The 122,266-nt window shown below is 40.3% G+C and overlaps 1 protein-coding gene across 8 annotated transcripts; it reads right to left on the bottom strand.

Moving 5' to 3' along the window:
* Nucleotides 1–1,751: 1,751 nt before the first annotated feature.
* gria4a (glutamate receptor, ionotropic, AMPA 4a) lies at nucleotides 1,752–97,677 on the bottom strand. 8 transcript variants are annotated; one of them, XM_086035235.1, is made up of 18 exons: nucleotides 97,302–97,677; nucleotides 92,497–92,655; nucleotides 59,587–59,826; nucleotides 57,598–57,650; nucleotides 57,284–57,415; nucleotides 54,972–55,025; nucleotides 54,234–54,392; nucleotides 50,347–50,514; nucleotides 50,044–50,148; nucleotides 47,229–47,339; nucleotides 35,492–35,698; nucleotides 32,897–33,112; nucleotides 32,186–32,346; nucleotides 21,831–22,029; nucleotides 14,698–14,945; nucleotides 11,638–11,752; nucleotides 8,178–8,315; nucleotides 1,752–4,236 (listed from the first exon to the last, which is right to left on the bottom strand). In XM_086035235.1, the coding sequence occupies exons 1-18, from the start codon at nucleotides 97,393–97,395 to the stop codon at nucleotides 4,072–4,074; spliced, it is 2,724 nt and encodes a 907-aa protein (XP_085891361.1). In that variant the 5' UTR covers nucleotides 97,396–97,677; the 3' UTR covers nucleotides 1,752–4,071. The 8 variants fall into 8 exon arrangements, 7 of the variants coding, with proteins under 7 accessions (XP_085891361.1, XP_085891354.1, XP_085891355.1 ...); XM_086035228.1 differs by lacking the exon at nucleotides 11,638–11,752 and adding an exon at nucleotides 9,521–9,635 and having other exon boundaries at nucleotides 97,302–97,548; XM_086035229.1 differs by having other exon boundaries at nucleotides 4,089–4,236; nucleotides 8,068–8,315; nucleotides 97,302–97,548.
* Between the last annotated feature and the right edge of the window lie 24,589 nt (nucleotides 97,678–122,266).

The following is a 122,266-nucleotide window of genomic DNA, read 5'->3' as shown; positions in this document are numbered from 1 at the left end:
TATACTTTAGGAAATCATTCAGAAATACAGTAAGATCAACTGAAAGTAAGACCTTTTACCAAAGTATGCTGTATTTTCCTGTAACGTCATTGATTTCAACTCATTTGGCATTTAGGGTGTATTTTTGGTGTATTCTCCTACATATTTGACAGTGACAGGGCATAAGACGTTATAATTGATAATTAAAAATGTTGTCAGATTGTAAGGACGTGTTTAATTGGCAATTGATGCGAAATGGACTGCACTATTACAACCAGCAGAATCACTGTTGATTCAGTCTCAACTCGTTTGCTGTTTAAATAAGTACAGCAATAGCTGTGGGATGTTGGCAACTCCTCCACTGAGCATTATTATTCTCATGGGGACTGGCATCAAATCATGGAATCAAGAGGTCAGAACAGTGAGTGAGAGAGCGCTCTTATACATTGAATTTTAGTAAAATGCCAATCCAAAGTACAGTATTCGCTCATAGGCTCACTTCCATCATTGATGCAAAAAAAAAAAAACCTTGTGATACTGTGAATGGTGACAATATGATGTGAATTTCTGTCCAGAAACAACAAAACCAGTACGTGATAAACCATGCCCCTATGTGGCAGAGAAACCTAAATCTTCATTGCAAAATAAATGTGAACCATTTTTATTTTTCAGATTTGTCACACCATTATTTCAATGAGCATGAGTGGTGTCATGCCAATCTATTAAATCGACTTTGATACATACCAGCAGGTAAACATGGGCCAATGACTTCAGGGCAAATTTGGATCGAAACATCTGCAGCCAATAACTTCTTGAGCTTGTCTTGGCTTCACCTTTGCAGCTGATCCTGTCCCTGATTCCAATGTTGAAACTTGGAGCTTTCATTTGTCATGGGCCTGTGACGACTGACCAAGCTCTCATTTTGGAGTAAAAACATACGAAAACAATGCAGAGCCACAAGGGAACCCATTTTGCTGTGCCCGGGCGATCAAAGACCCTGTGTCTCTGTACTGTTTGTGTGTGCATCTCTGTGTGTACGTGGGGTTACCAGATGGACTTTCAGTGTTGGATGGGACACACAGAGACTGTGGCATATTAATATTGTCAAGTTTTTTTATATATATATAAAAAAAAGCCATATAACAGAGTTTATGCCATGGCCTCTGACAATCTGATTCATATACTCTATAGATCTTTATATATATATATATATATATATATATATATATATATATATATATATATATATATATATATGAGAGATGTTAATTTGTTTATGTATAGCTATATATTTACATATATAATATGTAGATTTATAAAAATTTGATTTTAATTACAAGTAGTGGCAATTTTAGTTTGTACTCATTATTGCAATGAATTATCTAACATGTTTAAAAAAGACTGTGAGTTTTGCTACACGTTATTTACAACAGTTTTAAAAAGCAAACTTTCTGATATGATGCTTTCATAACGCCTTGAACTGCCATTTAGTTACCCGAGACAAAAAGATATCGACTAGTTGTTGATGTGGTTCAGATTAAACAAAGCTTTCACGTTATGAATGAATAATTTGCAATCCGGGCAACTACAATGGGACACTCAGTTGTTTGCAAATGTGCAAAGATTCATTTGTACATTTAACTAGCATGACTTTCTGATGTATTGATACATGACACACTTGAAAATTTGAAAATTTGTGGATCAAATTTAGAATTGCTTTGGTCATTTGCAAACGTCCAACAGGTCCCACTGTTGAATCTTGTGAGCTCATCTGAAATCTTCCCATGTTTAATTTTTCTTTCCATCTCTGTACAAACAACTGAACCCTCAATCTTGTTTTGTTTCATATTTTTAGGTCATTAAACTATTGGTGAAAGACTACTGATTTGTTACATACCCATATGTACAAACCCCAATTCCAATGAAGTTTGGACGTTGTGTGAAACATAAGTGAAAAACGGAATACAATGATTTACAAATCCTTTTTAACCTATATTCAAATGAATACACTACAAAGACAAGATAGTAAAGGTTCAAACTGATGAATTTTATTGCTCTGTTTTTCAAATATGTTTTTCATTTTGAATTTGATGCCTACAACATATTAAAAAAAAAAGCTGGGACAGAGTCAAGGAATGACTTGGAAAGCTGAGGGATGCTCAAAAGCACCAGTTTGGAACATTCCAGAGGTGGACAGGTTGATTGGAAACAGGTGCATGTCATGATTGGGTATAAAAGGAGCATCCGTAAGGCTCAGTTGTTCACATGCAAGGATGGGGCTCAATTCACCACATTGTTCCCACCTGATTTTGGCTATGTACAATTGCAAGGAATTTAGGGATTTCTTCATCTATGGTCCATAATCATCAAAAGATCCAGAGAATCGGGAGAAATCTCTGAACATAAATGGTACCAGTGAATGTGAATTTGGGCTCTCAGGCGGCATTGCGTTAAAAACTGCCATCATTGTCAGTTTTGTCACTTGAATCTACAAATCGTCGCTGTCCTGTGAAAAACGCTTATGTACATTTTTTTCTTAATTTCTACGTGAATGGGGTTTCTGCGTTACAGACATCCCATTAACGTTAAAATAAGAAAAAAAAATAAAAAAAATGGACATTCGTGTTATTCACAAGACAGTGACGCAATGCAAGTTAAAACTCTACCATGCAAACTGAAAGCCATATATAAACAAAACCCAGAAACACATGGAGCTTCTCTGGGCCAGAGCTCTTTTAAAATTGACTGATGCAAAGTGGAAACGTGTGTTGTGGTCTGACGAGTCCACATTTCAAATTGTGTTTGGAAATCATGGACGTTGTTTCCTTCGGGCCAAAGAGGAAAAGGTCCTTCCGGATTGTTATTGGCGCAAAGTTCAAAAGTCGGAATCCTTGATGGTACGGGGTTGCGGGGGCCCATGGCACAGTTAACTTGCACATTTGTGAAGGTACCATTAATGCTTATAGGTCATACAGGTTTTGGAGCAACATATGCGGCATTTCAAGCAACATCATTTTCAGGAACATCTTTGCTTATATCAGCAAGACAATGCCAAGCCAAATTCTGTATATGTTACAACAGCATGGCTATCAAGTAGTAAACAAGTGTGAGTATTAGATTTGCCTGCCAGCAGTCCAGACCTGTATACCTTGAAAATGTGTGGCGCATTATGAAGTGCAAAATACAACAACGGAGGTCCCGGGCTATTGAGCAGGTGAAGTTGTACATCAAGCAAGAATGGGAAAGAATTCCACCTAGAAAGCTTTTGGGAACTTCTCGCAGGCATCAAATTCAAAATGAGTGAATATTTGCTCAAACAATAACAAAGTTTATCAGCTTGAACATTAAATAGCTTGTGTTTGTGGTGTATTGAATTGGATATGAGTTCAAAAGGATGTGGGAATCAGTTTGTGTTTTTATTTATGTTTCACACAACATCACAGCCACATTGGAATTGGGGATTGTATTGTAGGGCCCACATAGGCCACACATACAGCAATGTGGAGGTTTTGTTTGTTTCGTTGTGGTTGTCGGCCCTGCTGCGCGGGGCAAGAACTCATCCTGCATGAAAAGTAATGAAGCTTTGTCTTTCGTATTTGAATTTCCATGGCAAAGTCTATAATGTCCCCAAAAAATTCAGCTTACAGTTTTCTGGTCTTCTAAGAGGATACACCTGGCACTGCAGGCATGATGTCGACAGCCGTGACAATGTGATCAACAAATGTTTGTCTTTGTAAGGCGTTGTTGAGGGGTGCTGTTTATTGGCCGAGACTGTCCAAAGAAGACAAGATGAGAGGTTTTTCTTCATCATGATTGTGGTTATAGCTCAGCGTTTTAGTATCAGTTTTTTTGGATGAGTCCTCCAAAATTAAAAAAAAAAAAAAAAAAAAGGTTGCTGCAGCCAACTATAGCAATGTTCACTACACATATTTCCATTTCCTCTATTCCACTTTGTTACAATAAGTCAGAGGCAGCGGGAAAAGATGTAAAAATGTATGGCATCCGAGGATAAAGTGATGACGATGATGTGATCCTTCAATGTGATTCTGCATGTTGGTGTGTCACTAAGGCACAGCGGATCTTTTTTGGTTTTCAGGGCAGTCCGGAGGAGACCACTGCAAGGCCAGGGTGTCGGAGGGTGGCGTGGCCAGTGTGCACGGCTTTAGGGCAGTCTGGCGTTAGAACGCGGCCGTTCTCCCCCACACTTCCTGTGATGGACAGACGGGCCTTGTTTCGCATGGCTTCAGAAAAAGACAGCTAGATGAGGAAGAACAACAAAGAGGTTGGTCAAATGAAGTGTGGAAAAAAAATGCCTTCTGTACATAAAGGCTGTACCAAAAGTGCACCCATTGTCTTTAAAAACACACATGCATGCATTTGACATAATCATGCATGGCTCTTTACACATACTTAGCACCCACACAGGTATGCTCGTACAAAGTACAAAGTTGGGAAGGTGCATTCACATCAAGTCGCCTCGGCTAAACTTAATTTGGCTTTTCTATGTAATAGTCGAGCAGTAACTAAATGAGCTGCCGGACACTGAAATATAATAAAGCAGGCAAATCGAGTTTAAATCTTATAATGAGCCACCAGCAGAGGTTTATGTCACGGCATTCTGATTAATATTGCGTTCGTGGATTAGTAAAATTCACCCGTTTTTGTCCATCTCAGGGGGCGGCCATTTTGCCACTTTCTGTCAAGCTGAAAATGACATCACAGTTGCTCAGGTAATGAGCAATCATGGCTCAGCTTCATAAAACAGACGACCTCTGATTGGTTGTTACCTGAGCCCTGAGGAACTGTGATGTCACTTTCAGTTGACAGCAAGTGACAAAATGGTCGCCCCCTCAGATGGATAAAAATTGGTGGATTTTGCTGCTTAACTCTTAATCCACAAACAGATTACTAATCAGAATGTTGTGTTTAGCACTAGGAGTATGAGAGCAGTCATTTTGACTATTTTCAAATTTTGATGTGTTATGTGATGCGTGTGTGATGTTTTCTGTATATAGTCCATTACCGTGGTGAAAATTTATGGTATTAAACAGCATAAAAATAGTTACAAGTCATTATTCCTTTAACTATGGCGTCCCAGTCAATTTGACGGTTCTACTTACTCTTACGCATGTTGCGTTTGGATGGCGCCGCCGGGTTTCTATAGCAACCAGCGGTTGCATTGAGAAACGCTGCTGGTCACCATGATCGATTAAAAAAAAAAAAAAAATCTTATAGAGTAGAGGAATCATTACATCTGCTTAAAATATTGACAAGTTTGAGGATGACTTGCTCAGCTGACACACAGCGACTCCGAGTAAAAAAGTCCGTCTGAGGCTTTTCCAATCAGTCCTGTCATAAAAAAATGTAACGTGTTTTCTTGGTCATTGAAATCAATCACTTTGCCTGACTTGTACTGATAATTGATTAGGATTTTTCTTTTGTATTTGAAAAATACAGAGCTGTCATTCAAAATTTTTTGGTGGTGGGGAAATAAACAACCAACTCTGGAATTCCTGGTGTGAATGCACCCCCGAACCATGGATCACACAGAAGGGCAATCACTGTGTTAAATGCTGACATAGTTGATCAAGCCAAAAGGTAAAAGCAGGCAACACATCAACAAACTGAAGATTTGTGTTGTAGACATCTGCATTTTATAGTGACCATGCTGTTTTGGGTGAGGTGGGGGAGGTTTGATAGGGTGTGACTTTAAAGCGGAAATCAACCCAAACATATTTTTTTCAAGAATATGTTCCCAGCAGGCCCACTAATTGAAACGCGGCATTCTGATTAGTATTGCGTTTGTGGAATATGAGTTAAGAAGCAAAATCCACCCGTTTTTAGCCATCTCAGGGGGCGGCCATTTTGTCACTTCTGTCGACTGAAAATGACATCACAAGTACTCAGGGCTCAAGTAACCAAGTGACCAATCACGGCTCACCCGTTTTCTGAAGCTGAGCCATGATTGGTCGTTACCTAAGCCATGAGTAGTTGTGATGTCAATTTCAGTCGACAGAAGTGACAAAATGGCCGCCCCCTAAGATGGCTAAAAACGAGTGGATTAACTCTTATTCCACAAACGCAATATTTATCAGAATGCCTCGTTTCAACTAGTGGGCTTGCATAGAACATATTCTTGAAAAAAATATGTTTGGGTTGACTTCTGCTTTAAGTTATTCCAAAATTGGGCAGGTTGTAATTTAAAAAGGATAATTTTTGGAAGGTGAGGATTTGAGAAAGACAAAGGAAAACAGGAAAGTTTTATTCCAAGGATTTATAGAGAGGGAGTAAGTGACTATACTGCTCGGAGTAGCGGGGACACTTCACGTGGACAGTCTACTTCATGATGTTTTTGCACATGCCATGTTCCTAATGTAGTAACACAACCCAAATAAGGCAGCTCATGCTGTGCGCTTATTAAATCAGCGTGTTAATTTACTTTATTTAATTGGCCTTTTTCAACATAATTAAGTAGCTGTGCTACATGAAGTGTTTGTTGATCAGTTTTTCCCCTGCAGCGATGCTGGGCTGTTTTGAAGTTGTCAAGGGCTGAATTAGGCGAAAGCATCTCTTGGATACACAGCTCCACTAGGGTTTGGTTTTGCAGGTTGGATTGAATGGGGATTGCGACTACTGTATGTCGTCATAATGTGTTAACATTCCTCTTCTGACTTAGTTGTTCTAATGTACTTTAATGTTTTTACATAGTCTGGTGATACTCGTGGATCATGTGGAGTCGTTTTAAATGTGAAAAACATCTCACATGGGCTTCATCGGTGTGATTTCTATCACATTAGTGCTGAAAGTGAGAAAATAACTGATGAAAGCTGGTGTCTACACAGAAGGCAGTTAATTTGTAGCTGGAAGCGGTCATATTTTAATGAGAAAATCTGTGTGAAACAGTTGAGGTAGGTCTAAAACCTTCAACATGTGTAGAATAGGGACGATTCATGGAAAATTGATTTAAACTGCTCAAAATATGCATCGATGTCAGAAATAAAAGAATTGACATCAAAATTTTGATCACAAAAGGATTTGTAATGATAACAGTCAAATCTATTGTACATTTATTTATTTTCATGTTTAGTTCTGGCACTAAAAAAAACACCGATAAGACAAAAATGTAGTTAAGCAGTCAAAATTATTAGTTCATTTCAAGTTTTTTTTAAGTCACAAAAAGTTACTGTTTGCAACAAGGACAAAATACAGATGTAAAAACAAAAACATCTTTTGGTTTTAAAATGAGTCATTCGTTTTGTTTAAAACAAAGATTTACAACATTTCGAATCCATTTGAAATCGGGAACTGAAAATCTAAAATCAAATCGAATCGTGGCTTGAGTGAATCGCTACTTCCCTTGTAAAGAAATAATGCAAAGTCTGACAACCGAGACTAAGGGTCCGAAACTTGGCTTAGTCGAGTTTGCATGATTTCCTCTCACATTACAGAAACATGCATGTTAGGTTAGCTGAAGACGTAATGTGATTGTGTAATCTAATTTCTTTTATTTACTGTTCTATATATTTAGATGCATTTTTTTCCATTACAGTCGCTACACTTCTTCACTGATTGGTTGGAAGAAATATTACGATTCTACTGCTTTCTGTAGAAAGTGAGATGGGTACTGGGTCGGGTTTTACATAACAGCATGTGTGGATGGAGTTGTGCATCCCTGCTCCGCTGTTTTGTTAATTATTAGCCAAGAGTACAATGCAGTTGTCTAGTTATGTCATTAGCTACGAGCATCACCACCACTGTCATGTCATCATCATTTCATCGTTATTTTGCAGCCAAAGACGGTGGAACCAAATCTAGCAGAAGGGTAACAACAAAAGAAATGTGCTTTCAATTTTAGGACAATAACAAACAAATAGCCAAAATAAGTTTTCATTAAAAAAAAAAATAAATAAAAAAAATAAAAAAATCATCATTGGTTCCACAATGCTTGACCGCACGTACTCATGACCACATGAATAACAACACGGTTCCGCATTGACAGGCTCTGGCATGAACATAGACAACAAACTACAGCACCACCATGATGACCACCACCATGACCCCACCTAGACGGCAGCCTCTAAATCCTACCCCTAGATCTTGACCCCCTCGGAGCCGTACACGTTGTACCCCTCCCTATAAGTGGCTAGATTCTGGGTGCTTGGGGAGGGGCTGGGGCAGTGGGGGGGACTAAGGTCCACCTTCATGCGTTTGGCTTCGGCCCGCGACTTGTAGCAGAACTCGACCAGCGCCACAAGCATGGCGAGGCCCAGGCCGCCCACGAGGATGTAGAAGACCCCGGCCACGTTAGACAGGCTCAGGGCCTGAGACGACTTGTCCTGTGGAGACCAGGAGGGGGAGTTGTGTTGGGGAAGGGGGTGAGTTACAAGCCAATGGGGGGGTGTTGTCGATGGTTATCAGAGTGAAAGAAAGTCAAAGGAGGTGAAAACAGGCAAAAAAAAGTGAGCGACGAAAATGAAGGTGAGATGGAGAGTAACAAAAAAAAAAATAGAAGAAAAAGTAACAGGGGCAAGGAGAAGAGAGACAAGAGGGTACGGGGGGGTTAGACACATTTATTTGTGATAAAGTTCAGGTCATGTCAATGTGCTATCATCAAGTCATGCATCTAGAATGATTCTGCATTATTTGCTTCATCATAAACAATTCTAACTACATTCTACATCTACAATCACAGTTTTTACTGCTGGTACCAGTTCTACAGTATGTACTTGTACACATTCAACGTGTCATTGTGTCAGAGCATCTTCAATTGACAATCTTTCAAATGGATGAGAGCCGACATTTATCTTAGCAATAAAGACATTTCGCTGCACTTCCAAAACATTCAATGCAGCTTGCGTCTTTTATGGTTCAGCTAATTGAAATGAGATAATTGGTATCATATGTTCATATTCTATCCTTTAGGTCAATAATTCTGCCCAAATTCCATCGGGGAAACAAGCATTTTAGGGTTGGCCTTGATATTTAAGCAATTATTTAGAGCATGGAATCCCTAGTGGTTGTTTACATTAGACAATTTTTGAAAAAAAAAAATAGTTGCAGATGAAAATTGGGCTCTGGGAGTCCTCGTTATAATCTACGTGTATCGTATTTGTCTGACTGTAAAATAAACACTGGAACATAATTGAGTCTTTTTATATAGAAAATAATCTGTGTTAAGTTTTACCTTTCCAAATATGACAATGAGATGAACGTGACCAGTCTAATGATAACCGGAAGTGCATAGTCACCATTGTATCTCTGAAACTAAGTGCAATGAAAATGAGATTGCCACAGATTGCTACAGAAACTGAACAGAAAGCTATTATTTTAGATATTTGATGTTTTTTTTTTTTTTTGCTAAATGTGAATCATCATATTCAAAATGAATATTTTTTTTCCCCTGATGTAGAGCATATCTATTTTTTTTTTAATAATTAAAGCAAACTGAAGTGTTGCTAGGACAGTAGTTGCAGTAATCTGGAGCATGTTGAGGATGAAAGTTTCAGGATAGCATTCTGGGCTGTAGCAGCGTGAGACTAACCTTACTTCCAGAGTCCTTGGGTCCACATTCTCCCTTGTCATACCACCATTTGTTTTTCAGTTTGTCTAAGACGCCCGCTTCGCTCAGTTTCAAAACGGCAAGGTTTACCGGGGTTCTTTGCGTGTAAAAATAACATAAATAACATCATAGGTCATGTTATTTTATGTTATTAAAGTCTTTCACATATGCATTGCACAGCTCAGTCACAACGTTAGCAAATACTTCATCAGTTGAGACCAAGTGACCTAGCATGGATCCCACTGAGTACATGTGTGTATGCTCTCGAGGAGGGGCTGGGGGGGGGAGTGGAGCTACGTGAGCTACAGACATATGAGTGGGACCCACCTTTGTCACTTCACGTAACGCAACCATACTATCCCAGCTGCTTCGTTAGCAAACCACACGCAAATACTGTCCAGACAGGAATTTTGAGCCCTCGAGGCATTGGTAGCTCTGTTCTATGGCTGGGAGAGACTGTTACACTGGAACGTCTGGCACACTACATTCGAACGAGCAAGTCTTTTTACTCCATTTAACAATAATTTGTACAATTAAGATGCGCATCAGGTCGGCATTGCCTTTGGCTTGCGGCGGTGTCAAATAATTTAACACAGTCAAAGGCACGCAATGAGATACTTGGTAATTCAGCATTTTACACCTAGACAAATTTGAGAGGACAATTTTACTGTTGTACAATTTTAACGATATCACATTAGAGTTTTATTATATTCCCATTGAGGAGCACAAACCCCCCCCCCTCTTTTAGAATGTTCACACCTAATGCTAATGAGTGCATCAAGCTTTTTTTGGACTTTGTATTATTGTGACTATGTTAAATTATAACTATTCATCATAATTCTGATATTTTTTATTAGTATTTTCTCAATAGTCTGGACACAATTTTATCTAACTGGGATCTGTCTGGTAGAAATTCTGTAACTCTTAGGTGGTGAATATGCCACAGAAACGCTATAGTTCACCATCATTCAAATGTGTTTAGGGCACAGGTGTCAAACTCAAGGCCCGGGGGCCAGATCTGGCCCACCACATCATTTTATGTGGCCTGCGAAAACATAAAGCTTGCTAAAATCTGTACCTAAATTTCAAATAGTCATGTATAATAAATAATTACACTGAGATATTGCTAGCATATTATTCTTACCAAACCCCTTATTGCAGTAACTTAAACAATAGTTGAACAAACCATTATTCTTGACTTTTGATTTCAAAATTAGTTATCCACCAATATTTTGTGCACTGAATATATAATAATATCAGGCGCTGATTAAACATTTATATATTTTCACTGTCATAACGGCCCTCCAAGGGAAACTGTAACTATAGTTTGGCCCATGACAAAAATTACTTTGACACACATGGTTTAGGGCATATTGTTTTCAGAAAATAACTTTAAAAATATTTTGAAATACTAAAAACAAACAAACTGGATATCTATTTTATGTTTTCATCCCACAGTGCCACCGTTAGACATTCACCCGCAATGCCACGTCAACAATTTTGCAGATATCATGGCTGATATGCTTTACTGCTTGTTTCAATTGCTACTTGAGCATCCCGCTTGAGCTGCAGATACGTGACTTAGGTCTGTTTCTTCCACCCTCCTCTCATTTGTTGTCTTCGTCTCTCCCCAGAGCACCACTAGGGGGCGAACTTTCCTGCCTCTACAGTATTTCGAGCTTGTCCACTTGAATCTATTGAACACAGAACCTCCCCATCACCTTGCTCTTTACTTTCAGAAAGTGTCAAGTATGTTGATGTTGCTACAGTTGTCGGTTAAAGTTTACAGCCATCTGATCAAGTGTATTTTTAGAGAAATCTTTTATCTTTTAATAACCTCCAGTGTTGTACCTGTGTCAAAGGCTCTGAACCTTTTCATGTGGAAAAGGTGCACACTGTTGACAACAGCTGCAACCTTGAGTCTACATTCGAAGCAGAAGGTGTCTCAGGAGGTTTTGGACATCACTTTTGCCCTTTGCCTAAACTCTTCACCGGGGCAGATGCTTGCGTTACTGAAGGATGGGGGCCATCTCAGGCTCCCCAAACTGTGATTGACCCCCGTTCCCTCAGGGTGGGTGGGGCAGACAGAGAGGGCTAACCTTGGAATCCCCTCCCCCGCTGCCACATTCTCCTTTGTCATACCACCACTTGTTTTTCAATTTGTCCAACAGGCCCTGCTCGTTGAGCTTTAGCACGGCCAGGTTGACCGCATTTCTTAAAGTAAAAAAAAAAAAAGGAGGAGGGGGGGGGGGGGGGAGATAAGATAGTTTGGTCAGAGCAAAGGATAGAAGGAAAGACAGACAAGCTGGATGGGCACCAGTGCCAGGTGGAAGAAGGTGAGGGACATGGGGGGGCAAAGGGAGGACAACTAAGAAGGGTTGGAAGGAAAGGGGAAGCATCCCAAGAAAAAACTCTCTTTATCTCATTTACTCTCTTCCTACAAATAAATTTTATGCAAATGCTATCTGGATGAACTATAGCTGTGCAAGAGGTGTCACGCAGTGCCAGATTGCTGCTGTACAGTGTTAACCGGGGCTGTAGCCTGCTGATGGAGCTCTTGTCCCCTCCTGCAGCTTCACTACCCTCAAGCTAGTCTCAACCTGCGTGTGTGCGAGTGTGTGTGTGTGTGTGTGTGTGTGTGTGTGTATCCACTTTCCCGCAGGCCTCCTATCACACCCCTGAAGGGATTGTGACCTCCAAACAAAATGCAGGCACATAGGGCTGGGTTTTGGATTTAAAAATGGGTCTCAAAGTGGAAGTTTTTCAAAAGTACTCTGTTGTTGTCTTTAAGGAGTGGAATTTAGTAGTCTGCGAAGAGATGTGATCGGTGATTAGTGTCCAGTCGCGGGAACTCAAGGAAAAACATTTACGCTTCTGCAGCATTTCTGCTTATAACGCTTGTACAATTAAGTATATAATTAAGTACACCGCTTATGTGTCTGCATTGCATTACTTAATTCTATCAAATTATCAAACCATTGTGTGTGCGTGTAAAGGTTGGCACGCATTCTTTACAAAGTGGAATTGCCTTTAATTAATCTGGCATGCTATTTACTTTTTAATATTGTGCTTTATAGAAATATATAGGCGTGCGCAACTTTGTCTCAGGCAATTATTATTTTTTGTTCAAATCTGGCTAAACAATCAAAGACAAAGCTATGTGGTTGCATTAAATATACAGTACATGTAATTCTCTTAGTTTTATGTTTACTTTGACGGCATCTCATATTTTTGCCAAGTCAAAATAAAAATTGGCCTGGCTGACGACGGCTTGCATGTCAAAACGCTCTTATGTAGGGTCACTTGTTTCTCAAGGCACCGCTGTATTTTGAAAGAAGGACTGAAATGGCTAAAGTAGCTGAGAATGAAAATCTTGTGCTAGGAGAGGTCTGGACATAACATTTGTCCATGCTGTAGCAGTCACAACTTTTAACTTTTGGGGGTTGCTCTGCAACATGGTGGAGCAGGAGCGCCCCCAGGGATTTGGGGGCCCCTTGAAAAACACCCATTACCTCAGTGCTGCAAATTGAGAATGAAAATACTATTTTCTCGCTTTTGGATGGTATTTTGGCTCATTAAAACTCATTCACTGCCAAAAACATTTTTATACGTCTTTTCGCAGTCCAGCCATTCAATCCCAGGAATTTATTTATATTTTTTTTCTATTTTTTTCAAACGTTACGTTAAAAGAGTGTCTTAAAATGTCTGGCAGCCAAGTGAGCAGATGTAATGGGCAAGAACTGGTAAAAATACCGGTACATAATTAGAATTTTTTCAAAGGCACAATTATTGTGTTGTCTGTGTTCATTTTGGAGGGGAGAACCTTGCACAAGTAAAGAGAGTTCAGAGATATTGATCAAGACAGTGTTTTCTGGGGTGATCTAATCTACAAGCTATGATTAGATGATTGCGGCAATGGATGAAAAAACAGTTCATAAACAGTCACATATTATTTAAAGCTAAACTTCAAAATGCAGTGACTATAATCATCAGAGAACATTCTTCCTCACCAATGTGACACTATGAGGAGAGGCAGCCTCACATTCACGCTCCCAGACATGTTTTCACCTGCTAGTTCGTGTTTGGATTGATTGAGAGAAACAAGATACAACTGCAGATAGTCCTGGGAGGAAAGACCACACACTCACTGTCTGCCACTTCATAAAAAAAAAAATCAACCCTCAACACTGGTATTTGAGGGACTTGGTTGCACCAATCATGGGGAAATTTATAGGACAGGCATGTTGCTTTGCTTTTTGTACGAGTTGACCAAAAGATGAGAGAAAAATTGAATTGTCTGACTCTTTATTTCCCCTCAGCAGACACCTATCGCATAAGGAAAGCACTGCAAGAATATATGTCAAATAAACAAATGTCTCCTGAGGGGGAAAAAACCAACACATTTGTGACGTAAATTCCCTAAATCAATCTCAGTAAATGTGTCCACATTTCAAGTAAACAAGGGTTAAACGTTTGTGTTTGATCAAGTTTAAATCCCCCATTAGTCAGGCCCCTTTGGTCAGTTGCTTTTATTGTCGTTTCCTATAATTTGCCCCTTTTGGGTGTGGATGCAGTGGCTGTAGCCCGAGGTTATTGCCCCTCCTCACAGTCTGCTTCATCATCATTATAATGATCATCACTACAATGCCTTTGCTACGAAGTAACACAGACACAAGACAGCAGACACATGGACAGTGTTACCTGGAAGGTGACCCTGCGAAGAAACAAGTGTAAAGGAGGAGCGACATAAAGTGACACGGGACATAACAATGGCAAAAATATAAGTGACAAAGAGAAACGCACAATGAGACAAACTGAGAAATTGGGACTCAAGGTGATCAAGAGGAGATATGATGATGTCTACACATTCAAACATGTCACTACAGTTGCTGCTGGGTGGAAACGTTTTATTTTTGCGGCGAGAAATTGTTCTCTTGATTTGTGGCATCCACTGATGAGGGTGTACCCTGGCATCAGAGTGTGGGTGAAAAACAGCAATTGTTATTCAATTCCTTTTTTACGTGCAGATAAGATGTTTCCACCGGACAGCAATGACAATAATAATTGTGTAAAAGGCACAGCAGGGTAGGTGGAATATCGCAGCAATAGCACAGTATCACTGTTGTTACTGTTTCCTATTGTTACACTATTCCACCTACCTTAACTGTGAGCCTTTGGGCGTAGCAATTCCATATCCTTTGGAGTCCAGGTTGCCCCCGACTTTCATGGTGTCACAAGGCTTGCGTTGCTCCGTGTACTCATTCATGGTGGACTCCAGGAGGAAGGCGTACTTCCCCTTGGACTTGCGCACCCTCGCCACACCTTCCGCGGTGGTTTTGGTGAAGACCGTTGGCTCGGCCGACTTCATGTATGACCACATCTTCTCATACACGGCTATTTTGGACCTCTGGGTAGAAGAGCGATAGGGAAACCGAGCAACAATTAATTCATGTAGGCAATAATTGAATAATTTAAGTATAAAGCGAGTTGTGTCGTCTTGGAAAGGAACAAGTGGATTTAGTAACGGTAGATTTAAAGTTAATTTCAGACATAATAGTGCTTCATACATGGAAGGCCCCTGCGCCTCTCTCTAGAACACCGGTGTCAAACTTAAGACCCGGGGTCCGAATCTGGCCCGCCATATCATTTTATGTGGCCCGCCAAACAAATGATCGACTTCCTGTTTTTTGCTAAAATACCAAAATTGTAAAATAAAATACTAAATCAATAAAGAAATAAATGTAACAATATTTTAAAAACAGTTTTTATTGGCCTCTAATTTCAAAAGTAGCTATTTGTCATGTTGTTGTGTATTTGTAATATGAGGAGATTATACTTTTATTTGAGGTCACAGTCATAATGGTCCTCCGAAGGAAACCATAACTCTGATGTGGCTCGCGACAAAAATTAGTTTGACACCCCTGCTGTAGAATATTCTTGAAATTGTCAGTAATTATCGTCCAATTTGGGAATATGTTGGACTAAGTCGTGCTTCTCCCACATCCGGTGTGCTCCAATTAAGGTTTTGTGCTGCTGAATCTGATACAATCATCCATGAGTGAGATCGGCCGATACCGATTCCGAATCCCATCATATGGATTAGCTGTCCTCTTTTCAGTGTAGCTCCAACTAACGATTTTTTAAATAACTGATTGATATGTCAGTTAGTTTTTTCATATTCAACACAATATTAATCAGAACACCATGATTCGATTAGTGGGGCCGCGTAGAACATATTGTTAAGAATCCTCCGGATAAGTTGGGAAGATAGGTGAACCAACATTAGTTTTTTGAAGGAAGTTAACATCGGTAGCATGACCACAACAGTCATTTGACACAAGCCATAAAAACCATGTCACGTCATTCGTATACCCAATAAATGCCAATAATTCCGAAAACAAATGTTTTACAGCCAGTTGAAGGAAGGACAGCACACCCGAGGGGGACAGAAGAATCGGTACAAAAACATCATTAAAACACACCCTAAAAGTGCCACTTCAATCCGAACACTTGGGATGGGGCAGCCCTTGGGAGAATTATGGAGCAGGACAGCCCGTTATGGTACAGCACAGCTAGAAGAGAACATTCACCGTGCCAATAAAGCAAAGAGGCACCAGAGGAAGGAGAGATCGGCATCACAAACCCAAACAACAACAACCTTGAAAACCACATACCACCATTGCAATGGCAGTTTAGGGAACAGCCTCCACAGCCACCAGAAGACCCCAGTGATGGGAAAATGAAACTTCAAATTGGCTTCATGAAGCGGTTGTATTTTTTTGACTCCTCTAAATGGCGCTCTCTGTTCAACATTGGGCTGAAAGCACATTGACTTCCCATTTCTTAAACGCCTCTATTTAAGCCAACGGTGGCATCTAGAGGAGTCTGAAATACAACAATTGGTTTGTGAAGCAATTTGAAGCTTCGTTTTCCCATCACTGGAAGACACACAGATGACCAGAATTACCAACAAGAGGACAATCATACTCGCTTCAAGTGATCGCTAGTGATGATGAGCACAATTGTGTATTCAGACCAGCTGTCCCCATGGATACAGCGAGTGCAGGAGTCATGCTATACAAGCATTGCATCTTCCCGTGATAGTTATTCTTGACGAGGCGCCACCACTGTGACCTGCATTGGATGAGGTGTGTGTTTGCGTCTGCACTTAGTGCGTGACCGACACCTGTCCCATAATAATGTCACTCACATTGACGAGCATCGGCAGACCCCTGCTCTTACCTTTCTTTCTCTCTTACACTTTTTATGATTTTGTTTGCCCTCCAAAATCCATGATAGACTCCACCTTCACGCTAACAACTCCTTAACACCCACACGGCCATCCTCAACTTCAAGTTAAGTCAATACACCTAATTGTATACGAGGTTTATGTTCCAACACGTCTCCGCAATATATGAAATCCAGGAAGTAGCGGCCAATCATTTATGGCATTATGCTTAAATATTGTAATGTTTCACGCAGACATTTCATCACTAACAAACAATACAGTATAAGCATATGAGGCACATGTGCTATTTTTGTCCACTTGGTGTCTACATGTGCGTATGCCTCTAAAGCAGACCTGGACGCTCCGCCTATGGGACAGACCGGCCCGTCACATGTCAAAATAATTTGTTCCGATCGAAAGTGTGATTCATGAACACGCAAGTCCTAATCGTGTCCATGAAAACAGTGTATCCAATCATAATTTTAATCCTTAGTCTGATCGGATTAAAGCCACTTTGTCCATGTAGCCAATGTTTACAAGAGATGTGCAGTTAAGTGTACTGCACAAGGAAAAAAAAATCCATGAATAAGTGAACTGCGGTATAGCGAAGGATGACTGTAAATACAAATTTATATATATATATATATATATATATATATATATATACTAACCAGTCACAGAATAATAACTCACAATTTAATGAGATAAAAAATGAGATGATCACGCTAAGTGACACTGTTGTAGAGGTATTAATTTTTTATGATTATGGTACAACAGTAGATTAGAGTGTGCCCTGAGATCATAGAAATACTGTCTGGGAACCCAGCGAGGTGATAGTCTTGTCCGGGTGTTCCTGGAATGGGTTGTCAGCTAATCATAGGGCACATACAGACAAAACAACCACACGCAAGGGCAATTTAGAGTCTTCAATAACCCCAACATGCATGTTTTCAGAATGTGGGAGGGAGTTGGAGTACCTACAGAAAACTATTGGAAGCACAGGGGGAGAGAGCCATTCAAACCACCAACTTTAGAAGTGTGCTCACCACTCCTCCACCCTGTCTAATGGTTCCGTTACCTAATTTAGTTGTTAATTATTTGTCAAAACCATTTAAGAATATCCAAAAGTAGCCACAAATTTGATACCGCAATTGTATTGGATCTGATTACAGTGACTATCATGGTGTGGCCCGTCGGTGTGTGCGTGTGTGAGGTTGTTGCGGCAATGATGACTGTGCAGATATACTGCAGCTTGGAGGGGGGAGATGTGTGACAATGTGTTGTGGCTCTTTCCAGATTCTTGAACAATGAGTGAGGCGGTGAAGGAGGAAATGGATGCTGGAATTCACCTTCAAGCATCCGCACTTTGAAAAACACATTTAATTATACACCGACACACAAATATGCTCAGAGGAGGGGATGGGCCTCACGCACATACACTCACATGCATCCATAGGCCTATGAATATGCTCATGTGCGCTCAGTCATACACACACATGTAGTCACACAAACAGACACAGATAATTAATGGCGGTGGTGAATCCCCCTCAGCTGTGGGGGAGTAAATTGCTTTTTCACCCTCCACAGATTTCAGCCTGCTCGTTATGTTGATGATGCCAGAGCTGTTCAGAGAAGCACAAACTGTCTGCTCTGATAGCCCCCCCCCCCCCCCCCCCACCAACCCTCTCCCATCCAAGAAGCCACCCAGCATCCTCACTACAGCTCATATCTTTTAAATCTGTTATTGGGTATCTAAATGCACACAATGCGCACAAGACTCTTTGGAAGACTACAGAGCATGACAACATGTGACAGAGTACATTTCTTGTTTCCCCCTCGAGACTACGCTACAATTGTTGTCATTACCAGCAAGTTGTGATTGAGTGAAGCAAAACTTGGGCTTCTCTCAGCCACTTAACTTCATGCCGCCACTCTCTACCATACCCTGTCCACTCTTACCATTGCTCCACTAAGTGTAAAGTGCGAAGTGCTCTTGCCCACATTTGTATGAAGTTTGCCTGTGTTAAAGTGGAAGTCAACACAAATATATTTTTTCAAGAATATATTCTATGCAGGCCCACTAGTTGAAACACAGCATTCTGATTGATATTGCGTTTGTGGAATATGAGTTATGCAGCAAAATCTAGCCAACTCAGGGGTCGGCCATGTTGTCACTTCTGTCGACTGAAAATGACATCACAGTTGCTCAGACAACAACCAATGATGGTTCAGCTGTTTTCTCAAGCTGAGTCACGTGTTCTGAACAGCTGAGCTGTGATTGGTCGTTACCTGAGCCCTGAGCAACTGTGATGTCATTTTCAGTTGTCAGAAGTGACAAAATGGCTGCCCCCTGAGATGGCTAAAAACAAGTGGGATAACACTTATTCCACAAACACAATATTCATCAGAATGTCTTGTTTCAACCAGTGGGCCTGCATAGAAGAAATCCTTGAAAAAAAGTGTTTGGGTTGACTTTCACTTTAAAAAGCACAACTCTGACACGTTTTCCTTTCCCGGGAGGTGAAAAGATGTTAGCATGCTAATAAAGCCTACATACAGAGTATGCTAAGTCAACAGTTGAATTTGTTTACATGCTACCCATAGTTAGTTCACCATAAGTTTCAAGCATGATGGGATCATATCAATAATGCTTATTTTATTGCTAATTTTTTTTCTCCCAATGCGGGCATGGGAAAACCTGGTTTCTAAAAGCTGAAATATTGATCTCTTGTCTCAATATTGATCTCTCTGAAAATGGGTGGATTAACTCTTATTCCACAAACGCAATATTTATTAGAATGCCTTGTTTCAACTATTGGGTCTGCATAAAACATTCTTGTAAAAAAATATGTTTGGGTCGACTTCCTCTTTGAAATCACATAGTACTCCAGCAATTTCCACCAAATTGTGTGTGGTCCAAAATATATGGTAATTTATGAGACTTTTGTGAAAAACATGCTCATAGAATATCAAACATGGCTTTTTCACATTCAGCAATTTGGCATATGGCAACCGATTTATAATGCACATTATTAACACCTGCAGTTCTGGTGTGAACATTATGTACCGTAACATGCACAGTAACTGTTCATATTAAAACCAGGCTCTATTCAGTCACTCATTAATTTTCTACATCTTATCATTCAGGGTCACTTGTGAGCTGGAGCCGCTCCGAACTTAACTTTATGTTAAATGTTATCACAGCTGTCTCAGCACAATGCTGTTCCCCGGTGCCTTTGTCATACCTACAGTTCAGGTGACCATTTGCATGAATTAAAAATGGATAAAAAATGTGTCGTTTTGGTCACTCGTTTATATGACAACAGCCAATGTTGTCACGCTCCACTATTTGCGTCACCACTGTACACTACTGGCTTAGTTGTGTGCTTGTTGTCAGCCTCATCTTTGTCAATGAATCAGCCCCATTCCTACCCTCGCGTTCTACCAGTTGTGTCGCAGATGGATGGTTAACATGGCCGTATTTAGTTTTCATGTCATGTCATGTCATGTCATCTTCCAAACCGCTTATCCTATACAGGGTCCCGGGGAGTTGCTGGAGCCTATCCCAGCCGTCAACGGGCGAAGGCAGACTACACCCCGAACTGGTCGCCAGCCAGTCGCAGGGCACACACAGACACCATCACTGAGCGGGAATTGATCCCACGCTGCCCGCACACAACTCGGGCGTGTGTACCACTACACTATCAGCGGACTTTAGTTTTCATGTTTGGTTTAATTTTCCAATCCTTGCCACTATCAGAATGACTCGCCTTTGTCGGTAAAACCGGTCATCATAGCTTCTTTGTGTTCCCTCCTCCTGGGTGTGCCAGTTTGTGAAAATAAAAGCTTTTTATTCTCCGGGTAGCACTCATAGTACTTTCGTGCATTTCCCTCCACAATTCAAGGCATAAACGGTTTTGTAGATAAGAGCAGTGGTTTGTCGACCAACAAAAAAAGCAAACAGTACCATTAACACTTTAGCTCCAAGCTAAGCTCACTTCAGTGCCATTTCTACAAAGCTTTTTTTCCCCACTGAAATTTCTGTAAATGGCCGTTGATTTATTCCATACCACCCACCAGCAGCGGAATAAATCAGTTCATACGCTCATTTGTCATCGTCCTGCCTACAGTCAGAGCTGGATTCTTATGCTCGGCTTTGTGTATGACGCTGCAAAGTCTGAAACCAGCCTTCCGTACAGGTACCATGGCTACTGCTGTTGCTCTCTCCAATGCTGCTGTTGAATACAGTCGTGTGTTTTAAATAAAATATTGCTTCGCATCATCAAATAGCCGAGTTTTCTTTAGGTATGCTTTCTTTTAGGATGTAGTTGGACACGCTGCCATCCATGTACTGGTCAAAATATCATGTTAAGAAAACCAAAACACCATTTTGAAATGTAAACTGACCGTTTACATGGACAAAATTTATTTGATCAATTAATTAATAATATGAGTTTGTATTACAATTATGATTGGATGCACTGTTTTCATGGACACTCAAATACACCAGTAGTAGTAGTTGGAAAAGAAGAAGCAGTAGCAACTTCCGTGTCGACTAAACATTGCTGCGTCCAATTGTAATTTAAACGTTAGAATTATTTTCCGTGTTTTTCCCGTTCGCTCTGATCCATCAAGTAAACACCAATGACCAGTTCAGTCTTGCGCTCACCATGTCTTTCGGTCACTCTGCTTCTACTAGATCCCGTGAAAAACAGAAATACCTAGACTGACTTCACAGACTTACGAGGCAAATACTATTTGTTTTTCTAAATTTCGGAGTGTTTTCATGTCAATATAAACTACCCCTCTCATTCGGACTAAAATCTTGATCGGACTGGGCTTGATCGGGTCACAATATTCCAAATGGGGTGTGTACTTGAAGCATTTTTATTCCGATCAGGCTTTTAATCCAAATAAGTGTGTTCATGTAAACGTAGCCCGTGTTGCTTATTTACGGATGAAAGTAAACATAAAACAACACGCTTGATGTTTCCAAAATAGTATCCCGAAATGTGTTTTGGAATCACATTTAAATGCAAAGGATCAAGGGCGTTAAGATCGTACCCTGAAGAACTCCTTGGTAGAACCTGAGTCCAGAGTCCCATAGGCTATCTCTGTCTGTTTGGCCAAGTCTTCTGCACTCTCAATGGGGGAAACCATCCTCTCCACAGTCAGGAAAGCAGCGAGGTTGGCTGTGTAAGACGAGATGATGATAAGGGTAAAGAACCACCACACACCTCCCACAATACGTCCAGACAGAGACCTGGAGAAAAGACAGATGGAGGTGGAGGAGGGAGAGAGAGAGAGGAAATGAGTGGGAAGGGTGAGGTAGAGGAGGACAGGCGCAACAGAAGGAAGAGATCAGGAAGGGGATTTGAGATGGATGTTTGCAGGCAGATGATGAAGGACCAAGGAAGTGTGAAGGTCAAGGGGATGAAAAAAAAATACATGAGAACAAGCGCGATGGGGATTAGCAGAGGAAAAAAAAACAGACAGGCTTAATTATTACTTTATTTTTGCAAAACATTTTCAGCAACTTTGCATGCATGACTATGGGCACTACTTTATTGCCAAGTAAACCTCTTTCATCCTCAGAACCAGTTCAGTATGCACATGCAACCGATTGCAGCCCCTTTCGAACCCACGACCCTCTCTTTTCTCGTCCCGCACGTTCTCTCTCTCTCTATCTCGCAATCGAGAGCAAGCGCATCGACATAAGTGGCAATTCTCTTTGTTTGTATGAAATTGTTTTTGCTGCGTTAGAGGAGAGAGAGAGGAGTGAACACTGAACAAATAGCAGCTCTTTTCATTTAAAGGCCTTGGAATAGTGTGCATGAATCGCAGAGTTGGTCATCTCCTATTTCCCGTCTGCATATTCGATCGACCCAATTGGTCTCAGTCGTTCCGAGTCGGCCAAACGACGTCGAGAACGGGCTTAACCTGTACCACGTCACAGGCAGGTGCCACACGAAGGATGGACCGGGACAACGTATTTGATGCAGGACGGAACGCGCGGCGGTTAGGTCTGCTGAACCACCTCCGTAAAACTTTACAAGCCCTTTACAAGCTGTGTATTCTGTGAGCATTTGTCTATATGGATGGACAAAACAAGGGAAAGATGCACTATGAATTTTGTCACTTATTTGGATGCTGTGTTTCAACTAGTGGGCCTTGCATAGAAGAAATTCTTTAAAAAAATTATATGTCTGGGTTGGCTTCCGCTTTAAGTAGCTTTTCTTGAAAAATAGTTTCTCAAGCAAATGGAAAAGTTAGCTAAGGTCTACCAAATTGCTCAGATGGCAACACTGGCTGTGCTTTTGTAAACTAGCTCCTCTACAGTATATTTGCAGCATGTGTGCCCATCAAAACTGTTAAGAAGACACCCTTACAGGACAGATCAATATCGTCTCTGTCGACATGTGAATAAAACCTTCATGAATCGAATGAGTAATTGTGTCAGGGTTATGTAAAAGCTCTGACAGCTTCCACAGATGATTCAGCCACCACAGACCCGCAGAGATGTCTTTACTTGTCAAGTCCTTCAAAGACAAGAAAGATTTTGATGACAAAAATCGCAGGCAGCCGGGAAGGTCGACGTCAGAAATGGATGCTTAGAAGTGACGATCTTAACATTTAAAATCTTCGAAGGTGCGTAATGAAAATGTCCTTTAGGAAAATAGATAAATGACGCGTCAAACAACGAATGCATTGCCCTTGACTTGTTTGTGTGAGGAGGAGAACATGAAAAGAGGTGGTTATTAAACAGCAGTTGGCCTTGCACCAAGTTCGAGAAGATTTTTACCTCCTGGAGGTCGATGGAGTGTGCTTCATTCAGATAAGGCTGTGACGGAGCGTACACTTGCATGCATGCGATCAAGTGTGCGTGCCTGCGTGTGCGGGTGTGTGCGTGTGTCTGCGGTGTTCGGTGGGCGCTGTGAGTGAAGTCCTCGATTCCTTATGTGACACGAGTTTGAACACATTCATCTGACGCCGTGAATGTGAGCGTTAGTATGCAACGGGCAATTTATTCTATACAGCGGGTTATGTATCATGTATGATAGCCAACAGATTGCCTGCCCAATGGCCGTGGGTGAAAGATTAATGGCACGCGTTTTTTTTTTTTTTTTTTACTCTCGTATATTTTCCCGCATGTGACACTTTTCCAGGGAATGTTGTTTCTTTGCATGCGACACAACAGTATTTTTACTCAGCATGCGGAACCTAACTATTCAAATTCCTTGACTGACGTTTGTCCCGTATTTCTCCCAGATTTTGGGGGTTGCCACTTGTTTGGAAATGTGAGGAGCTGGTTAACTTTTCTCTATGCAATCAGACCTTGATATTGTTGGAGTAAAAATCCATGGCATTAAATTGGTCAAACGCATGTTGTATGTATTTATAAGTAGTGTTGACCCCTGATTAACTCATTCACCACATTTTCAGACACTGTTTTACACTAACGTTTGAAAAAAATGAACAAAATATAAATAAGTTCCTGGGATTGAATGGCAGTGAATGAGTTAAAGGGATCAGACCCGCCGCAAACCGAGCGATGCGACTCAACTGGAATTCACAAATTACACTTGGAGAACCCTCCGCACACCTGCCGATTGACCCATGCACACATACTAGTCCCCCCGGTTCTGTGTTGTTATGGGGAAACAATATTTTAAGTGCCACATACAGTATATTATTTATTAATATGTTATCAGACACACATGGGAGGTGTACAGGCTATTTGCGAAAAAAGCTCACAGTGTAAATGTAGGTCTTCTCAATGGTAGGTTTATTCCCATCTTACTTTAACGGAAGTGAATATCTGTTTCTGTGAGGGATTGTGTGACGCATTATTGGCATTTTTGATTGGCGGCGCAGTTCACCTACCATTCGAATTCTGAATCGTAGCAAAACTAGTCGCCGATGGTTGGCAAATGCGAGCTAGTTGCCGAGCCCAGCAGCACCCTGCCTGCGCCACAATGTGGTTGCATTTGATTTTGTCACTCAGTGTGTGGCGGGCAGTCGTGTGGATGTTATCATAATAACAGTTTTATCAGAGTGGAACAACATATCTCGAATAATAGAGCAAAAATGAGAACAGAATGCTTTTTTTTAATGAACACAATTTTTTTTCTTGACAGCAGGATATGCTAGCTACTTGCCAAGTCTATTTCGTCTATTTCTAACCTAACTAATGCTTATTAGATTAATAACTAATTACTTAACTAATGTTATTTATAAAATCAACCTGATGTCGGGAGATATTAGCGATTTTAAAATCGACAAAAAATGTTTTGCCTTTTTTCTCAACACACTACTACATAAGACAAAGATAATGACATGAAACACCCCGGGAAAGTTTTTTCTCTCTTTCGTAAATAAATACTAAAGGACAAAGTATCAAAGTATTGTAAAAAGTCAAATGTTATTCCTGAAATTCTTTATTCTTGTAAGCATTAGGAGACATAAAAAGAAGTTATTTTATTCATTATACATTGTTTCTTAAAATTGATAAGCTGATTAATTGGTTATCTAAATTTTACTCAGCCTAATATCGCAATCGTTATTGGCCTAAAAAAAAAAAAAAAAAAAAAAAAATCCAAATCGCCCTTAATGGTCACTAAATTCTCCACGATAAGAACGACAGCTTCTGATCATCTCACAAATTTTAGATCTCTTCTCAACCACACCGTGAAGTTAGACGGGTACATTCACAGATGAGTTGCAGTTAATTGTGTGATTGCTATTTAGAGTGCCTCCCAAAACTATTATTAGTGAATTGCAATGATACAGTCTTGAACAAGTGGATTTTAATTGGTGACCTTGTGCCCAATCTGAGTTGGTAAGCTTCAGTGCACCACTGTAGTTGGTTAGTCATTCCATTAGACGGATCTGTTGCAATCATTAAGTATTCAGGCCACCCGGGGCCATTTACTCAATACATTACGCACGCACGCACTCATGCGCACACGCACACTTGAACTGTAGATGTAGCCGCAGCCGGCAGCAAGCACGGACGAGAGCTGTAATTTCAGATGTTTATTGACAAAGACATCCAATTCCTTCGAGATGTTTTCTTCTCATCGGTTGACTTCACTCTGCTGCACTCCTTCTCCGCCCTCCTCCTCATCAGCCTCACTTTCCTGCCGTTTACGCCAACAATTGCAGTCCCATCACCCAACTGCCCGTCATGGTTTCCGCCGCACCTCTTCCGCAGTGACCTTGCCAATCAGTGACATTAACGCCCTACAAGTCGCAACCTAAAGATGACAGGCGGGTGATGTAAACGTCTTCTCAAGGTCACTCCGACAATACGGGCCATTGTGCGTTAATGCTTTCATCTGTGCTGCCACTCACCGCGGTGCATGTGAGCACAAAGGCGCAGGGGCGCGCGTGTTGTGAGCGCGCATCCGCGCCACCGCACAGGCAGTCCTTGTCATGGAAAGTTAATTAATTAAGTCGAGGATTAGACGACGGCTCGGCATAAGCGGCCCTGAAAAGATGCGACGAAGGAAGATAAGGAAATCTTACGGAGGGATTGGATGCGATGGAATGTAAAATTGGTAAGGGAAGATCTTTCCCAAAGATAGATAAATATAGATGGTGCAGGCTATGGAGTGAGAGTAAAAGACATGAATAGAAGTGAGTGTAATACTCAGACTGCAGAGATGACTGCAGCAGCAGGGAGCGGGGGGACGCAAGCCGCATACCAATCATGGCAACTCAATACACAACACACACCGACTCTCGCTCACGCGCACGCATACGCACACAAACATATATTCCGACAACACGTGTCATAGATTGTTTCCCCGAAGATGCTCATGAAGGTTACAAGGAAGAAAAGTGCTGCATTTGAGAATACACGACAGAAGGTCAGGGAATAGTTGAGAGAGCACAAGGCGTTTTATTTAATAAGGATCAGCTTGAAGATGTTTGCATTCAGGCATTGAAAACCTTTTCCTTGGGGGCGGGGTGGGAGCAAACCTGAGAAAATATGAGCAGCTCGTGACAGATGTTCGAAACTTGGGTAAAAAGTTCTTAATGTGCTCCCCGCGACCTGCTTGTAGCTTAGCTTGACGGTGGATGTTGTGAAAATAGGTTCCCATCATGGAATGGATGCACCTGACCTACACGCTTGTTATTTCCTCTGCCAAAGAGGTCATGTGTTAGGTCATGTTTGTTTTTGTCTGTGCATGTATTTGCAGCGTTATACAAACACTATTCAACGGGTTTGGAAGGCTTATAGCCAGTTCAAGGCATGGGGTTGAACGGCTTCATGTGCAATTTGTGAAATTTGTATTGAATTTTTTACTGGGCAATTTTTACTTGTACTCTCATTTTGATAATTCCGAAACTCAGAATTTGGTGATATCCGCAGACTCCAGACTTTACTTTCTGGTTTTCCATCCAAGCTTTAAACATGACTGTTATTTATTAGCGATGTCACGATATCGGCAATATTGCAATACAGGATTAAAATTGCCACAACATATTGTCGTCGTCATGTCACGATATTAATAGCAGCAAATCCGTTTAAAAGCCCGAGTTATTTTCCATTTGTGCAATTCCCAGCACCCTCTGGTGGTTAGTTTATTAGTGCAGTTTGATTTGATTTTTTATGCCACCTATAATGGACGGATAGATGTTTAGGACCCACGCTAATCGCCAGATAAAGGGGAACATTTGAGTTCCTCCACAAATTGACCCGATTCACAAAGTGCATTAGCAAGTGTCTTAATATTAGGTGTCCGGTCATTGTAGGTTATGTGAATGCTGTTGAGGCAGAACAAAAGACCGAATTGACTCTAGGTGAAGTCAGTAGATTTTTAATATGAGATAGTTGAGGTGCAACGATTATCTGACAAACAATCAATTACCAATTATTCAATCATCACTTTTTTAATCAAGTAATCATTTAAGATACAAACAACCCCAAAAACTGGGCTGTTTTGTACAAAGCAACGCAAGAAGGTGGGTCAATTGACCCAATTTGTGGATTGGGCCATGTTTGACCCAAAATGGTGTTATTTTTAACCCAACTGTTTTTAGAGTGTACCTTTTTTCATTTTAAATTGTTCACATCCTTGGAATTTCAGCTTCCCAACAGCAAATATTCTCATATTTCTGTAGTCCCTCATGAAAGCAGACCAATTATCTTATCTGAACAAAATAAAACATTTGCTTTGACTTTGGGAAACAATGATCAACATTGTTGCCTATTTTTCGACATGTATCAGAGTAGACTATAATTCATTTGTTTGACGATTTGAATAAATGTCCTGTTTTTGAATAAAGCGATGGAGATTGCTTTTGCTTTTAAAAAATCAGATTCAGCAATTAATCGACAAAATAATCAATACATTAATCGATTATTATAGTAGTCATTAGTTGCAGCCTTATTAGATGGTCGGTCTGCCGTCTTTATCAGGAAGTTCATCACAAACAGTCCAGCACCCTCAGTTGTTGCACTCCTCTTGTCGCTTAGCAACTATGAAAGCTAGTGGGCAGTCATGTTTGACTTGTTGCAAACAAGTAATGTAATGTTTTCCAAGGTCAGGTGTTTATAAATTAAAAAAAAAAACTGCAGACTTAACGGGATCACATTTTTATAAACTTGGTAGCTCAGAAGTTATCAATACCGGAGCCAGACCCAGACTATTGGATTATTTTGACAAATGCTTAAAAATAATGAGTTAAAACATTTTGGTCGGATTTGCTGTGGTTTTACTTTCACTCGTGTTGTTTTCTGGCAGCTGTTTGAATACACCGACTAATTACATGCGTTGTAACACCTCCTACGTGACAATGAGTAGAGAGACAAAAGTGATGAAGAAAGAGTAATCAGATCGTGTCCTTTTTTAACAGTTGAACTGCAGTTTTAAAGAGGTGGTCAACCCAAAAATGTTCTTTACAAGAAAATGTTCTATGCAGCCCCACTAGTCTAAACACGGCATTCTGATTAAGCACGAATGTCGGGTGACTTTCATCCGAACAAATTTTTTTTTTTTAATGTGATATTTTGTATTGGGAGACAACTTCCAATTTGGCATACAGTGTTGTACTTTTACATAAATTGATGGTGCTACTAATTTTGACGTTAGTTTTCGAGGGTTAATAAATGCGTTTGTGGAATATGCGTTAAAAGGGAAGTCAACCCAAACATAGTTTTTTCAAGAATATGTTCTATGGAGGTCCACTAGTTGAATTCTGATTAATATTGCCATTTGTGTAATATGAATGTGATTGTGATTGGTCGTTACCTGAGCCCTGTGCACCTGTGATGTCATTTTCAGTCGACAGAAAGTGACAAAATGGCCGCCCCCTGAGATGGATAAAAGCAGGTGGATTTTACTGCTTATCTCATATTCCACAAACGCAGGATGCCATGTTTACATAAGTTATGGCGCATTGAACATTTTCTTGGAAAGAACATTTTTGTTTTGACTTCCCGTTTAACATTAGTTTGGATTGTTGACATCCTAATTATAGTTGTACATGAAGAATGCAACAACTGCTCATATTTAAATTATACATTTGAGGAGGTATTCGTCCTTCTAGTTCGGTGTGAAAATCAACACAGAATAATGTTGGAATATAAAAGAAGTATAACTTTTTAATTTGTTTGACATTTGGTGAAGACATACACAGTAGATACTGATACAATTTCTCACATGATGACATTCTGCACCTCAGCTTTACACATTGTCCTGAACTAAATCTCTTAAACTTTTAATTTAATAACCCTATTAGTGTTGGCGATGTAGTGTTAAAATAAAACATTGTTCATAATTTATTTTTTAAAGCAAAGCAAGTGAAATTACATTACATATTCAAAACAAATTTTGCTCTTTGGTTGTTCCCCACTTCTGGGATTTGGGATATTTCTCCTGATACCAAACACGCTTTGAAACGCAAGACAACACGTTTTTACTTGCACCAACTTCCGCAGAAATAATGGAAATTAACATTTTTTTATTTACAGATAATGTGAAAATAGCGCCACCCCTGCGGTAACAACCCCAAATATATTTCTGTTGTATATTTTTTAATTCTTTAAAACAACGTTTTGAATTTATGGTGTTTTATTCTCTGTGCTATTCTTCATTTTGTACCCTAAAAATCACCTGGTGGGTGACACTAGATGAGGTAGAGAAATAACAATGTACCGATAGATATTTTACAGCTTTCTCTTTGGACGATTATAATCAGGCATTTATAACCGCAGTCCTCCCGGTCTTTATAGCAGTTGTGCTGCATTGGAGGTGACAAGGCCGGGCAATTTCGATGATGAACACCAACGTCATGTTAAGTATCGCGCCATCGCAAGGACAGCTGCAGACACAGACACGCACACACTCGAGCTAAGAGTTTGCGTATGCGGATTGTGGTGCAATTGCACAAAAGCTATTCTGCTTGTGTGTGAGGCTGGTGTGTTAAGTGTGGCTCTGTGTTGTGAGGCGCACTTCATGTTTGAGCGTGAATGTAGATGCATGCAGATATGGCAGAAGTGTTTTTTAGCATTGTGGTTGGAATTGACCTGCCATTTGCACAAAGTGGGACGGAGTGGGAGAAGACAGCTATTGGCGAGCGAGGAATGAGAGACAATGAAATAAAACTGAGGATGAGAGCAAAAGAGAAGGCTGGAAGGGTCATAGTGGAGCCAACTTTTGTTCATTACCCCAAATGTGAAATATGGCTGTGGCTGTTAAACCAGGTGTGAAAGCACAGCAGAGAAGGAAAAACTCCCTCAGGGGAAAAAGGTTGCAAAGACAGAAGGTCTTTCATGAGTAATTTGTTTTTTAGGGTTCGTTTTAGTGTGGCTAGTAATGTTGAGTGAAGAAGGGGATTTTGTTTTCAGGCAAGAAAAATCGTTATCTCCTCATCTGTTAAAGTCTGTGTCAAGGTTTTTTATTAATATCCAAATGAAAAGACTCAGAGCTGAATTCAAACATGGTCTAATACATCGCGGCTAGCGCGGGGCTAGCGTAATTGAGTCATTTTTTTTAGCGCCCTTAATTAGCAATTGAACATTATTTCAGGACAACGTTGTATTGTTGGCAGCAACATTTTGACAAACGACACCTCAAACACAGACTCAAGTCAGCCGTTATGCGTGACAGCTGCCGGGGACAACTTCAAAATAAAAGCAAACCTCAGCATTTATGTCCATGTGTTTATTTGGTCACTAAGGTTTATTTTGAAGTTGGCCTTGTTCCTGTCATGTATAGCATGAAAAGTTGATGCTGTGGTTGGCTTGACTCTTTCCTAAGCGGGCACTGATGTTCTCTGATTACTCGAGGACCCGTTTGAGCCCTCGTTGATTCTTAAGAAATGTTTGCACTGCGTGGAATGTTATTGAAACAATTTTGTATGTAAGATTTTGGCAGCACAGTGGACTAGTGTGATTTCACAATCACCCAAATTGTAATTCCGTTCAAGGATTAGCAGAGAACCTGTCACCGTGTCACTCTTTTATGACATTTGGTCTGTCGTTAAGCTCTCCCTGCTGCTCATTCTTTCCTCATATTTGCTCTCTAAAGGCCTTCAGGATGACGTCCATGAATATTTCAATAAACTGCATTCTCAGGTTATCAATAATAGAATGCGATTTTCATATAAATATTCTAAAAATACAGCTGGACGCTGCCTCTTCAGCGATTCGTTAAACATTTATGGACACCTAGCAAACTGTGAAATGTCCCACCCTTGCTCACCCATATAGACACGGCCGAGGAACTGTGTGCCCATGTTTCCTTTTTTACTTTCATATTTCACATTTATGGTGTGTGTATATTTGCACATATTCACACAGTGACACAGAGCAGCAGCCCAGGTCAGTGCTAAAGCGAGAAAAGCATTTGGCATTGTAAACAGTCCGTACGACAAGCTCAGTCTACATGAGTACACATCCTGCAACTGCTTTGCCTGGATGCTTCAACACTTGGGACATGGCCATGTGCTGCAGTTGTGTGTATTATTGTTTGTCTTTTGGGATGCTGCAGCTAAAACGCTTTCTTTTGAAAGTGAATAGTTTTTGACTGATTTAAATTTGTGTCAACTTTTAGTCATAAAACAAGAACCGAAAAGACAAAACAAAAACCTCCAATATAAATTTCCCGAATGAAAACAGCATGTTCTGCTAGTGAGTTGATTGTTTTAGTGTTTTCGGTACAATTAGCCATATACTGAAAGCCTGGTAGCAGTACACGATTGTGCTTTATTGTGAAACAGGAAGCTCCATACTGTGTGTGTTTAAAGCCCAAAGAGGCTGTAGCTTTTTCTATGCAGCCAGATGCGGCTCTTGTCGAAAATAGACATGTATTTTTAGCGGAGGATCCTGTGGCGGAACATGGAGGGGTATTCCCCCACACGCACGCACACATGCACTTAGCGTCACGTACCGCATCTTCTACACTCACCGCGGTGAGATGTCGCAACCTTGTTGCATGAAGGCCCCCAGTGAAAACCAGAGGGAGTTAAAGATGCCAAACTCATTCGGCGGTTGGTCGTTGGGGCCCTGCTCTGCGGCGCCCTCCTCTGGTTCCTCAGCGTGCCACTCGTACGGACTGAAGCGACTCACCTGAGACGATGCGGGAAAACAACGTCTTTAGTAGCAATAGTGGATAAGATAATATTGGGAATAAGATTCAATGGAGCGCAGTATACACATATCTGTCTAGGCTGTTAACAAAAGTGAAGGGAAAAAAACGATTTAAGGATATTCTAATGCATTTTATCATTGTCCACTTTCTCATGGTCCTTTAATAGAGGACTCTTTGAATACCAATTACAATATTGGACAAGTGATGTATTTGTTAATTCATGGATAAAATGCCTGTTGTGAACAGCAAAGGACTTCAATGTTGAACAGATGGAAATGTGCATTGAAAAGTTCAGAGGTCAACTCAAGTTCATTTATGATTATAGTAAAACAATTGTGAGTTGTGCGAACAATTAATTACTCTATTCATAATTGAAATAAGATGTCTCTAACCCTCCAAAATGTTTCACAGAATCTCAACAGATATTTATATAGTCTCACTAACTAACTGAAAAACATCTGTCAATCAATCCATTTACTCATTGGCATCCATACAATCCAACATGACTTCCTCATCCGCAACACTCACCAAAAACAGCACCACGCTGACTCCGATGTAAGCAAACACGATGCACATCCAAATTTCGTAGGCCAAGGGGTCCAAGAAAGAGAAAACACCTGGCTTGGACTTCTGAGGCTTCTTGATCATGATGGAGATTCCCAGAGACATGAAAGGCTTTGAGAAGTCGATCACCTCTTCTCTAACCAAAGTGATGGTAAGTGGGGCCACTGCGATTTCCGCTTTCTGCAAAGGAAAGAGGCGATTGGCTTTCTTTTGTATTTTAATGCAATAGATTTGCAGACAAGTGCCTTTATCTGTCGTCTCCATTCATGCAAAAGGGGAGCGTCAAAGGGGGATGATCACGGAAAGAGCAAGGACAATTGAATGGGCGAGTCGTTAGATTAGTTGAGTGTAAAAGTGAGGAGCGGAATCAGTGCATAGAGATATAAAGAGGGAGTGAGTTTACAGTACAATGATGATTGAGTAAGCTAGTATAGAGGAAGTGAGAGAGCACAAACATGCAGAAACAATTGTGACATTTGGGCTGTGCAATTAATTGGAATTCAATTACAATTACGATTATTACACTTCACGATTACAGAATCGGCATGATTGTAAAAATCGGTTATTAATATGCTTTTTTTACCCACCGCGCTGTTTACACAAGGAAAACATACTTGGATTCATATATTTGCACCTTTTATAAAATTTCATAATAACCCATTTTATAAATTTTGTTTGGTCCAAAAGGAACTTACGTAATTATAGTGTTTCAAAGAAATTTATTTGTCTTTATATATATTTTTTTTACGCTTAACCATTTTCTTGTTTTGTACCAAAAAGTAAATGATGTTTTGAATAATTGGGATTTCAATTATTACAAAACTAATTGAGAGTAATATTTTTTTCAAAATCGAGCAGCCCTGTGACACACACACAGATTTGGGGGAAAAAAAAAAGTGGATGAGAGGATAAAGCTTTTAAATGTGTTTCCCTTTGAATGCCTCATCTGGGAGCGCACCGAGCCCTCGGAACAAATCAAACCTGATTAGTCAACGTGCTGTTTCCTCAGTGTCACCTTCCATCTGGAATTGTGCAGGCCAATTATTTCTGTAACCGCTCTGCAACAATCTCTGCTTTCACACTCCCTCAAAGTCATGACTGACATTGTCTTCTCAATGCGAGCCCTCGCGACGTGCATGGTGCCGACAGAATAATTGGTCAACATGCCAAATTCTTCAGGACTTACTGAACCCTTCAAGACCCAGCTTGGCTGCAGGAAAGATGCTTGCCAAGCTTCTGATAAGCAGACTGTAGCAGAGTGTGAGAGCCCAAGGTGGGGTCACAATGGTAGGATAAGCTACCGTCCGAGTGGAACTGCAGTAACTTCTGCGCTGACTTTGAGAAGATGATTAAGTTTTATCTAGTTTTTTTTACATCTGTGGTCGGAGCACACTAAGTAGTCGCAATGTTGTCATTAGAAGATAACATTTTGGGCATCTGTGTTGGAATTTGCATTAAAACGCATGTAATTTGCCAGGCTGTATCCCAATATACATAATTGCAGTTACAATGTGGAACTCGTCTGACCTTCGAGACCAGCTATTCAAATTTAAAGCCTTCTTGAGAATAGTTAGTGACATGCAAATAATGTCGTGCGAAATTGTGGTTGACTTACAAATTGTTCTGATGTGCAATTCACAGGGGCCACACTAAGAACTATCCACCTTATCCTTATCATGAGGGATGTGCGACACCTATGTTTTCCGACCGTTGATAGTACGAGTAGTCACTCTTGTGCACTCACTGGATACAGAGTAACGATACTACTAGCACCTTTGAGACATGGAATTGTCATTAATATCATGACAAATAATTGTGAACAAAGACTTTTCTTCCTTTATGACGCACATAATGATTCACCGATATGTCAAACCACCGTAGTGTAGCGCCATCTACTGGCGAGGACAACTGACTCAATGTCAGATTGCTTAGTATCGGTGCCAGGTATCAACAGCCTTCTGGTATCGGCTCGATACCTGGTATTGGTACTCACCATCTCCACTTATCATTTTATGTTTTTTATTGTATGCTATGGAAAAAATACTTAATTCGTGGTCGTTAGAGTTGTAATCGATTAACAACTAACTAATTATTCAATTAATCGATGACTTTCTACAAAAGATTAATCGGTTCGAGACCTAGTTTAATTTAAAATTGTCCAAATTGTTGGAATTTCAGTCCCTCAATAGTAAATATTGTTTCATTTCTCTAGTCCTTCAAGTAAGCAAACTGTCGTTCAACATTTTTGCCGTTTTTTTCTGACCCGTTACGGACCAAACCAGTAACTGAATCTGAATTGATTTATGTTTGTGCATTCTCTGCACTGCCAATTTGAAATAATGTCCTGGTTTTGAATAAAGGAATAGAATTAAAACTTGTTCATTATAATCCAATTCATTGATTAATCGACAAAAGTACCAACGGATGAATCAATTATTGAAACAATCGTTAGTTGCAGTCCTAATGTTCATAATAGCATTTCAAAACCTACAAATCAAACGATGGCCCAAGACTACTGCAAAGTACTGTACTAATCTGCGCTCATCCATCCACCCTTACCCCATAAACAAGCTCGCCCACCATCCCGTTCCATATCTTTGTCTCTGGATCTCTGGCTCCGTATTTCCCATCGGGCACAATGGAGATCTTGTATTTGATTCCAATGTGTTTGGCGATCTCCGAGGCCAGATCCACACAGTAGCCCTCATACTGGTCATTGCCTTCATATAGCTCCCAGTTCTTCTTCAGCATCACATAGGGGCCCTCCTACAAAAGCAGCAAAAGGCAAGAAAGACACTGTTTGGAGGTTGGTGATTGATGTAAAAAAAAAAAAAAAAAAAAAAAGACAGGAAAATAAATGTCAAAGGTATGCAAAATGGGTAAAACAGATGGGCATACTAATAGAGTAGTATCAAGGACATTTCTTTCTGCATTAAAAAACAACAACAACAACAAGACAAAGGATAAGTCTTATTTGAATGACTTTGGTTAAATTCTACAAACAGATCTTAATATTTCTATATACTTGTATAGCTGGTACACGTTGAACATCTTCACAGCATAACATTTTATCGGGGTTATCCAAAAGTTTGGCTGATATGTAGCTGTACTGTACAAGAGGCAAAATAGAAAGGTGATAAGAGAGGAACACATACGCCTTTCTTTCGAAGGTGCACCGCGTAAATGGAAATTATATGATAAAACAGAGGATAAATGATTACATCAGTTCTTTCTACCGATGTCTGGATGCCTTAAATGTGAATTATTCACACTTTGTTGTGCCTCGTGTCTTATCTTTATCTGCCTTGACGTGCCTCCACTGGGGCGTGCACCTGCCTCAGTGTTGCACTGTTGCCGACGCTGAGGGCGAGAGATGTTCAACAGGAGGCAAATTCAGGCAAGGAAAGAACACAGCTGCTTTGAAGACGAGCTATCAAAAGCAAAATGACTTTTTGAGCGTAGGGTTTGCCAGATGAAAGCAACGCGTGAGTCTAATGGTTTGGTGGGTGCGCTTTCAGCACACACACCTGAGCAGAGTGACGGTGCATCTATCAGCGGTGGTGGATTATTGTATTATGCCTCAGGCTGCTGCCCTTTTAATCCAACTGAACCAAGCCTATTAAAATGCTATTGATCTCTTTTTAATCAGAAACGAATCTCCTCTAATTTATCAAGCAGGCTTTTTCAATTGGGTTGAAAATTTGGCCTTGAAATGTTCGAATGAGCGGTGCAATGAAATGCGCAAATGAACAACAATTTAGTAAAATCAGAGGCGGACGGGGATTTTCTAAATCATAATAGTTTTGAACCTGACATGTTCATAAATCGAGGTAATGTTTCCCATTGAAATGAATGGAAATGCAATTAATCTGTCCCAGCCCAAAACAGTTAAACTTTCCTTTTTTTTTTAGCAGTGTGCGTGGTTAAAAGTAAATACACTACAATATAGAAATAAGGCAAAACATACTATTGCAAAGAAATAAAACACTTAAACATGATATGTTACGTTATTTTTATTGCACTTTCATAATCACATGGGGAACTTCTGATTGAAGTGTTTTTTTAATTGTGTCTGTTTTTTTCTCATTTATGGGTGCATTCTTTTTCCCCAAATATGCAAACATTTATACATTTCTGTTTTTTTCTGCCAAGATGGGGTGCTGACCGTACATTAATGAGAAATAAAATGAACTTTTTTTTTATTTTGGCAAATGGCTGCAATGACACAGAAAGTGAAAAAAAATTCAAGGGGCCTGAATACTTTCTGTACCCACTCTAGATGGATGGATGGATGGATGGATGGATGGATGGATGGGTATATAGATAGATGCAGAGAGTGTAATATATTACCACTATATTTACTACTGTATATAATTAATTCAAAGCAGTATGATTGGTGGATAAAATAGCAATGTTTATACTACATGTAAAAAAGCATGGATGAATTAAATCAGGGGTCGTGGGTTCGATCCCGGCCCCGGCCTCCCTGTGTGGAGTTTGCATGTTCTCCCTGTTTCTGCGTGGGTTTTCTCCGGGTACTCCGGTGTCCTCCCACATTCCAAAAACATGTATCGTTAATTGGACATTTTAAGTTTAATTGCCCCTAGGTGTGAATGTTTGTTTGTCTCTGTGTGCCCTGTGATTGGCTGGCAATCAATTTGGGGTGTCCCCCGCCTACTGCCCCGAGACAGCTGGGATAGGCTCCAGAACTTCACGCGACCCTTGTGAGGATAAGCGGATTAGATAATGGATGGATGGATGGATGGATGAATTAAATCATTTAAACAAGACCCTTTACTTCACCCTAATTCTCCAATTTTTACATGATATTTGGATATATTCTATCCTTCAGTCTTTTTGAGAAACGTTTAATGAGGAGATATTTTCTCCTCCAGCATGACAATGTCGCAGTACACAAACAAGGTCCATAAACATATGCTTGTTTTTTTTTGTTCTTTGGTGTGGAAGACCTTGACCTTTAGGATTACTGTGTACGGGCACGATCTCTGGTCCAACATCACTCTGACCTTTCAAATATTGTTATGGGTAAAAAAAAATCTCACTGAAAGACTCCGACGTCTTCCGAGTGAAAGTTACAGCGGCAAGGGGGGGGGGGGGGGGGGGGGCTAACCATATTTCCTTCCGTCCCACTACATGTAAGCATGCAGATACTGCCTTTGGTTTTCCATTCTTCATTGTCCAAAATTTGACATGTAAAAGAGGACAGTGGGCAATTTTTTCCCACATACAGCAGCTATTAAACATTGTGAAAGTTGTCTACTCCAAAGATAAGCGCCGTGTTTTCTTAGTTTAGTTTTGATATTGCATTTTACACTTTAATCAGCTTTAATATAACCATCACATGAATATATTGCCCCATTGTGTCAGAACGCCCAAAAACGATCCTCCTCCGATGACATTAGTAGAAACATTAGCGGCTCCCTGGGCGCTCATTCCATCGTTTCAACATGAATCATAAAATTAATGAACACCAGACGTGTGTCCTCTAATAGATCAACACAGCAATCTAAAGTGCTCACTGACTGGGAATATCATCCAAATGAGAGTTTGACAGCATATTGTAGTCATTCACACTTTGATCTCATTTGCTGTTTACTTCAAATTAACCGGCATCACATCAAATTAAATCCTTTTATTTGGAAGTTTTAACAATGTTAAAGGGACAAGATGATCCTTTTACAAGTTGAGTAATTACATCAAGTATGTTCAAAAAGAACAGTAGAACATAGACTAGTTTCACATTCTATATGGAAGTTGGGATGAAATGTATATTTCTGCTGATATGCAATTGCATAGCAATCTCGAGAGATTGCCGTAATCGGCATCATTCTCTTCACCAGTTGAATCATTTACTTTATTCGCCCTAACAAGGAAAACTTCATCATTTCCCTTGTCTCCTTTTCAAATTGCCCTCAACTTCATCATGTTGGAAGGTTAAGTGGTTTAAAAGTGATCAGCCCACTCTGCGGAGCTAATATGGAAGCTATGCACGTATGCACACATACGCGCACAAACACACATACACGCACACACTGGTGGGAACATTTTCATTTCAAAGTCCCCTTAATGTTTTTTATCAGTTTGTGCCAGATGCCTTTGTCCCAGTGTGAAGGTTATGTGAGTGATCCGTGTGTGTGTGTTTGTGACTTGGGAACAATATCATGCTTGTTTGTGCTGTACCAGGACAAGGAAAGGGTGTCAAAAATGTGGAAATGGGGACAAATAGGAGCAAAACCAGCATGTGAATCTGAAGATGAAAAAGTGATGTGCTGGCTGTTTAAATTTGGATTAACATAGTGCCCTGTTCTAATTCCAATTCTTGTTGACTATTTATTCCCATGTATTATAATGGGCTGGGGGAATAAATTGGCAAATTCGACTAAGTCGACCACTAGAATTGGTTGACACAAAAATGTCGGCCTCAAGGCTATAAATAATTAGAGCTGGGCACTTTACCCTTTTTGGCCCACCTGGGTACCCTTCCGTCCTCGCCCCTTCCGTCCTTATTCATCAAAATAATCGTCCTCCGACCCCGTCCGTCCTCGTCCTTTTAAAACATTGACATCCTTACATTCCGTCGATCCGTCCCTGGCTGCCCCCCCAAAAAAACATTAAAAAAACAAACAGACCTCTGTGCACTCATAAACATTATTTAATGCTCATTATCTGGCTGATTTCCGATGCACATCCACTTACCGGCTGGGCGTATCGTGAGTGTATTGAATTGTTTACATCTGTTTAACCAAGATAGCATTTAGCTGCAACACATGACCGTCGCGATGTGATGAAGGTGATGATAATGATGCCGACTGGAGCAAGCCAGAAGACATCAGGAGAATATTTAAGATTGAGTAATAACGCAATACTATTGCGTTTTATTGCAAAACCTTTGCGTTTTAATGCAAGACATTTTCTGTTTTTATAACATAATTATTGCAAAATAACGGAAGGATATTTTTAAGAGGAAACAAAGACTTCCACTTCCGGGTTGATTGTCTAAAGATGTCGGTAATGTAAATCCAGCCTGAAACACCAGCGATGGAAAAATAAAGGGCTGGATGGCAGAGATGGAAACATGGAGAATTTGAATAAACAGAAATGTGGGAAAAGTTACAAAAGGAGTGACAACAAATGATACAAACGGCTATGAAGTACAAAAAAAAAAAAAATGGTGGGTTGAGATAGAGCTTTGTAGGAGCAAATGGTTGGGGCTGATAAGGCATTAAAAGGTTCCTGATCAGTGCCAAGGAGTTTGAACCAGTTTGCTCGAAGCGACGGGGCAAACAGCTGGACAGTGAAAAGTCATTTAAACAATCAGTTCGGCATTACAAAACGCTAGACTGTCGCATAATGAATAACCAACGGCCGAGGCATCAAATATGCCTGTGTAAGCCATCCATTGCAAGAGCCAGAGGGCCGGACCAAGCGGTCACAGCCTATTTCAGTCTGTCAGATGGATAATCAGTCCATTCATTCCGCAATTAGTCAAATTACAACACTTAATCATGCACTCAATGATGTATTGGCCAAGTGAGTCAGCATGATTGTCTCTGAGCTATCTCAACATAAAAAAAACAAAACACTTCAACATTTAGCTCCTCGGTTGTTGTGTCGCTCGGTCAAGTCGACTGCTAATCTGCCTATGACAGACGCCCATTTTGTAGGCGATGAACGGGAAACTTAAAAAAATAGTCGGTCTAAGCATAGTCGGAAGCCCATTTTTTCCATCTATGTTATCGTCTGTTTTCCCGATGAGGCGAGGTTTCTCTAATAATAGAATTACTCTATAGTATTGTTGGATTGAGTTGTTGTCGTTCGGGGAGAGATCTGAGTGAGGGAACAGGCGAGAGGAAGTGACGTTTTTTCCCATGTTACGAGACTAAGGGCCGGACTAAATGAGTCTCCTTTAAATGCGACAAGGTGCGGGGTCCTTAAAGGTACATAAAGTTGCAAAATGGTCCTTAAAGGCGCTAAAAGGAGAAGCATTTAGTCTGGCAGCGGACATTCATGTACCATACAGCCACGATTTGTTAATGGCTCTTCATTGCCAGCACCTCCTTTAGTGTCATCACTTGTTTTCAAAGGTGTTTCATGATCACTTTGGTTAACATGATTAATTCACTTCATCATAGTTTAATGGGGGCGGCACGGCGCTCGACTGGTTAGCACGTCCGCCTCACAGTGCAGAGGCCGTGGGTTCGATCCCGGCTCCGGTCTCCCTGTGTGGAGTTTGCATGTTCTCCCCGTGCCTGTGTGGGTTTTCTCCGGGTACTCCGGTTTCCTTCCACATTCTAAAAACATGCGTGGTAAGTTGATTGGACACTCTAAATTGCCCCTAGGTGTGATTGTGAGTGCGGTTGTTTGTTTGTCTCTGTGGGCCCTGCGATTGGCTGGCAACCAATTCGGGGTGTTCCCCGCTTACTGCCCGAAGACAGATGGGATAGGCTCCAGCACGCCCCGCGACCCTTGTGAGGATACGCGGTATCGATAATGGATGGATGGATAGTTTAATGGGGACAAAAAAAAAGTTTCAAAATCCCTACAATCAGAAATGAACCATCTGCTGTTGGATAGTAAATAAACTTTGCGGTTCCGATCTACAGTGATTTTGTACACTTTATTATAAATCCTTGCGTGAATTTGTTCTTCTGAACTTCCTTCAACAAAACACAAAATGTTATTGCAGTAATCCAGCTGTTGTTTGTTATACAATGAAGCACAATTTAATTGTTTCATCAAATGTTATCAAATACTAAATTTTAAACACATAAAACCCAGAAACACAGCTGTTTAATTTTATCTTTTTATGAGCCATAAAACCAAGTGCAGGAAACGGCATTTATAAGACATTGTTACGTATTTGTAATACAAACAACAACTGCATGCTAAGCACGATGGGAAACGCCACATGACTTAAAAATTGATCACAACTGCAGTGCAACTTTCCCTTCCTAGTAGTGTTTGTGATTTTTATTCTGTGGTGGCTTAAAGGCATGCATGCATGAATCATTGACTTGGAAGGGTGAGGCTAAATGTGTGTAAATCAGGGGCGGATCCAGAACGTGGCTAATGGGTGGGCTTGGAAAAATCAGGGTGGGCCTGAATATTTCTCTCACTGAGCACAATCCTCCTGTCCCGACACATTGCATATTCAAATAAAACCACAAACCGAATAACATGAAGTTCGGATATTCCTTAGACAACCGCAATTATGCCACTTTTTAATATTCAATAAAATTAAAAAAACACAACGAAACACTAATTAAATAATAATGTATTATCCATTTAAACGTTTTTGTTTTTTTTCATGAATCCCACTGGGTGGGCAGTCTGTCAATCTGGGTGGGCCCGTGCACACCCAGGCTCACCCACGGCTCCGCCCCTGGTGTAAATGGGCCCATATGTCACAGAATTTTTCAGGTGTGAAGTTCGCCATTGTCAGTGTTACACTGATGGCGCTGGATAACAACTAAGAAGGTTTTTGACATAATTTCAGGAGAAAAAGTCAAGTGAAGGACTTGGTAGCGTTTAAATAAATCAAAATGTATTTATGTTTAAAGTCAGTGGGCAAAGAAGGAATTTTGGCCTTCATTTAATGGCTGAACCTTCACACTTCCTCTTGGAGGAAGTGAAATACATTGGAGGCAAGTTGACCCTGCAGGCATGACAGAGTAGAGTTACAAAAATGATGGAGCTCAGTCATGAAGGTGAAGGATGAGCACTGTTGAAACACGAGGCCTCTGTCAAATTTACAAATGATGGGACTTTGTGTGTTTCTACTCTGTCATTTACAATCACATTTTAAAGTAATGTGAGGAGGGATACAGTATTAGGCACAGTGAGCTCATTTTGTCACATACACACCGATGAACAATCTAAGAGTCTTAACTTACTCTAATGGGAGACGCAGTAGTGCACGGGCAGAAATTCCAAACGCCACACGAGAGCGCTGAAGCTGAAATTCGAACCTACAGTAGAATTGTGCTCACAACTATCCCCCCATACTGCCCTCATTAAAACTCTTTGCTGCAATTGTTCTATTCAAGTAAGGATGGCGTACTGTGACATAACCCTCGAGTACCTGTTGTTGAAAGCTACCTTACCGAGGAAATCAACCCAAATATTTTCTTTACAATAATATCTTCTATGCAACCCCGCTAGTCTGAACACTGCATTCTGATTGTGTTTGTGTTTGAGTTAAGTAGTAAAACCCACCTGTTTTTGTCCATGTCAGGGGGCTCACCTATTTTCTGAAGCTGATCCGTGATTGTTTATTACCTGAGCCCTGAGCAACTGTGATATCGTTTTCAGTTTACAGCAAGTGACAAAATGGCCGCTCCCTGAGATGGCTAAAAACGGGTGGATTTTGCTACTTCAAGTAGAAGTCAACCCGCCCCACAATGACTTCAAATAATATGTTCTATTCACCTTCACTAGCTTAAACATTGCATTCTGATTAGTATTTTGTTTGTGGAATATGAGTTAAGCAGTAAAATCCACTCATTTTTACCCATCCAAAGGGGCGGCCATTTTGTCACTTTTGTCAAGCTGAAAATGACATCACAGTTGCTCAAGGCTCAGATAAACGACCAATCACGGCTCACCTGTTTTATGAAGCTGAGCTATGATTGGTCACTACCTAGCCGTGGGCAACTGTGACGTCATTTTCAGTCGACAGCAAGTGGCAAAATGGCCGCCCCCTGAGATGGACAAAAACGGGTTGATGTCACTGCTTAACTAATATTCCACAAACATAATATGAATCCGAATGCCATGTTTTGACTAGTGGGCCTGCAAGAAAATATTTGGCTTGACTTCCCCTTTACTCAAACACTGCCAAAGACACATTTATTTGTCTTTTCACAGTCCAGACATTCAATGCCAGGAACCTATTTATATTTTTGTCCATTTTTTTCAAACGTTAGGGTAAAAGAGTCTGGCAGTGAATATGTTAAAAGCAGGCTCAAACACAAAGAAGTGAACTAAAGTAATATGAGTCTGGACAAATGAGCAAAAGCACAATACAAGAAACCATTCTCTAGTTTGCAGTAATAATGGTTGTGAATAATGATGAGTTTGTTTTTCCACGGTGAGTGAAGTGTATATGTGGACCCATGTCTCTCTGCACTACGGCACGCTGCATGCACACGCACACACCCAACACACATTTCATTTGTTGGTTGATACAATGGCTGCATGTTTAGTGTCATTCAGTAGAGCTCACTCCCCCACCAAGGTTACTCTGTTACCAAAAATTGAAAAGAAAAGTCTCATATTTATATTCCCTTGTTGGTCTTTTTGTCACCCAGCAGACTACTTCTTGACATACTGACTCAAAGGGTAAAATAAATGCCTGTATCGTTCGTCCCCTTTGTCCAAATCCTCAACAAAATCAACAAAACTATCTTTCATCGCGTTTACTTTTTCACAGAGTCAACAAGGCGCAAAAGCAACAAAGCTCATACATGGCTTACCACATATTCACAGTACTGTAATACTGTATAGGTACACTGCATATAAAAACAAAACTCTAGATTTAAAGCGCCATAAATGAATGGCTATGTTGTGGATGTGGATGGGTAGTTAGCTGTATGTAAGAAGTTGCTCCAAAATCCAACGGAAATACACAAGGTTTGGATGCAGAGCTTTAGAGACGCTCAGTCTATCAGTCTTTGCGTCTTTCTCCAAAGGCCGGGACTCAGTTGAGATGCTGTTTCTTCAGTGTCGCAGCAGAAGCTTCTTCTTCATCAGAGGCTGCAAAGAGGAGGAGGTGGCTGAGCTAACGTTAGCCAAGGTCTGCTGAGGTATCCATCCACAGAGAGGTATGAAGGAGGCGTGACGAGAGAAACAGTGGGGCAGATGGAGTCAGGGGAGAGGAAGAGGACAGACGTGTTGGGGGAGAAAATGGCAAGACACATCGAAAAGACGTGTACAGTAATGCACTGTCACTCTTCCCTCCACGCAAACCTTTGCTAACCCCATTTTAAAAAAGACAGACAAATGATTTGATTGAAGCTCACACTCATCAGACAATTTTGTCGATACACACACTTAGTCTCTTGAAATCAATTCAAGAGCTGTATGTATGTGAACTAGAGATAGACCGATATGCTTTTTCAGGGCTGACACGATACTTATTATTAGTAGTCAAGGAGGCCGATAACCGATATTTGGAGCCGGTATTAATTTTCAGCAAAGAGGAAAATATTGGCATCAAAATCTAGAAAAAAACAAAAACAAACCTCTTACCTTTGTTGAAACGTCTCTAAGCATATCGTCGCTGTCCTGTGAAAAACACTTGTCCATTTTTTTCATTTTTCTTATTTTTACGTAAATGGTGTTCCCACGTTACAGACTTCGCGTTAATGTGAAAATTAAAACAATTTCCAAAATTGGACATACGTGTTTTTAACAGGACAGCGGCGATATGTTTATTGAACAATTGTTTACATTTTCATTGTTGATTTTTTGTATTTTTATTATTACTATACATTTTTGACAATATTCATCTTTGTTATAAAATTCTAAAGTTGAGGGAGCACCCAGGATCCTCGGCATGTCTTAAAAAAGTTAAATGAAAACTTAAACAATAGCTCCATATAGTTTTCTACAGTAAATGAAGTCCTCCAAAATTTCAGAGTGACAGAAATGTTAACCTTTCAGATATCTTTATGATTTCAACACAATTTAAAATTAATTTATTATAGGCTATCGGAATTTTAAAAAAGGCAGATGCCGATATTCGTCAAAACAGAGAATATCGCCGCCGATAATTGGCCCGGCCGATAATCGGTCCATCCCTAATGTGCACTGTTCTTACATTACATAAGGTCACCTCTCATTATGATCCGGTGCAATTATATATGACTGTAGCTACAATTACAATAATAAAAATGGCCAAGTTATTGCATTTTTGAACATGTCAATCAAAACTTAAAAAGTGCTACCTCTGTCAAGGCAACAGTGCGTCAGCTCTAACATCTGTCATACAGAAGATCGATGCTATGTGCTGAAATGAGACTTTGGAGTTTATTTCCCTGACATCAGCTTGTCTGCCAAATTGAACAGAACACATTTAGAGGAAAAAGGGTGTGGCCTACCATAAATTGGGCCACAGATGCATGATGTCAAATCACTTACACAAACACGCTCAGCCCTCCTTTTTCTCGGATTGACACTGTGCCATGATTATTTAATTGGCAGTGGGCTGGGCATGTGAAAGTCATTAGAAGAGACCAGACTGAGGTCACATCTGAACGGTGATCCGAGGTCAGTTTTAGATTTGCCTATTAATGAGACATTAGTATAATCAAGTGTCACTCCCTTGTGGCCACGCTCCGAGGGCTTGCTTAAACTTGTTCGGAGTTTTCTGAGGCATGAATACAAATTCGCTGCAGGACACTCACTCTCGACTCCCTCTATTAGGCTGGATTTACACTACATGGTTCAAAGTGACACAATTGCGATGGACCATGGCAGCATAAAGAAGAAAAAAAACCCCACAAAATTGGATATTCTCAGATTGAAATCAGGCCACTTACAAATGTGGACAAAAATCGAATATGTGCCTGCCAATGTGACAGCAGTATAAGCCGACAAATCAGATACAGTAGGCCCTGTCAATGTGAGTCGGATCCAAACGCAGTGCTTGGTGATGTATACCCACGCCACACCCACTCACCCCAAACAAGACAAATAGACACATTAACAAGCACATCCTGTAAACTGTATTGCTAACAACAATAGCGACATATTCCAGTATATTAGAGGTATGCAGATCATTGTCTGGGAAAAATATTTACAGACGGCGGCCAGCAGAGTAATGCTGAGGTTACCCTCACCAAAATCAATCGGGGAGAAGAATCATCTCAGGTCAACAAAACAGAATCCGACCTTTTTTAATTAGTATATATCGTTTGGCTGGATGGATGCTTACTTCTGTGTTGCCGTTGTTTGCATGCATTTTGGACGTCTGCATGCAGGTTGATTCTATGAGATCAGTGGATAAAAATACAGCAATAATGGATTTGTGTAAATTGTCCCAAAAATTGGACATGGGCTTTAAATTGCGATTTAAGCATTTGCAGTGTAAATCCAGCCATCTAAGCAGATATTCTATCAATATTACAGTATTGTGTATTTCGTGTTATGTGATGGGAATCAGAGATGTGATGCGGCTTTAGTTAGATTCACGAATAAAAATACGACAGCCGCCCGCCCCTTAAAAATAGCACCATAATTATGCGTAAAATAAAGCAGTCAGTTGGAACATTACCATGATAGTCGTCACAATTACAGTCCGGTTCTCCATCGCTGAGCTGTCATTGGACACGGAATTTTCATTCTGGACCAAGACAAGTTTGTCGATGTCATTCCAGTAACCGACCTGACCCGAATAAAGGAGAGAGAGGAAATCATTCAATTAGTCTGTTTTATAGCTCAAGTCAACCGAAAACACAATTACCGGTACAAGACAATGGACAAACGGTAATAAAACTAATAAGAATAGATCAAAAAGTAAAATAGAACAAAAAGTAAAAGCCAACCAACAGAATAAGCCCGGACACAAATTTCCCCTTGGAACTGACGATATTGAGTATGAGCCAAGAACTTTCAATAAAACTGTCGAAGGAACTGAAATGAGATGCTGTTTTATTTGTTCTCTTTATTGCAGGAATACCTGTTTCCTCCAGTCAGAAAATATTAGTAGTAAAAACCTTAGCTCATCGTGATGAATGGGTTTAGTTTGACGTTTTACGTCTTTGCAGACTTTTATGTACACCAAGGTTAATTGTGTCGAGATGCTCCCAAATGTACACATCCAAGGAAGCTCTGATAACATCGACAGGAGGGTTTTGTTTCTTCGCGACGCTCCTGTCACAGATTTTCTTCTATGGTTGTGTTCAAGACTTTTTCTGCATCTCTCATATACCGCTTGCTTCAGTATTAGTCACCAAAGTGTGAATTTGCGAGGCAGAGGGAATGTTCTTACACTTGTTGGTTGGTTCGCTTGCAGCATTATGCACAGCACTACAATTTCCACGAACATTGTAAATAGTCTTAAATGCCCCGTCACAGATGTTTTTTTAGTGTAGAGGGTGACATTTCAACATGTAAAAATTTTTAGGAAATGGAGTAGGCCTGCGTAATTACATAATAAGGCAATAATCAATTCATCTGTCAATTATTTTGTTGATTAATTGATTAATCGGATTAAAAAAATAAATTCGAACTTCCATTTCTATTCAAAAACAGAACATTTCAAATTGGCAGTCCAGGAAAAAAAGATGAATCGCTTATTAAAATAATGATCAATTATGTGATGTGAATGATGGACCCCATAAAAAAATGCCCCTTATGAGCTCCTCTCCCAGGTTTGGCATTCCTAAGGCATAAATATCCTCTCATATCTTGACTGAGGTTTGGAAACTCTACTGTTCTGCCATGCAACAGTATACCTAAAACGACTAAAATATTGGCCCTCATGTCAAACAAGTTTATTTGATAATTGATAATTGATTATATGTCGATTAATTGATTCATCGTTGCACCTCTAAAATGTAGGCAACCTACTTGGCATGCAGCTGGAGTACTCTGTACTGTATGCATGGTTTTGTGTAAAAGTATTTATGTTTGGAACTAGCACCTTTTATTTATGACAAAGCTGCCAACTGCTATGGATCATTTTATTTTGCAACCAAAATCACTGAACACGAACCTGTTACGCCCGTAACACTGATTGATGCTAATATTTCAAAAAAATCATGGCTCCGATTGTTCAAACAGGTTACAAATGAGAAAACTAGTTGTTAGATAATAGCAATATGCTGTGATTGGAGACGCGGAGTTGTACAGGGTTCGTGCGGCCCACCTCGCCAATCCCCTCATGACCGAACGGGGCAGAGAGGCCTGATGCTGAGTGATCTTATCCGTGCGCAGCTCGCCGGATTGAAGCATATTACTGTGACAGCGCGGCGAATTGAAGCATATTACCACGACGTACATATGAAGTGTCGATGCTCAATGTGTCGTGCGATTCACATTAGTTCTCGCAGCCACGAGCTTCCCTGTTCGTCATTGCACGAGTCGCTAATCACACTTTAGTTGTGTCAGGCTGGCTGGGTTAAGGCTGTACTGTAGCTGGTCATTTGGGGGGCCCAAAGCAAAGAGTCAGAGCTCCCCCCTTGACTTAAGTCTAATTTTGACAAAAAGTGAGTTATGTAAATTAGGTCACTTTGTCCTGGTTTTGAAATCTTGAATTAGCCGATTTGATATACTGTAATATACTTTGATATACTGTACTTTGCCCTGAGATGGATTAAAAACAGGTGGATTTCGCTGCCTAATTCGTAATCCACAAACGCAACCTTAATCAGAATATCAAGTTTAGACTAGAGGGGGTGCATAGAACATATTATTGTAAATAAAAATGTTGGGTTGACTTCTTCTTTAAAGGGTTGTGTTTAAAAGGCCACTTTCCCCACGTTTTGAGTAATGTCGTCATAATTTGCTTTTTGTTTTTATTAAAATGGGGAAAAATGTATTAAAAACATGAATGATTTTGTTTTCAGGATGAATGACATGGTGTCATAAAGCAATCGAAAACGGAAACTATAACATCACACATTACGACCTTATGGTCCTTTGATTTGCGGTGTTGGTTTGGTGCCTGGCCTGGAGTTTTTCACACCCATGAGTAAACAGTAACATTTAAAGAATAGTGTTCTACCTGGGATTGTTTTTAAATGTCAGGGTTTATGATACCAGAGGGAGCAAACACACACACAGAAATACCCAAGTACTTGTAGACATAGCCTTCGTTCCTCTGTTACTGATGTTTTTTGTTGGCTCCTTTGCCAAGTGTGACCTTGTGTTTTCTGCTTGCCAGTTTTTGGATTTTGTCTTGAGTTGGAGGATACATCAACATTTCTCAAGCTTTCTGACAGCCTTTGCTACTTTGTTTCTTTTTCCTTCAACACTACATTCCATCTTACACTGTCAGGCTGTGTTTTGAGAAAAATATGTCATTCTATATATTTATCTTATTGTTGCTTTATTTAAAAAAAAAAAAAAAAAAAAAAAAAGCCTACCTTGCGTGGTCCATTGCTCTTCAGTTCAAACACATCCATGGTATAATTGATTCTCCGACCAAAGTGATCAAATTGGATATTGCCAGTCAGGCCCTGAATGCGCACCTGGATTTAGAACAATAATGAGAGACAAGTCAAAAGACAAATATTAGATTTTTTTTTTTTTTTAAGGTTGATAATGTTGTTTATGTAATGTATGTTTGGATGGCGCGTATAATGAATTCACTTCATGGAACAAAATTGAGCAAATTAGGAAAAGCTAATAGGCCTTCAACCAATGAAAAACCCAGCTCAAATAAGCACCTGCTTGAGTGCTCGTTCCATATCTATTCCTTGATTCCAGGGGGCAGCGGGATTGGCCAAGCAGTCTCCAGCATTTCCCCGTCGACTTATGTCAATTTTCTGACGGCGAAGAGTCCGAAAGGCTTCAGCCATCACGAGCACACCATCGTACGTTAAGGATGACGTATACTGAGGATTGAAGGAGGAAAAAAAAAGGGAAATCCATGTATTACAATTCTTTGTGTACACTGAATCTACAGTACATGCACCATGTAACCGGTGCGCGCAAAAAAAAAGTAGAAAAGTGTAACAAAAATAACCTACACATATATTATCATATTATATTACCACAATCGGCACGTCACAGGTTAAGACAGAAATATTGTTTTCAAATACACTCAATTGGGGTTTTTATGATCCTGTAATGCAAAAACCTAAACCTGCCATGGCATTTAAACTCTAACTTCTAATGGTGAAACGTGCAGTGGGACTGGTCAGGGTGAACCACTTCACCCTGAAGTAGATCAACTTGCAACGAAATGAGATTGAAACTGAAAAAAACAATGACGATTTGGAGATGTTCGATATGTGACCTATTTGAAAAGTACTGATGGCCATGACAGGTCCTTTTTCCAAATTCATTAAAAATAACGCACGCCCCAGCAAGGAAAATGATTTCACTCATACAGCTGCGACACCACATGCAGGGATTCCCGCAGACACTCAGGTGGGGGCACTCAAGCACACAGCAGGCAGCCTTCACTTCATAGCAGAAACAACTGGAGGCAGCGCGATGGGAGGATAGAGAGAAGTGAAATGACAAAGTCAGCGGATGTGCTTCACACCTAAACAGCTAGCTTTCTCCTTGCTGGCATGCCTTGATTTGTTCCCCTTCAAAAGTACAGCAGGAGGAGGCGCAACCAACTGATCATCCTTTCATTCCTCAATATGAGATGGGAAAAACCTCTGGGTAAATGACTATGCTGAAAAGACAAGCATAGAATCTAAACCTAATTATAGATGTAGCTAAATTTATCCATAAGAAAAGGCACAAAACTATTTGAACATTTGTTAGATTATATAAAATGTGGTTACATTTATTGCATTTTTGGTCTTAACTCACAAAGCATTCACGCCACTTGACTTTTTCCACATTTTCTTACATCACAGAAATATTCCAAAATGGATTATGGATGTTTTTTTTTTTGTCAATAAATGTAAACAACATCCATCCATTCTCTATACCGCTTCGGGACTTGAGTTCATAAAATCAGCTAATATACAGCCTATGGCAAAAAATAAATAAATAAAAATGAAATAGCAAAACTTTTGGGCATGGACAGGTATTGATCATCCCATTGTCTCTGTAATAAGAAACCCTGATGGTGTCAGGCAAAAGCAATAGTGTGCGGGAAAATAAGTTGAAAAAGACCCTTGTTCGAAAAAGCTTTTTAAATTATTCTAGTATATGACTTCAACAGGTCACTGATCATTTTTATTACATTTTAGGGAAATCTCAAGGCAGATCGGAACTCATTTCAGGGCACACCAGCACAGAATTACTGGGTAAAGACATTTTGATTGATGGCTCAAAGTAGTTAGCTCAAAATCTACTCCCTATATAAAAGGGGCAATTTCCAATATAGTGCATTTCACATGGCACATTATTAAACTAAACCCCTGCTTGACTGGCCCAAGGCTAAGTGAGCAGAGGGACTCATTTCCCATAATCCTCCCTAGCTGAGACCTCACCTCTCCACAGTCACTTCCTGTCCTAGCACCACAATAAGTACCTGGACCACAATAACTTCTACAACATATTCAAAACAGATAACAAAGTCCCAATCTTGAATGCCATCTATGGTTTCTTGTTAAGTTGCTATCCTTTCCACTATGAGCAGATGTCAATGCACCAAAGCAATCATTTCACATGAGAAGTGGCTTTGGCCTAAGCACAAAAAAAACAAAAAACTGTGAATAGGCGAGTATTTCAGGGAATGCCGAACCACAAATATGCCGAGTTCACATTTTCTGTAACTCATGCGCCACTGTGAGTTCAACTCTCAGAATGCAAAGATACACTCAATAGGTTTGAATCTTATCTATGCGGTAAGTTTTTGACACAGTCTCAGGTTTTAGTAACTAAAGCCCGTACGTGTGAGAGGGTAGCCGGTATTCATTTTTTCGTCAGGAATCTTTCAAGCTCGAAATGTTCGCCAAACCTTCTCTAGACGCTTGCCTACACTTTTCTGGTCGCAAGGAAATTGTGAACATTTTCAAAATGACCGTACGGTATTTCTCTTTTGAACATGTGCAAAATTTCCTTGCAACCAGAAAAAAAACCTTAAAACTGTTGGCGAACGTTTGGCAAACATCTGGAGGATGTCTGCTGAACGTTTGCGACCTTGAATGAACCCTGACGTAAACACGCATTCGCTGCCTTCGCTAACACTCACAAACATTTACCTTGCAGCGGGATACAGGCTTAAAGGCTCCAAATATGATTAGTATATTACAATAAAATCTGTGTTATTGTGATATTTAAAATTATTTTCAGACCTTACCGTAGACAATTTAATGAATACGTTTGATTTTGTACATAACTGACCGGGTGTTACATGAGTGGAATTTTTGTGCTTTCAGAGTAATATTACAAAAAGTACCAAAAAGTACCAATTGCATGGTGGATGACACCTACTTTTAGACAAAATAACAGCAGTTGTGTTTATTTTGTTCATCTCTACACGTCGACTGTGTCGATTTATCATAACCATGTATAATGAGGGTGTCATTAAGATACTAAATGTTGTGTAAACTGTTGAGGGAAATTAATGCGGCTAATAAGGATTCATCCTCTGAAACTGAGAATGCTGATGAGCTAATTAACACCAGTGTAGGGTGAACAATGACATGCCAATAATAAAGTATATCATCATCAATATGGACTAAAGTCAAACATACTGTGGCATCTCATTATAGCCATTGCGTTGTGTGCGCGGGAGTGTGTGTTTATTTTCAGAAGGACTAGAAAATAGTTTCTATGCCAGCCAGAGTGGGACAAATATCTCCATTACTTTGGACTTGTACATATATTATGTGGTTAAGTGGGCACATCTCCAGATAACATATGGAAATAAAAAACAGAACTGTCTGTCGTACAATTCATAGATCAATAACAGTGTGAAAAAGGAATTACAGAAGACACTTATTGAAAAGAAAAAGACAAGTAGAGAGAGTAAGAACACTGCTATGTGGGGAGTAAACAGAGGAGTGCAAATACAGAGGGGGGTGGGGGGGGTTAGATTGTGGAATACACACTATACATACTGTTACATATAAGGGATCTGACTGTGTAATCACATGAAAATCCCAAAACAAACAAGACTAGATAGCTGGGATTAGGTGGAAAGGAAGTGAAGGCAGGGAAAGAAAATATGCAGCGAAACCTTCTCGCTGACATTGATTCCTCTGTTGGATCAACCGGTACATTGCTCTTACAGCTGCAATGTTTGGATAAGAACTTGAACTAACAGCGAAAATATCGGGGATAACCTTGAAAGGACCTGAGTTATGAAGAAAAAGCAATATCTCTCAATGTGGGTCTTTATATAGTACACAGAGCTGGGCACTTGACCCTTTTTTGCCCATCCGGCCGCGACCCTCCACCCTTGACCTGGGTACCCTTCCGGCCGCGACCCCCCAGCCATATACATAAACATTGTCGGCCCCATTGATCAAGGGTTGTATATGATCAATTAGACCCCTTTGAGTCCTGATTCTTCACCTTTAATAACTATGTAGATATGAGTCATTTTTTAAAATGTTGCTTAATTATATTGAAGACTTAGTAATCTCTTGCTGCTACTGTCGTCCAATCTTTATTTCTTAGTGTGTGAGATAACTCCTACCTTGGGTGGGCTCTCTGATCCAGGATATTCCCTCTGATCTAGTTCGTTCCAACGCTGCATCAGTTTAATGACAATAGGCTTGCTGAAGTCCACTAGCTGGAAACCAGTCACATTGGCGCCACCGTGCATGAACCTTTCCAGAGAAATGTCTTTGAACCCCTGGAAGGAAGCACAATCACCCAAAAACAAAACAAAAAAACCCATTATGATCCACTTCCTATTATCAGGAGAATACGAAATCTTGTACCATCTTATCACACTCGCACAGATTATCGACACTATTTACTCCTGATGAATACGGTGTCACTTCTGCTACTTGATAAGATTTCACACAGAGCTACTGTGTGTAGTAGAGAGGTCATGTAGAGTGATTCATTTAGAAAGGAGGTAGAGTACAAGGTAGAAACATGTGAGCCTGATCCCGGATTGATGAAAAGTAATTGCTAAAAGCGCCGAGAGCTTTTTCCAGGTTGACCTCATCTTCCAGCCCTCTTCTCGACGACTGAGGGATTAAAAATGAGGCATTGCTAAATTGACTCCTTTGAGCCTGATACCAACATCTGGAACTTGTTGAACCAAGCAACAAAATGCAGCATATTATGAATGAATATAGACATTGAGAAGTCAAATGTGGTAACAATGCAATTCAGGCATATGATCTGGTTGTTTTGTTTTCATATCTGGCAATTGCCAAACGTGACACGGTATAACGCCAGAAAATAGCCAAAGATGTCTTACCAGGTTTGCTATGATGTAGTGGTAGCCTTTTATGTGTTTCCCCACACTGACCGCCTGAAGAAAGATTGACAAAATGCAACACATTAAAATGATGACTACTAGGTTGGCTATGATAAATTCAAAATGACATTGGTTGAGGAAATAACTTGTTAAACAATTGCACTGAACTGTTTCATTGATGAAACGTATTTCGGATCATTCCGAAGCTACTGATTATCAGCACCGACAACACTCAATAGCTTGGTTAGTCGGCCGTAATGTGATAGATTAAATGCCGGCGTCCTTAGCGTAAGAGTCAAACTGAGCGGTGATACTGCACTCAAAATTCTTTAAGTTAAGTCATTATTGATACCATGATAGGGCCAATTTATATGCTATAAGTAATTGACAGTTCTTTCTACCAGCCTCTCATATCAGCAGCCACACTTATACACACACACAAACGCACACGCAAACACATACACAGAGTGCAGCTGGCAGGGCCTGACGAACAGAGAAGTGTGTCTCTGAGCGGGGACGCTAGCCAACACAGGCACTGTCGAGCCCATTGCGACATGAGTTTGTGTCTGTTGTAAACACTAATGTGTGTTTGTGTGTACCTCCGTCTGTCTGCTCACTCACCACAGAGTCCAATTAAAAAGCAGTCTGTCTGTCTGGGACGTGGGCTGTGTGTAGTTCAGTGGTTACACACATTTCGAGGCAAATGTGTTTGGGTTTGTTTTCATGTAACGCAATTCACTTACGCAATAGATATCCTACATGTCTGCATTAGTGGTGAACGCGTGTTCTGCGTCGGATTCGGATCACGCTTGTTCAAGTGTGTCAAAAGTACAGACGGTGGCTCGGATGTTAGGTGACAGAATCAATGGGACATTGCAAAGAAACGTTAGTCAAGCGACGCATACACACACGCGCACACACTTTTGTGTTATGTATTTGCAGACTTGGTTTTGGATTGGCTGTTTCTGCCACGTCATCTTTCACAAGCCAAGTAAAAGAACATGCGGCACGCCCACCACACAGCCATTATAACTACTAAAGTGACAAAAAAAATAAAAAATTCTTGTTAAAAATTATCCTTGTTGATCTCATTTTAAATAACGGTCAGGCAGCATTGATGTCGAACATGTTTGACCTCACGTTCCAATGCTATTGGTGCATGCTCACTGGCCCAACCGGTTCATATGGGCCTGACAGTGCTCTCCGTAAATGAACCTGTGATATTCATGTGCTATTGGAACTCATATTTTACTCAATTAATTTCATGCGGTAAATTATTCTTTTGTTTCATTCGAATAGGGCCTGCTGCCACACGTTGCCTGAAGCTGACAACTAGCTGGCAGAGAGTAGCGATGAAATGGAAACATCAAAATGGAAAAGTGCCATTGCTCTATTAATGACTGTAATTAATCATGTTCTGGTAAGTCTTCTGTGCTGGCATGTTGCAAAGCTTTTTTTTTTTTTTTCATTAAGGTCTTTTAGATTTGGTTCAATTTGTGTAATATCTCCATATTGACACCCCCCCCCCCCTCAGATTTTTCCTCAGGTACAGTAACCTAACTCATCTTTTAACTCTGCCAAACTTGCATCTCATTTGACCAAGGAGGGTCATTTCCGACAAAAATCGGACTTTGGCAAAAAATTGAGTTAGGCCAGGAGTGCCCAAATCCGATCCTCGAGAGCCCCTATCCAGCCTGTTTTATATGTCGCCCTCCTCCAACATACCCGATTTAAATGATCAGCTCATTTGCAAGCTTTTCATAAGCCTGATAACAATCCGATCATTTGAATCAGTTGTGTTGGAGGAGGGAGACAAATAAAACAGACTGGGTAGGGCCTCTTGAGGACGGGACTTCGGCACCACTGAGTTCGGCAGTTATGTTATTAGCGTGACGATGTGAAGCTGGTCTGGAACCACACGCCTCAGACATTAAGGGACCAATTGAAGTCCGCATCAGAAAGCACTAGGCGACAGAGGCAAGAAAAAAATCCCTCTAAGGGATAACCTCAACCATACCCGAGAGAGAAAGAGAGAGAGCGAGAGAGTGTTCGGCTTGGACAAGGAAGCATTGTGCACCGATTGCACAAGCAACTACAGTATATGATACGGTGATTAATTTAGTATGACTAAATTCATTCTAATAATCGTAGGAGATTTAGAGGATAAGTGGTATCGAAAATGGATAGTTGAATGAATGGAAAACAATAATACAAAAAAATGTACTCTAGTCGCAGTATAAGGCTTTGAATCGACTCAAGAAGACGATTCTTCTGGATTAGGTAAATAGTACATTGTAGTACATTGACAGCACCTGTTCTAGCATGCTCTGTAGTCTCTCTGGATCCAAGTCGATGACAAATTTCCTCTCTTGACGTCGGTCCAGGTCTTCTAAAAGTCGGCGATACCCAGCCTCGTTGAAACTCTCCACACAGATCGCACTCACCTGAGGTAATATTGCATAGCAATTAGTAGGCAGACATAAATGGCATGTCATTTGATAACAAAATTGCATCTCAAATAAAAAGTACAGATGTCATGCAAACCATTTCTTATATGATGTGTGATGACGATGTGTGTTTATTTTAGGCCGTTTCCAGACTTGTGTATGTGCGTGAGTCTACTTACCTGCCAGCCGTTTTGCCCCGCTCTCTCCATGATTGCCTGCAGGATCGCATAACCTAGTAAGTGACAAAGAAAACGGAGAAGGGAAAATGTGATGCATGAACAATGTGAGACCTGCTTGAAATGTGAAGCGATTATATTTTGCCGTTTTTACAAAAAATGGTAATGCGTAATATTCCCATCAGTGTTCAGAAAATGTTTGATTTCATCACAATTACAACACCGCGAGCGCATATTGGCAATATCAGCAAAATGCTTGCAGGTGCGCATTAAAATCCAGCAGACTCATCAGCCCATCTCATTCACCGAAGCAATACCCTAATGTCTTGTCTTCCAAGGTAGAGGGTAAAGCACTTACCGTAGCATCCCTCGCAACAATCCTCTCTTGACCAGCACATCAAGTACATCAGGAGATGATGATGTGCCAAACACTATTACATTGTGAGTCAATACTCGGTTTCAAAGGAGGTTTCTTGTGTCTGGTGGAATTCACTAAACACAATGTGGAACACTCCGAATTTGAATTCAGTAAAGTAAGAAAAGGTCAAACAAATCACATAATTTGAGACATGACATTTGCTCTGTGCCATCCGTGACTGTAACTCTGTGTTGAGTTTAGATTAAAAAAAAGTTCACAAGAGAAAATGTAGCTGTTAATAGAGATGGGAATCCAAAAACTGGTTCTTTTTGAGAACAGGTCCCAGTAAATCGATTCCTAGGGATCATTTGTTTGTTTGTTTGTTTGCCTGACCATTCTGCGTGTAGATACCAATGTCGCAAATGGTATAACAATACCATATGAACCTCTATCGTTTATATCCTTAATAGTATTTTGACGTGTGTGGTATTGTGTATGCTCTGTTGCTATACTAATTTTGTAATATGCGCCGTTGTGGGAATGAACACAGCTGATTCGATTCCCAGCCAACTGAAGCGGCTCCCCTCGTTCCCTTTAAGTTCAGTGCAAGCGAGGTGTGCGGTCTACATTGCGGAAGCAGAAAGAGACTCACTGAAGTCCATGTAGGAGATTGACACACGCAAATTAGGTTTATAAGGAACTGCATGAAGATCTCCACTTGTGGATGATGTGAAGTTGGCCTGTGTAAAGACCGCCTTCCGCCCCCGATCGTGCGTGACAAATGGATGGATGGATGTTTATAATTGCAATCTAATATAAACCTACGTCTGTTTCTTAATATTTCGGTTAGCGATGCTACACGAGTTAAAAATGCCTCTCAGTATGTTGCGGTTCAACATCTTTAATAGAATATGGGATACTTTGTGATTGTCTACATCCCTATGCTGTATTTAGAGTTATCTTCAAAAAGGCACTCATTTTATTGGCTCTCGTTCGTAGTAGCACTGTAGTGAGTGTAAAGCAGAACACAGTGTTGGTGGCCATTTTCTAGCACATTACTAGCATCAGAGCCTAATGGGAGCTGATAATGCGGGACCCTTCCTTAGCCAAGTGAGCACAGCTAAAAGTCTACACATCCACCCTATGCTGCCTTTCTCCTTCATTTCCTTCTTCTTCTCCTTCTTTGCCTTCCAGTCTCCTCCCACTTCTGGCTTCCTTCCAGTCGCTGTAATCACCCCGCCGCCCACCCACCGCCTCCTTTCATTTCCGATGAACGACCTATCAACTTGTTTGTCCCCTGCCCCTCTCGTCTCACACGTGTCCTTCATGCCTCCTCTCTTCCTGGCTGCCTAGACAACTTGACTGACTCTTGTCGTCCGCCTCTCTCTTCACTTTCATCTCTCATCACCAAGGGTATGAACCCAGACAGCCTTGACCATGGGAAGAAAAACATGCATTCACACAAGCGCGCACACACAACACAGTTCCATACCGTGGGACGGTGGATCACGTCCGACCGGATGATTTGCGGTGTTTCAAGTTACGAGCATGGCCACTGACCAAATTAGACTCGTGTCTCAAGGCACCGCTGTGCTATTTGTATGCCGTTTGTGTGTGTTGTGGCCTCTTTTTACCTCTGTCCGTATCGTAAAGAAAGACAAATCGGCTCCAGTCGTAGTGGTCCAAAAGGGACAGCAAAGCCCCTCTGATGGATGGCCGCAGCTGCAGGGTGAACTGAGCCTCTCCTTCAGTGGGGAAGCTGGGCGTCACCAGGCTGATGTGCAGGGCCCCACAGAACGATGTCAGCGTGTTGACTGAGCGTTTGTCATAAAGGCCGAATATGGCAAAGACTCCCCTTGAATACTGAGAACAGACTGCCAGGGGGTTGGAAATGGAGGAAGGAGAAGAGTGTGGATGGAAAATGATTGAAGGATGCAAATGGAAAAGGTGATTAGAAACACTGAATGAGCTCACTTACAATACATTATTTGTGAAAACAAACAAAAAGCATACATGACTATGAAGAAATGTACTGCAGTACCTTGACATTAAATTCCGCCTGGTTATACATCGAACAACACAGTTTATGACATACTATTAGAATAAGAAGGTGTACCAGGTTTATATTTGTATTTATTTATCCAAACATAAAACAAGAGTCAATAGCAACAGCACAATAAGCTGTCTGGCACAGGCCGTGAAGGCTTGGCACATTCCGTGAGCGCACGCACACACACACTCAGTTGTGCTGCTCACCACACAAATGAATGATCCTTACAAATTAGGCATACCAATCTAATTCAGTTTATTTATAATATGGCCAGAGAGTATAGTCCGTTGTCTTGCATTTATTTAGAGGAAGGTCAGACTTTCCAAATAATATACTTAATTAGCTAACTAGAAAAAATGACTAGTCATAGGAATTACTAAACATACAAACACCACCACCACCAACAAGAACAAAAAACAGTTTACAGGCTCACTTTGAAATGAAAGTTGAGTTTGATGCTAAAATATGCCGCGCATTGTGGCTCTGCAACTCGAGAAAAACACACACAGCTCCGTCTTCATTTATCGAGCATTTAGTGGGTGAAGTCAGGAAAGCTGTTTCTTGTGCTCATGTTTTCATGGTCTGACTTTTGAACTTGAGCCGCATCCAGCATCATAAGTCACACACCACCTTATGATACATCACTTTGGACTAAACAGTGAGTCTGCAGACTTTGCTTTTGGCAACAAGCGGCGATCACTGGGTACTTCATCTTTCTTTTCTTCTCACATCTATCAGATACTCCATCCAACCTCCCCCTATTTCTCTCTCTCTCGCTCTCTGCCTCTCTCTCTCTCTCTCTCTCTCCTCTACTCTTCTTTGGTTCCCTCCTTTTCTCCCTCCTGGGACTCAGAGTAATTCCATTATCAGCTCTAAGCCTCAGTGGGAGTAAACAGTGAGGGACATGCAGCTTTGACGCTTCGCCTTGTGGCAATTAGGGAAAGCTGAGACCTCTGCACCCGGCAGGCGATAAGGCAGGGATTTAGTCTTTGATTATGACACGAGCTGAATATCTTCAATTTAGACAACTTGCATAGAATGTTCTTGGAATGAGTTATTCAGTACAAGCTGAGTCATGGTGTCCTCTAAATCAACCACAGTGCGATATGTATTTCATCCATCCATCCACTAGCTATACCGCTTCTCCTCACAAGGGTGGCGGGGCGTGCTGGAGCCTATCCCAGCTGTCTTCGGGCAGTAGGCGGGGGACACCCTGAATCGGTTGCCAGCCAATCGCAGGGCACTCAGAGACAAACAACCGCACTCACAATCACACCTAGGGGCAATTTTAGAGTGTCCAATCAACTTACCATGCATGTTTTTGGAATGTGGGAGGAAACCGGAGTACCCGCAGAAAACCCACGCAGGCACGGGGAGAACATGCAAACTCCACACAGGGAGGCCGGAGCAGGGATCGAACCCACGAACTCTGAACTGTGAGGCGGACGTGCTAACCAGTCGAGCACCGTGCCGGCATGTATTTCATTACATTTTAAATTTTTTAAAATTTGTTTTTACCAGTCTCATGTAACATTCACCCAGTCTGTATGAATTATTCCATTATTATTAGAATATTTTATTTAAAAAGGGTCAGTGCAATTTCACATAAAACATGAAAAAATCATGGTTTAAAAACAAAAAAAGCCAGAATTAACCAAAATGCTATTTTTCATCTGTACCCCCCCGGCTGGCAATGATGTAAAGAAAAACATTAAAATACGATTACAGAAAACACATATAAATAGCAAGACACTAAGTCCTTCAAATGTTTTACAATATATATTATAACAAGTAATTAACAACATTGCTCTGGACTTTTTCCAGCCTGACTGGCTAGAATAGCCTGGTGCCTTCACGCCTATACATGTGGCCATTGGACTCTGATATTTTTTTTTCCTCAGAAAAACTACCTTCAATCCTGATAGTGGCTATCAGCAAGCGGAGAGCCAGCACAGCCTGGTTATGAATATGTTCATATTTGACAGAAAGTTGCAAGGAAAATGCCTACCATTCATTCATGAAGGCTTTTTTGGTTGATAAAAGTTGCTTCCCAGTGGAGAGAAATGATGTCCTCACACTCTCTGTGGGCAAACGAGGAGCCACATACGAGTGCATTTCTTTGACAGCTTTGTTGAGGAAAATGACATTTCCTTGCTCTTAGATGAATTTAGATTTTTTTTTTTCTTTTCGTGCAAAGCATTTGAACCGAAATAAAAAAAAAGGGGGGTCTCTGAATACTGCTCCCATGACAGATTATGACATTTTATGGAAATATAACAAAAGCTGGCCTAGATGAGGTTTTGAATTCTATTTTCCCCACACTCCTAAAGGGTTTCTTTAAATTCAAGCAAAAGGAAATGTTTGCCATGATGCAAAACATCTTTTTAAACCAAACACGCATAGGATGGCGGACTGCATTTTTACAAGCGCACCTACCCGAAATGTATTAAAATCTCAGTATGACTTAGTCCACCTGTCTTTGCTCATTGATGCTGCAGTCCATCTCTTGGCCTCTTATATTGTCTGGCACATCACAGCCTTAGTTTAAAGGCGCGTGTGCCAAGCAGGACAATGCAGATTTGTAGGCCTCATTGCAATAAAACATTCACCAACCTTGCCTCGTAAGCTTTAATGAGAGGAGGGGACCTTTTTGGTGGTGCATCGGCACCACAGCCAACACGTTGGACACAATAGGTCTCCTGGGATCTCACTGGTTCTCTCAAGATTAGCATTTGTGTAACTTTTTGTCTTGTTCCAATGTCTTTGCCTCTGCTTCCTAATGACTTTGCGCCATCATTTGTCTTTCTCATTGTATACGGTAAGTCTCTATTCCATGGAGTGAGCCTTGAAATGTACTTTACAGCTATCTCTGTTTCTGCAGCTGTTGCTCTGCAGCATACACTCCTTTTTCGTTTCGTCAGGAAGCCATAGCTCGGTATTTCTTTTTTTCAGGATGAATAATTGCATTTTGTTTAACACCAAGGACTTATAAACAAAGCTCATGATTAATTACTGTACCTGTTACCACAGTGCAGCAACAGACAAAATGTGCACTGTTCGTCATCTGCAAACCCACAGGATAAAAATTTACTGCACGGAGTAAAACTAGAAAGCAATGTCTGGTTCATTGTTTCATGTGAGTAAGCAGATGACTGCGTGTCAGTCAAATATATACCAAAAGTTCATTTTGGTTCATGCTAAAGCAGATAAAGGTAATATTGAGGAATAATATTTGTCCCTTTCCCTTTCCTATAGAGCTTTCTCGCAATGTGAGAGAAGTAAATTCTTTCTTTTCCCGATTGGTTAAAAAAAAAAAAAAGATTAAATAGATTGAATGCATAGCTCGTTTACCTGCCGGTTGTGTAAAGCCGAAGTGTGGCAGGGTTTGTACTATTTGGACCTGGATTTGACTCCTCTGATACCACTTGTCCTCATTAAGGTCACGGGTAAGTGGAGCCTAATCCATCTGACTTTGGGCAAAATGTACTTACGCCCTGGACCAGGTGCCAGCCAACCGCAGGGGAAATACAATTACCGTGTAAAAGTTAAAACGGCAGGAGTGTAATCTCAAACTGCAGATTGTGATTAGCATTGAAATTAAGACTGATATGATGCACATTGTGCAAGGTCAGTGTCCTCCAGTGATGCAACAGAAGCTTTAAAAGTATTATGCCAAAGCATCTGGCACTCAGCGCCCACAAACTTCCATCTCTGACAGTATTATTTTCAAAGTGTGTTGCCATAAAGTTGGCCATGGACATTTTCAGAATTAATCCACTACCGCTTGCCGGCCCGAATTTCTTGGCAGCATTATCTTATTTAGCGTTTAATGAGGAAGAATTGTGAGCACTCCACCTCTCAGAGATTTTATTGGCGTAGTTGTTAGGTGAATAGTGCTGTCTGGCAAAAAAAAAAAAAAAAAAAGACTATTTTTCTCTCTAGGGTTTGATAGCTGCAATAAGGTCTCAGAAGCAAAGAGACTTAACAGAGACCAAATTTGTTTAGACAATCTACTGCGAAAACATAATGAAAAGTGCCTATGTTATGACTCTGTTTGTCCTTGTTTCTCTTTTCAGTGTTGCCTGAATATTCCTTTGTAGGTTAGAAATTCAGTCTTCCTAAATAACCATTGAGCGAGCATTATGCTCATGAATGGACTAATTTGCTGTACCGCTGATTGAATCTGATAGTGTAGTGGTTCACTCTCCCGACTTGTCTGCAGGCAGACTGTGTTCACATCTGACTCAGTGAGGGTGTGAATGTGAATGGCTATCTGTTTCTACAGTATGTACTGTATGTGCTCTGTGATGGACTGGTGACCAATACTGGGTGCCATCTTCATTTCAACAGAAGTTAGCTGGGATAGGATCCAGCACTCTGGTACCGTGAACAGGAAAAAAACAGTACAGAAGATGGTCGGAATGATGAATTAGTTTTACAATGGTCCACTTTCCATAACAATACACCATGAGAAGCAGGGTTGCCACCAAGGATTTGGGGTCCTGTGGGGGAAAAAAATCACTTTGGGGCACTTCACGTTATGCCGCACATTGAAATAATGATTTTCCAGGGCCTCTGTCAGTCATGTAATATATCAGCCCACAGCCACATTGTACCACCAACCCACTTTTACCACACCAAAGTAGACCAAGGTGTGTTGTTTAATATTGTATGAGTATCTGAACTCGCAGCCCGGATTTGAAATGGGTTTTCCTGCATTTACAACATGCAGTAGACAAAGTCACAAAAGATCAACTTCTTCAATGGACGTTTAATGACACAGTAATAATAAGTGTATGCAATGCATCAGCGGCAACTATGCAGATCATATAAAGTACCGGTAAAAGTGGGACAATCAATAAGGAGGCAGGGGAGTTCAGCCACCTTATGGATTTCATATTTAACGTTCTCGAATGGAACAACGTTAAATAGTGAGAAGCAATGTCTTCATAAATAGAGAGTGAGGGTTTATTGTGCGTTTTACATGGAGTGTATTTTAGGTCATCCAACATTCTGTATGTCCGTAATTCTGTACTTTAGTAACATTCTGTATGTATCTTTGCTACATGGTTATTTTGTCGTTTGCTTCAAACCTTAGTTGTTGAATTAGTATAGTACACATGCATTGAAAATATTTTATCAAAACGAAATATATAAATAGCATGTATTTTGTCCATATTTAAAATATCATTTTTTGGGGGTCATACAGCACAGAATCATTAACATCCCAGCAGCGGATGGCACTGGAAATATTTCTAAAGATGTGTTCGCCTTGCTTCCCACGAGTTCCACAAGTCGCTTTTCGGATGTCACGTCCGCTCTTCACTGAGTGATTCATTCCACAGTCTTTTTGCTCAGGTTTGCCTCGCCCTCAGAAATGCGCTTGATGCGACTACTGACCATCGCTGGTACAGCGTTGAGTCTGGAATTCCAGGGTTTGGTAGTTTACGGTGTTATATATATATATAGTTCAACATTTTTTAATGTTAAATCAAAAAATGTTTGAAATGAATGATAAAACAAAAAATCATTTACGATTATTTTTGAAAAATGCCTCCCCGCCCTCCCCTATGGCACTATGTGCCCTATGTACTTCTCTGGACCGGCCCATGGCTGGGGACCACTGAATTATGGGACTAAAATGATAGACTTTCAATTCTAAACATACACACACAACCATACATCTGCAGGATTGTTACCAGAAAGACCACTGAATTGCTCTTTATTTGGCCTTGCGTGTCCAAATGCAGGGCTGACTGTGAGGTCAGTGAGGTGAGGGACAGCTAAAAAAAAAAAGCGCTTGGGTAAAACTACCACAGTTCACTTCTTTATTCTTTTTGATTATATCCTTCCACTCCTCTGCACCTGTTCCTGCAAGCTCCCTTCCCTGCCACCTCATCTGCAGGCGTGTTCCCCGCGGCAGCGTGGAATACAAAGTCTAAGAATAGAAGTACTGATTGGGGAAAATGAGGGCCGGTACCCAAGATGAGGGCAGCTATCTTTATAGTCTTAAGTGTTGTCGCGTTTGGTGAATATGCTAATAGTTGCTGACATATGGCCCTTTCCCCAATGTGGTCCTAGGGACAGTTAAAAATAGGAAATGACACGGTTATCCAATGGTTCTGATTTTCATTAAAATACTTAGCAGATCTTGGGGACCCTCAGAACCTAAGCACTGTCTGTTCCAGCAATCTGCTTGACCTTCAAATCGTTTCGGTTACAAAGTTAATTTTCATAAGGCCGAGGACGAAATAAATCGTATAGTACGAAAACTGATGTTCATCGTAAATAATATCAAACGACAGCCATCCTACTTTGGACTACCCCTTTTGGTAAAAAATAAAATCATGTTATTTACCAATCATAGTTCTATTGAGGATTTTCCCCTTTAGCTTTTTGGCCTAAATGCGAGGCAGATTAGCGGACACCACTTTTTTCTTGTCTTGGTTTTTCATACTCGGAGTTCTGGACTGTAGTTCAACTTTTGGAGCACATTTTCCTTGAAAAGTTGTTCAACTGCCAAACCTTTTTGTGCGTTTCCAGCGTGGAAATTATGAATCAACAAAGAAGTGTGGTCTGAGACGGTTTGTCAACCTATCAATGGGCTGAGATTGTGTCCTGTGTCATACTTTAGGTACTGTACCACTGTGATAAGTACAAGACTAAAAAAAAGAGCCAAAGAGTGATACTGATCCGGTTTTGATACCCGAAAATGGAAATTCCAAAAAAGGTGTGCCATACCAAACTGCACCATACTGACTGAAGGAAAATGACGTTTGGGGTAATACAATGTCTTTGTCTATTTATTCTGAGTAGTCATGACAAGAATGCAAATTAACCAGATGGGAGAAAGTCCCTCTGGTGTATACAGAAATACTTTCTGTATAGAGTTTGTATTGTGTCCAGTTTCCCCCCCAGTAATCCAACACATGATTGTATGTGACTCTGAATTGCCCTTTGTTGCGATCCTTATTTTGACAAATGCATCTTCAATTGGCAACCTGTCCGTTTTTTGGGGGGGGAAATGTGTTCCAAACAGGATGAGTGGAACAGAGTACATGGTTGTCGTCGGAAATAACAAACGGGAAATGGCAGACTTTGAAATTGACCTTTCACAAAAATCTATTCTTCCGCTTTTAATATCCTGCTGTATCATGCTGTAAATCACAGCACATCAGTGATGCTTATCCTTACCTTTGCCAAGTTACTTGGTGGGAGTTATCATAATTAGTCAACACTGAATATGGATTAAGAATAACAAGCAAAATATGCAAACAAGGAAAGGTCTCGTGATTGGACGTTGTCCTGTCTCTGAGCAACGAGTGAATATTAATCGTTTAGGAAAAGGCAGTTTGTACATGGATCTGACACTGAAACCCTTGAACTGTTTATAATTTTACAGTTCAATTGTTTAAGTATCTACAGTTTAACAGTCTTAATAATATCTCCACACATTATAGTGCATTATTATAGCATTAGAATGCTTTACTTCTTTATACATTGTGATTTTTCACTAATCTGTTTAATTACCATCCACCCTTTCATTATTTACAACCTGGAATTGAACAAATGCATGGAAATTTAATTGATTACTTGTCACTTTTAATGTATCGCTGGCATCGGGCCAAAACCTTGTACCTCCAAAATAGTCACTTTTCAGGAGACTCCAAAAATGACAAGTTCGTTCAACCATTAACATTGCAACGTAAAAAGAGAGTAAGCCATTTTCAGCACTTTAGATTGGTCAATAATGTGTAAAAGTAACACCCACGCGTGTGGACTGACCAACAGTAGAGGTTTTTGAAAAAATATGAAATTCACCAAAATGTGACTCATGAGGTTTTGGCCCGATGCCAGCGATATCTAATTTATACACTCACTATGCTGAAGAGAAGACCTAAACCGTCTCGGATGTTAGCGATTGCAGCGTGCGAGCCCCAAAAATTCCCAAGAAGCTCACAAAGATTGATAATACTATGGCAAAGTTTAAAGTCAACATTTGATTTGTAGTGTTATTTCAGACTGTTTTTTTAATACAATATACAAACACAGGAAGGATGTGTACAGCAGTAACCACACACACACAAAAAGGAACAACTATGTGCAAATTTTTACAGCGCATGGAAAACGGCATACAAAAAAATGTCACCGTGTCGGCACAAAGTATACCAAGCCCATCATTTTCAATCAACAGAAAGAGAGAGAAAAGTTTCCCTTTCAGGAGTTAATAATGTAATGAAAATCGAATTAACAGCGGCAATTGCCAGCTACTTGGTGTGTGGAAGCATCAAGCAATTAAGGATGGAAAATCGGTCTATTACTCAGTTGTGACTCAGTCCTTTTACACTCACATTTCCTGCAGACTCATGTCTTGATTCGGATAGTTCAATATGCATGGGGTAATTATTATTATTAGTCCATTTTTGTTATTGATTGATTATTATGTCTACGGATGACAATCATAAGTGAGTGAGCCCATGTTTTATCGCGTGAATTCATGAATTGAGTTCACTCAGTAACAACCTTCATCTTCATGTATACAGCCAGGAGTGTCTAATTGACAAGCAGTAGTTAGTAGTGGGACTAGCTGCTGTTAGGCAGGAGCTAATTAATTGTTCCTACCAGCAATGATGAAGACTTACTTTCTTCTTTTGCCCGTCCTTCACGTTGCTTTTTCTATTTTTCCTGCTTTTATCATCTTGTGTGCAAAGGAAAATCAGCGTGTTCGGGGCCAGTGCAAGCAAAGTCCCAAAGATATGATGGACTGGGATTCCAGTCAATAATTCGATCGAGTGGAATAGATTGGAAAACGACACACGACAAACCCCGTCCTGAAGAAAAGGGGAGAGCGATTTATGATCATATTTAAGTGAATAATGATAAGTAATTTTCTGATTTTCAGATTTTTCTGGTTACTTTTTTGGTCCAAAATACATATTACAAAAAAAAAAAAAATGCAACCAAATCTTTTAGGCAGGCTTAAGAACATTTTAGGGAGGTTTCAGTCACCTTAAAATAGGCCTAATGATGCCATTGTCTGCAGCCATAGAGATAAAGCTAAATGAGAGAGCAGACATTTAACTTAACTCATTCACTGCCAGACATTTTCAGACCTTCTTTTACCCTAACATTTGAAAAAAAAAAAAAAATGTAAAGAAATTCCTGGGATTGAATGGCCGGACTGTGAAAAAGACAAATAAATACGTCAATGGCAGTGAATGAGTTAAACATGGCGTGTGTGTCCTGTGTTTAATGATGTATTTTATCGTTTTTACATTTTTCATTTAACTGATGTTTTTTTTCCCACACTTGTATAACAATACTTTTTAAAATATTAGTTTGAGTCTGGAATGTTTTTTTAAAAAATTATTGTTATCAATAGGAAAAGGTATTTCAAGATCCATGTGTGTGTGTGTGTGTGTGTGAAATAGCGATGAGGGACCCTAATGCGACAGATAAGCTTTTAACCCTTGTAACCCAGTCAACTTTAAATGCTACTAACAGTAGCTCAGGTCTGGTGGGCCTTTCCTGTATGAGCAGTCATTCATCACGCACACATCGCCTGCTGATATCGAAACCATTCATCACTGCGGAAAGGTAGATGGGGAGTAAGGAGAGTAGGGTGCCCACTAGACTCATACAGTATGTAGGTAATCTGATGTGGTCTTCCTCCAAGGGACAATCACACTTTCACACTGACTTGGTAGACTGGCGTGCTTTTTCATTTAGCTAGCAGTTTTGTGATCTTGCAGAAACTCTTAAGTATGCTCATTTTGTCAACTCAACTTTGCCCGACCACCTCGGAGCCACCAAGGCTTTTTTTTTTTTGGTAACATCCTCATTCATCTGTAAATATTTTTTGAAGCGGGTGCCTTATTATCATGCATGGCATGAGCATAAGGTAAATCAAAGTAAGGCTTGAATAGAGACTATACATAGAGACCATACAATTTGCATCAGTGCCTTTTTTGATGGATATGTAACAAACAAGCAAAGAGGGGCCCCTGCAAATTTGGCCACTTTTCAACTAATTTCAGATTTGAATGCAGCAGTGAGGGCTTGGATGAGTGTCAGAGGTGGTGGTGCAGCTGGTGCCCCTTTCATGGGAAAACAAAATAGCTCAGTTTATCACACTGGGCACACTGCAAATCAAAGACGTAAATCAGAGAGACTCAAGGTGACTGCTTGTACTTCCTCCGTAAAGCAGTCATGTTTCATCAAAACTTGGAAGCTATGAGAGAGGGTGTATCCATACATCAAAACCTAACTCAAAAACTAACTGTGAGCATGTTGTGTGTCTAAGCACGCCGCCCTTTGCTTCTTGAACTACACAAATATTTTCAAATGGAATTTCCTGATCGTATTAAAACAATCCTCACAGTACATGAGTGACACACACACTCACACGGTGTTTGTGTGCAAGCCCTTTCAGCAGAGTAGATCCATCGTGATTGAATGCACTAGATAAACAGGCGAGTAATTTAACAGAGCGAATGACATCCCAACACTGATTTCACCTGCGGTCTCACTCCTCGACTCGTTAGTTAATTCCTTATTTTTCCACTCGTCTTTTTGTTGTCTCCAACACAGTTATCTCCTTTGGCTTCTTAACCCTGTGCTTGTTGTTCTATACAATTCAATTTAATTTGACATGTTTTGATTCATTCAGCTCAAATTCAATTCTGCTCATTGGGAGAAAGAGGCTGCTGTGGCTGCTGTGAGGTAGAGGCAGTTGGCTCATGAATGCACAAGTGGTGGTTTGATCACCAAGCGTTCTTGTATTGACGTGTCCTTGAGCAAGACTCCGGATATCCCTCAGCGACAAGGTTCTGTGTATGCTCATGGTTTATCATTCTCTCTGAATATATCGGAGTTAAGTTCTGTTTTAGTAGAGATAATAAAAAGGTCAGGATGTCACGATATCCCAATGTCACGAAATCCCAATGTCCCGATACGATAATATCACGATGTGAACCTCACGATGCAATAATGATCACAATATTGTGGGGAGGTTGGCGATATATAAAAAGCTCACGATACTATATAAAAGCTCACGATATTGTAAAATAAAAGAGCTCGTGTTTAAAAAAACAAAACATCGCAATATTCTGTTTTTGTATATAATACAAGCATTCACAAAGACATAGGTTTGGTCATGGGCTCCTATCGGCAATTAGTGTGGGTCTTAAACATAGGTGGCATCAAATTAAACTGCACAAATAAACTAACCACCAGAGGGTGCTGGAACTGCACGGATGGAAAACAATTTGGGTTTTTAAACAGATTTGCTGCTATTAATATCGTGACATGACGACGACGATATATTGTGGCAATTTTAATATTGGGATATTGTCGATATTGTGGCATCCCTAAAAAAAATAAGGCACGTGCGTCTCTAAGTTTGAGATCTTCTGACGTAGGGTGTTCAAACTGCTGTAGACAGTATCTAGGGGCGTTATTAACACACAATGAAAAAGCAGTCATTGCTCGCCCCATAGCATTTCCACATACACTCGAGTTAGTCGGTGATCTCAGGGTTTGACAAGGGAGTGACTTTAGAATATCTGTGAAAGGGCAACTTCTCCACTCTCCACTCCCGGGAGTGTAGTTACACTTTCTGCTCCCATGGTAATCCGCAGTTGCGCACACATACACATACACGCTGCAGGGCAGCAGCGCATTGAACAGTCTGTACTTGTTCCCAAGCACAGAGTCAACCAGTGCTGTTGAATGCTAATCTCCATTCGAATTAATTCTTGCCATTTAATGCAGTCAGGTGCAAATCCAGATGAAAGTGCAATCCTCTCAGTTTGGCTTCTTGTAAGAGTTAATGAAACCACATGCACTGGTAATCCTATCTTGATCACACAGATCAATTAACTGCTCACTCAATCCATTGCTTACATCTGATACATCTTCATATTGCCTTAAACGATTTCTCAAGCTATCCCAAACATTTTCGTAAACCGGTCACTGGTCACCTGTTAACACGGGACACATAAAGAGACAGAAAACCTTTTGCATGCACATACACAGTCACCAAGTGGGAATTGGTGTGTGGTGTAGGCAGACTGCACTGTATGCTCCCTTCCGCAGAATGTGTTTAACTTACAAATGTCACTGTGTTCATCAGTAAGCTTATAAATAAAACGATCACGTGCATGTTCAGAGCGGTATCTGCATGGACAGATTCCAAGGACTTGGCTCCATTCTTACATACTTTGACGCTCTTGGGGCTTTCTGCATGCATTGCAGACAGTCACAAACAAACAGCAGATAACTGCACACATCCTTCTAACTGCTAACTAAACATCATTAAAAACGAGCTTGCAGTCTTTATCCAGCAGTCTAACGTTAAAGTGATTTGGAGACTGATGTTACTGGATATTACTCATTACCGTATTTTCCGGACTATAAGCCCCATCTTTATATAAGCCGCACCCACTCTATTAAAAAATAATACTAATGAAAATAAACACATATAAGCCGCACCTATCTATGTTGAAAAATTAGACATTTACTGCATTTACAGAACAATTTTGAACTGTAAATGTACATGTATTGTGTGTACCTGAATAGATTCTTTGCTAACAGTCTCTTTTAAGGGGAAATAAAGTAGTCATCCTCATTTCACTGCCCGGTGCCACTCCGGTTTGTCAGTTAACTGCCGCATTAATACCTAATTCATAACCTGGTGGATGGCAATTTTATTGTATTATAACGGATGGATGTATTGTAATTCCGGTTGGACCGCCCCTAGCTGTGGAAGAAAAATCCACAGAATAGCTGCACCAGTCTATAAGCCGCATGGTTCAAAACTTAGGTAAAACGTAGCGGCTTATAGTCCGGAAAATACGGTATATCATATTGTTTGTTTAGCTGGTGATTGATATTTATTGGTTGGTTCAGTGTGAAAACGGTGTAAATGGAGTCATATATTTGTGACTGCCTGGCTTTACAATTTTTGTAAGCATGTCTTTCCCTTGCTCACCAACTGATATTGGAGCAGCGTTGCAAAATTGCCTCCTGGTTCCAAACACTGCTGCCCAGCTGACTTGAGGTTGTTGAGCATCATAATACTCCACTTGAAGCCTCTCAACAGCCAGAAGTTGGGACGGATCAAGCTTTCGCACTCTCAGAAGCATCTGCTGAATTGAACTTTTGTTGATGCTGAGTTCCAGTGCAGCCCTCCAGATGGACTCTCCCCCTTTGCATGAACGCCTACCCTCTGAGTTTGGTATTTTTCGTTAGTGGTGGTAGTAGTCGGCCTTCTGTTGTGAGGTTTAACAAGAGCAGATCCTGCCTCTCAGCCTCTTGCTGAAGTGCACTCTTCTTAACAGACGTCAATTTTGCAACGCTGCTCCAATGTCAGTTGTTGAGCCATGGGCAAGGAAGTGACATGATTATTGAAAACTGCTAAGCAAAAGACGTCAAATTTTGATGGCCTCATGACTATCTGAATGATACCTCAAACGAAATAGGGGGGAAAAAAAGGAACGCGATCGTGACTTGCGGGCCACTCAGTAGAGTCATCAGTTAACCAACTCTGTATGTTTTTGAATGTGAGAAGAAACCAAACTAGCCAGAAATAAAACAACGCAAACAAGGGGAGAATCAAAATATTCATTAAATAAGTCATAAAAAGACTTATTTTTTACTACAAATACAATCCTAACTTATTCTACACGACTAAAAGCAGTCTAGTCGATTCATGTATCATCTCTCCTCTCCAGATCTAATCAGCTACTCTCTCCCCCCAAGACGACTGTTCTGATGATATTACCTTCCCATATGGAGAATATTACTCTAGTAAGCCATCTGTACTATCATCCCCTCCGGCGTGTGACCATGTGTGCGGGACTATGAGTGCGAGGGAGCGAGCCTGTGGGAGGCTGGGTGATGGAACTAGACAACGCTTCTGTCAATAGGTGTGTGATTGAGTGTGTGAATCAGGGAGAATTTAACTGTGTGTAATTCTAAATCCCGGTAATATGGCCATGATGAGACACTGTTATAATTTCCACCCTCTCATCAGTCTGCTTGATGATCTTTGAAAGGGAATCGGTCACACTCTCAGAATCACGCCCCTTAGACAATACTATACACAACACAATATCATTCAGACAACAATAATGATTGATTGAAGGTTGATAAGTTTCTCATCAGGTATCTGAATAGATCATAGTGATTCAATAAAAGTGCCAGAACAGCAATTTGTACAACGGTAAATAATGTAAAGTGTGTCAAGCTTCTGTTGGACCCACACCCAGGCATTAACTGAAAATATGTCACTTTTTAATCTGTTGCTTGTTTAAGTTTTCCCACATTTTGTTAGTTTACAGCCTGATCCCAAAATGGAATGAAATGTTTTTTTTTTTTCCAATATTCCATACACAACACCATATAATGACATGGAAAACGTTGCTTTTAAATTTTTAGCAAATTCATTAAAACTAAAAACGAAGACATCCCATGTATATATAGTATGTGTTCACAGCCTTTGCTCAATACAGCCTCAAGTTTTTGGGGGGGAATATGATGCCACACGTTTGGCACACCTACATATCTTTCGGCATTTTTTCCCATTCCTTTTTGCAGCACCTTTCAAACTCCATCAGGTTGGATGGGGACCCTCCATGAACAGCCATTTTGAGATCTCTCCAGAGATGTTCGATCAGATTCAAGTTTGGCCTCTGGTTGAACCACTCGAGGACATTCACAGGGTTCTCCAGAGGCCACCTAATCCTTTGTTTTCTTGGCTGTGTGTTTAGGGTTGTTGTCTTCTTGGAAGGTAAACCTTTGCCCTAGTCTGAGGTCCTGAGTAGCCTGGAGCAGGTTTTCATCCAGGATGTCTCTGTACATTGCTACATTCATCAATCCTGACGAGTCTCTCAGTCCCTACCTCTATAAAAAAATATCCCACAGCATCAATTGTTTCATTCATTGTTGGGATTGTATTGATCAGGGGTTGACCAGTGCCTAGTTTCCTTCAACCATGACATCTGGCATTTACACCAAAGAGTTCAGTCTTTGTCTCATCAGACCATAGAATTTTCTCCAACTGCAAATGGGCTGTTGACTAAGGAGTGGCTTCCGTCTGGCTACTCTACCATACAGGCCTGGTTGGTGGAGTGCTGCAGAGATGGTTGTCCTTCTGGAAGGTTCTCTTCACTCCAGAAAGGACTGGTGGAGCGCTGACAGAGTAACCGTAAGGTTCTTGGTCACCTCTCTGACTAAAGCCCTTCTCCCCTGATAGCTCAGTTTAAATTGGCAGCCAGCTCTAGGAATTGTCCTGGATGTTTGGAACTCCTCCCATTTACGGATGATGAAGGCCATTGTACCAATTGGAACCTTCAAAGCAGCATTAATGTTTCTGTACCCTTCCCCAGATTTGTGCCTTGAGATAATCCTATATGTCACAGGTCTACAGACAATTCCTTTGACTTAATGCTTTGTTTGTGCTCCGACATGCACTGTCATCTGTGGGACCTTATACACAGTGCTCATAAATTTACAAACCCTACGGGTGTGTAGACTCATGAGCACAACTCTAGACAGGTGTATGCATTTCCAAATTGTGTCCTTACAGGTAGGTACATGTGATATTTTTTTGTTTTTTACTTTTAAAAAATGTGCGGGAATTACAGAAAAGCCTTTTTCATGTTTTCCTTTTGAGGTGTTGTGTGTAGAATTTTGAAGGGGAAAAATGAATGTATTCCATTTTGGAATCAGGCTGTAACAAAATGTGAAAAAAGTGAAGCGCTGTGAATACTTTCCAGATGAACTGTATTTTGGCTTGTCACTGATGTCAATGGTTCACTTGCCTAATTTCTCGTGCAGGTAGTGTAGGTTCAATTCCCACTCAGTGAAGATGTGAATGTCACTGTTAGATTTTGTCTATTTATTGTTATGGGCCCAGTGATTGAGTGGCATCTAGTTCATTCTGTAGTCTGCCTTTCGCCCAAAATCAGCTGTGAGGCTGCAATCCTAGGATAAGCGGTATATAAAGTGGTAAGGGTTTGTTTTGGCTAATAAGTTAACCAATTAATTATTAACTCAAAATTCCAACTACAGAATGTATCTGGACCACAGTTGAGAGGGATATTTTAATAAAAGCGGTATTACTTAGAACATTTTGTGTCCATACTACACTGCATCATACTGAGAAGTATTCTTCAGAAGGGTAATCACACTACTGGTACACCCTAAGAAATAAACATATTGTAAACTAAACATCATCTATTTAATAGATGTAATAGATGTGATCTTGTACTGGGTCTCTTTCAGTTTTTGTACTGGGTCTCTTTCAATTTTTCAGTCGTCTGTAATGAAGTGTAATTATGCAATAGTACCATGTCGTTGTCGTTTTTTTGGTGTCATTTCTGTCTACTTCCTTTTCAGAGTGGAGAGCCTAGTTAACATTGTGTAATTGCTGCTAATGGAGCGCTTCTTGAAGTACAGTATCATTAGGAAGAGCATTTGCTACCAGACATATGGACACACACAGGCTGAAAATAGAAGTCTTGCAAGTACATTTAATTTTTTTCAATTTTTACAAAGACAACGCCGATCTGTGACCTCTGTGTCTGTTGGAGAAAATTAGAGGCTGCATGAAAAACAACAGCAGTGGGCTCCTTTAGGCACTTGGTGAACCCATTTAGTGAACAGCCTCTGGTGACTCCTCCAACTAAAAGGGCCCCAGATGGGATGCAATTTGACCTTGTTTTGAACTATTTCCACACTGCCAAGAGGTAATGTGAATGCTCAGCTAGTTTTCACTTACCAACTTAAAGCCCCTCAAACTGGAGGGATGATACAGGCAGTGTTGGAAATATTGGACTTGGATACCCCCTCAAACTATATGATAGGCAGACACATGGGTGGTTTGATACAATACAATACAATTTTATTTATATGGCGCATTCCATAACAGCTGGAGCTGTTACTAAGCACTTTGCAAACAACACAAACTAATGTAAACCTAAAATAAGAACTTCAAAATCATGGGCTCCGGAACAACTAAAACAATATTGAAACGTTTTTTTTAATTTATTTGTGAATATGCAGGGGCCAACTGTACTGAATATATGCCACTAGGAGGCACATGAAAATAGAGCGTCCAATAATATAAAATATTGTCACTGTATTGGAATAGACTTGCAGTGTTTCTTTTACATTAGTTACTTGCACATCGGATGTCTCAGTGATCGTGAACTGTGCAAATTCTGTGCCAACACTGTATAAAATCATCATGTAAAATTAATTGCATGTTTAATTAGTTTGTGATGCTTCAGCTATGTTTGCCTGTTGACCAAGTGCTCCGAATCTTGAAAATGATTCTCCACGATTCGTCAATTTAACCAGGTCTCTTGCTTCATTTTTGTCTGTCCGTTTTCAAGGCATCTCCATGGATAACAAATCAAGCAAAAGTAGAGTCCCAATGAGACATATTCAGGAGAGTTGACGCTACTTATTTTCATATTTGATCTTGTTTTGCCTTGACACATTTCAGAATGATTACAAAGAGGGCTTGGAGTCTCCTTGTGGGGCCGCCATTTGTAATGTGTTGCTGTGCCTTACTGCTGCTTCCAGGAGGCTGGGGCAGACCTACTGGGCTGCTGCCAAGGCAAAAACACACACTAGTCATCAATTATTCAAATGTTTCAGGAATGCACACAATCATAAATATCCCCCAGATAGGTAAGGCGAGGCTGCTACAGTATGCGGTTTCTCCAGTAATGTTTCCCGTGAAGATAAGAAGGCAGCCACAAGCCGAGCCAATGGGTAAAAATAGAAGCCGAGGTGTGTCCATCCATCACTGTCTGAAAGGTCCAATTGATTATTGCGCGTGCATTCACGTGTGTGTGTGTGTGTGTGTGTGTGTGTGTGTGGCACTCGCTCTGACGCACTCCACTTCCAAAGCGAAAAGAGGTTTGAGTGTGAGTGGGCAAAGGGTGATCTATACACACACACGCACCCACGCACACACACATACACACACACAGGCACAGACAGGTGAACCAGGAGGTTTAAAGAGATAAATACCAATGCTGTCCAATAGACACTGACCTATAAGCAAACACACAAACCTGTCCATTGCCGCTCGGCAGCCGCCTCGCATACACATGAGGAGACAAGTACATGCATCTGTGCTCATGTGCACTCATTCCCCCCCCTGCCTCTCTGGGCATCTGCCCCCTGTGATAATCACCAGAGATTGCATAATTAATTGTTTTCTTTCTATTTCCATGAAAGCATTCCTCTCTGCATAAAAGCATCGGCCCTTCTCTGATAGATTTAATAGCTTTTTGCTTCCTACTCTGTCTCTTCGCGTTTGTAAGTATGATGAATTACCTGGTGGTGACCAAAGAATCTATTACCCCTGCAGAATAGCAATGGGCCATTCGCAATGCAATTCTTAACTCTGCCTTTGAGGGTTGTGTTGTCATGTTACTTGCCGGTGAGTACACGTTGCAGTGTTGCGGTGTGTGCTTGTATGCCTATGCATGTCCTGAAAACAGAATGTAAACAGTAAATCATCTCATGAGGGGTGCGCCCGTGTGCGTGTGCGCGCCTGTGTGTGTGGTAAAGGTCATGCTTCTCATCTCTAAATATGTGGCTCCATGTGCCACTTATCAATATTAACTAGTGCCCTTACTTTCATCCACATCATAAATCTATGGACGCCAATACAAACACACGGACACTTCATGAGGAACGCAATCCCAAAATAGCTCTACATTGTTAATCGAAAGCGAGTAATAATAATAATAATAATAATCATAATAATAATAATAATATTTTAGGTACAACTTTTGTCGTGGGTTTCATTTTTAATTTATTGGGAGCGAAAGTCAAAAGACCCAAGATTTGATCTGCTACAGTTTGTCACTAAGGATGATTATTGTTCATACTGTATTTGTATGCTTTTTTCTGATAAATTGTTTGTGACAATATATAGACTTGCGGATGCTGAGTGTAAATTGTTTGTTGACATCACGTTGGATCCTAACAGTGGCGGGCGGAGGGTTTTGGACATAGGCCTTCAGTGGTTATTCAAGCAGAGATGGGCACTTTACCCAATGTTGCCAGTCCGTCCTCTGTCTGTGACCTGGCCACCCTTCCGTCATCATCCCTCCGTCCTTATTCCTAAAAATAATCTTCCTCCGACCCCGTCCATCCTCGTACTTTTAAAGCACTTCCATCTTTAAATTTTGTCGGTCCGCCCCCCACCCTTATGCCCCGCCCCCCGTATTTGGCCCCCGGGCCATGTCTGTTATAGGGAATCATTTGTCATTTCATTTACTGTATGAATGTAATTGTATCGTCAAATAATGTGAGTGCTCTGTCGGACAGAAATGTTCTGTAGAACTGCAGCTACTTTATCAAAATGGGAGGCAATCAAAGAGGAGAATGAGAAGCGGTATAACGCTGAAATATGCAACACTTGTGTTTGTGATTACATGCTCGTGAACGCTTATGCCTCTCAGCGTCAAGACACAAACCGGGAAGAATAAAAGCGACAAGAGGAAAGTCAGTAAATGCAAATGCTTTGATTAGAACATGAAAACAAGAGCGGCAAGATGAGCAAGTGAGGGACAACACAAAGATGTTGTTAGGCAATTACAGTGAACATGACTCTATTCGTTCTAAACCTGTGTTCTGACTGAGGCGGCGTGTAACACTTAAAATCCACTGTAATTTCTGGTCATGCTTTTCATCTTGCAAAAGCTATCGTGTATAAAGCAAGAAATGGTACACATTGTTTACATTTGAACTAGCTTGCCCGCTGGGGAAAATATTTCATCAGGATACCTTAATGAAGGCACAGGGAAATTGTGAGCGTGTGTGTGTGTGTGTGTGTTTGTGTGCGTATAGTTTATGGGTCAAAGAGACCCAATCTGCTTATTATCCCAATGAAGTCAGATTACCTGGAGGGAACATCTACTGTGTGTGTGCATGCTGTAATGACATTATTCACTCTTCATTACAAGCAAAGCTTGGACAAACAGGCAAGATAGCGTTGTACCGGGCCAAAATGCATTCCCTCTGTCCCCGCTTTGTTTCTCTGTGACCATTGTGTGAGCTTTAAGAAAAAGAAAATGTTACTTAATAATCGCTTCTATATTTAGTAACGTTTTATGATGGTGACAGTTTGACCCAGGAACACATTACTTCAATTTTGTGCCTTGAGATGAGTTTAATTAATTTCCTGACCACGCACATGACTCAAAACCCTCGCATCTTCAACTCATCTGTTGAAATCAACGAAAATGCCATAAAAAAACGTTCCCACAAATACATTTTTTGTATTTGTTATTTAATAAGAAAAGGAGCAGTCTACAATAGGGTTACTTTACAGGGCTCCAGACTAACATTTTGTATCAGGAGAACAGTAACTGTTAAAAGGCATACACGGTAAATTGACTTGAAAAGTAAATACCTTTCTGTTTTTTAAGAAAAAAAAAACAATATTCCATAAGACAATTGTTAAAACAAACTATCAATTTCTTTTGTGGTTGGCAAACATACAGATGTGTGTGTTTTTTTTTTAAAGCATAGCAATACTCAGCTCATTCACCGCATTCTGGCAACAATGCCCCACCTCCTCCTGTCCTGCAAGATGTCCGCCACCTGACCACAACAAGCTAATGAAAAGTCTCACTGGGTTGAACCAGACAGATCTTTACTGAGTGTTATGGGAGGATTTCCTCTGTCTGTAAAACGCTGCATTAAGACTCATGGTCCTTCTGCTTCTTTTCTTGCCTCAAGAAACTACAGACCGAAAAAACAAGAATTTCATTAATATGAATTTCAATGCAGCTGAGAGCACCAAAATAATTTCCTCAAGGCTGCTACAAAGTGTTTTGGCCATTATAGCTTCATTTTACAATCTTATACTCAATATGTGATATCATTGCAAAACATCATCCCATCATGTCCCATCATCAATCATGTCTTTCATTCTCGGGGCTGAGTAGTCCATTGCAGGTCTACGAACACTGTTCCCACTTTAATTAGTAGCACAGTGGGCATGCTGACAAATAGATCTGTCAGAAGCAAACAATTCCCTCAACAATCGGATAATTTTACGACCAACTATTTGATTGATTGAAAATTATCCACGTCTTGAATGAAAGCCTGACCAGATAATGTAGCCCAGACTTCAAGTCAAAAACAAAAAATGATCACTCGATGTCCTACAGGACAGAAGCAGTCGTTTCGTGTACAGATTTCAGTGAGACTTCAGTACATTATAAAACAGCTCATATACTGTATTACAGCTCCCAATCTTTTTGAATTGTATTATTTTAACTGTCCAACAACCTTTTTCACTGCAAATGTTTTGCATCCTTCCTCGGCAGTAGATCTTCTAATGAAAGAGTTTAGTCAAACAAGGAAATTGTCCTTTTTTTTATTGTTCTGCTAAATGAAATCAGATAAACAAGAGCAAATGTACAGCTTCATTGCAACACAAGACTTGTTCTAATAAAATTCCTTTCTAGTTGTTCGATTGTGCTGAGGCTACAATAACATGATTTGACAAAGGAACACTTAGCAGGGAACGGTTAACGCACCGCCAGTGCCGCGGCTGTTTGCCAGTGCGCGCATACAAAAGAACAGAGAACGTTTTACGTGTGTACTGTAGTTGTTATTGCAGATTAAGAGAATGAGGTGAATTTAAAACTGAAACTTTGTTTGGATACTAAACGACCAACGTTTGCGTGTGTGTGTTTGTGCACTAAACGTTTTGTGTTGAGCAAAGAGATGGTGACTGACTTCATTGATTAGAAATAGCTCTAAGTCTTTTATTGTTCCATAATTTTAGTTTGACTGCTGTCGTCATGGTAGACGGATGTTTTGTTGTTAAAATCCTCAGACCATGGAGAGATATTTCTCCACCCTACAATTACTGTGTTTCTTTGGAACATCTTCTTTAGCTTGTTTCGTTGCTATACACTTGTTAGGATGGGGGCAACACGAAAGGCTGTGGTTGACGCTCCTGGCTCACGGTTGAGCTTAATTGAAGCTCTAAATTGTCACCAGAAGTGAATGTGACTGTTTCTTGTTGTTATGCATTTGTGAATGGTGATTTGTTCCCTGCGGATGGCAGGTGACCAGTCTAGTGTGTACGAGAGGTGTCCAAATTAATTGATTAATCGACAACTAAACGATGTTGACATTCATCAACAACTATTTTTAAAATGAAGTTAGCATGTAGAAACGTTGTTTAACAAAAAATTATCCAGATCCTCTTATTTCAGCCTGTCAACAACAATTATTCACTGGTTTCTGTAGAAGCAGACTGATCACGAAAGCAGACTGATCGTTTGTGTTTACTGGTAATCAAAACAAGTCACTGCAAACATCTGGTTTCCCTTTGCAAGAAATGACCGAACCATAAGTGGAACTGTTTAAAAAAAGAAAAGAAAAGTGAGTGCATCAATCCCTCTCATGTGATATTGCTTAATTGTTGCTCAGATTTTTTTTTTGTCACTAAACATTACCAAATAAACAACAATAATTGGTTAATAAACAGTAGTCATGGGAAAAATGGGTTTGTAATACACTTTAATGCAAAATAAAATCATATTCAATTATTTTATTAATCAATGGAATGATCAGTAGAATAACCAACTCTAAAAATATGTGATCGTCGATCCACAACCCTAATGAGGGCAAGCGGTATAGAAAATGGATAGATTATTGTAACACATACTAACACAGTAGTTTAGTATGAAAGAATGTGTTACCGTATGTGCTACAAAAGAATCTGAATTACAAAACTGACACAATCATTCTCATCTTGTAAATGTTTTCCTGTTGATCTGCTCCATAGCCCTCCTACCACACTCACACACACACACACACACACACACACACACACACACACCCCTACACACCCACGCACACCGTAAATTACCATGCAAAGCAGCTCACGAATGTTGATGCATGTAAATTAGCTTGCACTGGTATTAAAATTGTGAATACCAGGGATGGTCAAGAAAATAAATAACGAGATAGAAACTGAGGGAATGCATTATAAAGAAATGGCCCATATAGCTCGAAGTCTATGTTGAATGTGACATTGAATCGTTGTCAGCCTTAATCTTATGCCTCTATGTATGGTATGCATATTGTGTCAGTGCTGTGACTGAAATGTGATCAATCCAGGGTGTACCCCACTTCACTTTACACGCTCAGGATTTTGGAGCCGATCACCGATCTGCAAATTATGATATTGCACTTGATCACCGTTTTTGCATAAAATGCTAAATAGTTCACCATCCAATCTATCTGATCTTATCTGTGTAAGGTCTACCTCTTCCCCTATGTTCAGAGATGGCCACAGATGGACCTCAACTTCCCCTTGACCTTGAGCAGGAAAAGAAATACTGTATAGAAAATGGATGAGCAAGTGGACTAATATGCAGATGTACAATATGTATGGCGAAATACTTATCAACTGTGATTATCTGGACATTATTGATGCACCACTCTCTGTCATAGTCTAACCACTGCGTTGAAAGATTTTAATCATATTATACATGAATAACCTTCAAACACTAGATTTCAGTTCCTAGAGGTGTACTTAAACTATAAATGTGAAACGATTCAATCATGGCTAGGCTCCATTTTGACTTAACATCATAGCACCAGAAAACATATTGAGTATTTGCAAACAACCAGCCACTTCTGTACGTAAGTAACATGATGAAAAAGCAGGCTCGCTGCCTAGTAAATCTCCTTGCCTTGCCAAGTACTCAGATATTATTTCACTCCATTTCGCCTGTGTAGCCATTAAGAAGACATATAACCACACAAAACATCAGCAATAAAGATGATTGTACAGTGAGCTTTACAGTGTGTCTCACATCATCTAGACAGGGTGACTGGCCCATTAAACGAGAGGGCTTACTTCAAAAGAGGTATGCTGAAATGGTGTATTGCAAATATATGGTAAGGGTTTAGGCATGACAGCCGTCCATGCATTTTCGAGACTGTTTTTTCTGTTCGGGGTCGCGGGAAGCTGGAGCCTAGCCCAGCTGATGTCGGACGAACGATGGACTACACCCAGGGCCTGGCAGACATGACCAGGGATGTCACGATATCCAAAAGTCACGATATGAACCTCACGACATTGTGGGGGAGGTTAGCGATATATAAATAGCACATGATACTTTACAAAAGCCCACGATATTGTAAAAAACAAACAAACAGCTAATATATTTTAAAAAAACCCAACAACATCACAATATTCTGTTTTTGTACATAACAGCATTCACAATGAAATAGGCTTGGCCAGTCATGCGCTCCTATTGGCGATTAGCGTGGGTCTTAAACATACCTGTAGGTGGCATCAAATTAAACTGCACTATGAAAACTAATCACCAGAGGGTGGTGAAACTGCACAAATGAAAAACAATTGGACTTTTAAACAGATTTGCTGCTATTAATATTGTGACATGACGACTACGATATACTGTGGCAATTTTAATATCGCAATATCACGGTATTGCCGATATTGTGACATCCCTAATGAATACAAATACATTGGCTACCGTGAGTGCTTGATAGAATCACTATGAGGTGAAGCATGTTCTCCAAGGCTCAAAGTGCCACATTTTCACCGTCTTAAAGACAAGATATAACAAAATGAACAAGGTGTTGTGTAACAGACAGACGAAAGAGATTCACGGGCACACCAGTGCTGTACAGGTTAAATCGGCAACTGTTACATCGCATAAATGTCTGTCGATTGACATACACACATAATGTGAGCATCCCAAGGGGGAATAATATTCAGAATTTCAAAGTCCTTTCCTGGAGGGGGCAGATTGAGAGAGGGAACATAATGAGTTTTTACAACACACAATCTGTCTAGGGCTGTTAACAACAAAATGTACAGGTTGCAACTAAATGAGGCTGACTGACTCGCACCAAATTATACAAACACAATTAAACTCAATCTACAATGTTCAGTTCATTTATTTGTGCGTGTGTGTGAGTGTATGTGTGTGTGCGTACATGTTGTCCCATTTGTTAAAAGGGCAACAACAGTGAAAATTATGATAAAGTCAAGCTTGGACATTTGATTGGAGAGTCAATATGGTCATGACCACACTGATACTAAAAATAATTAATTTAGATGGTTACAGGTTGCTGACATTTTTCACGCCTGTGTTGCTGATTATGTGCCGCGACATGATTTGGAAGTGTAATCACCGTCAAATATAAACACCAGTATTGTCCTCAGAACCTGAGAGCAGAGAGCCACATCACCGAGTCACACAGTTCGGTGCTATAAAGATAATGAGATAAGTGCCAATCAAGCCTGGACATAAATACAATCCGTCCATCAATAATACATAAACAGTATTGACTACTATCATAACTGCAGTGGTCACAGAATTAATATAAATGATCTTAGTTTCGAACCACCAATGAAGTAAAATTTAAGAATACCCGACCAAGTTAAGCAATGTGCCAACCAAAGTTCAGTGCATCCGTCATTGGAAAAAAAAAAAAAAAAAACACACGTAAGCACTTCTTTGCTGCACATCTTCTCCGTCTCTTTCTCCTGTGTCCCTAATTCACCTCAGCTCTCTGTCCAAATCGATTCTTTTTCTCACTGCTCATGCACATTCATGCGCTTCCTTGATTATACTCCCCTGACTCAAAAATTGACACAAGTTTGCACGCATTACTTTACATTGCATGTGAGACGCACGCACTGTGCATTCAAAACAGATTTTGGTCACGCCACTCCAAATGCATTATTTTCTAGAATAGAGAAGCAGCACTGAGTTTAGTTGAATGTTGTGCACCCATCCATCTATTTTCTTTAGTGTTGTCCTATTGTCATATATGAGCCTATCCCAGCTGACTTTAGGCAAGAGGCAGAGAACCCTGGACTGGACAGTAGGAATGTAACGATAACAGACGAATCGCGATATTAAAACTGCCACTGTATTATTGTCGTCATCCGAACACAGCATTGTGAACTACATAGAACATGATACTTTGCGTCGCTGAGCAATTAGGAACACTTGACAATAAAATAACTGGCCGGACCTACTTCTTTGTCATTGCTGTTATTATGTACAATAACACAATATTGTGATTTTTTTTCAAATATCATGACGGTTTCTTTTTGTTTTTTTAGTTAGTTATTCTATCATGAGCTTTCTTTATATCGCTAACCTCCCCACAATATTGTGATATTTATCGTATCTCGAGGTTCATATGACAATATCGTATCATGACGTTTGGATATTATTATATCCCTACTGGTCACCAGACAAAAGCAGGCCACATATATGCAAACAACCACAAAATCACAACTATGACCAATTTAGAAAATTTTAAATTTTAGAATCTTCAACATATTTTAGGAGAAAGGCAAAGTGCCTGGCAAAATTCCACACAATCTCAGACGAAGCATGCAAATCCCACACAAGATGGCTACAACTCCGAAACCTGAGAAATGTGAGTGAGTAGTGCTCACCACTACGTCACTGTGTTGCCGCATTGAACAGAAAAAGTGACACATGCTGCATATGTCACAAAAAATGGCTTACTTACTTATACTGTATGACTGTGTCAACGCAGAATAAAAGCAGAAAAGAGAGACAGCAGCAGGTAACATAAGTATGAATGTGTGACAATGCTAGCAGGAAATGTGATTTTAATTCAAAGTGATCTGTTCATGCTCCCTGAATACTACAAAAGAGAGGACCTAGCCAAGGTCAGAGGGAGAATTCCCTATTCTAATTCAGAGGCATTGCTCACCACCTGGAGCAAGAGCCATGGATTAATTTAGAGATCCATTCACCACGCCCGTGCTGAGCGAGAGGCGGCAAAACGTGATGAGGACTAAACGAGTAGAAAAAGAGGGAAAGAAATGAGGTGGAAAAAGGAAGGACAAAAGTAAGCGGGAGAAAGAGGATGAGAAACTTGACACCAAAACACAGAAGAGATCTGCTTGTTGAGTGTCAGATGCTTCACTTAGAAGAGCTTCATTTTACAGACACTCCTCCCTTATGGCTAACTGGCAGCAGTGGCTGTGGGTGTGTGAGTGTATCTGATAGAGAATTTGACAAAGCAAGCACCAGATATACCAGAAGAAGAAAGAATAGAAAAGAAGACACTGAACAGTGAGTAAATGCAGGACAATACGAACAAAGAACAGTGAATGTGAGCGAGTGCAGCGCTACAATCATAAATGCAAATCCATAGGTTTTTCTTTTCCATCAGTATTGAAATGACTTTTTAGAATTAGCAATGCGGTTAGCCACCAAGCATGACGCTCTCAAGGCACTTACTTACATTCGTTGACAAATCAGTTTTAAAGTCTGCGTTGACTGTGCGTATTGTGTAGAGCGGGCTTACTTTGTAGGAACCACTCGTCGCCGTGAATCCATATTTCAAGTAGGTCTTCTGGTATTGTCTGTGAAATGTACCTTTCTTTTTCTTCTTGGACACTCTTGTGTTGAATTCCCACTGGGCCTTTTCCCCATTGCAAAGACATTTTCCAAATAGGTCTGTTTATTTTACTCATTTTGCTAGCTTGCGCATTTAATATTAGCATTACACAACGGAGACAACTTGACATGCATTAAGATTCAACAGTGGATGTAACGGGGAGAATCTGGTCACAAGTTGATACGAGTGCTTCATAAAGTTTAGAAACAACGATGTGTACATTTCTGCCTGGCCTTTATGTGAACAACCTGCGTTTGAGAAGTTCATTCCTGGTGTTTGAATGGAGAGAACTCAAGTGCCGTTGAAGATTTGAAGCCTTGAAAGGTTCTAATGAAGCCCAGGCAGAATGGCTTTCCACTACATACTACTCAACTTTTTTTTCCCCTTCAATTCATTTGTGTCAAAGTTCATGCAGGTACTTGGTACCCCGATTGGCAAATGTAATCCTTTCCATCACCACGAGCCCTCACACACACGCTGTATTGCTCGCTTTGTGTAAAATAGAGATCAGCAACTTAGTTTGGCGGTGGGCCAAGGTTTTCCTTACAATCCTATCCGATATTATATTTTCATCAGAAAAACCTGCTGTAAGAAAATGAAAAGCTCACGGTTTGGTTTTATTGTGGCACTGATGTGACAGTATAATATTTATTGCAATATCGTGTGAAAGCTCACACACAGCACTGCAGTAAGCCTCGCTGTATTGCTGGAAAGTTTACGGTACACGGTCTGCTCACTAATTTGACAGTGTCATATTTCTATTTATAGCATTTGAAATGTGATACTGCCAAATGACAGTGATTTGTTTGCTTATCAAGTCAGAAATACCGGAACACTCTGCATAAAGGCAACAAAGGTATTAAAAGCCAAGGAACAATAAATAAAATAATCACCTTGTTAGTTTCTTTTTCTCTGCATACTGAATCAGAGTGACATACTGCCACTATGTGAGCCGTCTCGCCCGAAGATTGATTGCGAAACCACGCAAAAAATGTGTTGCTAAATGCATTGAAAGTGTCCATAATCAACATGTGCTTCAATTCACATTAGTTCTATTTAAGTTCTATTTTTTTAAATGGAAGATTAGTGTACTGTAAATTTGCGCAGGGGCAGGCTAGATTAAGTTTTGGTATTTTCACATACCCATGCTAGCAGGCACATTAAAATAAAACAAAAGAGTTTTCCGCCGTTGTGGGCGTGAACACAGAAGACTTGATTCATCTGCAATCGAAGGGACTTCTCTCATTCCATTTAAATGTGAGAGGCACGCTGACAGTCCTTGAGATGACAGAATAATGAACTGATCTGCTCCTAACCTGCGGCAGGTCGAAATGCGCAAAGCACGTTTATAACGAACTGCAAGCAGACCTCCACGGGCGGATCGTATAAAGCTGTCTGGTGAGATCACAGATGTGTGACGTGTACACCTACATACCGTCTTCTACTCCCATCGCACATGTACGTGAGTTGAACTGCTTTTTCCCACACTCTAGGCTTTGCTTCTGCAAGAATGCAAGCCGGTGCGTGCACTCACTGTCAAAATGGAGCCTCTGTAGTCACAAAGCTTTGCAAAGCTTTGCGTGGAAAAAGCCGGGCTCTCCACAGGCGTACATAGGACAGAATGAGTGTTGGCTGAATACTGGAAACTATTTGAAATTGTGAACAAAAATGCATATGATCTCCTTTTAGTAACTGAGTAAACAACTGAAGTGGAATCATTTATTCGTGTGGAATTTGCTGAACGTAAATGACTAAAAGTAGTATAAGTGACCAGCAGGGGGAAAAGGGGCCTTATTGGTTGTAGAGGTCAAAGGAGGTCAAAGGAAAGAGTGAACTGACTGGTTGGAGATAGAAAAGTGACAATGAATCAAAAATAACAGGTCGTTACAACTGGGGGATTAAAAAAAAAAAAGATGGGCTAATACCATGGCTGCTCTCGCTCTGGTGAGCAAAGGAACAGGAAATTGATACTTCAATTCTCACAAGCTCACCAGTGGTAGACAATATGAGCTTGAGTCTCCATTTAATCTGCAACATTGGGATCATATCCTGCCTTGTATTAATAGTTCAGAGAGACTGGTGGGGGTTGTGATGTTAGGCTTGCCTGAGTCTCACTCAAGGTTGTGTTGCTGACCATCCCTTCGAATGATGAGTTCCCAATTAGAAAGAAACTTTGGGCGTACCTAATAAAGTGGGAGATGAGGGTCGATTTGAGCGGATATCCAATTCCAAGGCGCATGAGGCAGTTGTCAAAGATCATATTGGTCTAGATTTGTTTTTACCCAATGCAATTTTGCTCAAGTATGCCTCAGAGAGTGAAGTTTACTCGTTTGACTGATATTTCATGCAATTCCATGTGTTAAAAGTCTGCATTAGAATTTGATTTGTGGATGAATAAATCGAGACCCATTTTGATTGATGATAAACAGGCGTGATTTCCTCTTGCGGGGACAGTTTCAGTCAGTCCGTTTCAGTAACCGATTAGCAAAATTGCTCCTCAAAGGAAAAAGTAAAGTTATTAATGCAGATGCAATTTTAAGTACAGTATAACGAGAAAAGAGCCCGCTCGTTATTTTATGCATGATCTGTCACGGTGGCACACACGTGCATTGTAAAATGCCGGTTGGATTCTTTTTCAGTCTCAGAATGCTTCACACGCATTTAATGCAACAGGGATGCAATTAATGCCACCCGTTATACAATGGGATGCCATCTGATATGTATTCACTGTGTGCCTTCCCACCCACACATCCTCGCTGAAACGAGATAAGGCATTTTTGTGAGATGGAGGAAATAAATAGACAATTAATTACCAAAATGGTCTTGGCTGTTTTAACGACTAAATTCTTGTCATGAGTAAGTGGCTCACATTTCGTCAAATCAAATCATTGGGTAGGACGAAATATTGGATTTATACATTCATGACTTGCATTGGGAGTTTCACCTTTTTTTTTTTGTCTGGAGTGAGAGCATTCATATCACATCGTGATCCCACAGCTATTTTTATTATTATTATTTTTTTTTTCAATTAAGATATACTTAAGTAAAATATAAACCCTCACCCTCATTGTTGTTGTACAGTTCCAGTTAAAAGTTTGGAAACACCTTCACATTCAAATGCTCTCAAACATTAAGAGGGGAAGAAATTCAAAGTCATTCCATTTCAAAAAGCATCATACACATCATAAAGCTGACTAAGAAAATGCCAAGAGGTGCAAAGCTGTTGGGTAAAAGGTGCGAATCTAAATGATAAAACATTCTGTTTTGTTTAACATCTGTTTTGTTTACCAAATAATTCCAACAATGTTTCTTCTTAATGTCATTGAATGAAGAAATAATGTACAGTTCAGGATTTGTATTTATTTATTTTTTTAAATAACGAAGCACTAAATTAGAGGGTGTTTCCAAACTTTGGACTGGTACTGTATCTTGTTCTCATTAAATTAAACATTAAAATGAATAAAGAAGAACTGACTGCCTTTCTATTTAGATGAAGTGTTGTTAAAATGCATTAAATTTAACATAATTATTGAAACAAGCTGAGCCGATAGTCAAGGCCCACAACCACCAAGTTTATTCCATGTTTGGAATCTTACGGGAAACAACATTTTAATTCACATTTGTGACACATCTGTCTTCTGTTATTGCCTGCCTCCCGCTGACAATCCTTACATGGAATCACATTTGTCATTTCAAAACTCTACGACATATAATACAGTCACTCCTCAAACAAATGCTTTTGGACACACACACCTGCCACACAGAGAGACCTGACCCCAAGAAATCGTTGACTGGCCAATACAAGTACCGCAACTGGGTTGTCCAAATTGAGATTACTTCAAGCACCCAGTCAAAGGATGATATTAAAAGATTAGCTTCAAATCACCGGAGCGGAAATCAATACACATAAAAGCTTCTGCCAATCTACACAGACTTCTTTTATGATAGTATAAAGTATTTGGTGTTGCTGTCGTGTTAGCACCAGTGGTACAAAATAAGAGTTATGTTTTTAGCACGTTCATGTTTTTTCATTTAAGCACATCGATATTACACCAACAAAAACATCTGGAAAAGGACTATTGGCCAATGCTGTAGCCCTCTACAAAATTTTGCGGGATTGAATTTATAGTTAACTGATCGTATATACCCTGGCTATCAAAAACCACACATGACGAAGGACAGACTGGCGGGGAGCCGACCACTCATAGGTAGGCTTCTGTACTCGCTCTTTTTAAGTGTTTTTTTTATTTCTTCACAGTGCCATGTTATCAATCACGCAAACTACAAAAACATTTAAGATTCATCATAAAACTTTACTACTGAAATAAAATGTTAACTAGGCAGCAGACGCTAAAATCCAAATTAATATAACTTCTGCAGGGCCACTTGTTGCCAGGCAGAATTTGTGGAACATAATCATTGAAAGTATAACACTCTAAAAACAGTTGGGTTAAAAATAACACAATTTGGGGTAAAAAAATGTACCGATACACAAACTGGGTCAATTCGACCCACTTTCTTGCATTGTTTTGTACAAAACAGCCCATTTTTGGGGGTTGTTTTTTACAAAATTACCCAGTTTTGGGGTCGAAAAAGTGGGTCGAATTTACACAAGTAGTAAATCGGTACATTTTTGACCCAAAATTGTGTTATTTTTAACCCAACTGTTTTTAGAGTGTAAGCTGTTTTGAAGGACAGTAAACTTTATTTTATTTGTTTGTTTGTTTTGATCCAGTGTACATTTAGATCAAATTATTGTTTTGAAATAGTTTTTAGTGGCCTGCAACAAGTAGATTACCCTACATTATAATTCACAATTGAATCACTCTACTGTGTTCACACAAAATATGTACTGAAAAAAAAAACAAAAAAAACAATCGTCATGTACGCCAACTCACAATGGAGAGTCAGCACTGGGTAGATTTGTTCAAGCCACTGAAGTTCCAAACACGGAATAACAATCAGCCAAGATGACATGACGGAGTGTATACAAGGCGTAGATACTTACATGCATTGGTGACCGCAAAGCTGTTGGCTGTCTCTATATTGTCCACATGTGAGGCCAAGTTGAAGGGCGCTTCCGTAGCATTAGGGCTGGTGTTGTGAACGAAGATAGCTAGTCGAAACGCTGTGTACTCCTGATCAGTATTCCTAATGAACAAGCCGCCTAGGGAGTGAGACAAGGGAAAAGGTGATGGAGAGGAGAAAGAGACGGATGAGCGCCAAGCAAGATTGATGAGGAGAGCGGGCGGATGACAAAAAAGGAGAGAGAGAGAATAAAATCTTCATTACCATTTCTTAGAAATATGTCACTTTTCTTTCAACACACGCACACACACACATAACCATGTCATTTATGAATTCAGAAAAGGGAGCGGGATGTAAGGGTAGGGAAAAAAAATAGAAACAACTCGATTATCAGAGGTCAGTGGACAAAAAGATAATGAGTTGGAGAGGAGGTAACAGATAACAGAGGAAGGCCAGATCACAAAAAATGTCAGCCACATACGGCGAAGAGCAGAGGCCACGCACAAAAAAGAGATGACGATGTGGATACAAAGTGTCAGTTGGCCTTTTAAAATGAGAGACTCGTATCCCGTCTGACTAAATGAGCATGTGATCAAAGGTAAAAGAAATGAGACAAAATCAAACTATCCAAAAATACAAAGCGGGATTAAAAAGGAGAGCAACGATGGGTGGGAAAGAAGGAACATTTGAGCGTGGCTGGTAAAAGCAGAGCGCCACATACTGTAGGCTCCATGCAAAGAAAAGCTTTTACAAATTCACAAGGACTCCCAGAGGGGCTCCTTTTATGAAATATACCAGAGACATTGTAATCTGACTAACTCCAGCAACTATGCTAATGAAGTGAAAATGAATAAAATATGAGTTGTATCATTAGTACAAATTCAATAGGAGAATAAACACATGCAAGCAGAACAGGAAGTCAACAAACATGGTCGACTTGTACACCTTGCCCAAATGCCCTGTTCAACGTGACATCCGCCTTCTTTAAGAGCGTGGGACCTCGATGACGAGATAAAATGAAAAACGAAAAGAACCTAAATCAATAAATTGCACATTGTAAAAGTCAGACGTGAACAAAAGCGTTGGCAAGCTGGGCCATTTCATTAACATGATGTGAAAATGCAGTAGCACCATAACATGGTCAATCCTTTCTGCAAGAGTCCATTCAAAAGGACGTTTGCGAGGTCTCTGTTGCTGGATAGAGGAAGAAGAGCGCCTGACTCACAATATCTGTTCTAGTACATCCTAAAGGTGTTTGGTGGGCTGAAGGTCAAGTTCTTCCAAATTAAACTCATCCGAGCATGCCTTTATGGACCTTGCTTTGGGGCGCAGTCAAGATGTACAAAAAAAAAATGTAGGGCCAGTGAAATGAAAAAAAGTCATAATCGCAAAAGAATAAAGTCATTTTTGCCTTTTCATTTTACAACTTAAATTAAAAGTTCTGTTATGTAGCATACACAGTACGATGTTATTATTATTGAAAAATCCGTGCTATGTAGCACATGCATTATTCATCCACTTTTTTCACATCTTTTTTTTATTGTCCTCTCGGTTAACACACTTCAACATAAATCATATTCAAATACGTAGAATTTGGACCGTTATGTGCTGGCATAAAAATGCAACGACGGCACATCTTTAAGAACTATGACGAAAGCGACAGTCTCCATTCCCACACGTGCGAAGATGGAGCTTCTTTCGACAATTGGAACTGTAATCAATGAACAGTTCCCAATGAACGACGAGGGTTAAAAATCAGCTATGTAAGGCGTAAAAAGTAATGGCATTTTGATTTACTGTTACACGCAGGGAAAAAGTTAGCTAGCCAAATGTTACCGTATATGCAACAAATAATAAAAGGTGTCGATTAGGCCAATGTAGACACTGACGGAGTAGATTATATCTCTGTAAATAATCCATAACAATTAAGACGCCGCCTTGTCCCGGCAACAGAAATATAAAACTGCTTATTCACTGATTAGCATACCATGTTAAGGCTAACCGCTCAGAAGCAGTTTTTGAGTACGCTATACTAAATGGCTGATGCCGTACATCTGAATCTTCATTTCACATTTCTTTCTCCTGATTTTCCTCCTCTTCTTTTCTTGTTGTCTGCTGTCACATCAAAAAGTTTGTCTTTGCTTGGATTGTACATTGCTTTTCATTTGAATCTATGTTAGTATTTCAATTTTAAGAGTTCAGTCATAATTAATTCCTATAATTACACTGAGGGTGATTTCATTCAATGTGACACTTCCACTCGTTGGTAATGTTGAAACGGAACCGGGCCTTCCCCAAAATGTTACCACCAAGATTCAGAAGCAACCAATGGTGCTAGTCCAACTCCCTAATTAATTAATTAATTAATAAACGTGTCCCAATACTTGTGTCCATGCACAGTGTACTTTTATTATATGTATATATTTGTATAAATATAACTTTTTTTTTTCTCAATGACATCAACCTCTGAGGTGTGTTCAATGCTTCAAGGGCTGAACTGATTGGAAACAAAGTGATTGAGTTGACTTTTAACAGTAAAAGAGCGAAAAAGAGATGGGAGGGAAAGAGAAAAGATGACAAGGGAGGAGTCGGCAGGCAGCGCATAATGAACGGAGTCATTATTGTGACAAGGTCCCATCTACCTTTGTCTGAGTGTGTCTTTGTCTCACTAGGAGGTTCATCCTGCACGCTCTTATTTTTTCCACTTTAGCTCAGAAAAATGAACTCACAATTATGAATGCGTGATCATTAAAACAAGACTGGGAACTCGCATGTTCACAGGAAAGTGATGGACTGGCAAGAACTGTGGATGGACTGTACAGTTAATGATTCTAAATCAAAACATGAACAGAAGAACTTCGAGCTTTGGAAGTGGTCTTTTTCTGAGTCTGTTTGACAGTGTGCAGTGGAACCTCGTAAAATTTAGGATTTGAAAAAAATATTCTGGGGAAAAAAAAGATGCCCATCACGTGTAAACCACACAAATTCTCAGTTTAAACTTCTGTCATGCATGACATGAAATGTTGGGAGGTCTGAGTTTAGTAAGTATGAAATGTTACTGGGCATATGTAGTGCTTTTTCTTTGGCTTTTTGCAACATTTATTTCAAAAGATGGATTGCCGTCCTGCCTGCTGTCATGTGAGGAAATCTCTGGTCACCCAGCATTAAAGGGTTAACACTTTCCTTTTTCTTTGTTGTGGATTTTGTCAGACTTAATCCAGAATACAGGGAATAACCTGAGAAGAAGGCTTTGTGATGCAATCAGCACACTGCACTTTCTTTTTTTTTTTTGTCCAGTGTACGCATTGTCAGTTGTTGACAAATGACAGAATGTCATTTCAAATGTAGGTTTTACATTTTAGGTGGTTGGCTCACTCTTGTATGACGACTGAATTAAAAGGATGTTAAAAGTAACTTAAAAATCGCTTGTGCAGTTAATAACGACATTGTGATGGTTTTACCTGGGAACTATTTAGTTGAATTTCCATTATTTAAACTGTTTGGGACTTTGCACCGGTTGTGTAGTGGTACACGCTGCCTCGTGCAGACGGCACACGTTCAATTCCCGCTCAATGTCTCAACAGCAAGCCTTGGATGGTCCCAAGCCCCAATTAAAAAGGAAAAAAAAATTCGCTATGGCGATCCCTGATAGGACAAGTTGAAAGTTGCAACATACTAAATGGGATTTTCTTCCCCACCTTCTGAAATTCGATACAAATGCAGCTAGTGGACGAGCGACTTAGAAAAGCCTGCATTCGACTTCCGAGGTTCCGCTGTATTACGGTTCTCTCAACTACAAGTCCAAACGTGACAACCGCAGAACGAAGCTTTCGGTGAAATTACACTGCAGACGTATGTAACCAAGCCTTTAAGTGAGCGCCAAACTGGCAAACAGAAAGGTCACGTTTGTGTGTACAGAGCCTTTACTACCTATCAGCAGCTAGGTCCGCACACGAACCGGCGTTTGCACCGTGTGCATGAGCGTGCGATGCAATAACAGCACATACCAAAAATGCATTATATGAATGTGGTTAAAGGTCCCCTGTAAAGTTATGACCCTCAATAATCATCCACCAGCCGCCTTTTAGAGCACCCTTGGGTGTGAGCACGCTCCACATTGCAAATTTTATACGCTGTGTGTTCGGAAAGCAATGCAGACGTGTAGTGGATGCCAATTTTGCCCCAAATATTGAGCATACCAAGTTTATTGGCAGCACTAGGTACAGAGTCAAGGAAATGAATCCCATTATAGGACCTCCCAAGTCCCCCCCCCCCCTCCTCTCCTACACACACACACACACACACACACACACAAGGAGTGATGCAGTGAATTCATTATCACACATTTGACTGTGTGCCTGTGGCGTGTGCGCACCACACAAGCTCGCATGCACGTGCGCTCATCTGCAAAGGTGATCATTATTTTGAAAACTTTATCACTTGGTTGATGTGCTTGCAAAGGAATCGGTTGCTTTCACAAGAAAGGAGAAAGAAGCAGAGCTCGAGGGTGAGAGACCGACACGGAGAGGGAGGGAATACTGCAGTGTCTAAAGAGAGATAAGACTGAAGAAGGAAAAAAAAAAAAAGCTTTTTAAATATTCAAACAGACAAATCAAACAATTTGGATGTAATTTCCCTTGCATTCGTTAAAATAAAGAACCTTGCTGAAAATATTTCCGGGCTAGGATTTTGCTTCTTAAATATTTTTCTCCAGGTGCTTTTTCTTGGAGACTTTGAAAAATGCACATCTGTATGGAAAAAAAAAAAAAAATCTCTCCAACTCACCAATCTGCACCGAGCTGGGGAACGCTCCAGTCGACAACCCCCAGAGGACGGAACACAAGCCCAGAAAGTGCCAAGAGAAGATATTAATCCTCATGTTTCTTCACTTGGGTCCCTTCAAAAAGTGTTGCGATACATTGACGGGGAGGAACGGGGGAAAGGCGACAGAAAAGAGAGAGGGGGAGAGGTTTTCTCCGTGTAGTGTATGTTTTGTCCAAGGTAGTATTCCTATTCCATGGTGGGCTTCTAGCGGTTATTCCCCTCTGCGTGCACAGTCCGCTCAGGAGAGAGCTGTGTGCCCGATGCACATGGAAAGACAGAGGAGGGAAGGAGTGAGGAAAGTCGTTCCAAGATTGGCGAGCTTGGAGAGCAGACTGCATGGAGCAACTGGACATGCGCGCCCCCTCCTCCCTCCTGCTCTCTCTCCGTTTTTCAGCCTCGCGCTCTCTCACTCTCTCTTTCACCACCATATACTTTCTCCTTCCCCGTGTCGCCGCTGGTAATTCAATGCTCATATGGGGAGGAGCGGATTACGTGCGCCACATTTACGCACTTTCCACACGCTTGTAATCTTCGGCATGAATCGCATAACTGATGTCAAATGTCTGATCTAGTTGATCTTCTTCTCCTCGCGCGTGTCAAAGAGGAAACGACACGTTTGTTTCCCTGAAGAAGTTTATTAAATGAAGGATTCCTCCTGCGTCAAAACGCAATCCATTCTGACGCATTGGTCCAAACGAGTCTCGTGTGACTGTTCCAGGTTTAGTTCAGACTGCAGCTGCGCTGTTATTAAAAGAAAAAAAAAAAAAGGACGAGCGCAAATATCTGGTCACAGATGAGAAGCACAGACTAAAGTTATTTTGTGATGTATTTTTTTCTCTTCATAAAATGCAACCACAAGGGATGAGGTTCTAAACCTTGTCGCGTGAACAGCGCTTGCTTGTGCGGTTGCTTCCATTAATAGAGCAGTACTAGTTTGGTTTTTTAAAAGTATTTTTTAGGCATAACGGGTGGGTACCTGGAGGACAGTGCTTATTCTTTTTAGCAGAGGTGGGACTGACCGGTCCGTCCATCCGCCTATGACGGACGCCCATTTTGTAGATAATAAACAACAGACGTTAAACAAAACAAAACAAAAATAGTCAGATAGTCGGAAGACCATTTTTTTCCGTCTATGTAATCATCTATTGTCTATTTTCGCGGTGAGGCTTCAATGGCCACTGTGAGGCTTTCCCGTTTCCGGTTGGGTGACCAAGGCTTTTTGACAGCTTCTGGGTCCTAAAAGGAGACTCATTTATTCCGGCCGCGGTGACGCTTCCATGCCATTTTGGGTCTTTCGTTTGAAAAAATCTAACAACCAATCATGGCTCAAATTCCAAAAACAGGTGAGCCGTGATTGGTCATTATCTGAGCCCTGAGCAACAGTGATGTCATTTTCAGTCGACAGAAGTGACAAAAGGGCCACCCCCTGAGATGGCTAAAAACGGGTCGATTTTACCGCTTAACTCATATTCCACAAACGCAATATTAATCAGAATGCCATGTTTAGACTAGTGAAGGCGCATAGAACATATTATTGAAAGACATTTTTGGGGTCAACAATGGACCACAAATTGTGAGGCAGACATGCTCAGCACTGTACCCCAGCATGTGCTGCCCTTTCTAGAGCCATTTATCTCAAAATAATCGCAATGTCACAAAATAATAATAATATAATAATAATAATCTACAAAAGAATGAACATATTGGCCAGTCAGAAACATATATCCAGGTGTGCCACCAGGGATTAAAGAGTCCGTGGGAAAAAAAATATTTTGGACCCCAATTCTTCAGCGCCGCGATTTGAAAATACGATGGAGAGCCACTCACTGTCGGTCATGGTCCTGAGAAACATTATCCCTTTGCTGTAGCGCCAATGTTTATATTAATAGTCCCATATGCTGTAAGTGCCTCAAACACAGAGAGACCGACTAGTACATCCATTATTTTCCAACTCGTTTTAATGTGCGCACATTTCATTTTCTTTTGAAAGGATAGCAATTACCTGCACTGATATCACATGCTTCAACACTGCCATGAACTGTCCGTGGTGCTGAAAGCCAACTGTACATCAGGCTGGATGCAGCATGTTAAAAAAAAAAAACAGTTGTTGTTGCTGACTGCTCTCACATTGTCTGAAAGCCTACGGTACATTTATTCTACCAAACACTCCCAAATCAATCAATTAATTTGTCACGTGCTAATTAGAATCCCTTCCAGATTAGTGGTTGTGGTTAACACATCTTCACACAAAATTCTGGGTTTGAATCTTGGCCCCTGGCCCTCCTGTGTGGAGTTTGCACAATATGTTCTCTTGTTTATGTTTTCTACAAGTGCTTTGGCTTCCTCCCACATTCGAAAACATGCGGCTCATTGACGACCCTAAATATTCAATAGGTTTGAATGCGAGTGCGAATGGGTGTTTATCTATATGCGCACGTTGGTTGGTGACCAGTCACGGGTGCACTTCACCTCTTGCCCAAAGTCAGCTGCGATAGACTATAGCTCACTCGTGACTCTTGTGAGGACTTGCAGTAAGGAAAATGGATGGATGACTGAATTATTAAAAAGCATAGGCTATATATCGTATACTGAGAGGATACCTAATTAATTAGGTGATGATGATGATAATGATTACTATTATTGTTATTATTATGAATCATGCCTTGTCCCAGGCTTTAAATGATGGCAGACTTTAAAGTAACAAATGTCTGTACTTCAAAAGTTGCATAAACAGTTGACTTAGATTTCATTCAATCTCACATCCTGCACACATTTTGTAATATGACAGTTGGACACTGGAGTCCATGAATTGAATTTCCATCATTTTCTATTGTAAAACACTTTTTGTAATCCAAACAAATCATCCCAGAAGGGATTGTGAGACCTTTGAATCCCCCCTCTAACATCCTCATATGACTGAACGTGAACCACACTTATGTTGGCCTAATTATTTTTTTCATCAACAAAAAACTAAATATTTTACTATGGCAACACGGCTATGGAAAGTGGTAATTCATTTCCACATACCCAACAAGTGTCCATGGGTCTCACTTGTCTTACACATGAATGAATATTTGTTAAGTAATTGGCAGTCTCCACCATCCTTATTTTATCAATGTTACAGTGAATGGTTGCACGGCACATTGGGGTGCTTTGCACTCACATGTATAAAGGTGCTGACAACCTTTTAGACAGCAATCCCAATGCAGTTTGGGAACAACAACCACTTCTCTATTTTTCATAACTTTTGCTGCAAATTGATCACAACCCTGGGACACATTAGTAATGCATAGAATTCTGAAATGTTTTGGTGAAAATGTTTTTATTCAAGCCAGCAGGCATCTAATCGGAGCAAGTGTTTTTCTTTGGGGGAAACACTTCAAAGTACTAGGGACGCTTGTCCCATTCACAAATAAAACAACAAATAGAAACTATTTTCCATTACTGTACAAAACACCATATTCTAATGAGGACATGATTTTCCAGTACATATTTCTGACATTATGAGTCAAAATGGAAGATGTCCTACGTTTACAATATTATGTCGCTGTCTGCGTTTGATGTACGTGTAGTACATCTACTGTATGCCCAAGGTGTAATCAAAGATGATTGCCTCCCCGGAATTCAGTCACCCTGCCTAGCATATCGACCCAAGTCGATTACGTGGTTCACAGTCAATACAACACCTTGGTAGTAAAGACCCATCAGCAAAGTCTTACAGGCTATGATAATTGACACGCTGATGTTTGCTTTGTGCTGAGGCTCAAACCATATTGAGTGTAAATCAACACTGCGGCAGTGGAGTCAAAAGTGTTACCTTTCATTTGGATATTGCTTGGTGGAGCTTTTTGCTCACCGTGCAGCTTAGAGCTGGGCTGTGCCAATAGGCTTCTTCTTTTTTCTGCTAATTCTAGCTCTCCACAAAGGGCAATATTTGAAATGTACGTTTCAAGGATACATTACAAACATTAAAATCACGGCCGCAAGTAATTGATGGACTAGGGAGTATTTCGATTGACAGACAGCGTGGCGTCACATCCAATTCAGTATTGCTGTGAATTTGAGTGCTCTGTGATTGACTGGCCACCAGTCCAGACTGTAGAGTGGAGTAACTTTTGCCCAAAGTCAGCGGCGATGGACTGCAGCTCCCTGTCACCCTGAGCAAGATAAGCAGTATGGAAAATGGATAGATGGATCACAGAAGCATTTCCGTTGTTGCTTATCCGTGCTTGTTATTTCCAAATGTTGGCTTTGGCCGTGTCACAGATTCTAGTCTGGAACCTAGGGTACCCCCCATTGTGAGACTATGTGTTTGTTTATTTTGGCACTATACACTACTGGAGTATTGGAATACCTCACGCAGGGGGCGGAGCCAGAACATGGCTAATGGGTGGGCCTGGAAAAATCAGGGTGGGCCTGAATATTTCTCTCACTGAGCACAGTCCTCCTGTCCCGACACATTGTATATTCAAATAAAACGACAAACTGAATAATATGAAGTTCGGATATTCCTTAGACAACCACAATTATGCCATTTTTAATATTCAATTTAAATAAAAAACACAATGAAACACTAATTCAAAAATAATTCAATAATAATTTACTAACAATTTAAAAGTATATATTTTTTTCATGAATCCCAGCCCTGGGTGGGCAGTCTGTCAACCTGTGTGGCACTGTGCACACCCAGGCCCACCCATGGCTCCGCCCCTGAGCTCACGTAATTGAAAACGGGAAAAAAATCCAAGCATGATGGTGATTATCCCTTGAGAACAATAAAAGCTTCCATTCTTAACCCCATTAAAGCTTGAAGCCCCTCGTGAAACGTCTCTCGAAAACCTACGGTCGTCTTTGGAGTCACCCTTGAAAACCTGACATTTTCGCCACCTACAAAATAATCTCAGCCCCTGTAGCAGATAGAAACATAATTCCAAAAAAATGAGATCTCGGACATGGGGCTTTTACACTGGCCCGAGTTATTAACATTTACTGTTTCATTTGAAGATGCAAGTGAAGCACTATCTTTAATTTTTAAAAATCGAGCGGTAATTACCATGCTGTGTTCTCTTACAAAGACGTTGAAATCGTCATTGTCTATGAACATATATCTTAATCATACATCACCTATGGATGGTTTCACGGCTTTAAAGTCCGCGAGCGTGTCGTCTATGTCGCTGTCGTGACTTATATCAGAGCTCTCGCGATCGACTGTGCCTCCATTACTCCTCGAAAAAAATCCGGATATCCTCCGGACATGTATATTCTGTTCCGTTTCATTGGCTAAGAGATCGAGAATTGGATTAAAAAAAGGAAATGACGTATACGCTCTCCCGGCTCTAAAGGGAGAAACACGCAACAGCGCTCCCGGCTTTAATGGTAGAAATGCGGTTATGCATTCCCGTCCTTAATGGGTTAATTCAAAGTAGGGTTGAGGAAAAGTAGAAGTTCTTCCAAGCATGTCTTGATGGACTTTTCCATGTACTGGAATGCAGTCCTGCTGGAACAAAACATATATTTAAATCCCCAAATGTCTTGATGAGATGGCAAATTAAGATCTTTTGTGTTCTGATTGATTAGTTAATGGATTCAGAGGGTTGTCTCAATGTTTTTTCCTCCACATCTAATTTATTTACCCAGCATCGAGCAGGCGACGGGCGACGCTGATTTGGCTGCTTTGTTCCATTCTTGCATGAAGACAATAGTGCCGATGTGAATGTGCAGAATCCATTCCACTATCTTCTTCGCCCTTTGTCTTTCATCTCTCTCTCTCTCTCTCTCTCTCTCTCTCTCTCTCTCTCTCTCTCTCTTTCCTCCTATGCCTCTCGTTCATCACTTTTGCTCTCCATTTGTATGCAAAAGTAAAAATAATCGCTGATAGATAACCTTGGCTTCTTATGTTTCTGTAATTATGTGTAACAAGAAAATCCAGACCTTTGAAACCCAATTGTCCTCCCATAATCTAACAATATTAAATGGGACGTAGTCTTCTCGGCTTTAACTTGTTACCTCTCCTGCTTGAAAGGTGACCAAAATAACACCCTTTCCCTCCACTTTCATCTGTGGTTTCTCATCCATCTTTACATTCTTGCTTCTTTTTCCCGCCTGTGTGATGAATCATCAATCCGAACGTCCTCCCCATTCCCCTTCCTTTTACACCCGTCTCCATATCACGTCTGCCTTATCATCCACTTGAGCCGTCTGCCCTGCGACTTGTCCACTTAACTGTATTTCCATCCCTTCACATACTATAGCTTTTCCTGCATTTTCTACAATCCATCATTTAAGTAATAGCAGTGTGCCCAGTGACCCGCACTTGTCTTGCCATCACCATTATCTCTTTTTTTCTCATCCACTACAGCCTTTAACTTGACAAAGTGCGTCAAGGAAAATTCCATCTTGTCTCTTATTCCTGCTACAAAACACATATTTTCCCCCTTTCACTGGTCTTGTTTATTAATGTCTTGTCTTTTCTGTCTTTTGTTCGCGCCGTGCCTCCTCACAACTCCAGAGGCTATTGGGTATCTTGGAGAGGAAAAAAAGAACATTAGCAGATACAAATCAATTGATGGTGTAACAGCGTGTGGTTGCAGCTGGGTACTCATCGCATTACTCTAAGTAAGGTAAGAATCACTGAGAGTCAATAGCAGATGGTGAAAAGTGCATTTATAAGACATGACAGCAGTTGTCCATCTTTTGTGACTTTCAGATGATTTTGTTATTGGTTGGCTGGGTTGCATGATGTGTTTTTCTCATGGTGTACAACAAGTAATCTCTGGGTCAGGGCAAATCATTCCAGGCGAAATTTTGAGTGAATTGTGAAAATGACTTTATGGTTAAAAAATCAGTAACACACAAAAGTGTCAAAAAATGTTTTAAAAAAGAGGCCCTCTCATAAGTGTTCAAATTCATGATCTTGGGTTAGGGCTTTTAGAGAACATCATCTTTTGTGCCATTCTAAAAGATCCATAATCACTTTCTGAAAAATAATCTTAAAGCAGAAGTCAACTCAAACATATATTTTTTAAGACTATGTTCTATGCAGGCCCACTAGTTGAAACCAGTGTTGTTTTTGGCAGGCATTTTAGATTTAGTCTTAGTCTTAGTCTTTTGGACGAAAACGCTGATTAGTTTTAGTGTTTCCTATTAGTGATAGTTTAAGTCTAGTTTTAGTTTGACAAAAACTCAAAAAGGTTTTAGCCTAGTTTTAGTCGACGTAAACTCCCCCAAAAAGTTTTAGTCTAGTTTTCGTAAATTTAGTCGACGAAAATTCAAAAAGGTTTTAGTCCGTTTTAGTTAAAAATAGGCATACAAGGTTTCGTACATACATTCCGTACATACAGGCATACATTTTTTGACGGATTCGTCAAAAAAGGTAAGTACTTTGGCAGCTAACCTGGTCCGTGGTAGAAAAATAGTTGAGGACCACTTCCTTAATCTACTTTTAGTATTTGACTTTACACACAACAAGCAAATGAATTGACGTTAGCTCAACCAAAATAACGTATGCCTTAACTCAGCTCATTTGCGCCACGAGTTACGTGGAAAACCTTAAGCACAATGAAATTGATCACAAGCCAATCGTTGAATAACAGAGTGCAAGTAAATGTATACAGTATATGTTAACAGGACGAGTTGGGACAAAATATCAGCGTGGCGAGCCCTCTGATGTCGCTTGAGATTTGTCATTCTTTCCACCTAGTTTGTGGCCACATTCACTGTTACCACTGTCTACAATGCATCGTGTTGTTCTTTTTCTTGGGTTGTACATAAAGTATGTCCATATGTTTCCTTCGTTGTGAGTCGTGATTTTTCGTTATCCGAGCCCTGAGGGTCTGTGATGTCATTTTCATTCGACAGAAGTGACAAAATGGCTGTCCACTTGGATGGCTAAAAGCAGGTGGATTTTGTTGCTTAACTCATGCTTCATATTTATCATATTGCCTTGTTTCAACTAGCCTTGGTATTGCTAAAAACTTCCCTTTTAGAGGCGAAGTCAACTAAAAAATTTCACCTACAATAATATGCTCCACAACGTCCCAACTTCACTGGAATTGGGGTTTGTAGAGACGTATTTGAAAGATAATCTTTACCACCAAAAGAGAGCCATCAACTATGTATTATTTTATGTGTTGAAAACGTTAATAAACGTGTGGTTGTTCAAGTGGGCTTTCTTTTAAGTCTTCATATCCCAAAGCAGCTGAGATTGCAGCAGTCCAATCCCACGCATCCCATCGTGTCACAAACCTTCAAAGAGATTTGGAAGGCTTTTTGGAATGTGATGAACTGAACACGCACTTTCATTAGAGGCCTGGACTCCTCTTAATCTCTTGTGGACCTGTCAAATTAGGGCATTGAGTGTTGATGGAGTGTGACTTGTAAATAGATGCTATTGTGGTTTTATTCAGTGAAAGAGTGGCAGCGTGCAGCATCCATTTGACCGGCGGTAAGAATTAACGTCAGGCTAAATTACAGATAGAGGCCACCGTAAAGTACTGTACCTAGTAATTCAAGGATTACAGTACACCCATAGTGGATGTGTTCAGTTATTGATTGTTTAGTACATAGCATTGTGACTGAACTTAGACCAAGACTTATGTACAACGTACATAACAGTAATGAAAAAATTAGAAAACCTCTCAAGTGAAGTCATGAAATTTTGAATTTTTTCTTTTTTTCCTCAGCCGCCTCACATATTGGTAAGCCCCCCCTAAGCCTTGGGAGGGAAAAAATCCTGGCGCCGTGCCTGCCATCATGTATGATTTTATTTGTTTGGATTCCATACACATTTCTCTTTTTCAACTGGCGTTTGCACATGGTTTATGTTTGCAACTGTTCGTAATTGTGCTAACAGTTACGATGTAAACAAAACGCTGGTGATCTCACACCATCTGATCGGAGTCCGCAGATTGGGATTCAATTTTTAATTTGCCACGCCCACTTGCATGAGCGGCCGGATTACCAACCATTCATACACAGCACTACTTAAAACAAAATAAAAACAGCAATAAGTGGCTCCTATCTTTACTGTGTTGATAGTCTGTTTGTTCTTTTATAAACAAAATGGAAGGGGCCAAGAAGTCCATGAGTCCTACCCGTTTGACCGTTTTTTCCATCTATCAATGTATATAATCATTGAAAACAGTGTTAGGTACTCTAACATCGATTTTTTTTTTATTTTTTAGTTACATTGTTGACCGAACATGGAGAATGAATTACAATAGATGGATACAGATATTTTTTTTTTATCTTCCATCAAACCTTTACATGAGAATGCAAGATTGAGTGGTGTGGGAGGGAAACCTTCTCATCCTCACAATATTAAAGTCATATGACGTCGACAGAAAGATGGACCCAGGCAGAGGTTTTCAACTGATGCGTTAGTCTCTGTCCTTGTCCCCGTCCAGCACCATTAGCGTATCATTACCAAACATCTGAACTCACAGCTGTTGAACTCTCAGCCTGGCAGGCTTGCTGAGAAGCTGACACAAAAACGGAGCACGGAGTTTGTTCAGGCAATCCCTGATGTCAACCCTGTTGATCCAAAGCCAATCTGAGTCATCTGATGATCCAGATGGTCCCCTCTGTGAATCAAATATGATCTTGATGGGTGCATTTCAGGCATCTTAATGGTCACATATCATTAAGGGTGCCATGATTGGCTCACGACCAGTGCATGGTGTACAAGCTCACCTGTAACCCGAATGATGACATGCACTATAGAAAAGGGATGGATGGATGGGATAATCTTCTTGCTTGCAAACCATAAAGTATCCCATCTCCACCCTATGGCATTGTTGGATGCTAGGTCAGCATACCTGCGCTTATATTGGGAGCCCATTGGTGTGTGTACATTAGCTTAAGGAGGAAAGTCAACCCATAAATATTCCATTTGTGGAATATCAGAAATCCACCCATTTTAAGATCAGCCATTTTGTCACTTCTGTCAACTAAAAATGACATCACAACTACTCAGGGCTCAGGTAACGACCAATCATGGCTCACCTGTTTCCTGAAGTTGAGCCATGATTGGTCGTTATCTGAGCCCTGAACAACTTCGATGTCATCTTTAGTCGACAGAATTCACCGAATGGCTGTCTCCTGAGAGGGCTAAAAGTGGGTGAATTTTGCTGCTTAACGTATATTCCACAAACGCAATATTAATCAGAACGCCGTATTTCAACTAGTGAGCCTGCATCGAACATATTCTGGAAAACACTGCTTGAGTTGAATTCCCTTTAATGTGATCAAGGCTGTGGACAGCCATCTGCTTGCCTGTGGAGATGCCGCTGTCTTTGATTTGTCAAACAGTCTGAACTAAGTGTGCATTGCTGGAGCCTAGGCTGAATATTTAACCAAGGTGGAAAAATCGTACAAGCGTAATCATTGTCCAACAGGGAACCAAGGTGGTGGCATTGAATCATTTTGGCAAATAGCCCAGTTCAGTCATTATTTGCCTGCTGGGTCAATACATTCGCCACATAGGGTCACTTCAAAGAAGTTGGTCGAGGACACCTAGAAATACGTGCAGATTTTAAAGCAGCAAGTCCAGACTCAGAGGTTAAGCAGTACACTTGTTTGAAATATAATTTCTCTAAATTACATAATTACCGTCCAATGATTTTCTGTTAAATCTACTTTATGAATTTGGCCTTTTTAAAAGGGAAGTCAACTGTTTTTTTGTTTGTTTGTTTTTTAAAGAGATTTTGTTGTATGCAGGCCCACAAGATGAAACAAAGCATTCTGATGAGTATTGCGTTTGTGGAATATGAATTCAGAAGCAAAATCCGTAGACTGAAAATGACATCACAGTTGCTCAGGGCTAAGGTAACGACCAATCACAGCTCAGCTGTTTTTTGAAGCTGAGCCATGATTGTTCGTTATCTGAGCCCCCAGCAACTCTGATAAAAGTTTCTTTAATGCCATCAGAGTAAAAAATTATTTATAATTATAATAGGATGCACTGTTTTCATGGACACTAAAAGTATTGATCCGATTAGGACTTGTGTGTTCATGCATAGCAATTTTGATTAGAACAAATTATTTTAACATGCGCAGATTGACCAAATATGTAGTAGAAGAAGATGCCTTAGCGACCTCCTTGTCAACAAAACATCGCTCCGTCCATTTTTACTTCAAACGTTAGAATAATTTTGCATATTTTTCACATTTGCAGTAAAGACGTGTTTGTTCCGAAATTTCAGAATAAATGTTTTCATGCGCACCGGTCGGATTACCAATTGACATAAACCAGCCCTCTCATTCGGAATAAAATCAAGAGCGGTATGGGCTTGATCGGGTCAGAATATTCCAAATGGTGTGTGTACATGAAGCATTTTAATTCCGATCAGGCTTTTAATCTGAATAAATGTGTTCATGTAAACGTGACATGCAGTAAGTGCTATCCAATGGGGTGAATGCAGAAACTAATTGTTGCAATGTTATTGTGTGTCCACTTTCTTTTTTCTCATAATCACACATTTACACTAATGATGTTGGGCATAAAAACATTTTCTTTTTTCTGCTCCTATTATTCTTCCATTCGCATTTATCGAACTTCATAGGCGCACATAAGCATGTCCTCAATGGATGCAAACTCAATCAAAGAACAAATGTAGCAATTACTGTTATCATACCAAATCTTAAACACTCGACTTTTGTATGCAAAAGTAGCACCATTGACAGAAAAGCAATAATGTAGAAAGAATATCCTGGCATAAAAAAGTAAATAAGTACATTATTTAAAAAATGGTAATAATAAATAAGTGCATTAAATATCATACAGTATTATATATGAAATAATATATTAGAATATGAAAAAGGGATGTATCTCATCCTACCTTGCAAGTGGAGCACAGACACAACGTGTCCTTAATCATAACCTTTTTTTTAACCTATAACATTGTTATAATGAAGCAGTTGTTTGTTGCCCGGGAGCAAATTACGTCACAGAATAATTTGAAATGTTTTCCTCGTTTGTTTCACAACCTTTGCCACCAGTCACAGGCGACCCATTCCTCTCTCGGAGTTGTCCTTATTTTGAAATTAGTACAACTGTAATGGGGTTGTTATTCTTCAATCCACTCCAATTAGAAGAGTTTTTAAACACTTTGGGCCCGATCTTCGTTCCGGGCGCAACTCTAGCGCAAAGTGCAGTGTGAGCGTGGGTGGAGTCTTCTTTCTTTGGGTATTTTGCTAGACTTTGCGCCGGTCGAATTGGGTGTAACGGGGCGTTTGCGCCTTTGTGGGATGAAACGTAGTGTTTTCCCAGCCAATTCCTAGTCCCAAATTTGCATCAAAATCACGGCACGCACGTCCGAGTACACCGTTTGTGTGTGTGTGTGTGTGGGGGGGGGGGGGGTGTATGTATGTATATATATATATATATATATATATGTATGTATATATATATATATATATATATATATGTATGTATGTATATATATATATATATATGTATGTATATATATATATATATATATTTTTTCTCCTCATTAATAAAGAAGTGCAACCATATCCAACTGTGCTTAATTGGAGCCAGCAGGGAGCTAAATGCCAACCATCAGTCAGTGGTCCACATCCTCTATCTTCACATCCTCCTGTCTTCATTCTCTTCTCATTATTCATTTAATAATTGTTCTTACCTGAATTCTCACTTCTTTACTTTCACGTTCACAGAATATCTTATTTTGTTCCAGAATCACTCCCCGACCATTTTCCCAGCCAGCTACATTGCACTCGTCTCTGCTCCTCAATCCCCTTTGATTGAGTGTTGACTGTGAGCTGTGGGAAACGTCACTAATCTTTCCTGACCTTTGTTAGCAGCACTCTGTGAGTGGTTATATGAATGAATAATATGCCTATTTATCCTCATGAATAATTTAGACAAATAGAAAATGGCCCATACCAATTTTAGATGAGTTTAAAGGTGAGTCCTTCACTGCAGTTCCTTGTATCATGTTAAAAGAAATTAGACCAAAACAAAATAAATGGGAAAGATTTTAATCTGAAAAAAAAAAAAAAAATGTTTTATGGAACTCATTGAAATAGTACAATTTTGACCTCTAGGATTGTTTTAAACACTATTATATCCAAATTACATCAAAGTCACAACTGATATAGTTGTTCGCTCGCCTGACTGCTGTGCAAGCAGCATGGGTTACTTTCAACTCAGTTTGAATGGTTATCTGCCTCTACAATGTAAAAGGTTTGCGCTTCTCTGTTCAAAAAAATGTAAGCTTTTGTTATGGTTATGAAAGATTATTTCTGTTATTTATTTGTACATCCACTCTTGAAATGTTTTTTTTATTTTCTTTTTCTAATTCAACTGCGTTGTACATGTTAAAGCTCACTTTAATGGTGAACTTTGTCACGCTTCCATTTTTCAATACCACAAAAGCCTGGCATTTGAACAGGGATGTGCAGACTTTTTACATTTACTGTATATATGTGTCGTTGACTGGCGACCTGTCAGCGGTGTAGCCAATCATTATCCCGAAAAAAAGCTGGGACAGCGTCCAGCGCCCTATGACCATGAACGGGGTAAAGATTGTAAAGAATCGATCTATGGAAGAAAAATAGAAATGATTATTTAATTCGGTAACATTATTGTATATTTAATGTATATAATGGTATTCCACTAAAATATACTTTTCCTTAATTTCATTTCAGTCAAGTTCCTTAGATGGGGTGTCCATTAGGGAGTTCAAATGGCTTTTCCTTGCCTGAAAAAAGGATGAGCAAACATAAGTAGAAAACAACACAATATAAATAATGTTATTTGATCTTCACTGGTGAAGCACACGTGAACACTCAATGACTATATAGGATGACGTCCGTGGTCCATCAATACAAAAAAAACAAAAAAATTGTCACTGTGCACATACAGTATATGAAAAGGTGCACTACGTCCACACATGAGCTGAATAGTACATGTTGAGAAAAGAAATGAAAGAGTGCCTTTGAAATGCTAAATATGGTTGAGTGCACTTGGGTTTCTTACTCTCTCTGTCCAGATTCAGGCTGACGCCGGTTCCGGCCTGGTAGATCAGTTTATTGATCCTGCTGGCACTGATGTGGCTCCCCCAGCACATCACAGCTGGGGCTGTCACTAGACAAATGCCTTTCTGTTTAATCCCTGGCATCGCGAGAGCTGGGTGGTAGAGGCCCCATTTGCATCACTGCGGAGGACTCAGTCTTCCTCTGAAGTTTGCCTCGTAATTAATGGGACAATCCATCTTGGCCCCTTTGGCCCTGCCACATCTGATCTCTCCCCTGTTGGCCAGGATCAGCAAGGAGCAGTTGGTGAGGGGCAACCATGTGACAAGAGTGGCTGTTCTAATGATGCTTTTGCCCTGGCACAATTTCCAGACGTAGCTCTGGGGAGCGTTTTATGAAAAGACAAATGGGCCAGATGTCTTGCTGAAAGATGACATTTTTACACAGGCTCTGAATGAATGGGTTTGGTGAAATAGGGGTTATCACTAATTATTTTAACATTGCTTCACTCCAGTGTGTGCATTGTCAGAAGCTTGTGTTCTCCACTTGAGCATTTGATTGTTGTTAAATCAACGGGTTGCCCATCGGGAATAAGACAAAAGACATATTGTAGGCCTACTGTAAGAAAGCCAGTCAAGCGACTTCAGCGAGAAAAGATTATCTTCGGAATACACTTCCTGCTGTCTGGGGACACCATGTGTATACAAAAAAAAAACCCCGATATTCGATAGGATATCTTTTATTTACCGTCGCTTCTTTGTTTGTCAATCAGGGTGCTTCTTTGATTGGCTACATTCTATTCACATCACAGTACAAGTTCATGTCACTTATCTGGGCTGCATTATCCCATCAGATGCAAAGATCGATGAAGAAACAGACTCTCTAAAGCCAAGCTCTTTTGGCAGACTGTACAAATGTGTTTGGAGTAACAAAATACGGCAGAACAAGACTAATATAGGGCTATTGTTCTCACCATTCTTCTTTATGGCTCTGACATATGAGTCATCTACTGCCGTCACATTGGCCTCCGCGAGTGCTTCCGCTGGGGTGCCTTCATCACTAATGTTGAAGTTCTGGAGCAGGCTGAGATCCCCAGTATCAAAGCTATGTTACTGAAATATCAGCTCCGATTTGGCAGGGTATGCCTCCAGAATGGAAGACCATCGCCAACCCAAGATTGTCCTGTATGGTGAACTCTCCACCGGTCAGAATAAGAGAGGAGCAGCCAAGAAACGATACAAGGATTGCCTCAAGGTGTTCCTCAGCATGTGGCATATTGACCACCAGTGGTGGAGTGACCGGGCTGATTACGTGGTGCCCGGCACCACATCAAGCTGTCACCCAATTTGAAGACGACGGTGGGGATGCACTCAGAGGGGCACTAGAGATGTCACACTATCGGCAATATCATGATATTGCGATATTAAAATTGCCACTATATATTGTCGTCGTCATGTCACGATATTAATAGCAGCAAATCTGTTTTAAGGCCCAAGATGTTTTCCATTTGTGCAGTTCCAGCACCCTCTGGTGGTTAGTTTATTAGTGCAGTTTAATTTGAAGACCCACACTAATCGCCAGTAGGAGCCCATGACTGGCCTAGCCTATTTCCTTATGAGTGCTGTTATTACATACAAAAACAGAATATTGTGATGGTTTTTTTGTTTGTTTGTTTTTTTATGAGCTCTTTTTTGTTTTTCACAGTATCGTGAGCTTTTTTACATTATCGTGAGCTTTTTATTTATCGCCAGCCAATATCTCCACAATATTGGGATAATTATCGTATCGTGAGGTTCTTATCGTGATATTATCGTATCGTGACATTTGGATATCGTGACATCGCTACTGGACACGATCTTTTCCTGCAGACACTTTCACGTACCTGCCTCTCTCACATCACCCGCGATCGACGTCGTGAACAACCTCCTTAATCTTAAAAGACATGTCCTCTTGCCTCTTGTTTGGTGGACCGACAATGGACCAGTATCAGCCATCAGAAAAAAAGGAGGATTAAGAAAAAGTCAAATTGTAAATACCGTAATACTATCGCATAGTTGGCTGCATTTTCCTCTTATCTCCTTTCAACCGTTTCTGTCTGTTATCCTCCGTTGCCGTAAGAATCTATTCACTGCAAATTGTTTCATGTGGGTTTTCCCCTATAATCCATCCTTCAGATCAAGCACCACCGAGTGCTTTTTTAGTTCAAGGGAGTTTTTGTTTTTCTGGCATCCAGCAAGAAAACAATTATTTTTTTGTGCTGGGAAAATAAGTGATAGGGCCAAGACTTGCATTGGTTGTTACTTCATTGCATTTCGTCTAAGTATGTCTATAGCTTGCTTAAGGGCTGAGCAGCTGTCTTTGTGCTCTTGTTTCCTGAAACAGGTAAATGAGACATGAGATGCTGCTGTGTGCTTTGCTGTGCCACAGTATCTGTGCCAACTCGCAGGGAGAGACAGACGAAGGAGAGCATGGGAATGCAGTGAATGAGATAAATGTTTTTTTTCTTCAAAGGAACTCAGCCAGTGGCGACGCCGTTTCACTTTTTTTTTTTCCCCTCGTTTAATTAAGAAAGCAATCCCTCTTTCCCCTGAGCTCACTCCTTCTTAGTCTCACTCGTTCTGGCGGAAGCCACATTTAATAAATGATCATGGTGATAATGCAGGGTGACAGGGAGTAGCGTGTGGATGTATGCTGTCTGGATTTACATGCTCGCGCGGATGCGTGTGTATGTGCTTGCGTGCGCAGTTTAGCTGCCAACACCACACTGACACATCCGCAGCCTTGGTACAGTAACACACAATTATGATTTTACACATGACACGGTAAATTAATGATGGCGAGTACCACAAAATAGACTGTGCCGTGACTACGGGAATGCTTGGAAATCATTCAAATGCCATGAAGTGTGTCATTTGTGTCGGACTGTCAACCTGCGAAAAAGTACCACAGTTTGTCTCTGAAAGAGTAGCGGCGGGGTCACTGATAGTGTAGTGGTACACACGCCTGAGTCGTGTACGGGCGGCGTGGGATCGGCTCCCACTCAGTGACGGTGTCTGTGTGTGTGCCCTGCGACCAGTTCCGGGTGTGGTCTGCCTTTCGCCCATTGTCAGCTGGAATAGGCTCCGGCACCTCCCCGCGACCCTGCACAGGATAAGCGGTTCGAAAGATGACACATGACATAGTAGCGGTGAAGCAATGGAGGAGAGCGCGAGTGGTCTAAAAAGTGTCACACTCCCGGGTTCAGCCTGGCTCGAGGTGAATCCCTCACAGCATGTCAGGCTTGTTCACTTCATCTGATTAGGTTGATTTGATTGAAATTGATTAAAAGGTCACGATTTGTCACACGGAGGGATTCATGTAAAGCCACAACCCAAATGTTTTCTTTCCAGCTCGCTGTCAAACTATGTGATGAGCACACAGTCCGTTGGAGGGAGGAGATTGTCACACTTGATGGGGGTCATTTGGGTTCTTCTCTTTTGTGAATAGAACTGTACAGAGGGAATTATTTGTGGTACTTGTTTCCATTAGGAAAATGCACGCAACTACATCACAGTAGTCAAATACATTTTCAGAGGTAATATTTGTGCGTGTGTTTTCCGTCTTTTTCTTTTCTAATTCATTGCTTGATTTTGGCCGACCGATCCAGGCAAAACGTGTTTTTTTCCGTCTCCACAAAATCATATATGTCACATTGTCATTTAAACGATGAATTTGCTACACATTTCTTTTGGTCATTTTTCTATATATTTTTTTTCTCATGCCATCACGAGCTAGCATTTTCTATTCACAGAAGGCAGCCTTTCTTTGGAGTGGATGCGCTAGGTGGAAGTTTTTATCGTGGTCGCTAGGTCTTATCGCAGACCAAGGGCAAAAAACATTATTGCAAAAGCTATCATGACAAATCTAGACTTATTGACTATGTAATTTGGGCCAATGTCACACTGGCCGTTAGTTATTTATTTATTTCATTTTAGACTGTTTGACAATTGCACCGAGACAAATGTGCCTGTTTCTGGGCTTCATTGTCTGGCGCCGATCATGTAGGTATGTGAAAGCAAAGAGACGTAGCAGTGACTTGAATGACAATCGGCAACTAATTTGAAGCTTAAATTCATCGATAATTTGACTAAATTATTCAAAGCTCTGTCCTTGGCTCCCGCCGTCCACGTCGCTCCTTCTCAATCAAGTACAAACGCGCCCTGTGCGCTTCCTGTGTTGACAGGAAGAGAGCGGCTTTTCACAGCCGGCCAAGACACACAGCTGAGCGGAAGATGAGCCCCCGTTTGGAGATGGTAACTTCGCAGCCGTATCCCTCGCTCCTTCCCTGTCTCTTGCTTCAACTTTCAGTTATGTCTTGTGTCTGGACTCTTGAAATAAACCCACATTTGACTTTTTTATGTACTTCCCCTAAGGCATACAACACATATTCTCTCCGTTTAGCTCACCAAGAATGATTTCCACCAAAATTTCTTTATGGAGCAGTCCTATTTGTCCCATGTGTGTGAAACACATCGTTTCTGCTCAGTACATCACCTCTGAGTGCCCTTTCCTCCTCCTGACTGTTCTCTCAGGTGAATCAAATATTTATTTTTTCAAGTTTTTTAATTTTTTCATTTGATGCCTCCAGACATACATCTGCAGTCTTTGGAGACTTATTAAGAGCGGGAAGAAAACATGCTGGCCGGCGTTGTAGCGTATACAAACAATTGACCAATACTACCCCGATATGTCCCTACATTGAAAGACCATTAAAACCAACACTTTAGAATCTTGCTAACCATATACAACGTAATTATTAAGGTTTTTGCTTGTTAAAAATAATAGAAGACCCACATGCAATGCATGAGCCAACACGGTCCATTGTGCCTTGTTGTATCGTTCGTTAGTCTGTACGTATCCCGTCTTACTGTGTTTCTTTTATCTTACTGAGCTTGTATTTTTCTGTTTTCCTATTTTTTTGGCATTACTTCTGAGCACAATTTTATATACTTATACTTATATATATAAGTCATGTAGATGACACCCTGGACTGGTTTCCAGCCAATCGTAGTCGGACGATCCAATCAAGATTTTGAATAACCTTTGCCTCATTCACTTAAGAAAGCATTGTATCCGATAGTGTCAAGTGTTGAAGCGGCGCGGCTCGGGTGGTAGGGCGATTGTCTTTCAACCCTAACCCCAAACACCGGAAGTAGAGTAACATTCAAATTACCACTGAGCAAAAATAGTCAGGTCATCCTGCAACATGGACACGCGCTTAAATATTGTGTGCTGTGACGACTACTACTTGTACTGCCTTATCATAATAGTCAATATACCACTTCAATGAAACACCCTGAAGTGTTTTGAGGAACAATTGTTTGTGTGAACAGCAACTCTCAATCATCCCCTCGAATGTTCTTGATGCGAAGCACAAGCTGCAGACAAGGTTATGACATCAATCTCCAGCACAAACCTCAATAGACCATAATATGATTTGGCCGCCGAGTGATATGAATGCGTGGTGAACCATGTGAATGGATCAACACACCCCTGTTCACACATTATATATCTCCTTATGGGCCTTCACTTCATTTCATCGAAACATAATAGACAGCTATAACAAACTGATCAGATTCCTAATGTCAAATCGAAAAGAATCAACTGACGTTTTCACGCTATATATGAATTGGATAAAACAATTTATTCCCATCAAATGGGGCATTTCATGGTAAACAAACAATTACTATCGCATACAATGAAAAATATTGAGGCTGTCTTAATGTTTTCATTGTTTTCCGATGATATTAGCATAAATGTTCACAGGGCCTTTCCTTGGCTAACCCTCCATAATTTATTGGGATCTGCTATGTGAGCAATAATTAAAATTTAGCGTCACAAAGATTGTACTTGAAAGTTTTATTGACACGCCTATGTCAGAGTTTGACGTTTGTGTGTAGTATTCTTTTTGAGGCTCTTTAATGTATAGTATACGGTCAATAGAGTGGTAAGATGCATTTTAATTAAAGTACCGTACAAACTCAAAGGCAAAATGGTTTATGCTTTACTATTATGGACAACGGATCAACCTGACTTTTGTGACGATTTACAAAATATGCAAATGCCAAATATTTTTGGGCATGGCCGATGTCATCGTGGCCTAAAGAGATCATAGGAAAAAAAGCGTGAAAAGTCGTGAGCAGGGCCATATGGTAACCATATCACGTTGAACGGAAGGAGCAGAAATTAGAGTGACTGAGTGGGCAAAAGTGTGTTGGATGGCAGCAGTGCGAGGGAAGAGAGGGAAGGGACTAAAAAAAAAGGGTAACATTTGAGCCAGTCGGGGGGGGGGGGGGGGGGGGGTATAAAAAATGATGGAATAGATCTATGAGGGGCAGTGATGGGAAATGGCAGGACACTCCAGACAGAGGAATTGGACCTTTGGAAGGGTATAAAGAGGGAGTCCAACATGGAAATGTGAGGAAGGAGGGAAAAGGAGAAAAAGACAGGTCACCATTTATTTTAACATCCAATTCAGACCGAAGTGTTTCTGAATGAGTCTCTTGAGGCTGACACACACACACACGCATGGGCACCCCCACTCACACACACACGCGCGCACGCACACGTTCGGAATGTTTCCTAGCTTCCATTTGCAAGATTACATCTTTCAATTAAGACAGAGATGGTTGTCTCTTGATTCCTGTGAACATGAGTATGTGTGTCTCCAAGATTATGCATTTCCAAAGCCTCCTCCATAAAGCCATTTTTAAAGTGGAACTCAACACATTTTATTTTACGAATATGTTCCAAGCAGGCCCACTGGTTGAAACACGGCATTCTGATTAATATTGCGTTTGTGGAATATGAGTTAAAATCCATTTTGTCAGTTACTGTCAACCCAAAATGACATCACAGTGGTTCAGTTTTCAGGTAAGGACCAATCACGGCTCAGCTTCAGAATACAGGTGAGCCCCGCAGTGTAACTTTGCAGAGTTGCGCGCATACTGTAACTCTGAGCAAGTGTGAAGTGCGTAGCCAAGGTTTTTGTATTTGTTCAATGCAGTGATTCAACTGTAGAATTTCCGTTCATTCCCTGTACTGCTGATCCTTACTGGGGTCACGGGTGTGCCATTTTGATGTAATTCCCTTAGTATGTGTCACTCTGACTTCCTGTTCCTGCCAGCCTTCTGTCTAGGGTCACACTATCATCAGCCCCTAGTTTGTTATTCAGTCCAGCAGACTAGACAGTGCGGCGTTGCTGGCATATGCCAATGTTTTTCATCCTCCAATGAGGAAAAATACAACAAGCGCTCAGGCAAAAATGCGGCACGATCTTGGATACCCGAAGTCGGAATGAGGATAATATAGAAAACGGATGGATGGATCGGCCACAAAACATTAATTTGATCTAAAATTAGAATTCCGTCAGCTAGATGATACCATTTTAATTTCAGATGTGAAGTGTACTAATTGATTCTATTTTTTGTTGCCTGTACTATATACACATTGATACCCATTGAGTGGTGGAAGCTAAGTTGGACATTTGACTCCATATTTTCCATATAAAAAACACTCAATAGGTTTAGTTTAGAGAGCAAAGTATTCTCCCACAAAGGATGTTGGACTGTGGAAGTGATGACATTTTTAAAGAGAATATATTTATCTCATTATCTTTATCTTATGCCTAAGTCAATTCTTCCTGTCTACTGTGACTGTACTGTGATTGGCCAGAATTAGCGGCACCTCTGATTGGTCGCAATGTCACAGCGTGAATCATTACAGCCACAATCATAACTGGTTGCAACTACAGCTACATTTAGCATGTTTATAGTTTTGGAATTAGAAAAGCACCGTTGTATCATGGCGGCAGTAACTGTTGTGTAGCTAGCGGCATATTTGTTCCACTTGTGGGACAAAGGGACCTACTCAGCAATGTAATTGTGTGTGTCACTTTTCGCTTTGGAGTATACAAGAACTTAGTGAGTGAGATGAGAATCTAATGGGTTTTTTTGTTCTCCAAAACAAGTGCAATGGGGGCGTTCTTCTAAGTCAACGCCGCTAAAGTCGCAACGGCAATTGCAAAGTTCAGCTGAAGGTTTCAAAGCCTAATGTATTAATGCACAGTTGAAAACAAGTAAGACAAAAAGGCAATGGATATAGATACTAATGAGGAAAATTGGAATACAAAAACACAGTTGTTTCTTTGAAGAGCATGAGTTTGTTGCATTAATGAATGATTTGCTTTGTGCCGCTTAAGTCCTGTTACCAAAGCAATGCCCGGAAGTTACTTAGGTCATATGCTAATTTAACAAATACTGTAAATAAGGGTATAGTATTTAAAATACACTTCCAAATGCTGTTCAGGATTTCTGTCAATGGGACTGTGTAAAAATTGATTTGAGATTAAAACCGAGGCAGACTGAATAATCATTAGATGATAAACTTGACCCAAGCATTGCCATTTTTCACTAACTTCAACTTGACTACGTACAAGTTACTTTTTTTTTCTAGAAACAGCATGTGACCATAAGTCAACCTTAAAAAAATGGCCATTTGTTTTACACTGTCATGCGCTTAAGAAAACTAATATATACTTACCTTTTTTTTTTTTTTAGCAATACATTTTAAATTGAAATTAGGCAGTGAAGGTTGATTGAATGTGGTTTTAATTTTTAGTCCTGTTTACTTTAGATAATTGGTGATTGAAAAAAAAAAAAAAAAGCACGCAGAGTATGTAGATCCTAACTGCGATTGTTACATTGGCCGCTTGACACTTGTGATCATGCACACGGATATAATTAAACCATATTTCATATTGCTGTATGGTTTTGCAGCCTGTTAACGGATGCCGGCTTGTTCTTCATGTAGTTAATTATAGGTTGTTAGCAGTATGTTACACTATGTGCTGCAGAAACAAACTAAACACAATGAGATTTCTCCCACACAAGGGTAGGTGTTGTCAATATAAATCTGAACCAACCATTCATTTTCTTTGCCAACGCAGCGAGTAATAATTCACTGCAGAGCAGAACAAACAGAGTGTACGTTTAATTGTAGTTATTTGAATCCTGTCACATACGAAAATGTTCTATTACTAAAAGTGAACATTGGCATATGCAGTAATGATGGTGCATGATCTGGACAATATTATATATATTATTATGCATGCTATTCTTAGATCGTCAATATTAAAGTATACACTAGTGCAGTCTTCAATAATTACACTGGTCAACAAATTTCTACAAAATTTTGGAATCAGGGATGCAGGTAAACTTTTCGCTGATTCTGAATCTGCCCTCATTGTTTATCTAGCACATCAGATTTTCATAATAATAATAATACAAATAATAATATGTAATAACAGAAATATATTTTGTAGCATGAATTAAGGAATGGTTCAGCACCAGGTGGATTTTTTTTCTGAATTGTCATAGCTATGAATTTGAGCGTTTATGGGTCAAATTTTACATTTACATTTACATTACACACACATTTATAGAAAGAAATGTTGAAAAGTTTAGTTTCTGGTCTGTCTGTGTTCCATTATCATTTGATTTTATGTTTGCTGCTTGCCCTTCTGTCTTGACTTATATAACTTTCTAATATAACTGAAAATATATTTATTCATGTAATATTAACAGCAAACTCGGACACAAAACGGGGTGGTTTCGAGTTTAGTGAAGTGTAAAGAGAGAAGCATTTGCAGCAAGAACTTCTGTGAATTCTGTACACTTTCTGTACTGCTAAACATAGACATTGTCATAGGTTCGGTGCACTAATGCATTAACCATGTTCTTTGTATTTCAAGGTGATTCCTTCATATTTAATCCCATCAGCACAAGAGCAAACTAGACGAGAATAAATCCCAGAACAGAGAAATCCCATTTTAAGTGTGTGAGAGTGGACATGTATTTTATATATATATAAAAAAAACTATTAATATTCTGGTTTCTTCTTTTTTGAAGGCACACTTTGTATGCATTAGGAGGGAGCATTGGCAGGTATGTGATATAATATTCATAAACCTCCTCATTAGCATGTAACCACCTAGAAGAGAATGACTCTTCCATCCAGCTGGGAATATCTTATATTTCTGTTGACATCCTTTCATTTTAGTCACATAAGGATGATTATTTCACATTTGGCTATTGCATGAGTAGGAAGGGCTTACTGTTTTATTGTTATCAGCAAGCCCACTTGCAAATGTTTTTTTTTTTCCAAGAAAGACTCAAATCTGAAAGTCATTCTAATAATAACAGCCATCCATCTAAATTTCTACAGACCCTCCCAACCGGCTTAGGGCAACTAACAAACTGGTCACTAGCCACATATAGAAAAGCTCTTAACTGGTTTTGGGACTTCACTTAACCTATCTTGTGTGTTTTGTGAAAAGATGGCGGATGAACCCAGAGGAAAACCAATCAAGCACAGGAAGAAAACGCAAACTGCACAAGGGCCGGAGTTGGGATTCCAACCATAGTAAAAACATGGCGTAAACGCCATCACTGGGCAAATACAGCACATGACGACACACACACACACACACACACACACACACATACCTAAAGTGCCGCAGGGAGCTTGATTGCAGTCATTATCAATGTGACAGCAGTGTTGGAGTAAATTGTACCTGTGTTATGTACAGAAGAGAGGCATGCGGGGAGTTATTAATGCTGAAATTCCTGAACTTTTATGGTCTAATAAATATATACTGTTGATAAGTTGCGTCACATCAATGACTGCCTGCTCATCTCAACACTCATCAACCCCAAATTCCGTGCACGTCTCTTTCAAATGCATAATATGGTGACTTCTTTTAACGCTACGGATGAGCCACATCTGCACAATATATGTAACATAACAATACGATAATAATTTATTTTTTTGTGGTTCCGATTTGCAGTATTCAAGAGTGATGACGGACTCACAGGGCCTATTTAAAAAGACAA

This window comes from Filicampus tigris, chromosome 7, assembly GCF_054856515.1.
Source record: "Filicampus tigris isolate MCC_2025a chromosome 7, RoL_Ftig_1.0, whole genome shotgun sequence".
Classification (NCBI taxonomy): Eukaryota; Metazoa; Chordata; class Actinopteri; order Syngnathiformes; family Syngnathidae; genus Filicampus; species Filicampus tigris.
This window is presented reverse-complemented; position numbering and strand designations above follow the sequence as displayed.

What these genes read in the sequence shown, in the direction of transcription:
- gria4a (XM_086035235.1), bottom strand. Translation starts at nt 97,395, where the DNA reads ATGAGGATTAATATCTTCTCTTGGCACTTTCTGGGCTTGTGTTCCGTC. An exon ending in CGGGGCAAAACGGCTGGCAG is followed by an intron (nt 57,416 to 57,597) that starts GTAAGTAGACTC and finishes ATATTACCTCAG; the next exon opens with GTGAGTGCGATCTGTGTGGA. An exon ending in TAATTGTGACGACTATCATG is followed by an intron (nt 35,699 to 47,228) that starts GTAATGTTCCAA and finishes CTGCTTTTGTAG; the next exon opens with GAGGGCCCCTATGTGATGCT.